This window comes from Poecilia reticulata, chromosome 9 (genome assembly GCF_904066995.2).
Source record: "Poecilia reticulata chromosome 9, P_reticulata-male-v2, whole genome shotgun sequence".
NCBI classification, from domain to species: domain Eukaryota; kingdom Metazoa; phylum Chordata; class Actinopteri; order Cyprinodontiformes; family Poeciliidae; genus Poecilia; species Poecilia reticulata.
In genome coordinates this window covers 2,459,144-2,603,322 of record NC_088838.1, presented here as the reverse complement: position 1 = coordinate 2,603,322, position 144,179 = coordinate 2,459,144, and the positions used below count along the sequence as shown (strand labels likewise).

The 144,179-nt window shown below is 38.6% G+C and overlaps 5 protein-coding genes across 11 annotated transcripts in view; 4 read left to right on the top strand and 1 right to left on the bottom strand.

Moving 5' to 3' along the window:
- The window catches only part of cacna1ba (calcium channel, voltage-dependent, N type, alpha 1B subunit, a), a 74,705-nt gene extending 73,583 nt beyond the window's left edge, over window positions 1–1,122 (top strand). Inside the window, exon 49 of the mRNA XM_017306577.2 lies at window positions 1–1,122. This exon is cut by the window's left edge and continues 1,242 nt beyond it. The gene's annotated coding sequence lies outside the window, so the exon portion shown is untranslated.
- Window positions 1,123–10,075: 8,953 nt separating this feature from the next.
- man1b1b (mannosidase, alpha, class 1B, member 1b) lies at window positions 10,076–27,899 on the top strand. Its single transcript, XM_008417411.3, has 14 exons — window positions 10,076–10,319; window positions 10,861–10,967; window positions 11,853–11,961; window positions 12,117–12,235; window positions 13,587–13,720; window positions 14,426–14,535; window positions 15,137–15,316; window positions 15,501–15,649; window positions 16,324–16,512; window positions 18,807–18,997; window positions 20,293–20,413; window positions 21,297–21,491; window positions 22,428–22,559; window positions 23,245–27,899. Exons 2-14 carry the CDS (start codon window positions 10,863–10,865, stop codon window positions 23,461–23,463), a joined length of 1,953 nt encoding a protein of 650 aa, XP_008415633.2. The 5' UTR covers window positions 10,076–10,319; window positions 10,861–10,862; the 3' UTR covers window positions 23,464–27,899.
- A 1,309-nt stretch (window positions 27,900–29,208) lies between these two features.
- Window positions 29,209–37,988, bottom strand: dpp7 (dipeptidyl-peptidase 7). Its single transcript, XM_081611218.1, has 13 exons — window positions 37,787–37,988; window positions 37,407–37,530; window positions 37,189–37,328; window positions 35,050–35,213; window positions 34,814–34,949; window positions 33,822–33,903; window positions 33,506–33,672; window positions 32,277–32,331; window positions 31,825–31,949; window positions 30,839–30,995; window positions 29,678–29,742; window positions 29,536–29,606; window positions 29,209–29,458 (listed from the first exon to the last, which is right to left on the bottom strand). The coding sequence occupies exons 1-13, from the start codon at window positions 37,868–37,870 to the stop codon at window positions 29,338–29,340; spliced, it is 1,491 nt and encodes a 496-aa protein (XP_081467344.1). The 5' UTR covers window positions 37,871–37,988; the 3' UTR covers window positions 29,209–29,337.
- Window positions 37,989–39,967: 1,979 nt separating this feature from the next.
- noxa1 (NADPH oxidase activator 1) lies at window positions 39,968–57,757 on the top strand. 6 transcript variants are annotated; one of them, XM_081611216.1, is made up of 16 exons: window positions 39,968–40,070; window positions 41,320–41,508; window positions 42,273–42,355; window positions 43,597–43,705; window positions 44,945–45,085; window positions 48,570–48,677; window positions 49,807–49,866; window positions 49,950–49,987; window positions 50,097–50,235; window positions 51,030–51,092; window positions 51,254–51,341; window positions 53,355–53,461; window positions 55,248–55,408; window positions 55,515–55,623; window positions 56,907–57,030; window positions 57,140–57,757. In XM_081611216.1, exons 2-16 carry the CDS (start codon window positions 41,335–41,337, stop codon window positions 57,235–57,237), a joined length of 1,602 nt encoding a protein of 533 aa, XP_081467342.1. In that variant the 5' UTR covers window positions 39,968–40,070; window positions 41,320–41,334; the 3' UTR covers window positions 57,238–57,757. The 6 variants fall into 6 exon arrangements, with proteins under 6 accessions (XP_081467342.1, XP_081467341.1, XP_081467339.1 ...); XM_081611215.1 differs by having other exon boundaries at window positions 51,251–51,341; XM_081611213.1 differs by having other exon boundaries at window positions 51,242–51,341; window positions 55,251–55,408.
- A 15,649-nt stretch (window positions 57,758–73,406) lies between these two features.
- Window positions 73,407–143,435, top strand: whrnb (whirlin b). Of its 2 annotated transcripts, none has more exons than XM_008417414.3 (13): window positions 73,407–75,526; window positions 98,329–98,505; window positions 101,911–102,036; window positions 112,795–113,069; window positions 114,847–114,883; window positions 116,473–116,658; window positions 116,765–116,956; window positions 119,787–119,861; window positions 122,832–123,528; window positions 134,274–134,446; window positions 136,424–136,504; window positions 137,398–137,445; window positions 139,451–143,435. In XM_008417414.3, the coding sequence occupies exons 1-13, from the start codon at window positions 74,837–74,839 to the stop codon at window positions 139,625–139,627; spliced, it is 2,934 nt and encodes a 977-aa protein (XP_008415636.1). In that variant the 5' UTR covers window positions 73,407–74,836; the 3' UTR covers window positions 139,628–143,435. The 2 variants fall into 2 exon arrangements, with proteins under 2 accessions (XP_008415636.1, XP_008415635.1); XM_008417413.3 differs by having other exon boundaries at window positions 136,421–136,504.
- Window positions 143,436–144,179: the final 744 nt, after the last annotated feature.

Below are 144,179 nucleotides of genomic sequence, written 5' to 3'. Positions count from 1 at the left end.
GCACTGTTCCCAAGTATTCATGCAAAGTGAACTCTTGAAATTCTGTGAAGGATGTCTCTGAGCAGACATTTTTAGATTGCTAACCACAAAATACCAGCGTGTTATTTTGATTATTTTTTTTATATATTCTTTTTATTTCAGACAGACATTTCACCAACAAAACATAACAAAGACTTTCATATTTCTAAGTGTAAATACAACACCTTATTACCAAATATACATACTCAAATACTCCACTTGTTCGATGACTGTGAGCCTGAAAAAGAGCATGATGAAGTTTAACTTGTATAATCATACCCCTTTTCCATTCAGTAATTCATAAGTAATCTTCCCATTTTCCATATCCCTTTTAAATAAAAATAGTTTCTGAACCAGATGAAAATAACACACACACACTCATATACACACTCACATATGTATACACATACACATCTACCTGTATATATACATATATAATGTATAACTATATACACTAACACACACATGCTTATACACCAATTGCCTAAGTCATCCACAGTGCTGTAATACCCAGCCAAATCCATCACCCCTGTTCATCCCTTTATAATAACCATTTGAGGCTTTTCTTAAAATACCTCATGCTTGGACTTTGCTTCAACTCTTTTGTGAGTTTATTCCAACTCTTCACACCAATGACTGAGATGCTCATTCTTTTCATTGTTGTTCGAACAGTTAAAGTTCTGAAGTTGAGGTTTTCTCTATAGTCATATCCCCCCACCCTATCAGTAGGCAATTTTTGAATATTTTCTGGTAATAGTTTGTTTCTAGCTTTGTACATAAACTGTGCAGTTTGAAACTACCAAATCTGGGAGTTTAAAGAGGTAAGAATCTATAAATAAATTGCTGGTATGACAATAGAAATCAATCTTGTAAGCTATTCGGATGGCTCTTTTCTGTAATGTGCTTAATGGTTGAAGTGAAGTTTTGTATTTGTTGCCTCAAACTTCCACATAGTAACTTAGATTTGGCAAAATAAGTGAACAGTAGAGAACATGAAGGGCAGATGAGTTTAGAAATGTTCTAGCATTATGGAGAATTGCAATACTTCTAGCAATTTTAGATTGCATATATTTAATATGAGGTTTCCAACACAGCTTATATATATATATATATATATATATATATATATATATATATATATATATATATATATATATATATAATGAATCAATACTCCACATTCATACTCTCAGCATTCCCTTTATCAATTATTATTTGTAAATCGCTATCCCCTTCAGAATTCCTGAATAACATAAACTTGGTTTTATCTAAATTTAGTGATAATTTATTAATATGAAATCACTTTTTCAATTTACACAGTTTTAAATTACTTTCTATCAAAAGCTGCCGTAAATTTTCACCTGTATAAAAAAGTTTTGTATCGTCTGCAAATAAAACAAAATTAAATATCTTGGAAACCTTACATATTTCATTTATGTATAAAATAAACAACTTTGGTCCCAATACTGAGCCCTGGGGAACACCACAAACAATGTCCAAGCATGAGGATTGGAAATCACCCATTTGCATAAATTGTTGCCTGTTGCTGAGGTAACTTTTCATCCAGTGCAAAACTACTCCTGTTAGACCATATTGCTCAAGTTTCTTGATGAGTATTTTATGATCAATTGCATCAAATACTTTTTTTTAAGTCAATAAATACCCCAACAGCAGGTTTTTTTTTATCTGATGTACTGGTAGCCTCTTCTGTTAATTGAAGAACTGACATCGCTGTGGATCTTGGACCTAAATCCATACCAACTCTCAGTGATTAGTTGGTGTTTATTAATAAATCTATCCAATCTATCAACAAATATTTTTTCCAAAATTTGGGAGAATTGGGGAAGTAAAGTAACAGGCCTGTAATTTGTGAAATGATGTCTGTTCCCAGATATATGATTTTTGCCATTTTCATTTTTTGCGGAAATAAATCAGTTCAAATTGACAGACTAAAGATACAGAATACGTTAGCAACTGGATAATTTCCACAATCACCTTCTTTATTATTATCATGTCAATTCCATCACAGTCAGTTAATCTTTTATTATTACATTTATTTACTATATCTACAATTTATTTTCCTTTCACTGCTGTGAGAAACATGTAATCTGAATTTCTGCTAATGTACCATTCAGTGTTTCATGTACTGTTGGCCTTGTTTGGACATTAGTAGCAAAACTCCCTCTGTTGTAACATCTTAAAGGGGAGCTTTTATTTTATTTTTCACAGTGTGATTCCAACCTTTTTTTGAATCAGTGTGTAAAGATATTTAGTCAGCTAAAGAGGAAAAATTAATTAATATAGCCCAATTTATTTGACAGGAAACATTTTTGTTTAGCCTGGATGTTTTAAATTTAGATTATTGCAACCATGTACATTAGAAACTCTTAACCAGCAGACAGCGGAAATGCTTCAGCCGTGTCGCATTAGAGCTGCTAGGGAATTTACAGAGAAGGTCATGCTTAGAGATTCAAAAATCAGAATTTTATGTCTGGTTTAAAATCATCTTCTCTTGTAAATCCTTGACCTGCCAACACAGATTTTAGCCCATTCCAATTTCTGCATAAGACTGGAACACTGAAAATAATTTATTTTTATCTTCCTGCTGTGAGTGATTATTATTTATATTAAGAACAGCAGTGATGTAATGTGATAAAGCAGGCACTTGTAAACAGGATCTTACTATTTTAAGACAAGAACAAAATTATTCTTGAGTTGAAATTTTAAAATGGCTTTAGAATGTTTAATTACCATTTAGCATTTAAAAATAGAGTTCTCTCCATGCCTTAAGAGAATGTGATCTTTACCTCAGCTCTGAGATTTCTGCCAACATTTTAAAAAATTAAAATCAAATAATACAACACCTAAAGATAATACAACACCTAAAGAGCAACTTTAGGTGTTAAACTCTGTTTAGCCTTCCTGTTATCTACTGAATCTCCTCTCTCTCCCACTCTTTCATTGCCAAAATGATACGCAGATAAGTCTCAAAAATGTCATAGAAAATTCAGCTCAAATACCTTTTTTCATTTTTAAATGCATGACCACATGTGGCCTAATAGCAACTAAAATGATGTGTTTGCTCATTAGAAAAGATTGGAATTTGAGTTAACTGTACAGACACTTAGGTCAAACAGATATGTTAAATTATGCTTAAAGTCAGTTTCTCTGAGAATCTCGGCTCATGTGTCACCCTCGTTAATTTGTGGGCCAGCTAAGGGAGTGCTTTGGTATTCTTGATATGCTGTTATAACAATTGCAGATTAAGGAACAAAATGTTATTGAATTAAAAAAAACTTCAAAAGAAATCTGGGAAACTAATGCAACATGTAACAATAAATTCCAAGTTTGATTTGTTCCTTACTATAAACTGATGGAAGTACGGACGGACGGACAGACGGAGCAGGCTCTGGGGGGCGGAGGCTCTGGGGGGCGGAGGCTCTGGGGGGCGGAGGCTCTGGGGGGCGGAGGCTCTGGGGGGCGGAGGCTCGGACGGAGCAGACAATAGACAAGGATCTGACAAAGAACACAGACAACAGGTGGGACTAAATACACACAGGGGTGATCAAGGGAACAAGACACACCTGGGAAACAATCAACGGGGAAGAAGCAGAGACAGAGACTCACAGGGAACAGGACCACACAGAACAACCTCAAAAATAAACACACAGGAAAACGGATCATGACACAAAGTGCAGCCTTTAATGAAATATTGTAGATAATTGGAATTACTCAAAAGTGTTGTTTCAGGTACTTGATTAGCATTGCATGCTGGTCTACAGACACCATCATAATATTCAGCAGGAGATCACTGTTACTTTCCCAACAATGGAAAACATACAGTGCTTAAAGCAGCTTTGGACCAATAATGTTAGCCTGATGACTGTGTTTAAAATGATTCACTGGTCAACGTTTCCTCTTCCAGGTTTCTTTCACAGCCAACATCACAACCATCACCTCCCACTCTGTTTGAGTTAGCTGCAGCGGAAGTATGGTGGTTTCAACAGAATAACTAGTGCTGTAAATCAGGGGAAGAAGACCGACTAGCAGATCAGAGGATCAGTGTAGAGAACCTCAGACTATACAACACTGTAAAACAAACTGTCGCTCTTTAGTTTACAACTCCACCATTCCACAATGACATCTGATCTTTTGCAACATTCCCTGTGTCAGGTAAACAGATGAATGCTGGCTGACAGTCGGCACTACTGTTTTTCTCAAATACTTGTTTCTTACAGCCTTTACAAAGCAATGCATGGTTAGCTGACCTGTGTGTTTTCTATAAGAAGTTCATTGTGAATGATTTTCTTTTGTTGTATCCATTTGTTGAATAACGTAATAACACTGATGTGTTTTAAGTGAACTGTTTACAGTTTGCCATTGTTTCAGGTCTATTTCTTACAGAGTTTCTTTTGTTTGGAATGTTTTAAGACAAAGTGCCTATCCTTTTAGATTTATATAACGTAGAGAATAATGCAACATCAACTTTTTTGTAATGCATCCACACCAGAACAGTTTATTTATTTTGTATGGAGCTCTGCAGGAAAACATGTTGCACAGAAAGCCTTATCTGCAAGCAACATTTATACCTACAGTACGTTTGAAAATCATGAATTGACAAATGACCTTAAAAATGTTTTTCTTCTTTTTTTTAAATTTACATTAACAATATTGTGAGCATTTAATTCCTCATAAAACCATGTGAGTAAAATAGTGTGCATGTTTAGAGTGTAGCTCTGGTCAAACACCTGTATTTTTGATAAAGATGTCAGAGTATGCCCCCAGGAAGCTCCTGTCTTGTTCACAATGTAAACCCATGTGGGGGTCAGTTATCTGACTGGACAGCAGAAAGCATGTCTGAGCGAGGGCTCCGAGCATAGAGAATGGACGTAGCTTGCTCTGTTAGTGTGTGTTGAAGTGTGTAAACTGCTAAGCACAGATTCTTGCATATCTTTTTTGTATGTGGAACTTCACTCATTTACTTTGTTGACCTTGGAGGCAACTAGCAAAAGAAGATGAATGTGATAATATCATGCCAAGGCACTTACAGCCACTGCTTTTATTGCCGATTTATCACAGTAGAATACAATGGTACTATTAGCTGTGTTCAAATTACCACTCAATATGATGCATGCTTATGTGTGATGATAGTTATCATTGAGTCTTAATAGTTGAATAATTTAGCTACAGAGAAAGACTAAAAAGAAAAATAATAATAAAGATGAAGAGGATGAATGCAATGGAACCACTTACCTTTTCTGAATAATTTAGATTAAAATGAATATAATTGGGCTTTTATTTCAGTTTGACTTTAACCATTATAAATAGTAAAACAATTATTGCCTATACTATGAACAAAAACATGTCATTTTTATGTTGGATTGTATAAAAGTGGCCCATAAAAGAACTAAATAAAACATGTCATCACTTTTAGCAACTTCAATGAACAAATAATCAAATAAAAATAATTTAAGTCCATCTAATATATTTTCTTTACATGTGGATCATGCTGCTTAGCTACCTATGTGGTGTAAGGAGACGTCTCATTTCACACTTACACCAGCAGGACAAGGAAGTGGAAAAAGTTGATAATATGCAAATATCAGATTTTTCCATTAGTCATGGTGTTTTAATGAGTGGAGCAGGGTAACTCATCTCACGTGGTTTTATCAATAACATGAGGAAGTGTCATCCAGGTTGTTGATATTTTTTTGCTCTTTTCTTTCAAATGCAGCAGATAATAATTATTGCCATTATTTTTAGTGTCCTATTTCTTATTTCCAAGGTATTTTGGCTTAAAATGAGCAGAGTTAAACATTTATCTTTATTAGATAAATGGCACTGAATCTTTTTTAAAGTTTTATCACCTCTTTTAAAGTGATGGTTCCCAAAGTTTAGGCCAGGACTTTTGACCAATCTTTAAATCCCAATAAGCAAAGTTATTTAAAAAATCAAAAATTTAATCATATACTGGATAAAATGATGGAATGTTTTAAGGCTGCAGCAAGCTAAGATTTTAGGAACAACTGGTTAAATGAATCAAGATAAATAATTTTAAAAGTGGTATCAAAACATCTTTTGGAATCTCGTTTGGCATTTGTCAACGTATGAATAGATACTGATGAATCTGTGGCGAACCTTTTTAGCAAAGCTGCTCTAACTTATCAATATGGATTATAAAATTTGGACACAGCTAATATGTAAACAAAAATAAAGCAGCCAACAGCTTTGATGGAACTTGTCAGAAAGATATGCTGTACTAACGTGAAAAATCCATTGTGAAGTGATGCAACCCACTGTAGAAGTAGCAGATAAGTTGTGATAAATGAAGGATCATAATAAATGTGAAAGGACATGTAGAACGCCACCGATGATGTCACAGAGAGCCCACCGGTGGAGCCGCGTTTCAAGTGTTGTCTTCAAGTTGTTCATGTGAGGCCTGTGAACTGAAGCTCAGAGCCGTACTTTGCACTGACCAGGACGTCATATGAAGGCTGCTCTACACTCAAAGAATAATTGTTTTGTGCATCTCGACTGACAAAGGATCTTGAAAATTATTGGCAGGTTGATTTGCTTCCTATTACGGCTGTGCAAGATGGAAGGAATCTGCAGCAACAGACTGAATGGATTGCGGGTTCTCTGAAAGCCTGTCTTTGGTGGTCAACAAGGAAAAGAAGGGAGAAGAAGGCCAAGAAAAGTAGGGCTATGCAACAAAACCTCCCCAGTTTTCCACCCAGTCCATTCTGTAGCTACTGATTCAGACTTCAGCATGATTGTGACCAAACGTTTTAAAAAACAAAAAACATGCAAACAAGAAGACTTGAAACGTATTGAGGAACAAAGTGTAAACAAGAAACCAATTATTTGGGACTATAGCAACTTTATACATGTATTTGCATGCACAATATTTACCCACGTTAATGTCAAATGAAAATCCCTTATGGGAGGAGATGTGTTATTCTCTTTGGAAAATATAACAATGTTTTTTAAAATCAACATGTTTTATGTCTTAGCTATTTTCATATTGTTCTGCTGAAACAGTTATTTGCTGAACTTTCTGAGGTCTGTACTGCGTCAAAGGATATGTACCTCTGTCTAAGACAAACACCTGGCTTATACCCATTAGATCCAAACTTCTGGGTTGTGCATATCTTTTGGGGTGTACATTTGGTTTTTACAGAAATAAATAAAATAAAAAAACACCAAATGTTTGCATGTTCTAGCTGAACTGTATGTGCATGGAGGAGGAAATCTGGTGTTTTTAGAAACACTGCTTGTTTTTATCATTTTTAGATTTTGTACAATGGGATTTAACTATGCTTACTAATATTTAAGTCACTAATTATATGGGTGTAATCCAATGTCTATTTAAACAGACATTTTCAGTTAAGGAGCAGAATTCATTGTTTTCATGCTCTGATTTTGTGCCTTTAAACCTTTGCTGTCACATTTCAAAACCTTGCTGGCGTCAAAGTTTGCTTTGGAGCCGCATCAAAATAATACCTGCTGTTAGAATTGAATGCTGCTTTTCCCAATGTCATTAGAGTCCTGTTATTATCCTTCTGGCACTTAAACATGTATCGAGTGTGAAAACACAAAATCCTGCTCTCACACTGAAAAAATAATTATCTGAGTGATTTCAATAAATTACTCCCTTTTTAACATTGTTGGTACTTCATCCCTTTACTGCAAACCTCCCGTTGGGTGTGGGAATTTAGTGTAAAATTTGTTTTTCCAAATTTCATATCTACTGACTAAACTTCAGTTTGATACCTTTTAGTCATTTTTTCCTGTTACAGTAGCTGCACTGAGTTTTCATAAGCAGAGATGGGAGATAAAAGTATTTATAGACCCTGAACTTTTCCATGGTTTGTCACATTACAAGCACAAACATAAATATTTTTCATTGGAATTTAATGTGAAAGACGAACACAAAGTGGTATATAATTGTGAAATATGATTGAAAAATTCTTTTACAAATAAAAATCTGAAAAGTGTGGTGTGCAAAAGTATTCAGCCCTCTTTTCTCTGAGCACAATCAATTGCCTTCAGAAGTTGCCTGATATCTGCTAATCACTAAATAGAGTCCAGCAGTGTGTAATGTAATGTCAGGAGGGGGAGTCTGTCCACGGGACAACTATCAGTCATGCACGGCACAAATGTGGTCTTTATGGAAGAGTGGCAAGAAGTAGGCCATTGTCAAAAAAAAAAATCATAAGAAGTCCGGTTTGAAGTTTGACAAGTTATGGTAAGATGGATGGAATAAAGGGCAAAGTTGGAGAAAACTATTCCCTTTATCCAAAACCTGTTGGAGTCTGCAAAAGACTTGAGACTGGGGCGGAGGTTCCAGCAGGACAGCAACCCTAAACACAAACCCAAGGCTACACATGGGTGTCTTTAGTTAAAAGACACCCATGTGTTAGAACGGCCCAGTCAAAACCCAATCGAGAATCTGTGGCAACATTTGAAAACTGCTGTTCACAAACGCTCTGCATCTAATCTGACTGAGCTTGAACTGTTTTACAAAAAGAATGGGCAAACATTTCAGTCACTAGCTGTGCAAAGCTGATAGAGACAAACTCTAAACACTGTCTGCTGGAACTGAAGCAAAAAATAGTTCCACAAAGTATTGACTTGGTGGGGGTGAATACTTTTACACAGCGCACTTTTCATTGTTTTATTATTTTTAAAAAAATTTTTGAATCACATATAAATTACAGCTGTTAAGCATGAAAGATGCACTCTCCTGAAAGCATCACTTTACGTTCCCATTACCAGGAATAGCACAGGAATAGAAGGAACACATTGTTTGGGGAGGAGGGAGTTGGGGTGTGTCATCCTCAGTGCAGTGCAAAATCATGAGCACTATAAGAAGTCTGTGGCCAGATCTTGCTGTAAAAGCAGTTAAAAACCTCATGCGGGTCCATTCAACCACTCTTACAACTACGGGAGGGTTCAAACTCTGCTCATTCAGTTTTAGCTTACAGAAAGAGCGCCAAGCCGCCAAATGAACAATATTATTGGTAACCTGACCAATAATATTTAAGCTTAGGAATTGCGAACTCTTACAAACTCGCATGGATCTGGGCTGTGAACAAAATGTTTTGATAAAAATTATCTTTTTTTCCACAATTTTGTTAATAGTAAAGAGGATTATACAATTTAAAAAATCGATTTTTTTTTTTTTTTTAAGAAAAATCCGAAGGTACGCAAGTGCGTACAGCTGCAGGCGCTACTATGGGTCCCAACTCAAAAAAGGCCACTTGGGGCATCAAGGATAAAAGGGGGCTGGGGCTGAAGCCCCCTCCGCCCTCTCTCTGCACGTGAGAGGCACTAAAGAGTAAAAGTTATCCTAGTGCATTATGATTTCACCACTAACTTTCACTGCTGGTGGTGTTGTTTTTGTGATGTTTGATGTTGATTTTGTGCCAAAAATAAACTACTTGTGATTATGGCCCAAAAGTTTAAATTTCTATCAAACAATAAATTATTTCCCCTCAAGGTTTTGAGAGATTTTGACCAGACATGTTTGTTTTCTTTGAAGGATAATATCTCCGTCTTACTACTCTGCTTATTAGTGTAGACAAAACAGAATACGAGATTTTTGACAATCCGGTACCAAACGGTAACTGTAGCTTTTGTGCTGTTGCTGTTGGGTTCTTAGTAGTCTCCTTCACTAGTTTCAGTATTCTCATCAATTTTGTAGGTACAAATTGTCCTGCTGCTTTCTCTCTCGCTGTCATAGTCATATGGGACAAATGGATATGAATACACACTCATACCTGCAGAACCCACACATGCATTGAAATGACATGCAAACTGCCAGCTGGGATTCAGTAGATACCTCACATAGCCGTCCTGGATTCCTCCTCCTTGCTGAAAAGCAACAGCAGAGAACAGCAACCTTGCCATACATCCTGCAAAAATAACCGTTTTTATGCTGTTATTAACACTGCGATGCTAACTTTAAGGAAATGTGTCGCATTCTTTCAGTTCAGTAAGGTAAACAACTTTATAGTCATTGAATGTTCCGTTTTTACTGACGGGTCTTTGAACGCAGCACGGTAACAATCTACGTGAGCTGCATCTCATTTACAGCTGGAAGTGGGTGACGTGCAGTCAGCGTCTTGGTTTGAAATTAAACTTGTTTTTGCACAGCTGTTTAGCTGGTGTATTTTCTAAACAGTTGGATATGAAAAGACCTCCGAACTTACTTTGTCAACAACGGGCTGTTTGCCACTGAAACACCCGACTGATGTGACTGTTTGTGGTGGATTTGTGAGAGCTGTACGGTTTAAAAAGTAAGTGAACAATAGTTTTACACCTGTTTCTGTGTTTTTAACCTCTAAATTCTTGAACGAAGTAATGACGTAGGATTGGTGACAGTGCTGTACTTACAAAGAGCTCCTTTGTTTACCTTTGGTGTGTGTAGGCCGCGGGTTATGCTCGGTCCACAGTTAGTAAGTAAAGTCAAAAAAGCTTTAATTGAGAAACTTAAAGGAGTGGTCCTGTCTAGTGGCCAGCCCATGTCAACTTTACAGTCATTATATCAGTGTTCCTTTCACACAGCGTTACCCCCAACAAACTAGACTGCTGATGCTGTTTATACTGAGCTAGCTGTGCTATGCTAACTACCAATACATTTAAGCTAAGAGTACGAAGCGTCATACATTAGAGTCATGAGAACTACTAGACTTGGCTCAAATATTTGTGTTTTTGTTAATGACATTTGACGTTGTCGCAGCCGCTCATGCGTCCCATGCTTGATTCTTGATATGAATTTTGTTGCCCTGTTTGGATGAATATTACCGCCACGCCTCTTGTGTCAATGCTTGATTCCAGATATGCAAGCGCCCAGCCGGCCGGACTACGTGTCTGTCCACTTGACTGGACAACAGACTGGGAGCTACAATAATGGCAAGCAGTGGAGGAGGCAGTCGTACTGGAGGGTAGGTCGCTTTCTGATGGGAAAGCCATTCGTTCTGTTCTGGGTCTGGTCAAATCAAATGTTGTTCAAATGTCAATCATATGATCCAAGTATCTTCAGAGAACTGGATGGTGATGCTGTGGCCAGGAAGGAGCTCCTTTAACTTATAAGTCTTACCATAAGTCTAAAGAGGCCTCTGACTCTAGACTTGGAAATAGGAGGCATAGGGAAGCTGGTTACTGATCATTAATATGTTGGAACACATGCAGAACTATTTTTGAATTAAACCAGAATTAAAGCTGAATAATTATTCAAAGATCTGCTTATTGCCAATCAGTGATTTGGTTCAGATTCCCAGCTGCAACCCTTCACCCTAGGACCTTTCCTCCTCAGAAACGATAGTCATCATCATCATCACCTGAAAAAGTAGTGTTGCAGTTCTTCAGTAGTACCAGGTCTCTCGTCTTCATCACTCCATCCAGCTTCTCCTTCCAAAACTTCAGATAAATTGCTCAAGTCTTCGCTGAAGTTGCTCTCAGCTTCCTCTCTTTCTCATCCTTAGTTGTTTACGGTTTGACTTACTCTGATTACGTTGCAAGATTACACCAGTGTTTCATTTGCTACGGACGAAAACAACAACACTCTGAAATGCTTTGGGATTTATAGCAGCCTACGAAAAATATTTTTTATTAAAACTTTTGTGTCCACAGAATGAAAGCACCAGTAGTTCTTGTTAAATCATGTGAGTGGTTTTATCATGATAGTGATATTGTAATCATTGTACAGTAGTGAAAGGAAATGTTTGGTTATTTTCACAGTGTGAAACTGTTCAGCGCTCCAGATTCTATTAGGAGACGGCACATATTGAGTCACTAACCATCCTCAGTGCCTTTCTGTGTGTCTTTAGAAATGGAAGCAGCTGTCCAGGCTACAGCGAAGTCTTTTCCTCTTCATGCTCGTTCTGCTTTTCATCTGTGGCCTGGCTTCCTATTCTTCTGTTACCAAGCAGCTCCGAGGTAAGCTTTCCTGTATGTTGGCAGCATAACCTTTCGCTTTTGAGCCCGCTGTTGGTGCTCTTGATGAGCTGTCATTGTTGAATGTTTACTGAACAATATATTTTTTTTTTGTAATCTGTACAGTAAATATTGATTGATGTTTTGCTTTTTTCAAGGTTTTACAGTGAGAGAGCAGGAGACGGAGAGCAACATCCTTCAGAAACCCTTCAAACCTCATGCGCTACCGGAGCCGGTCAAACAGGGCCAAGACCCGCTGCCTGACCAGCTCTCTCAGGTTACAGATCTGGCTTACAAGCACCACTGGCATCTATCACAGCATACCTAAAGACCTAACTCCAAAGAAAATAGCAGAATTTCACTGGAGAACTTTAGCAAAATAAAAATATCCTTTAAATAGTGAAAAGAAATCCAATATTTATAAACTCCAAAATCTTTTAGCACCCTTTGTGAAAATGTTTCAGAAAATATTTATTCATTAGTAAGGTCACTTTTTTCTTGTTTGTTTTTTTCAAATATCATCAGTGGCAATATTTAGGAATGTTCATACTTAAGCACTTGAGTGTTTGATTTGAATATGATTCTACAGTCCTACAAAATCTGTCTTATTATTTTCTAAATTCCATTTCATTTTGTCCCAAATAACTTTTTCCAGTCTGACCATATTTATTAATCCAAAACTTGTGGAATTCTGGAGTTTGAGAAAATGAATTCAACAATACTGTTATTAAACTTTCACTAAATTTAAGAAGGTGCTGAGAGTTCAGCAGGTCACTGAGGGCTTTTAAAAGTATATCCTTGTCATGTTTTCTGAGAATGAAAATAACATTTAGGAGCAAAATAAAGAAGTTTAGAGTTTAACTTGGCATCAAAATATGCCTGAAAAAGAAATCTGTAAACGATAAAGCCTTATGCATAATGGATAGGACCTATCTTCATTTTTATTTCTTTAATCTTTGACAGGCATCTTCAAGACATGGTAGCTAGTCTTCTTAGCCCCCCAGTCAATGATTCCATGCTGAGAAACTGCTGAGACGTTTCTGTTTTAAACTTTTCTAACAGCTTTGGGATTTTTTTACTTTCATGAAGGACTTCAGTGGTTCAGTGAGCTTTTTTGCCATGGTTGACCTTGTTTTCTGTCTGTGTGGCGATGAGAGCAGAGCTGACCCCACCTGGTCAGGTACCAGGAAGCAACGGCCAAAATTCTTCAAAAACTGCTCCATATCTTTTCCTACTCGATGATATCGGGGAATTATGTGAGATTCCATGTTTTGTAAATAATTAAAAGAATTCATAAAAATTTCTGTACATAAATGAATAACATTGACATCATGTGTTCAGGGGTCATTTGGTTGATCATGGCAACCACAGATTACTGGTTATGTTTTAACGTCCAGGTGTTTATCTCAATGTATTGAAAAATACATTTAATCCCCTCCCTCTAACACAAGTGTTAAGAAATGAATGTAAATGACCAAGCATAATTACAGACCAATGTGTTTGTCAAAGTTGTGGTCTATAACAGCACATGGTTCCAGTTTAGGTTTCATGAACATGCATTTCTTTAAGCTTTAAGTATGTTTAGATATAATTTGCTGATTGTTGTTGCTTGTGCGGTCATTTCGCAGAGGAAATTATCCAATAAGAGAGGACCTCCTGTCCGTCCGAACCGTCTTCAGAAGCAAGGAAACACATCTAATATCCTGTCTGAAGTCAAGGTAGCTGACATCAAGAAGGAGGGAGAGGAGGAGAGAGTCATCAGGTAAGAGTAACCAGTGTGATTACAACAGCTGCTCTGTCATTCCACAGGTTTCAGGTTTGTAGCGCGTTAGTGTTGCCACCCGTACGATACGTAATCGTCTGATATTGTTTGCTGTTAAATGTTGCGTCCCGTATTGAACCGATATGGGACTCAATGCGTTACTTATTTCTATAAATGTCTGATTGACACGGCTATTTTTATGACCAAAATAAAACACAGAAAATATTAAGGTCAGCTAAATTGTCATTTTTTTGGAGCTAAATAGGTAGAAAAAATTTTGTTTACTTTTGACTGTCATGTGTTACAATCAGTTACTCAGTACTTGAGTAGACTTTTTAGCAAATACTTTTTTACACGTTAATTAAGCTTAATCTACTTCTACTCAACATGTTGAAGTTGTACTACTCAGATTGGAGTACAATTTTTAGTTACTAACACACCTCTGTAATAATTGGACTATTTTTTGTTTTTCAAAAACACCCATCAAATAAAATGTACCAGTGACCATGGTGACCTCACTGTGGTGACCCCACCGCAGTGGGCATCCCTTATTTTTATTTCTGACAGGTGGCAACCCTAAACTGCGTTGTCCTTTGATGTCACTCAGACAATATTAAGCTGTGTTTACCATGTTTAAATATAACTGACATTGTCTGTTAATTTGGAAGTAGCAATGCATGCTTCTTTTTTACTAAATTTCTTTAGCTGGCGTGGGGCGGTGATCGACACTGTCCAGGCCACAGACGGCACCAAGGATGGAGAAAACAAGGAGGACTCGCCTGGCAACCGGACTGTCAACCAGTCAAAAGTTTTAGGTAATTTTTGGTTTTATCCCCTGCAATGTAGAGTATAAATTAAGCATTTTAACCAGATAGATTTTAATGCAAATTTAATGTCTTCAATATTAGTGAGCACAATATTGATATCTTAAATATCAATATTGGAGCGCAATAATTGTTGGCCGAAAAATTCCAAGAAAATGATCCTGTTATACCAAGAATAAGAATCCAATATACAGGAGAGACGGTCTGACTGCCATGCAGCTACAGAAAACATCTAAGCTTGGGTATTCAACCAGTGGTTCATTTGGTTCATAAACATTTAGAATACAGACATTACATGACCATCAGATCAGTGAAGCATAAGAAATACATTACTTCATAATAAAACATTCCACCACATTACAGAGGGATAGAAGCACAGATGAGAAGAAGGAAGAAGAAAACGGGCATATATCATACCTGACATCATCTTTACAATATGTACCAATGTTATCATCAGCACAAGATTTTCTAATATCATACTGTAACCCATTTTTTTGACATTTAAAATAATACCTTACAAAGTAATGAGAGCATGTTTCTGAATCAATGTGTGATATTTATGCACCAGTGAACTGTGGGTTGTGTGTTCCAGAGACGGAGCGGATGGAAGCAGTGCGGGAAGCTTTCAGACATGCCTGGAAGGGTTACAAAGAATATGCCTGGGGCCACGACGAGCTCCGGCCCGTCTCCAGGTCCTACAGCGAGTGGTTTGGGCTCGGCCTCACGCTGATCGATGCACTGGACACCATGTGGATCCTGGAGCTCAAGCAGGGTATACTGACATCTAGATCACCGTTGCTCTGCACCAGAAATCACTCTATTATTGGTTTTTAGCTTCTGGTCTTTGAAAACTGCTTTTTAAATCTTAGGAAACTGCAGATCAGAAACTTTGTAGTTACATGTGACGACGAATGTCTTCCATGGAAACCTTTCAAACTACTTTCGTAAACTTTCAGAGTTTGAAGAAGCCAGGGAATGGATTGCCTCAGAGCTCACCTTCAACAGAAATGTTGATGTTAATCTGTTTGAAACTACCATCCGCATCCTGGGAGGCCTGCTGAGCACCTACCACCTGACCGGGGACAGCCTCTTCCTGGACAAAGCTGTGAGTCTCTGGCTCTGTACCTGCTAACTTAAGCATTCTGCCACATTAATTTAGAGAACATTTTAGTGAATTCTTTTTCTGAAAAAAAATTTAGAATCATAATTAAATTGGTAGTGGGACTCTATTTAATTTTGATTTTTGAAGTTATTTGCTGTGTCTATAATTAATTGATCAAAATAAATTGCATTTTAATCTAACTAAATTAAAATTTTTGAATTCAAAAACCCTTTTTGCTGCTAAATTATTGAATAAATGGATATCTCAGCTCAACAACCGAAATATTAGTTTGTAATTTGTGGGCATAAAATGCTGTTACACGCCATTAATATGAATTAATATTGCCTTAATATTTTTGGTATATTTAAAAGAAAATGCAATTAACTTGTTAAACTGTATCTACTTAATCAAAATTAACGCATGAAAGTCCTGTAAAAAATAAAATATATTTGGCATGTAGGGTGGCATCACCTACTTCACTGTGGAAAACAGTCATACTGATTCTCAGGCTTAATGTGCCTATTAACTTTGCACTAGTTACATTATATTGATCTTTTCTGCCACAGTTAGTGCAGAACAACAAAGAACAACATTTACCAATCAATCATCAGTATTCCTTTAATGTTAGCTTGATGTGATGTTGACAGCTGTATATAAAAGCCACTGTACTTCCACAGAAAGATGTTGGCTCCAGGCTGATGCCAGCCTTCAACACACAGTCCAAGATTCCCTACTCTGATGTAAACATTGGGAAAGGCACCGCCCACCCGCCTCGCTGGACCTCTGACAGCACTGTGGCTGAAGTTACAAGCATTCAGCTGGAGTTCAGGGAGCTCAGCCGGCTCACCCAGGAACCTCAGTACCAGGTAGACCACCACTCTGATCCGCCTGCTTTTAACGCACACACACACACACACAAACACACACACACACACACACACACATGCACACAAACAGCACTTGTTCCTATGGGATCTTGGCTTGGGGCCTCACAAGGAACAGTGGGTCCTCCCAACATAATATTTGTTTGAAAAACTGACCTTACAAGACGAGAAACTCTAAAACATCATTATAGTGTTCAGATATTTCTCATTAAGCATCAGCACTCAAACTGCACTTTAACTTAAACTATTAGGGACAGCAATAATGTTATGGGTCAATTTGACCCAGGGAGTGTTTTATCATGCAATAGTGTCAGAAACCAAAATATTCCTCCAAAACATTTTTGTATCTGATTATTAACTCCAATACTAACCATTTCAATCAATATTTGTGCAATGATGATTTTTTTTGTCTCAGAAATTAAGGATTAATGACAACAATTTACTCAATTACTCATTTGGACATAAAAAATGGAATTTGCATTTTTTATGTCCACTGAAAAAAACCTAGACACAAAAAAACAATAATTTCCTTGAAATTGATCTTTGGTAAAAAAATTTTATATTACATTTAATTGTTTTTTTCAAAGGGTGATCTGTTCCGGGTCAAATTGACCCCCCAATTAAAATCAAGATAAATGAGTCATGCAGAGAGTATTTATGTTTTCCTCCACTTCTACTGAGTGTCCACTCAGTGTGGGTGGAGTTTACCCACGGGAACAGAATAGGTTCCCGTCAAAAGTTGTATGAACACCTGCTTTCTCGCAGTTCATTGTGAAGTAAAGAGAGCAGGGAGAAAGTGGGTTTGTGTGTGCATGTGTGTGTGTGGTGTGTTGTGTTTGTGTGTGTGTGGTGAAATGTGGCATAGCTGCAAGGAAACATTTTTTTAATCTTTTTTTGCACATTAACTTGATTGCCGGGTCAAATTGACCCGAACAGTATCGATGTAACAAGTAGAGGCAGGGGGGGTAACAAATGTGTAAAATGAATACATTTTCAATTTATATGTATAGTGCACCTATTAAGACAAATAGACAAAGTTTAATGCAAAAAAAATACTTCCAACTATTTAAAAAAAAATTTTTAACTTTAAAACGGGTCAATTTGACCCGCAACATAACAGGAGGGTTAAGTAATGCTTTACTGACACAAACTATGTTTAAGGTTTGTTGTTACTCTAGTTCAGGGGTGCCCAATACGTCGATCGCGATTGACCGGTCGATCACGGAAGGTTTTGAGTCGATCTCGGCAGGTGACAAACTGAACGCCGCCAGGACGCTGAGAGCAGCACTTCCTCTTCAAAAATATTCACCAAGATCCTACACGTTTGTAGCTTCATTAAAAAGAATAATTATAAAAAGTCAACTAAACATGTTCAAATTAATAATCTCAGTAATTATTGTTTCAACAAGTTGTTGCGCAATTCAGTGCATTTCGTTTCCATTAACAAAAAAAACTGAATGATGTGTGCCACGCCAACGAGCGAGTGAGTGATCGTCTGTTCGGGTTGTTTTACCTTTGCTTATCTTTGCTGTGGCTCATTGCACCTGCTGTAGTTTCTGAACGTTCAATAAACGACAAACTTGGACTAATTACCTCCTATCAGTCTGTAGTTTCTCATATTTCAGTCATCAAACCAAATTTCAGATCTACCATGACTGACTGACACCTGCTGGCCTCAGGTTTACAACCAGCTTCTGACTGAGAAACCAGTAACCTGCTCCCAGTGTCAGAATCTCATAGAGGAAGAAACTGGATTAGGTTTTCTGTCACTTTATTATTTCTGCTATAACTGATGCATATTTGCATATAAAATAAGTAAATAGAGTTTAATTTGCAATTTTTATGTCTTTGTGTCATGAGGTAGATCTCAGGCGGCTGGTGAGAGAAAAAGTAGATCTTGGTCTCAAAAAGTTTGGGCACCCCTGCTTCTCTAGTTGCATAAATAATCGTGATGTAACGTGGCACACATCAAACCAGAATTTTAGACCATAAAACTACATTATGTAATTTTAATGAAAAATATTGTTTTACATCTTTGTGAAAACTGTCACTATGTTGTGACAACATAACATAAGACAGATGATATGTGGGGAAAAAAATCCAGTAATACTGTCACAGCCTGGTGATAGTTTTAACAGAAATGGACAAAACATATGTCTTTGCAAAAGTTACATACTGCAGCTTTAATAGATGTTGTTGTGGCTAGCAGGGAACGTATAACTATCCATGAGTATCACAGCAGTGTCTGCAGTTGAACTCTCTTGATGTCTGTACAGGCTGCAGTAGCTGAAGTCATGAATCAGGTCCACAAGCTAGAAGGCAAGCTGGACGGTCTTGTTCCCATGTTCATCAACACTAACAGTGGACAGTTCACCCATCAAGGCATCTTCACACTGGGAGCCAGAGCAGACAGCTACTATGAATACCTGCTGAAGCAGTGGATCCAAGGGGGCAAGAAGGAGGACCAGTGAGTTCATTTTAACATCATCACATTATATACAGTCATATTCAATAAATGTGTTCTATTGAGGCCCATTTGTCAGATGAAAATTACCTTTTGAAAATGACATGAAAAGTATCAAACATACTTTACATAAAGACCATATTTCTGTACTAAAAATGTTTTTTATTGGCCTGATTTAATCAGACAATACAATTTATTTTGATTCCAAATGTAATGATTTGCAATGAAAATCACTGATTTTGTGGTGTTACTTTACAAATATTTGCAAAACACTTTACAATACTTTTTCCTCATTGAACCCCTTCTAAAATCTACATGCAGAAGAAAAAAGACAAGAAAAAATCGGTTGTATTGAACACAAACATTTTTATTTTTGAAATAACTTAAATAGCTCAATTTTGTTACTCACCACATCAATCAGACTGTGACATGAACTAAGGCTGATGCACAGGTTTGGTAGAAGTAAGAAATACTGCCTCCTACAGGTGGGAGTTGGCAGTCACTTGAACCCAATGTTTTTGACCTTTTTTGCAGGAAGTTGGCAATAAACTCACTATTATCCATTAGCACTTAAAAATGTGGGGATATGTTGGTTTTGCATAATTTTGCATGATAAAGGAGTTGCAAAAAACAGTTAGACTGGTGTAATATCTGAAACTTAAATGTTATCTTAAGCAGAGAATCATCAACAGAAGAAAAGGTTTGAAGACATTCTTGGTGAATTGAGAGACTGAAAGACATTAACTTGTCATGAATAACCTTATGTATTGAACATGACTGTATGTGCTTATTTGTTATGAGGTTGCTTGACTGTGCGTCACATTTTTGACTAAGCTGGATTTTGTTTGGCTAAATGTTAAAACCTGACCTAGTAACCAGGGGTGCAGTGATTTACTGGCCAGCTGATTTATCAGTGCTGATTTTCTTAATTTTGGGAGACCTTTGATTGGCCAATGCTTACATGTGAAGCCGATCTTATCCCTCGATCTTATCTACCTCAGCATAGGTCTACAAATCGGCTCGCCAGTGAGAGATATGACTGATAGAGCGGCCCACCAGGTCATGCCTGCACGTTGCCGTTAACAATAGTCACCCCACTGTTGCCAACACAGTGACTTTCTTGTTATATTTAACAACATTTCACACAAAAAAATCAGAATCGGCTGGTCAGACACTTTAAAGATTGGCGATCAGTCTGCAATCGGTACAAACCTACTAGTAACTTCATGCACACAGTGCCATGCTAACAACAGAACACTGCTGTTTCTGAATACTTCTTTGATCCTTTTGATGTTTAGGTTTTTGGAAGACTATCTGCAGGCCATTGAGGGTGTAAAGAAGAACTTGCTACAGAAATCTTCACCAAACGGTCTTGTTTTTGTTGGAGAACTCTCCCATGGGCAGTTCAGTCCTAAAATGGTTAGTAACAGTTAAACTTGCTTTTATTATTACTAAGGAGAATCTGACACTGCAGTATGCTGCTGTGGAGGAGAACGTATTGGGTGTGGCTACATCCTGCCTGGTTGATGCAGGCCAGGTCCTTCACATACTGCGAACACCAGAAGTGAGCATCCCTTTGGGATTAATAAAGTATTTTTGAATTGAATTGAATTAGATTAATTACCACCTTTACTTCGCTGTATGTCCTGTTGCCTAGCAACAGTGACAGTGCTCAACACGAGCTGGTAAAAATGGACCTAGTAATCTTGCTGAGTTTTTTTTTTTTATTACACATCACATAATCATTTATGTTAAATAAACTGACTGATTAAATCGATTTTTTTATTTCTTTTTTTTTACAAAATTATATAAAAACATTTATAACATGCAAATAACAAACCTAAGAAAACAACCGCTTTAAGCTTTTATATTTTGTACAGACGGAACTTATGTACTTCTAAGTAAAGGTGTAGTCCTCCATCGCTCACTTCATCCTCTGTTGTTAAAACAACAATTTCCCGTTCGGCCTGCAATGAATCCTGGGATAGCGCAGGCTGCCAAGAATACACCAGACCTGTTCTTCATACCTGAGGAAAAGGAGAACGCTTTTGGAGGAACCTTCAAATTTGGAGACCCTCTGGCACATTTCAGGATTCAGATGCAACCTTAGTTTCATTTTAAAGATTTCAAAGATCTTCTAGTGTTTGAAAGGACCAGGCACCAGTCTCTACAGTCAGTTATTACAGGTGGTTTTTATTTTTGTTCTTTCATACCTTTAAAGTTACAATAGCATGAAGGGTTCTTGCTGCGTTTAGCTGTGCACTGCTCACTGACTGGCCCTGTGTGTGATTTGTTGTTGTAGGATCATCTGGTATGTTTCCTCCCCGGTACTTTGGCCCTCGGTGCTCATAATGGCCTCCCTGCTGACCACATGGACCTGGCCAAGGAGCTGATGCACACCTGCTACCAGATGTACGTCCAGATGGAGACTGGCCTCAGTCCTGAGATTGTTCACTTCAACATGCACCAGGGCAGTATCAGAGACATTGATGTGAAGGTCAGTGGTGTATCAGTACACTCCACCTCCTCTTCTCATATACTGAGTAACAGGACAGGATGCAGGACAAAATATGTCCTGAAATAAGTATATCAGCTACATGTGTGTGGTAGCTCTGGAAGGTCTGACTTCAGTCTGCGCCTTTAAACCTTCCAAAAACAGCTACAGCATCTCTGCTGCTTTTTCGAGCACACTTCTTTCTTTTCAACTTTCCACTGTTGACAGCTAGCTTCAGCTAGCTTCATTAGCAAAGGCCTTTTGTGTTTTCCTCAGAGAGAGTTTATTGACTGTCTACTGCTGTCAAGTCAGAATTCTTCACTATGGTTGTTCAGGCCATATCACAATTATGAACGATTTAGCGTTCAGAATGGAGTAACTTTTTAGTTGTTTTTTTTTCTACAAAAACAAGGAAAAAAATTTCAAATTAAATGACACAAATATGAGCAGATTTTGTGAGATTGTTTTTAGGTTTAACAATTTTAGAAATGTTTTAAAATGTGAATAGCTAAGATCTGTTCCCAGTTCAAACCTGAGAAGGAGGAAACGTGAATGAAAATTTTAATTTTTCATTCACGGAGGATTTTGGTTACATTTGACTTTATTGTGCACATAATTATCTAAGTTATGAACTTAATTCATGAAATGAATTACTGAAATAAAATGGTGTTTGGGTGGTTCTTCTTGCAATGTCTACACACATTTTTATATCAGCCATTTCAACTGAGATCAGATTTCATCATATTTTTTGTCAACTGTCAGTAAACCTGACAGTAAATGGTGAGTAAACCTGGGAGACAATTGGAAAAGAAAGGAGTAAATCTCATTAAACCAGAATACAAATCAAATAATTCTGCAGAAGTTTCAGGTGAGAGAAATACAAGAATTGTCTCAAGTCATCTGTTTTTTTTTTTTCCTGTCTTTCTTTCTGTCTGACAGCCTGCAGACAGACACAACCTTCTTCGACCAGAGACTGTGGAGAGTCTCTTCTATTTGTACAGGTTCACTAAAGATCGCAAATACCAGGACTGGGGCTGGAAAATTCTGCAAAACTTTAACAAGTACACCAAGGTTAGTCTGAAAAAATAAACATCAAACAGGAATCGTGATTATCCAGGTGGGTTAAGGTCAGATCTGACTGGGTGCTGTTAAACGTTCACACTCACTGCTACAAAGGAATAACATTTTAAAACAGCTGCTGCTGATGACGAAACAAATCAGGAAAAACACAAGACTGGATTTTCTAGTTAGAATGTATGACTGGAGTGCTGGTAGAATATTATCAAATTCTGTTTTCTGATTGCTATGCTTTTTATTGTTCCAGTCTAACAATTACATATTGGAGCTGGAACTTTAACTTGTTAAAACAGCATCTCAATGCTGAACATGTAGCAGCAGCACAGACATCAGCGTCTACAGTCCACATTTCTAAAGAACTTCCTGAAACTTTGGAAAGCTGAACGGCTACAATAACACTTTGTACCAGTCTGATGGTTGAGGAACATGAAGAACAGATTGAAAACAATAAAAATTTTATATCCATTTATTCAATGATTTAGCAGCAAAAGTAGTTTTTAAATTGAAAATATTTTTGTCAAAGCATAGTTTTCCATTAAAATATGATTTGTTCCAATTTGTTAATTGAAACGAATAACAATACCACTGCTCATTATACATAATATCTTCTCAGAAGCTTTCCATCCAGCAGCTGGAAGCTTCTGTCTGCAGCGTTGTAAGTCTGTCTGTGGGTCCTCAGGTTTCCTCTGGTGGCTACACATCCATCAACAACGTGTGTGATCCAGATTATCCCAGTCCCAGAGACAAGATGGAGAGCTTCTTCCTGGGAGAGACCCTGAAATATTTCTACCTGCTCTTCTCCGAGGACGCTGACCTCATCAGTCTTGACAAGTACGTCTTCAACACCGAGGCTCACCCGCTGCCCATATGGCCTCCGGCTGAGCCACAGCCACTGTGAACCAGAACACTCCTCAGGGTTGGTATGACACCAGAACCACCTCTGTCTGTGTAAGTAACAGAACTACATCAGATGCGGGAATCATGAAAACTGGCTCTTTTATGCTATCCAGACTTTGCTTGTATGGAAAAGTCAAGTCACTTTCATGGCTATGCCTTTGTTTATTTGTTGTACTCATTGGTTTTGTGCTGGTGATGATCAGATCCTGACCCTGATCAGGAGGAACTGTGGTGGGTGGGTCGATCACAGCTGGAGCTGCTGGGCCAAGTTCTACCACATCCACTTTGGAACTACCTGATTTTTTTCCTTTTTTTTTCAGAAATGGTTTCTAGACTTTTTTTTCTACTGTTATTAAAAACAAAGTATCTACCTTGCAGCTGTGAGCGACTGCAGGCTCGTCGTCTCCACATTCCAAGCAAGTGGAACCGTTTCTCTCCCAGGAACAGGAAGTAGTTCTCATCATGAGCCATTTGGTGAGACTGAAGCTGTTTTTAGTCGTCCCCAGAGCTTCCTGACGGGCGCACAGCTGTGCTGCATTCATGTCATTCAGCTGCAGCTCCTTCAACATGTGTCCTGATTGTTAAAGATCTAATAGAAAATATAGAATTTCTCTCTAAATTTGAGTCGCCACCTTTTATATGACTGGAAATCAATGCAAATTATGCAACATTAATACTGAGGACATCTATAAACAACATTTAATACAGGACGGTCCAGATGCCTCATAAATAAGAAATTAAAATGCTCCATTACAAAGCAGCAAATGAGTGTTTAGTAAGGCTGTTGAGTGTAGGTCTAGTCACCTTATGTTAGTTTGTTCCTCCATTTTCTCCCTGCAGTTTACCATTTCATCACGCGCTACTGTTTCTGTTTCACATCCATGTAGTGTAGTTATCCTGGTAATCTTTATAGTTCAGTCTTTCCACTGATTATGGTTCTGACCCCCGGACACTCCAATTGACTTAAAATGTCAGAGGTTACGACACCTTGATCAAACCACTTTAGCTATGAGCGCCACCCTGCTGAGAAATAGTGTTTATGGTCCCAGAACCACTGACCTCACAGCACATCTCCTCAGGACAGGTGGAGAAACTGACCATAGATGGTGAATCTGGAGAGGTTGGAGCAGAACGTCCTGCAGCACTGCTGCTTTGATTTGAAAGTCACGCAGAAAAGTTTAGCTGCAAATGTGCAAAATGACCAACTCTTAAGAAGTGTGTTGATTACCTACAGGGTTTTCTTTAGCACATCTTTACTTCTGTTAAACAGCTACAGTAACCATTCTTAACTTCCAGGGAAATGTTTGACCTCTTGCATAAGTTGTTACAAAGTTTATTAGTTCAGATCAACAGCAACAGTTGGCTTCAGTGGTTAGTGGGTGTGCCAAACAATAAGCCTATTAAGAGAGGAAAAACCTTTTGACTCATTATATCCTCTCTTATGCCCGGATTCAGAAAAATGCTGTGCGCAAAGACTGAGATCACACAGAGATGACAGCGTCACAATAATCAACATTTATTCAAGACAGATGCAGACTATCACCAGAAAAGCACATCACAAAACATCAGAAACCTCAGAGCACAAAACAACACATGAATCTACCTGAGAGAGGGAAAAAGACAAAAGATGGAAACGACAAACAAAAAGCAAAGACGTCTTTGGAGAATTGCAAGAGCAAATCTAATTTGTTATTTCTGTGTAGAAGGTTTTATAGTAAAGGCGTATTCTTGTTTTTAATTTATTCAAAGAAGGCGTATCTTTGCTCATCCAACCAGGAGCTGTCTCTGACCCTCTCTAAAGTTAGAAACTCCCTATAATTTGTTTCCAAGATCAAACACCAGTTGTCTCCTTTATCTAAACAAAGTGGAAGCAGAGCTTCTCCTCAACTCCTGCTGTTTTATGGCTTTTCACAGATCAGTGTGAAAAGCTGGAACTTCTCCTGATTGTTTCCCACACACCACAAAGGGCAGTTCAAAAAGATCTTAGCAAACAATCTGATGTAACATAAAGGTCAATAAGGCAGAATAAGTTACTAATCTGAAAACTATAATTAGGCTATTTCAATCAAGACATGTGAAGTTTTAAAACTAGCTTATTATAAATGTATTTTTTTAACAAGCCCTATTTTGTTCATAAACTGTTTTAAAAAGCTGTACTGCATCAGAAGGATGGAGTGAGAAGCCAGCTCCTCCTGGCACTTCTGCCTATCTTTGGATGGGTTGCTCTTATACTGCCATTAAGATGCATTTAAACTGCATGAAGTGGCCGAGCTAATAAAAGTGAAGTCACACTCTTTGCAGGACCCAGAGTGAATAGTTCTGGCTCCAGTTTCACGTTGTGGACACAACAAACACCGTTTACCTACTGACTTTTTCTGTTTCACTCCCACTGACATGAATGCAGCATCTGTGGTTGATGCTTGGTGTAACAAAACTGCAAGAACCTTAAATCTTCAAAGTATGTTATCTAGTTTCTAGTGAAATAAGATAAAACTTAAAAGTAACTATACAGGAGCTTGTTTGAAATCAATAATCTTTGACTATAAAAAGTACTAACCTCGCAGGCAGATTATTATTATTTTTTTAACAACATGGGAAAATATCTAGTTAGAAGTGAAAAACTCTGCCAGTGATAATAGTATGTTTTAATCAGTATTGAAGAGTTATTGATTTCAAACTCCTATTTCTTTCTGAAAGGGTATGTCTTAGTTTTATCTTGCTTCACTAGAAACTAAATAAAATACTTATTAATATTTTGTGTTTTTGCATTGAAGCCAATGTGGGTAACAACAAACCTAAGCTAAAAGACGGTTACTGGGATTTTGGGTTTTTGTGTATATGTCGCAGGGTAAAAGTACATGTCATTTTTAATATGAGAGAAAATGTGATTTATGAGGTTAAAATAATATATTGATTTCTTGTGAATATTTAAAAGCTGAATTTCTTCTGATAATTGAGTGAGCTAAGTGGATTTTCTTTAGTTTGGGGGTAGATAACCATGTGCAGTGAAGAGCACTAGTTGACATGCTCCTGATTGTGATTGAGACCAAACTCTTCTGGACTCCACGTCTTCTTCTGTCGTTTTCACGTGTGCCTTTAATCTTGCCTCAGACAACCTTCAGTCCATTCAACTGGTTTCCCATGTGCTTATGTAGCTTTTCACATGGTCGTTGTCATACATCTAGATTATTTTTCCATCAGAGTAGAGACAATTTTCCTCCAATCAGTTCTAAGGTTTACATGATGTTGATCCTGCCTACAAGAACTCGGCTCTTTCCCTCAGTCATGTGTTTCAGCAGAACTCTTGAGCCAAAGATATGCTGAAAATGCTCTGAAATCTTAAAGATTTTTTTCTTCAATTGTTTGAGATTTAAATGATGAAAAGCCATTCTTCAAAAAGGTGCCAATTGAGAAAAGTCTATTTTTAGCATTTTTGATGAAGATTTGATCAAATAAAGGTTTTGTATTCCAGCTGAATCTCATTGCATGAAACGGTATATAGTCACTCTGTCCACACAGAGATGCTCTGCTGTGGAAATATTTCACCTGGGTTTCTGTCTGGGCAGATCAGAGGTTGAGTCGTCTCACAATACAAATGCCAGCAGCCACACTGTGCCAACATCTTGAACATTTACTTGGAAGGAAAATCAGAAATTAAAAATGTTTGCAGTGCAAATGTGAAATCTTAATAAGTAAAGCACAATAAAGTAGGGATAATTGTTAGTATTTACAGCCCCGACACGGCAGCTCAGTGATGTCTGGTAGGAGTGAAGAATATTAGCAGGACTTCTCCTAATTTGCCTTCTACCTAATGATGGCAGAGGAATACAAAAAGCTGGAAATTATCTCCATGTTTCCTGAGGAATAAATGTTTCTTTCTGAATCCTGCCTGACAAACTTTCCCAGACAAACTTCCTGAAGGAGAAACTCTGTCATTGTGTACATGCTGAATTTGGCTCCAGTTCTTGTCAAGACTTCCTTCTGCCCCCAGTTGACCAGTGGGGGCCAGTGTGTGGTCCAGCAAACGGCTCTGGGGTGGCTGTGGTTTTGTTGTTGGCTCAATTCCAGTTTCTTCTCTACCAAATGCAGATGTGCTCTTGGGCAAGGCACTTGAAGAAAATGAGAAGTGGCTAAAGATTTGACTGTTTATACAGCTGTTTAATGTTGGTTAAACATTGGTTGAAAACAGGAACGGTGAAATTAAGGACTTCCAAATGGAACAGAAGCAGAAATGTTGAGGATGTTGAAGGTCTTGGTAAGAAACTTAATTTAATGCAGCATCTAATGTAATTGGGTTTGAGGGCATTAAAGTGGTTAAACTACTGAGACTGTTCACTTAGTCCTATGAATTTCTTTCCCCATGCAGAGTTCATAAATGTCTGGATTCTTTACTTTGTTTTGGAGGTTTATGGAAAAAATAAACTATTTTTGAAAGTTCACTGTTTAAATTTTCTTTCAATCTCCAAGCATAAGCTGTTTTTGTATTGTCATACATGCTGGACTTTCTTCTTTATTCTTGAATAAAATATTGAGTTTTGAGAAAGTTATTGCTTCTCAATCACTTGACTTATTAATCTGGTTTATATTCATTTGTGTTCAACCTTTTACACTGATACCCCAAAATAAAATCCATTGCAAAGCTTTATAGCAGGGGACAACAACTCCAGAACTCAAGGGCCAGAGGTCTAACATTCAGATGTGTCCCTAGAACCAAATAGCTGCTCGCCTCAGTGCAGTCAGCTTCTCCAGAGTCCTGCTAAGCAGATGCACATTAGGGAAGCAAGAGATTGCATCCCTAATACCTTACTGACAACCATGCACACTCACACATTCACAGCTAAGGAGAATTTAGAGAGAGGTTGAGTTTTAGACCTTTGTGAGGTAAATAAGATCGGTGCATAAGATTGGCTTCACATGTATCCGCTCATAACTCAAGTTTTCCACCATGCAGCTCAGCTGACTTTGCGCTATTAAGGTAAAACTACAGGAGCTAACACATGTACATATCTGCTGTGCGCCATCTTGAAATGGCTTCTGTTCTGACACACTTTGGGAATCATTCCTCCTTGTTAGTAAAACAACGAGGAAGAATATGGTATGGTAAAGGCATGGAAAATGTACGTTACACAACCACGTAACGTACATTTTCCATGCCTTTACCATACTGGAATTACCCCTCCATCTTTATACCTATATCAACTGGCTGAGTTTCAGGTTGACTAGCAGCGCCCTCTTCTGGATGGCAGCCAAACACTAAAGAAAGATCTAAGGATCGATTGGAACTAATTTGAATCTAATAAATCATTAATTAATTGCAAGTGGATTCATTGTTCACATCCCCAGTAAGAATACCATTGAAGACTTGAGGTCATATCAGCACATTTTATATTAGCATATGTTATAGTTGAATAAATACAGTAGTAGATGGGGGGGGGGAGGTATTTATTCAACAAAAGCTTTATGGACAATCTAGTTTCTTTCTCAGTCTTATCTTTATTAGCGAGACTTCACTGCAAGGCTTTGGCTGGAGGGAAACATTTTAATAAAACGGCAAACAAGATAATTTCAGACAAAAAAGATGTCAGATAATGTCCATCTGTCTGTAGGATAAACACCCGTTTAGTTACTATAATGCCATGACTGTCTTCATTGTTCTTTACTGTATCTTCTCAGTACAGTAAATCTGTACCATCTTTAAGTATCAGTGGATGGAAGCAGCTGAAAATCTATAGAATCAGACAAGAAGTTAACTTCAATTTACCATTTATTTGATTTATTTGATTCAAATGCTGAGGGAAAAATACAAGACGGGATAGTTAAAATGTGCTCTTTTGTATTCTGTTGGATTCTTTTAAAACAGCAGATCAGATTAACCCTACAGCTGTGTATATGCTGCTGTTAGTCTATTCCTTTCCATCTTCACCCACTGTGCAATGAGCTCTGCTTCAGCCTTTCTGACTCTGATGACTGAAGCTGGATCAGAATCATTAGATCCTCTGCAAGAGAACACAAACATTTTGTTTTCCTGTTGAACATTTCAACGACAAAGAACAAATTGAGGAGTATGTGGTACCTCAGGTCCAGGTGATGAGCTCCTCCAGAAATGTTTAGCGCTACCAGCGATGAACTCAACGACTTGCGCACCTGAACATCGGAGAGATGATTAACTTTGATGTGAGACTTCACTGAAAATTTCCTGCCTGAGTCGCACTCACCCCTCCATTGGCCCATGGGTCCAGATCCCCGTTGGAGAAAATGATGTTGCTTGCAGTGGAGAGGGCTGAACACAAAAGATCATTAGAACAGGGTTTTACAAAGTTTGGGCTGTGGGTGACAACCTGGGGCCTCAGAAAGACAATAGGAAAAAGGAAGGACATTTTGTAATAAAATAAACCCTCCTGTAGTCTTAGTGTGAAGCTCAGTGGGGAGACAGGGGCTGTTCCATCAGACTGTCAGTTTCCAAAACCACACAAAAAACAAAATCTTGTAAAAGCGCACACTGGTCAGACCACAAGAGGGTTAAAAAATGAAATAAATTCTTACCTTTTTATAAATGTAACATGTTTTTTCTGTCATTAGTATAAAATATTAGTTATTGAATATGGAGATAGAAGACAGAAATAGCCTTTACTGTACCAGAGGATAAATTCAGGAAAAAGTTTTTGCCATGCTCATCTTTCTGATTGGCTGCCAGTCAAATTTATCAAGTTGCTCCTCAAGTTGGAATTGGAAAAGTTTCTGACAAGAAAACTTTTCCAATTCCAACAGCCCTGCTGCAGAAAATCTTAAACTGTGGAGATTAAATCAAATTTGATGGGGATTAGGATAAAAATATTGCATATTTTCTAAACAAAAGATGGGATTGTGGTGGAAAATTTTTATCAGGCAATGTATTCAACATCAGATTAATGAAATCAAAATATATTACTTGACAAAATTTTCCACCATTGCCAATTAAAATCAGAACCTGCGCAGTAGCATTTATGGAAAATTAATCTAATTTAACATAAGGAACCACTGAATTAATTTTGCATAAACCTAGTAAATAAAGGCAAGAAAATAAATATAAATTATTTTTCTTTCCATATTTTGCGTTTGGGCATTAGCAGCATTAGAAGATGGAGGACTAACTGCACCTAAAAGCTTTCAAAACCAAATGTTGGAAAGAAAAAGAAAAGAAATTTTGACTTTATTGATTTTGTGAACAAGATTAGAGCTTTTAGTCTCTAGACAGAGCTGCATAACTCAAATGGTAGTGTGCATGTTTTCTCCAGTCAGTGGAGAACACATGCACACTACCATGTAGTGGAGAATACAGGCTCCTCTGAGACCAGAGGAGGAGCGGCTGAGGGGGTTCCAGGGTATCTGAGACTTACCGTCCCCCCAGAACTGGATTTGGAGCCAGCCTGGCCGAGGAGCCACAGCCCAGCGCTTGGAGCAGTAGGCCTCTCGGTCCTTCTCAGTGAAGGCCATCGGAGGAAACATGTCTGTCAGATTGTTACTCTCAAAGCACAGCTCCACCTCTGTGCAGGCCTGACAGGGAACACAAGCAAGACGATCAAGCAGTGAGATTTATCAAGTGTCACAGGAGCAGATTCTCAAAGTTGGAGCAGCTGTGAGCTGGTGGTGCTCTTTTACTTTTACAGACATCCAGTTTATTTAGGTTTATTTCTTTAAATCTGTTTCCACACTGCAAAGTGACTTTTATGCTAAAATTTCAGCATCCCAGCTCATACAGATCATTAGGGCTGCACTGATTGCAGTTTTCTGGCCGATCACTGATCTTTAAAAAGTCTGACCTATTGATTCTGAATTTGGTTGATACCAATTTGTTTTTGCCAGAAGAGTCGCTAAATATTGCAACAAAGTTGCTGATCAAGTTGCAGTGAGGTGACTTATCTCCACATATACAAATGCGTCCTGGTCGGTCAGTCAGTCAGTCAGTCAGCCCTCTACCGGCAGAGCTAAAGGGGACAGTGGCTGATTTTCAGACCTTTGTGGTTGATAAGATTTCTGGATAAGATTGGCTTCTCATCTATCGGCCAATCATCGAGGAAATCAGAAACGACGCATCGGTGCAACCCAACAGATAAACAGTCATTTAGCTCTGGAATAAAACTTTATGTGAACAACTGCACATCTGTTTGTGATGGGTATGAATTATCTATCAGATATACTTCTGTAGATACACTTTATTCCCATTTTTTTAAATGCCCTGAGATGAGATTTGTTGTGGTTATTTAAATAAACTCAACAGTTACTGAATCCATTCACACCATTGACACGTCTAGCCAACATGGAAGTAAAGCCGTTGGTACCACATCTCCTAATATTTCCCATCAGCCCCAGGGTTCTGGTGTACCTGGTAGTCCCAGGCCAGGCTGTCCAAACCCAGTCCACATCCAGTCGGGTCAGCACACTGCACATAGAGACTGTAGAGGTCAAAACAGGTCAGCAACCCGGTGGAGTTGTACACGATCCCTGCAGGTTGGAAGGCATTGGTTACTGAACAGACATGACTTCCTCACCTCTGTGTTCACTCGTTTTCTTTTTGCTCCAAATTGTTTCAGAACCGTTACGAGAATGTTTACAGACAATCAGAGGCACCGTCACTGTCTGCTCCCTTTTTCCACAAGGTGCACTGTACTGACCATAAAGCTGACCACCACCCTCTAGTGTCTGCACACAGTAACTACATCTCAGGTGCCTTGGACATGGTGATGCATCCTTTCACGCATAAGCACTGGTTTCAGGGGAAATCTTTGCTCAAACAACTGTCCAATCAGCAGCTGATTTGTGTTACTGGACCTGCAGTGTCTCGGAGGTTAGCCAGCAGATCCAATCCTCTCAGCATGGTTCCACAGGCCACCTGAAGGAAAATAGAAAAAAGATAAATCAGTTTCACACCAGTTCAGCATAAACTAAACATGATGCCAACATCAGATGTTCCAACTCACTGATTATTCCAGAAATAAGACACAAACTACATAGATAGATTTGCTGCAAATCTGTGAGACTGATTCTCTTCACAAAAGCTTTCAGCATCCATAAAACACATCAAAACTGAAACCAATGTCAATTTATTTATAAATCACTTTAAAAACAACTATTAGCTGAACCAAAGTACTGTACAGTATTCATAAAACCACAGATAAAAACATATAAGGTTAATATTGTTCTTTTGTATAAACAATAGAACTCGAGTTATATTTTGAATCAAGTTAAAAAAAATTGGTTCACCCATAATCTAACTTCTGCTAAGCAATCTGTCAAAGACTGAAGGGAACCATCTTTATCATGCCATTTCTTTCGGAGTAGGTATATTTGTATGTTGTCTGCAAAGCAGTGAAAGCAGTGAAAGTGAACTCACTTTCTTAAAAGTGAGCCCAAAAGGCAGCAAGTATTCTATGAACATAAACAAAATACGGCCTAAGATTGAACCTTAAGGGACCCCATAGTTTAGATGTGCTGCCACAGAAGAACAGTGATGGAGATGAACAAAAAAACTTGTTTTTCCAAATATGATGAGAAGAAATCTAACACTGTACCCTTAACACCAAAACAGTGCTACAATCAAAATAAAAGGATGTCATAGTCGAAAGTATTGAACGCTGCAATTAAATCTAGTAACAATGTCTCTCCATCCAAGGATATGATTAAATGCTCATCGTTTCTGTGCTGTGATCACATTTAAAACCAGACTGGCGTTTCTAAGATATGTTGTAGTGGAATAATGTGTTAATCCCTTCAGTTTCAGAAACATTTTCAGATGACAATGAAGCTAAAAGTCCTTAGTTGCCATTTGCGTCTTAACATAAGTTTAACAAATTTAAACTATGAACTTGTAATTATTTGAGGATTCTAGAAAAAAAAATGTTTGAATGCTTTCATTTTGCCAACCAGATCCATTTTGTAAAGAAAAGCCTTCCAGTTATTCCATGTCTGCAGCTAAAGATACCAGAGTGGCTTCTTCAGCCGTCACAATAATAAATATTAAATATTTATACCTCCTATAAGCAATGTGTCGTGCCTGTGAAGCTGACCTTGACAGGGTTGGCGGGCATGTTGCCCATGAAGCTGGTGCTGTAGGGATAGTCCAGCATGGCCATCATGGTGAAGGCGTTCCGCAGCAGGCCGTAGAGCTGCTGGATGTCCTGAGGAGACGCCGGCGGCTTGCAGAGAGCAAATTCTGACTGGATGCCACTGTAATCTGGCACCAGCAGAACAACATGTCTTTATTCTAAATAATGGCATGTTTTGTAACAAATAAAACTGTTCATTGTGTGGGCGGACGGGAAGAATTCACTTTATACATTTTTCTGTGATTTTCAGAAAGTTGTTCACTTCGGAGCTCATCACCTTGGCGATCAGCTAATTGTTTTAACAGACGGAAAGCTCCTCTCACAGCATCTCTGCATTCAGGGCTGATGTTCTCAAAATCCTGTAAAGGAAAACATAAAAAAAAAAAAATCAATAAATAAAAATCACATTCAGCATCTCACAGGTTGACATCCTAATTTTCAGTTCCTGGAGAAGAATCTTTGTTAAAATAAAAACTTCAATAAAAGAAAAAGAATTACATCAGGTTTAACAAATTAAACTATGAACATGTAGTTCACATAAGTTATGTAAGTTACAGTTATGTAAGGTGGTTTTATTTATCTAGAACATCCTCAGCAACAAGACAGTTCAAAGTGCTGGTGTCAGTCAGTCTAATCTAATCATGAGACCTTTTTGTTCAGACAGAATACACAACAGAGGAGTCTTGCTATCAGAAAGGTTTCCATGGTAATAGTAAAGACACTCTACTACATTAATCCTAAAATCTTTATTTGAAGAAACTAATTCTTGGATGATCTGAAATTTTGCACTTTTGAATTCAGACAAAACAATAAGTTATTGTTTTTGGATCAGAACCTCTGAAACAGAACCCGTTTAGGAAATAATTGAATCTTTGTAGTATTAAAGTAAAGAATAAAGTAAAGAACCTCTGTGTTGTTTTTGACCCGGGTTTGTCATTTAAATTAAACAGGTTCCTACGATTTCCTTCTTTCACCTCCACAAGCAGAAGTAAATTAATCCGAACTGTCCAGGGGTCCAGATGTTACACTGAAAAACGAGGTCATGCATTTGTTACTATAAGGTTTTATTATTATCTGTGGTGTTTTATAGCTAAACTGAATTAAACCTTAGTAGCATAATAAAACAGTAACAGTAAACTGTTACTGTTAACAGTTTACTGCAGCAGTAAACTGCAGCCACACACAAGCAAAGCTGCTCAATAGTTCAGAGCAAAGACTCTTCGTATAAAGTCGTCTGCCCCTGACAGAGAGCTCATGTTGGTGACTCACAGCTGTAACGTCTCTGAAAAACTGCGCAGCGTCTCCGAGACCAGCGGTGGACAGGATGGGGGCGCTGGCCGCCAGGGCGCCGGCCACCATGTTGGGATACTTGAGTCTCATGTAGACGGACAACATTCCACCGTAGCTGCAGCAACAGGGGTGAGAGGGGAAGATGTTATCTGACAACCTGCAGTACCTGGTGAACACCCCACCACCACCACCACCACCAGTCCTGTAGGTCTCACCTGCCACCAAACACAATAACAGGACAGTGTGAGGCTGCCAGCTGCTCCTTGAGGTCCCTGATCATGACGGCGTAGTCAGCGAGGGCCTGCTCCACCGTCAGCAGACTCACCTCAGGGATGTTGAAGGACTCTTTCCCAAACGGCAGAGATTGGCCGTAATATCTCTGAAAAAGACAACAGAATGAGCATGAGAGAAATATTATTTTTAAAAAAATACATATTAGTTAAAAAAAAAAATCTTACGTCAGCAACAGAGATTGAAGGAAAAATGTACAGCTTTGATCACATTTACTGAAAACACGTCTTAAAAAAGGTCTTAAATAAAACGTTTTTCATCCGACGTTTAGTTTGAGGTGTGGAAGGTCAAGTTCACAAAGAGCAGACAGAAACAAAAGGCCAGGCAGTACAGCAGTCATGTCATAATTACACATGGCAGTTTCTCTATTCCAGAATCCTTTCTAATTATCTGCCATCTTACAGGATTTAGATCCAGGACTGGTTTTGTAAATGGAATAAGGCTGATTTTATTGATCTGGCCAAATGTTTTGGAACATTGTCCAGTTAAGAGAAATAATGACCAATTTACTGTTAGAATCCATAGAGCTTTTGCTTAAATGTTCTGTTACTTAAAAAGAGTCTATGATGCCATTCACTCCAACAATGTTTCTATGGTCTTCAGAAGAGCAGCAGGCCCAACAGATCCTCATCGGTGCTCATGACATACGTTTCTACATATTCATCCTTTTTTTTAATACACCAAGTGTTGCTGAAAAGCTCTAAATGAATCCGGGGACACACCGCAACACTTTCACAGTCATCATCACTGATTGTGAGAAGACCTGTTCACACTGTCAGACTGAGAACCAAACAGTGAACAGCTGGAGCTGCTGATGGAGCACAGACTGCAGTCTCCATCAGAGCCGCTGCATGCATCAAACTCAGCGCTGCAATCCAAACCGTATGCAAACATAGACATTATTCTCAGAATATGGCAGGAGTAAATATTTAAAATGATTTATTCCGATACCAGAAGTAAATATGATTTGAACAGTGCTGACTGCTTTTTTGTGTTTGTTTTGAGTTTAGAGTTGTGAACACTGATTTGTTTGCTTTGAGGTTGTTAATGGGTTTTGTAATTAGTTAAATGTGGGATTTGTTATTCCCATCATAAACAAACAACATTGTAATGTATGGACAGAGTTGTGTAGAAAAGAATTTAACAATTATGATTATTAACTTGATCCTCATTTGAAAATATTTTATTCTTAATGTTGGTTATAGATAAAAACAAACCTAACCCCTTAATGTTATACGTAAAAGAAAACTTCTCAGTTTAAAAGCATTTACACATTTTGGTTCAGAAGATGGATTATTTCATTTATTTTGTTGAGGCTCTTCATTATTTGCTGGTTTTTAGTCTTTAATATCTGAATGTCTCTTTTGTTGTTGTCATGACTGCATGATTTTATTTTGATAGCTGGTTTATGCCCACTGTTTAATATTTATGGTGCAATTAAATAAACTAAAGTTTTTAGAAAAACATAAGAAAAAGAAACATCTGACAGCTGAAGTGCTCCAGACTATCAGCAGCACACTGCTCACACGGCCTTGTCTGCATCCAGAATCTGTGTTTACATTTGTGATGGTAGGACAGAAAAAGATAAACAAATGATTATTATGAAAACCTATTGACCTTATATCTTCTCATCATCCTACAGACTGTAAATGATGGCAAAAATAATCCTAATTATTTCACCAGGACTTTTGTTCATATTTCTGATAAAAGAGGCTTTGTTCACACTGAATAAATGTACTCAAAGTAATAGTTAATTTAAACTAAGAACCTTCTAACCCACACTGCTAAATGAACAAACAATATCACATAATGGTCTTAACTAACCACAATCAATGTGAATAAAATGTTAAAAAGCAAGAAAACAATTTACTGTTCTAGCTGCAGCTGAAGTGTGTGAACCAAACTGTCCTGCACAGTTTGACTCGTGACAAATGGAGATCAGTTGATGAACCGAGTCAAACTTGAAACATTTACTTCCCCTTTTTCCTCCTCACATGATCCACCAAATCTCAGCTTGACTGCCTCCAACACACTGGCGGCTCTTTTTGACAGTTTTTTCTTACATGTTCAGCGAATATGACCAGTGCCTGCTGCTGAGCTGCCAGCTCTGTGATGAACCCAGAGTTCAGAGCAAACTCCCAGATGTTGCCTTCATTTCCGGTGTAGAAGAAGATGGGACCACAGCCTTTCTTCCAGTACTGGTCTACAGCAGGGAACAACAAATTCATGTTAATCATTTGCTGTTCGCTTTATAACATTCATTACAGGAAAGTGCCTGTACCTGTGATCAGGTATCGCTGTCTGAACGTTCCGTTGCCCATACTGTTAAAGTTGAAATGATCCAAAGTCTGTGTGAAGAACTTCTCAGTGAACTTGGGATCTGATGAACCTGCAGGCTTTGTGGCCTGGAGCAGTGAAATGAGCAGCACATGTTAGAAAACACAGCATGAAGCAGTTTAAAGAACCCGCAGAGCAATGAATCATGAATGACTTTAAAGAACAATCATCAAGAACGTCTCAGTTGAAGGCTACACAACAACAGGTCGTTTTACATCTATAAGGTTAACAGCGCTCCAGTAAAATACTGATCCAAACACCAAATCTTCCTGAGAAGACAGAGCAGGCGGACTAAACGTCACACAGAGCGAAGTGAAACATTACCTGAAGGTGTGTGTGTGAGAGGCCATGAAGAGCGTCACAAAACCCCGCTACTGTCACTGTGAAAAGGATGAATCCAGCGGTCATGTTTCAGCGATACAGTTACCAAAACTCACACCGCGCTCACTTTGACTTAACGAGACACCAGCCTGCCGCGACAAACACTCCAGTCACATGACTTCTGTCACGTGACTTGTGTGAAATTCTCCGGTGCATTCAGGTGCAGCTCGGTAAATCTGCTATACACCAGTTGATGGAGCGCCTGTAACCAGTCACACATGACAAAAAAAAAAAAAAACAAACAAATTAAGCAGGTCAACGCTCAGTGGAGAGGCTGCAGAAAGAGAAGATCAATTCAGACCTAGCGCCACAATCTTTGCCTCACTTGGTTGCATCCTAAGATGCGCTGGTCGGTGAATGCTCTGTACCTGTTCCGTTTGTATGATTTGTAACATTTGATCTTTTTGGCATTAAAGCCTTGTTTTATACTTTAGTCGTTATTTCTCAATGTAAAACTCTCAGGAGGTTAACAGTCGGGTCTCAAAGCTGGCAAAACGAACCTGGTTGTTGCATAGATTGAGAAAGGGTGAATTACACCGTAATATGATACCCTTAAATAAAATTGCGCGCAAACTATTTCCTTCAGAAATCACATATTTAGTAAATCCACCCCCAGGCAGTTTTCAGTATAAACCCTGCTGCTCTGGGTTTAAATAGTTTATCACAAAAACCAAACACACACAGATCAGGGACATGATAAACAGCCATCATCATCATCATCATCATCATCATCATCATCATCATCATCATCATCATCATCATCATCTTATCATCTGATAAGTAGAACATTCATCAAAAAAGCATTCACACAGACTGTTGGATCTCTGAAGATACAACAGCCTAATAACAAAATTATGAGCTAGTAATGCACTCCGCAAATCTGCATTTCTGTGGGAAAAGGTTCTCTATTCAAATGTCTGTGGATCTCCAGACTCTAGAACTACCAATGTTGCCACCTCATCTGGGCTCTTGCTGAACTGAGCTGAGAAACAGACTGAAAGCATCAGTTCATGTTCTACATGATAATACAATCATAATCAATAAATTATGTCCCAATAAGTCTAATTTGTAATTTTTGAAAATAACAAACTTCTCAATTTAGCTCACATTTTGTTTTAAATATATATTTTTTTATACATCTGATGTAATTATCTACTTTTAAACGTTATGTTTTAATTGTTAGTGGAAAATCATCATTATTAACAGAAATAGACTTTCAAACAACCATTTCTATGTAATAATATATGCTGTAATAAATTTGTTGAATGGGTCTATGATATCATCCTAAAACAAAACATGGACGTAACCTTTTACCATTAATCTAGAGTCCACTTTTCTCCTTCAAATCGCAAAGAAACCTTGACAAAAATCACATTTAAATCAAAAAGTTAATATTGTTGAGTATAAATAAAATATTGCTTCTTCATTGTGTATCTGTATTCTTTGAAAATTACATTCGGCACGTCCGCACTGCCAGGTCTGTTTAACAGAAGAATGTGAACACCTGGCAGTGAGGCTTGCTTGGCATTTTCTTTTTATCTCCCTGTGGTGGGCGGAGCCTGTTGCCTGTTGGATGCCGCTTTACCAGTGCAACAGGTTGGCCAACCAGTGAAAGCCCTGATCTGGGAAAACATACATTCTTTTCCTTGTGTCTGGTGAAGCGTTTGTCTTGATTCAGTTTATGGCTCACTTCTGGAAAGTACACTCATTTTTGTCCCTGACTTCCTCCTCAGAGACAAGCCCTTCATTGTGAGCTCAAAGGTTTGTCTGAGTCCTCTGTGAGTTCCCAGCAGAGCTATGATGTCAACTCACACAGTAATTACAGTCTCTACTGTAATGAAGAATAACATAGTGACTCTCCATAATTAGAATGGAAACAAAAACCTCTATTAACACCAGAGGTTAAGAAAGATGTTCATATGGATCTGTTGCAGAACTGTCACAGCTTCTCAGGTCTACCAGCAGTTTGAATTTGAGGTGAAGTTTATTGTTACAGTTAGTTAATAATGTTGCTCACCAATGTGCTCACTTCTGTGTGTACGTGTGACATAAAGCAGGTGAATTCCACCACTGGTGTGTCTCCCTGTGGAATGTGGATGGAAGACTTCCTCGTAGGAGCTGGGTGGAGTCTAATGATGAGGCCAGTTTCTTTCCTCACACGTCCATCTGAGCACAGCAGACACCAGGACTGCCAGGACCATTTCAATCTCTCATTCTTATTTGAAAGGTGAGATTCACGGTGTGCTTGAGACTTTTTATTCTTGTGTTAACTGAGTTGAATGGGAGCTTTGCAGACAATGAATGACTTATTAGGACATATATTAGGAAATAGTCATTGAATGCCTCATATTCCTGGAATATGAGGTACTTCAGGAAAACTATTAAGAATTTATTATCTTAGAAGAATACCAACAGACTGATTTCATTTCTAATTTAAATTTCCTAAACTTGAAGCTGTTTTTGAATGGTTGGTTTTTGCTTTTCTCCTTTTTATCACATGCTGATGATAAGCTCTATTAGTGAACTACTTAGAAGTTTAGCCATGCTTGGTGTAGATTCTCAGGATTGGAACCCTGAGCTTTGAACAGTTGGACTTCTGTTTTTGTTCAATGTCTTACTACTCATCTGCAGGCTGCTTTAGTGCTGATACTGTGGTGGGACTTTATTTGGACCAACCCACACATCCTTATATCTCAAGAAAATAGAAATATGTTCTCAACGACTGTCTTGGTGAAACATGGAACTGAATTTCTTCACATTTTGCTTAGGGTGGAGACATTTGTTTTACAAACGACGCAGGGGGAGAGCAGGTTGTGTTGGTTTCACAGAAATTCTCTGTGGAATTAATCTATGTATTTTTATATTAACTTAGAAACCTGAAACTCCTGACTCAGCTTTCTGTTTGACAGGTGGAACATCTTTTTAGTGTTTAATAGTGAATAGACAGGAAAAACCAGCTTGGTTAACTTTCAAGTGCTTAATATCAAATGGAATCTGGCTGCCACAACCTGGGCAGTTTTATTCCTTCAGCTGTTCCCAGATAAACCCCAAGTGTAACCGTCTCAAACTTACAGCATTTTCCAACTTATTAAATATACCTTTACTAAGCGCTGACTAAATGCTTTATTAGGCATTTATTGACCCTATAGACAAACACATTTATGATTTCTTATTGTAATTACACAGAAACATCTTATTTTTATGGTGGTTCTATTTTTTGCGTTGGGGTTGCAAATAACACGGGGACATTTTGAGGTGGACAATGTGACTCTTTAACTACACTGGAGAATTTTTGAACTATTCAAAGTTTAGGATCACATATACATATCAGAAAAGCAGTAATTAATTCAACTCTTGAAATTGCACATGAAAGTTAAATGAAACATTCTTTTTAGACTGGATGCCAGAATGTGAAAATAATTTAAAACCAAAGAAACACAAAGATATGTATTAATGTGTGCTTTTCCTTGGTCCAGTCTCTGCTGTCCAGAATGCCTTACACCGAGTTGCTGCGGCTCTGGAATGAATCTGTGCAGGCAGTGGATGCCAAAGACTGGGAAGGAGCTCTGGCAAAGCTCCAGCAGATCCCGGAGCAGACGTCTCGCACACACTTCAACGCCGCCTCGGCCCACCTGGCTCTGGGACAGATGGACATGGCTCTCAGGGTTTGTGTCAACAGCATTCACAAGTATTACCTTAACTGTCAGTCTAACACTACAACATTACATATTTGGTCAGAATGTGAACCATAGCCTGTACATTTCAAAGCAACAGAGAAGAGCATCAGATGAAAGCAGCTGATCAGCAGCTAACGCTGTGCAGGCAGCAAAAAACAATATGTGACATTCGGCATCGCAATGTTAAAACATTGGAAACATACGCAACAGGACTAATAGGGAATACAAAATTGGTCGAGAAAAACTAGATTTACTAAATCTTCATGCAAGATGTTTTTCATGTTCTACATTTTAATCTAATCTTTTTAAACTATCTTTTAATTCCAGAAAGCAGGACCATCAGGCCAGTCCTGGTTTCTTCCTTTTATCACTAAATTTATTGATAATGTTTTATTTATAACATTGACACTTTCTTAATTCATTTTCTACTCTTTTGTTGTTTTTTATTACTTGTGCAGCACTTCAGCTGCCCTTTGGTTTAAAACAGTATATAGATAAATAGATGACCATGATGATTTTTGATTTCCTTAAAACATTTTTCTATAAAGGGAAAGATAATTTGCTGAACACATATAAAAAAGTGTCTGAAAATTGTATTTTATTAATCAAATGTTCAAGGAAAATTTGAAAGCAAAGAGGCTAGCACTAATGAGTGCAAAATTCTCCTGAAACCTAAAGAGGCATCTGGTGGGTTGATCCCTGAACCCTGATTAAAAAAATCTAACTTGTTCTATTCCATCTGTTATGTTCAGTGTTTAGACCTCACCATTGCCAAGGATGAGCGGCTTGCTGTTGCCTTCTTCCAGAGAGCGGCCGTGATGCTGCAGATGGACAGGTTGGTCTCCTGAGGCTTCACAAACACCTGCAGCTACTATAAAGCTTCGTTACTGAGAAGGAATTAAACTTCACTAAAGATATAATACTTTAGAGCAGTGGTCCCCAAAGTATGGCCCGCGGGCCAGATCCGGCCCGCCTCCACAATTGTCCGGCCCCCTGAACAATACCAGAGAGCTTTCAGATTTTTTTCATATTTTCCGGACTGTAAGCCGTTTACATGTGGATTTTTCCACCAAAGGGCTCTTTAGCAGGAAGTGAATCATTGGAAGTCAAAATTGGAAATGAAAGAAGAAAGCGCCCATTAAAACGGAATTAGGTTTTAATAGGGAATTGAAATTTGAGAATGTTGTTGATCAGTTAAATAGCATTGAGGGGAGAAAGAAGATTTTTCGTTTTTTAAATAATCCTGGGATTATTATGAGTAATTTGAGGAATAATTGCTCTACTGCAACATTATTGTTGCAGTAGAGCAACAATAATGGATGCAAGTTGCCGTTGAAATCTAAAGAAGAAGAAGAAGAATGCGCCTATTTTCATTTAGCACATGCTAGTAGCAACACGAAGGATCAGCACTTTTACTGTTACAGTTACCTTTCGGAAACTACCGTAATCAGTTCAGTTAAATCTAATCTTGGCACCTTTTTTTTCAACCGTAATAAATGTGATATTCAATTGACCTGTTATGACTCAAATTTTGGGTGTCCGCCCCCCTCTGCTGCTGCCGCATCTGTGGAAAACCTGGAGCGGCAGAGATATCTGCGGCTTATATGTGTATGTTTACTGGGGTTTTTTTGTTGTTTTTCTTAACTTTGGGGTTGTGGCTTATAGTTCGGTGCGGCTCATAGTTCGGAAAATAGGGACTGTAATCCTTCCTGGATTTTTTCTGTGAAGAACCCAGAAAATGTTATTTGATTATGCTTTCTGGAAAACAATACATTTTTACATTTAGGCACTCCTACAATCGTCACACTTTTTCTGTCACAAACTGACTCCGGCCCCCACCAGTGAAGGGAAAAGTTATGTGGCCCTCACAGGAAAAGGTTTGGGGACCCCTGCTTTAGAGGTAGAATGAGAGAAAATAAACCAAGACATTTACAGTAACTCCACTCACTGAAACAAATGACAAGTCTTTGTGCTTGTGTGGGCTTCTTTAGAGACTTGTTAACCAGGCTTTAAGTTTGACCCGTGTATCAGATGACAACTATTCATCCATTCCTCTGTGCATGCTGCACTGTCCAGGTTGGAGGAGGCTCTGTCAGACTGTATCTGGGCGCAGGAGCACATGAGAGGGAACGCCGTCATTGACTACAGACAGCTGGGACTGAGATACAAACTCTACTACTGGCAGGTCTGAAAGTCAGACTTGTGCATACACAAAAACATACGCTTGTCTCGCCATCCATTGACTTCCATTCATTTCTACAACCTAACCTTAACCAAAACTCAATTCACACCTTAGTCCTAAACCCAAAAACAGCATTTCCCCTTGTGAGGACCAGGCTGGTTCCCATAAGGAGCAGTGAGTCCCCACAACATGTCGACGCCTGTGTTCATGTTTTAGTCTTTGTAATAGAATTATTGAAAAAGGAAGACAGGATGTGTATTTCTTCATCAGATGTCCCTCTCCCTGCACAGAGGGTGCTAGTGGCAGGTAATGAGTGATGACCTTCTGTACTGCTCCTCAGTCGTGAAACACTCTGTGCTACAAGTATGTTTTCTGTTTTCTCAAACTCAAAGTTTATGGATATAACACATTTACAACAACCTCATCTGACCAAACTGCTTCACAGCAATCACAATATCACAGGTAGATAAAAGACAAAACAAGAAATAAAATTAACTGTGATAATATAATAGTAATAAAACATTAATAAAATTGGCAGTAAAATACCAAAAATAATAATATAAATAAAAGCCAAGACTTGCTTAATTTTAAGTGCAGGGATTTTGCAAAAAAAAAAAAAAAATATATATATATATATATATATATATATATACTATTATCTCCCCTTTTCCTTTTTTCCCCCTGTGTTGTGTTGTCCATTATGGTAAACAGTTTGAGAAATCTTTTTAAGATTTTATGTCCGAATGCTGGGAGGTTGAGCTCATCATTCCAGAGATCGGCCAGGTGCTATAAGGGGACTATTGTTTTGGACAAAAAAACAGATGCTGCCTCATGCGTCCATAGAAAACTCTCCAGATTCATGCAGAGGTCTATCTAAGAGCAAAGTCCTCAGTACAGTGACATTCAAGCATAAACCAGTGTAATACTATCATATATGTAAGTCCTCTGTAGGCATAATCATTATTCCAGTCATCTTGACGGCTGCTGGAAAAGTAAAATGTTTTTCTGTCACTGTTTACAGTTCAGATTTCCCTGTGGAGTAGGAACTGCTGTGCAAAGCTGTTTTTGTTCCAAAACCACAAAGTGAATTTACCAGGAAAGACATATCAGAGTAATCACATCAATGATATTTGCTGCTGTGAATTATGCTGTATATTATCTCAGAGAGATTTACACACCCGGAAAATAAAATCAATATTTAAGTGATGGAACTGAAATTTGTTGTTGTAATTTGTTCCCTAGATATTATATAATGCAGCAGCTGCGTATTGTCGGATGGGCCAATGGGAGTCAGCCATGGACAAGCTGGTGTCAGCCACTCAGGACAGAGGACAAGGACGAGGACGAGGGGGAAATATTGAGGTGGCTTTGAAGGGCGTTGAAGTGAGTGCTGCAGTCTTTACTTCAGACCTGGGCATGAAACAGTTTACAGATTGGGGAAAAATTTGACCCACAAGGTTTATGTTGCATTTTAGCAGCATAGTCCATAGCCTCCATTAAAAGAGAAGAATGAGGTCTGGTTTCTATAAGGCAGTGGTCCCCAAACTTTTTCCTGTGAGGGCCACATAACTTTTCCCTTCTCTGGTGGGTGACCGGAGTCAGTTTGTAACAGAAAAAGTGTTACACGTTTATCACCTGCGCTGCCGGAAATTGTTGAGGGGGGGCGATGCGCGTTTCTTGATTGATTTTTACCCAGAAACCACACGGGCAAAAACCGTTAGTGAAACAGTCCCTGGGACTGACTGGTATATATTCCATTGAGGGAATATGAATTCCTCATATGTTAAGCTGCTACTTACAGGCATTGCTTCGAAGAATTCAACCTGGAATGCGGCGTTCATAACAAACACCTGTTTATCTGCTCTACCGCTAGCAAATAACCGTACTGATTAAATAACATAAAAGTCAAGCAGTCCCTGGTGGTTGAAGATATGATAATAAATAAAAACCCACATATAAACCGGAAAATACAATATATGAAAACAAATCTGAATGCTGTCTGGTATTGTTCAGGGGGCCGAACCAAATGTGGAGGCGGACCGTAGTTTGGGGACCACTGAGGGTTTCCCCCACTGTATTATAAGCCTGGTGGCCCGCCAGGCTAAGTGTTGCTTGTTTTTGTTTTTAGAAAATAACAATATTAATAATTATTCAATTATTAAATTTTTTTAATAAGTTGGACAGAAGACATGTTGCACTGAGTGAAGTATTCCAATAGATTGGTTTATAGTTGATGCATTTAACAGACCACAAAACCGGAAGCGTGGACTGGCACCTCTGTGGGTTGCTTCGCGCTGTCGCTGCTTGCATGCTTGAAGTTTACCTTAGCGCAGATCGCGCGCGCCTCCTGGGCACAAGCTGACCTGTATGGATATTTACATCAGGACTTATGTTTCTTTGCAGAAATTTTCATCAAGGTAGCAGTCAAAATTAAAAACCATCACGTTAGCTCTGTTCTTGCATCTCTATGATATAACCTTTCAGATCGAGGTGAGCCAGCGGTGAGAATGATTTATATGTGAAGAAAGAATTATGTGTGTGTGTGCGTTTACATTCAAGGGCACCTGCAGGATGTAATCAAATGGTTCGGACAAAACCGCCATTGCACCTGATCCATCCCCAACACCCATAAACGCACAAACCTAGCCCACACTAATATGCCACATGAACGCGATGCACATGGCACAGAAACCACAGATCAGATCCACACAAGGCCCAACTGTCGCGCACGACGCGACTCACACAAACTTATATGCCCGCATAGCTTAAAAAAAAAAATGATTCTTGAGAATAGGGACAAAATGGGTTTTAATTTTCCCATAATTTTTTTTTGTTATTTCTCAAACTTTTTTATGCAAATATGACAAATGATGTTTTGGAAATGTAAAGATGCTAAGGTACAGGCTCTCAGTTGCAACATTTTAAAAAAAAATTACATTTTTAATCGACCTGACCCAGAACTTTGTCATCACCATCTGACAAGAATAATAAATATTATTTAAAACAAAAAACAACAAAAGTCCATCTGACGGAGTTGACACTGCATGACGGAGTTGACACAGAACTGAAGGTGGTGACAAACTAGTGAGTAAAAAGAAAAACTTGATACATGTGAAGTAATGCAATTTATGTAAATTACATTAAAATGAATTAACTGCACATTTAAGTGAGATTTGACAATAATTTCACTGAAAGAGTCAGAAAAACTCTGATGGAGTTGACATCTGACGGAGTTGACAAAAAGCCAAACTGCCTCAATTTATATGATGTTATTCTGAAGGAGGCCATGCTGTAGTTCATCAGGTTTATGAAATCTTTACATTATACTAAAATTAAGCTTTTATTACATAAAATTTCATCAAAGTTTTGTAAATTCTCAGTTATGGTGTTGACACATCATGGTTGTGACAAACAACTTAGGAATAAAATAGAAGAAAAAACTAAAAAATAACTTAATCTAACCAGAGCTAATAATGCCTGATTTTTTTTTTTACATTCTTTTCATTTCTGACGGTGTTGACAAAAACTAGGGACAAATTTCAATGGAGTTGGAAAATATCTAAAAAAGATTTTTAATTCAATTTATCAATACCTTTATAATTATTTATATGACTACTTATACTTAATTGTCATAATATATAATTTTAGTATTTCTTTAATTGTTTTAAACTATTATAATGTATTGAGTTCTGCTCCTAGACAAGGGCTTTTACAGGCATCATCCACCGACTACAATGTTTAAAATAAAAAAATATTCAGCAAATACCTGGAAAATATACATTGTTGTGCTCACATGACCCAGGTTAGTTTAGTCAGATATTTGAAAAAATAATATTTTGTGTATATTTTATTCAAATTTTGTGCTTTATCCATAGGACCTGTTTTGTCCCTATTCTCAAGAATCACTGATATATATACTAAACAATAAAGAAAGGAAAGGAAAGTCTTCCCTTACCTGAGACTTCCATAGAAGGATGTCAAGCAACAATGTTTTCTTCTTTTCTACTCTTTATGACAAACGTTTTGAATAACTCTCCCAGTCTAGCGTGGCGAAGAACGCGAAAGATGTCACGGTCTGTCGATGGAGAATCGATGGGGTGACCCATCAGAGTTTCAGTTCCAGAAACCACACAAAAAAACAACTAGTGAAAGCGCACATGCAGGATGAAGAGCTCAGTTGGAGTTAATGCGACAACTCTCAGAACTGCGTCAGGGTTAAAAGTCAGGATATTTATTTTTAGCTGCATAGTCGCATTTAGTTCACAGAAACAGCGTCAAGCTGCCAAATACACAAAAGAAAACTGACCAATAACATTCAGGTTTAGGATGTATGTGCCCACGCACACAAATGTGGGCTACTACACAAAAGACCATTTTAATTTATTTTTTTCCCAAAATGTTAATAGCAAATGAAGAAAATAATATATATTTTATTTCATATTATATTTCAGACTGCAGACTGCAAGAGACATAAATGTCTCTGAGAGGTTCAAGAGACCAGAAAGCAAAAAGTTGGTCAGAGATTATAGGAAGAATTTATTTGCATGATACCGGCAGAATGCTTTTCCATGATTGCTGAGAATGGCATTAATCATTTTTAACATGCCATTTTTAATAATAAAATGTAAATGGACGTAAATAAATTATTTTAAAAAAATTAACACGACTGTCGTTTTTGAGATGTCTAATTTTCAGTCAGAACAAACTTCTTGGTGAAATGGGAAGAATAAGCCTAAGTCTGAAAGGGGTTCAAGAAATCTTGTGCTTAACTGCAGGCTTAAATAACTGTGCTTTGTATGTTATGATATTACATATTGACATTAGAATATTAGCACTGAACTGTCACTTCTTTGTGCTTTCACACTAGAGGAGGGAGGTCCTGGACCCTCTGCTGGTACCAGTGGGGTCGGTGTTTCGTCCCAGAAAACAAGAAATTGAGCAACTGCACCAAAGAGACTTCCTGGGGAAGGCGAAGGTGATGTGTCCTTCAGGGAATTACTTGAGATTCACAATCTGTCATCAATATAGATTACATTAGCTCCATTTGGAGTTTTCAGAGAGAATAAATAGCCCGATAGTAATCTGACTGGACAAGTGCAGCTGGGTCAGAGTTTATTTGTATTCAATTCATTACAATTCAATCAAATAGACACATTTAATGTTAAGTCAAATGCAGTTTAGAATGGTAGGTTGTACAAAGTTATCAATCAATCAAAGCATCAAGTCACTGGACACACATTACCAACCCATGGGGAAGAACTTTATTAACAGTGGAAAGGAACCACTCCCTTTTATCAGAAAACTGAATAAACTGGAATAGTTTCTCTGCTAAAGAAAAACTCAGTTCACAGAATTAATTACAGCAGCTGGTCTGTCAGGAGAAAAAACAGAACTGTGAGGCTAGTGCTACCAAGAGGCTAGTGCTACCGGGAGGCTAGTGCTACCAAGAGGCTAGTGCTACCAAGAGGGTAGTGCTACCAAGAGGGTAGTGCTACCGAGAGGCTAGTGCTACCGAGAGGCTAGTGCTACCGAGAGGCTAGTGCTACTAGCTTGTGCTGTGTATGGAGTGAAACAGATTAAGTATACATAAAGTATGAGGCTGGTCTAAATGTGAATGAAAAACTGAGTCCCAACAAGAACTCCAAGCCTTCAGTAAGCCTGGAAAACTGTTAATCAAGGAATCATCAAAATCTGTCAGCTTGGAAACCAAATATCAATAATAGATGTCTCCATACTCATAATATTAACTGTATATAACATACTGAGAATAACTAGAATATCTCAGCAACAGCAAGTTCAGCAGACACTTCCAACTAACTAGTTAGACTTTTTCAGTGGCAGAAGGGTCTATAGCATGTTCCCCATAGAAAAGCATTTAATAACTGTGCAATAATTAAATTATTTCCCGACCCCACTAAGGCAGTAAAGAAAATGGATGGAAAATATCAGATATTCATATATAGAAATGAAATTTTGCAGAAGTATAATTTCCAACATCTGAAAATATCAGATATTAATATACATATGTAGAAATAAGATTTTGCGGAAGTTTGGCTAGCTAGAGTTTCCTTCAGGATTTTTTACTTTTATGCTGTAATCTACAGGTGATATCTTCTATGATTCCTAATGATGATTTCGGAGGCTTTGAACCTCTGAGGCAGCAGGTAAGTGTGATCAGAATATCTTTATATCTGATGAGACTTCAGTCGGTCACTGAATCCATGTTCCACCTCTGCTTTCTGTGCAGAAGCCTGGTTTCTATGAGCCTAAGACAGATGGTGTCCAGTGAGTTTTCCATGATCCTGCAGGAAATACAACTGAGCATAATTCCACTTCAGAACAAAATAATTTAATAAATCAATCCTTGTGTGTGTGAATGTGTGTTGTGTGTTAGGGAGTCCCGATACATGCGTGTGCGGGCTCCTTACATGGCTCGGGGCCCAGGACAGCTGACCGTTCCCGGAGGCTCCGTGGTGTTTTTATTTGGAGAGGAGGACAGAGATGGAATGATCAATGTCATCCATGATGGACAGGTGAGGACAAATCCTTTATAGTCTGCAGGGTACTGGTAGTTTTTGCCTACTCAAAAATAAATTAGGCAATTCCATTAAATTCATTTCATTGGTATTGCGACATTTCATAACATATAACATCTCACATGTTCTAAAGATCATCACATTTTATTAAGCATTTAGAATTCAAAGTTGAAGCTGATTTTTATTGGTCAGATTAAAGGGCATAAAATATAATTAATAAAATAGCAACACAGATATTGATAGAGAAAGCACAGAACAATAGAAATATGTTCAACTTATTTTATTATCTATTAGTTTAACTTGAACCTTTTCTTCAAACGGACATCACAGATTAGAGCTACATCAAATCCTTTAAATGAAATAACAGCATGCAATGAATTATCATGCAGTCAATCCCCTTCAGCTGACTAAAGTTATTGTCAAACTCCAAAACAGATCATTTCAGACTGCAACAAAGTGAAACATTGCAGATGAAACATGCAAAAAGCTTCTCAGCAAAGGGTTAAAGTCCTTTAATGTTGATAAATATGTTTCCAGTACTTATTGAATGTGGTAAAAATAATGTTGGCAATACCTTTTTTAATAAAATGTAGATAGTCAAGCATTTTTCTATGTTTATGTTGCTTTTCTTTTTACATCATTTTACTGTCTTTAGAAACAAAAATTTTTTCCTGAATTAAGAAAAAAAAAACTACTTCAACCTTCATCTGCTGGGGGTGTGACTAATTCTGATCTTAACTGAATTTCTTGATTATTCTGGGCAGTTCAGAACTTTGTTCTTTTGCTTTCAGAGAGGACTGCTGCCAGTGTCGCTCCTTGAACCTGCAAAAGTCAAGAAATCTAAGACGGAGAATGTAAAGGTTTTACGTCCTATAAATGTCCATTAATACTCCAACAAGCATATTTCCTGCTCATTGCCCAGTAATTTATTGTAAACTTTCCAAGAATGTCTGTCACACAAAATAGTTAAACATATCAAGGTTTCCTGTTTTACTTAACTTAGTTTCTCCAGCAGCACGTCCCCAGTGGGATCCCCCTCCCTCCAGAACACAAGCCACCGAGTCGCCCAGAGACTCTGCCAAGATCTATGGTTCCTCCTCGAGGTAAAACTCATACTCCTGCTGGTCTTAGTTTGTAGCTCCTCTACTTTTTTGTCTCAGCCAGGTGTTTTCTATCTGAGGAAGCTCAGCTGATTGCATTAAGTCAGTGTCTGCACAGTGACTGCACATGTGATCTATGCATGTTCTTCCTTCATAACAAAAAGAAGCCTCCAGTATGATCGATCATCTGCTATGAGAGACTGGGAATTTGATATGACAGAGCAGACACAAAAAACACTGTTGCTCTGTCTATATTAAGGAAAAGTGAACCAAGTTAGTAGCAGCAGTAGCTCCTTTAATGGCTTCAAAGACAAAGTTAATCAAAGAGAGGGAGGGAGGGAGCATCAATGGAGAAGTATCTGCATAGAGAGCTATAACTCACCTGATGGTCAACTAATTGTAATTAGTTGGCCATCAGTGTTTCAGTGAAACAGAAACACTGTTATTACAGAAACAGTGAGAATCTGTTTCTGTAATAATCTCAGGATTATTCCTGAGAATAATCTGTCTCAGAAGAGACAGATTATTCAACACCAATTGTTGACCAACTAACTCCCAGCTTCCCCATCCCCACGCTGTCAACCACAGGATCTGAATATCAACAGGACCTATTACAAAACACCCATCAACCTCCACTACCCCCACTGTTCGCACATGACGCCAAACAGGCTAGTACTGCCTTTACCCAGTGGAGATTTAACTCCTTAGTTTTTCAATTCTGTGCTCCTCATCCATCGTTATCCTGCTGTAATCCAAATTTAAGTTGTTCGCAAAAATCTGTTTATTTTCTCCTCTGGGATGCCACTCATTAGAATATTGTTTTGTTTACTGTAATCTTCTACACTGTCTGATTTTGAATCCAAGACCAACATAGATTTAGTTAATGTCTGAATATCATTCAAACATATCATTTAGTTGAATCCATTATATATCTTGCTTTTATTTTTCGGTTCATCAACTTCCTTTTGAGTAAAGTGAAGTTTGTCTTCACTTCCTGCAGATCTTTCTTTAGCTCATCCATTCATTTGGTAACAGTGGTCATTATCAATTGTGTGAAGTTATTTCAACTCTTCTCTTGTTCTCTTTAAAGTGCCATCACTCTTTAGTTGAGTATTTGGGATTATATTACATTTAAATAAACACAGCCATGAAATTCAGACCAATCATACAATAGTGTTCATGGAGAGTGGGGAAAAATATTCCAAACAATATAGCAAAAGGTTGTGACATGAAGGGATGCACAACATGAAGCTTAGAACAAAATGATGCGATTTTTGTCACACAGCGATTACAATGAGAACTGATTTTTGCGGTTTGACTCTCCCATAAAAAGCCCTTAGGGGTGGATAAGCTGAGAGAAATGGGCAAGACCAAGAAGGGATTTCAAGGAATACAAGGAATTTAAAATGAGTAATAAAATGTATAGATAGGGGAAAAATTGTTAAAATCATGTCACAGGAACTTTTAATTTATTACATCACACTTTAACCTGACAAAAGCTCCACTGGCTTCCCATCACACATCACATCGACTACAAAATACTCCTCCTTACCTTCAAAGTTGTCCACAACCTCATATCTCAACCACATCCTTCATGCTGCTCCACCCATCAGATCCTCTTCCATGTAGATCTACCTTCAAAACTCGTCTGCTACTGTCTTATGTAAAGTTTTATATTATGTTCATTTTTATTAGGTTTTTTAAATATCGTGTCTATTTTTAAGTTTGATGATGCAAGGTGGCCTTGAGTGTCAAAAAGGGCACCTATAAATAAACTGCATTGTAAAGCGGCAGTGCAGAGCCTCAGGACTGAACTGTGTTTTGGTTATGCAAGAGAAATGACTGTAACCAAAACACAGAACGGTTAAAAAAAGCTCCATGTTTCTGATACTTGTATTAGAGCTGCTTCCTGAGGGCGAACCCTACAACAACAACGCTTTACATTTAGTTTATTTTAACATCCATGCCCATGAAAAGACCTGCTGTCAGACTGATTTTACCTTATTTTCTCTGCAGTGAGTCCATCCACAGAAACTCCACATCCATCCTACAACAATGCCACCCACACACAGCCACCAGCCTCAGGGCCCCCCAGGTACACGGCCAACGCAGCAAGCAACAAGGTAGCACACACACACACACACACACACACACACACACACACACGCACACACACGCACACCCACACGCACACACACACACACACACACACAAATGTACTAATGACTTAGCTCGCCTTTACTTTGTGTCTGATCTCATAAGAATGTATTTTTGCTGACTTGAGAAGAACTTGTTTTTTCAGAGAGAATCTCAGGCTGAGAAATACTGATAATTATGTCACAGAAATGTTTAGTAAAGCCAGAGATACTACAGGTCAATTCCATTTTTTCTATGTGACTTGAATAGACTCACTTTTAGGGGATTTTTTCTTATATCCTAATTGTTTAATTGAAAAAAAAGTCTAGAACCTGAACACAGGGTGCTGTGTAACCATCACAACTGAATCAGTATGTGAGGCGATCAGAGGTGTTTAAGGTCAGAGGAGGAAGCCGAGGAGCCTCTTTGTTGTCGTTTTTGCTGTAGAAATTGTATTACAGTATGAATAGATAAGAAGGCTACTATTCATTCTAGAGTCATGGGGTAAACTAGTCAGTATGATGCAACTGTGATCAGTCAATTTTTTTGAGCTTCATATCATGTTATGTTATTCCATCATCAAAAACATACCTGGTTTTTTGCTTTGATTGTTTTATGCACGTTTGAGAAGATTAGTGGATTGAAGGATGCCTAATCGCTCCTCCTCATTGCTGCAGTTTTTGTAATTTCACAGAACACCTCTCCCTCCGTCTCTCACACTCAGCTACTTCAGACTGGCAGCAGCAATTAGCAAACACCTGGTGGAACTGTGAGTCTCCTGAGGTCATCATGCAAACTACTTCTCAGTCCAACGCTCCTAATGGTTGTAAACAGCATTATTGAGAAGTGCTGTTGTGATGGCATGCTGAAGGAAAATGTCAGAAAGAGCAGGAGTGTCTTAAAGGGAAAGAGACCAATTTCACGCAGTCAAATTGAGAAGTCTTTTAAGTTATGTTTAATGTATAGATCATCTTATAACAACTGAAGGTAACATATTAACTTGATTGTGGTATACATCAGCACTATGTGCCTGGAAAATACTTAATGCTGCCCCTTTAAGCATATAATTTAATCCTGTGTAACCCTCTGTGACTATGGAAAAAACATTCATAAATGCACAAAATTTAGTTTTGTTGGCAAAATGAACCAGACTGAGAAGTGCAATTTATCTGAGGTTGGGTTGGCAGCAAAAAACAACTAATGTTTGTGGTGTTCTATCACTGCACTGCCACAGCACCCTGGTTGATGCAGGATCTGTCCCTGGTGAAGCTTGCATCATGATGTCAGACGTAGGCTATGAATACAGCATTGAACTTAATTGTTTCAATGCCGCCAGTAAAAAGTTCCTTTAAGTTAAAGATTTGTAACTATTAAGTAAATTCACACAAAAAAGTAAACTGTCATCACTAAACCAAAAGAATTAAGTGAGATTAATGTAAATAAGTCCATAACATGAACTACAGCCCAAATACACTTTTTAGAGTGCATCTCTGCTCTTACATGGCGAAGTCAGACAGATGTCTGACTGGATTGTTGCGTGATTGTGTTCTTCACTTGAAGAAACAAGCGTTGGCCCGCTGAGCACTGCTAGGAAAACTGGGATGGTTTTTCTTAGTGCATTTAACATCCTTGTACCCAAGTGGGGTTTGTCATGGATAGAGAGAGTTATAAATGGTGAATAATAATGCACAAAAAGAAACATTTGATATCTTGATGTCTTTAAAACAGGCGTGCAAATATTCTAGTACTTTAGTTTCCGTCTGTTCCTCTCAGCAGGCTGGCTCCCCTCAGCGAGCAGAGGAGGGAACTGTGGTGGTGAAGGTTCACTACACCTACAACTTAGCTCTGTCCATCCCTCTGGACACACCTTACCATAAGCTGAAGGAGCGAATCGCAGAGAAAGTGGGCCAATCAGCATCTCAGCTGCGGCTGAGGTACGAACATTAAACAAATGTGTTTTTTCATCATTTATTGTGTTGTTTTCCTACGTTTCCTCTTCCATTTACAGCTTCCATGTTTTTCTCTATTTCTCTTCATCAGACATAAACAGTCTGGGTCCAGAGTTCTCTTGCCTCTGCCTGGAGAGGAGGAGTCGGGACGCACAGTTCAGGAAGTGGCAGAGGCTGGCAGAGTCACCCTGTGGTGCCAGGTAAAAGGATCGTAAACTTTATCACTTTGTCATGGTGGAAATGCTGGTGTTATGTCAAAATGTTATCTGGCATTTTTGTTAATATATAAAAAATATTAATATTTAAAAATACGTTTATAAGTATTTACTGTGGTATGAGTCATTCTCAAGCTGATTCCCACTGATTATCCTTCAAATGGCTTCTACTACTTGATTTGACTCCACTGGTGATAAATAAGTTCTCACCCTGAACAGGTTCATCAGAGCAGAAACCAAGTAATCATGTGAACAAAATGATCTTTCAGCCACTGAGGCCTGGTATAAACATATTTTAAAAATGTTGGCAGCACTGTATGTCCTATAAAGTACTGGAATCTTCATTATTCATGTTGAAAAGATCCTCACTAGATCTGCTTGACAGACCAAAATCAGGCAAATCAGGCCTTGACCAGAGAATTGGAGTCAGTGGTCAGCTAGGCAAAGTTCCAGTGTTTCCAAATAGAAAAATCAGAAGGTCAACCGTTTCTGACCATCTCCATCTGTCCATTTTTTAGAGTAATCGGACCAAACCCACTCCTCACTAGCAGCTCATTAAACCTGCTTCAATTCAACCCCGATTGTCAGATCAGGAGTTACAATATTCTCCAGTCAGATTATTCAAAAATAGAACTATTTCGTTAAAGCTATCATACTGACACGTGACGGTGTCAGCATCATGCTGTGGTGATGCTTACCTGCAGCAGGAACTGGGCAGCTGGTTCTCAGGCCTGAGAGGATCTGCAGAGGAAACAGAACCAAGAATAAGACTGGATTGATGCCAGTGGGGCTCCAACAACATATTCAGCCTTTTGGATCAATATCTATCTCCCTAAATATTTACATTTTTATAAAATGACCAAAATTCCCAGGGTCATGTTTTCACTTTGTCTTGTATGTAGATTTTCTTCAAAGAAGTTTTCTTCCTTCTTTTTAGAATATAGTTCTATATTCTAATTATTCTAATGATTAATATTACTATTAGTTATTAACTGACAATAATAATAAAGTTATTAAAATTATTAATATTCAAATCATTTTTATAAAGGTCTGGGATGCAACAAAATGTTGAAAAAGTGAAGGGCTGTAGATGGTGTCATTAGCCCTCCAATTAGCTGAAAACATGAGTTTGATTTTATGTAAATAAAAAAATCTGATTTGTTATTGTTTTTCTCAATGAATTCTCAAATGTTTTCCAGACTTGTATGTTGTCAATTTAACTACATTTTTCATGTAATACTTTATAAATTTGACATTGTTGCTTTTAGAGGGAAGACCCCCTGGCAAACCGTACTATCCTCTACCAGATGGTGGCGCTGTATGACTATGCTGCTGAGGGCCCTGAGGACTTAGAATTCAGTGAAGGAGACACCATTGACATCCTAACTGAAGGTGAGATACACACTAAGACAACCCTGTGGAGTAAAGTTGAATCCTGTTTTTATGTTTTTTCCTCCTCACTATTCAACACTCTGTGTTTCTTCTCCTTCCTCCCTTGCAGTAAACCAGGAATGGTTGGAGGGACACTGTGCAGGGAACATCGGCATCTTCCCGAGCTCCTTTGCCTACAAGGAGAACAAGAGCATCACTCAAGACTGAAAGTAGATGTTAATCAATGCAGTTGTCTCTAATAAACTCATAAACCTGTAAATAACAGGCCCCGTGCTAACTTCATGTTCAGTTCAATTATTTATGTCTAATATTGTGCAACTTTCTAACTGTGGTGGCCTCTGAGGCTCACTGAGAATCTGTACATCTTTAAATTAATTAATTCATTAATTAGATTAAATCTCAAGGTGATCAATATATGATGATCATAGTTTGTCTGAAGCAAACGTGTCACATGGTTGATACTCTGGAAAACAGACAGGTGAGCCCACATGTCCATCCCTGTTATCTATGGGATGGACAAAGATAACAGGGATCTATGTCCATCCCTATATAACCTATATAAACAATAGGTTTATATTAAACCTATTGTACAGTTTCCTTCATTGAAATTACACTACTGAAAACTCAAATCATTAGGTATTTTCTCAGTTTTAAGTCATGTGAGTCAATGTGTTTGGATGTTGTTGTTTTTTTTCTGAAAAATATTAAACTTGTCTGAGAAACTTCATTATCTTCTGTTTCTTTAGAAACAGATATTTAACACAGGTTGCTATACTTTCAAATTCTCCAGTCTAATTTGCTGCTCTAACTGAACATTTATTTTGTGTTTTTTTCTCACTGAAGATGGAGAGCTATCATTTTTTACTTACAGAGGTCCCTAGGGCTCAGATGAAAAATAAATATACTAAGCATGTTACATTTTAGCTTTGAAGCCAGTCTAATCATCAGTATACTTGAAGTGTGTTATTTTGGAACACCTAATTTTTTACTTAGTGCATTTTAATAGTAATTAAATTGCAGAAAATTACAATTTAAAGTGTACTAAGTGTACTACAATATGCTTTTTTGGAACAACTAGAGTTATACTTCGGATACTTTAAGAATATGGCTTTTTATGTAATATAAATGTGCTTATTTGGTATATCTTAAGTGTACTATTTTTGTGATCGAATTACATTTAAAATATATTTAACATGTGTTTTAAGTATAGGCATTGCATGTTTTGCATTAGTTGTTGGTAATCTGAATGGTTTAAAGTGAAGTTTCATCTCTTTCTTACACAAACAGACAGCAGAACATGCAGTGAATAAATCGATTTTCCATCAGTTTTTTTGCACCAAAGAGTTAAGAATTTATAAACACATTTTTACTGAGGCTCTTTAAATGTGTATATATATGAAAGTTTAAATTGACATTTGTGGCTACATACATACATACAAGTGGAGGAGTTTAAGTATCTGGGGATCTTGTTCACGAATGAGGGAAGAAGGGAGCGGGAGATCGACAGGCGGATTGGGGCAGCGTCTACTGTGAAGCGGGCGCTGTACCGGTCCGTCGTGGTGAAGAGAGAGCTGAGCCAAAAAGCGAAGCTCTCAATTTACCGGTCGATCTACGTTCCCACCCTCATCTATGGTCATGAGCTTTGGGTCATGACCGAAAGAACGAGATCACGGGTACAAGCGGCCGAAATGGGTTTCCTCCGCAGGGTGGCTGGGTTCTCCCTTAGAGATAGGGTGAGAAGCTTGGTCATCCGGGAGGGACTCAGAGTAGAGCCGCTGCTCCTCCACATCGAGAGGAGCCAGTTGAGGTGGCTCGGGCATCTGGTAAGGATGCCTCCTGGACGCCTCCCTGGTGAGGTGTTCCGGGCACGTCCCACCGGGAGGAGGCCTCGGGGAAGACCCAGGACACGCTGGAGGGGTTACGTCTCTCGGCTGGCCTGGGAACGCCTTGGGATTCCCCCGGAGGAGCTGGAAGAAGTGGCTGGGGAGAGGGAAGTCTGGGTCTCCCTTCTGAAGCTGCTGCCCCCGCGACCCGACCCCGGATAAGCGGAAGAAAATGGATGGATGGATGGATGGATGGATGGATGGATGGATGGATGGATGGATGGATGGATGGATGGATGGATGGATGGATGGATGGATGGATGGATGGATGGATGGATGGATGGATGGATGGATGGATGGCTACATACAAAATATACCATCAAATATTTCACTAAGCAAACAAAACTTATTGCAAGGAAACACAAAATAAAAAAAATTCCCCCTTTACTTGCATGTTTTTGACTAATATTTAAACTGGTTTCATGCTGGTTTGTAATACTGAAGTGACAAGCATTTGCAAAATTGCAAAAGAATAGAAAGCCAGAAAGGGGGCAAACACTTTTCACACCACTGTACATTTGGCAGTGAGTGTATATTCCATCATTTCTTGTGCTTATTTGAATGGTGGACTAAAATAGTCTAAGTCTCTACATGTCAGTATATTCTCTGCATGCATATGCCTCACACAGTGAGAAGTTTCCTGGTTATGTCATTAACGGTCAGCAAAGAAAATGTCAGGAGCTTTTACTGTCATCATAAATGGATACAAAAATGTGCTGGTCAGAGCTGCTGAGAGCTCCACTGAAAAGGCTTATGAAACAGAGGCCTCTAATTACTGCACTTCTCTCCTGGGCGCTGAATCGGAGGCAACAGAATCAGCGCCCACATTCTCCTGCAGCTGCAGGTAGAGGGGCACATTTCAGTGGGAGTCACATTACCTCATGGAGAGTTAAAGCACCCTGTTAGAAGAAAATTCTGTTCACAAAGAGACAAATAGATTTAGATCTCCTTAAATACATTGATGTAACTCTGTAAAACCACACATTGCATGTTTTAGGCATGGATTTTAATTTCTAACTAGACTGCTTTGCTCTTTTTCATCAATAAAAGAAAACATTTTAATTAAAGTCGTGAATCATCACATGAATCAGTAGTATAGTAGGACATATATTCATTTTTTACTAATAATTTTATATTCAACTGTATCTGGCTGTACTGTTGGGATTGAAATGATTTGATTTTAAATGATTTGGGCTGAACTTGGTTTGAAGTGAATGTGGTTTGGACCTGTAAGTGCTGCTGCACAGAACCCTCAAGCTACCAGACCTTCGGTTAAAGACCTGAGACTGAAATTCAACTCGCATGTCATATGACAACAAATGACCTCTATTATACATCCTGTGTGTTTATCATTTTCATCAGAGTGTTTTATGAAACTCTGTAATGTAAAGGGAATAATGAAGTTTATTTAAGTTCATCGTTTTTTTTGCCCATTGTTAGATGCTGCCAGTGTCTCATTAAAACTAATTTGTCATGAAGCTCTTTGTCAGCAAAGCTACATATCATGTCTGCAAACATTTCATTATTATTCAGTACCTTCACTGGTATCTTTGTGAGGAGAGATTTTTCCTCAGTAATTGCATTTTTTTCTATACAAGCTTATGTAAACAGTTACATAAAGAGGAAGTTTTAAGTCTGAGGGGGAGAGGATTAATGACTCCGGATAAAATGACTCATCCACTTCACTTCATTTAGGTTGTAACTTAACCTGTGCATGACCCCATTTTATCCAGTTATCTCTTTAAAAGCATTATGTTTCACTGCCAGGGGAAAGGGTTTATCTGAGGTGGGCATTATGGTTTGGTTTTTACTCAAATCCACTCAAGAAGGAAACACATAACTTAATCCTGGGGAAACTCTACTGCTGAATTTGACATGTGAACCTTACACTTTAAACAATGGATTTGCAAATATGAGATTTTCTTAATCCTGGGTGATCTACAGGGTGTAGCCTGTATCTCTATAAGGGCGGTGGAGATTTCAGCCGGCAGATCCAAATAGTTCATCCAATAGTTTTTGGATTATTGGAGGAAGTTGCTCTTGGAGAACACTTTGAGCCCTCTCTTTATTCATGACAGTGTTATTGGCCTGAACTGTGAACTTAATAGAGAAGGAACCTCAAAGGTCTCACTATTTTTTCTCAGGACAGATGATTTTTACTATGTCTTAAGCAAAGTCCTAAAAAAAAAAACCTTTTGGCTTGTCTTTGCTATTTATCTTTCTACTTCTGTCTGTCATTGTTGGTGTTTTGGTTGGTGTAGTATGATGAAACAATTTATGTCATGGTTGGTGGTTGGTGATGGACCCAAATGCAGAGGAGTGGAGGTGTAGAGTAGTGACATGTTCTCTGTTCCGAGGCTTCGGAGCGTGTCGAGTGATCCAGGAGGACTTTTATGAAGTGCGTATTGACACTTAATGGAGCAGGTGGTGAAGTTGACTGTACCTCGTGACTGGTTCAAGAACTGCTTCATCAGTTTTCTTGTGAATCAAATTAAATGGCAAAACACTGTTGTTTCAACGTCACATTTTCTTATGTTAGGACTTAATGTTTGCAATAAATTTGAGCGCCTTTATGCAATGCACCCTCTCCTAAGGTTCACACGTAGTAATACTAATAAAAAAAAAAATACTCAGGATCCTGTGTTCTAATTAGGCCCGAGCAGCTAAGCGCTGCGAAGGCCTATTGTAATCGTGCTGTAAATTATTATTATTTAGGCCCGAGCAGCTAAGCGCTGCGAAGGCCTATTGTAATCGTGCTGTAAATTATTATTATTTAGGCCCGAGCAGCTAAGCGCTGCGAAGGCCTATTGTAATCGTACTGTAAATTATTATTATTCTTCCGTAAAATAAATTGGCTTTTTGGGGGCTTTATCATATTCAAAAACTCACCAAACTTGGCGGCCGCATAGAGCCCGGTGAAAATTTACGTATTTTAAAGTCATCGCAAAAATCGCACAAGAAACAGCTCAAGGGCGCCCCCTAGAAACTTTCAAAAAACCCTTTTCTATTCACTTACTTTATCGTAGAGACTTGAAATTTGGTACAGTTGTAGAGCTCCCCAAGACGCTCAGAATTTACAATTAATGTCATAGTGCAAGTATCCTAGGAAGTCGGCCATTTTGGATTGAAGTTCCGATTTTGAGCCCATTTTGGCCGTTTACAGACGTCGCATTTGATCGAACTCCTCCTAGGGATTTCGATCGATCGGCTTCAAACTCGGTCAGATTGTTCATAAGGCATGGCCGATTCAAAGTTATCAAATTCGTGAGTTTTCGAGCATGTTGAAGGGGTCGTTCCAGGGGTCAAAGTTCACCGACGTACCACAAAGTCATAAACTGTTATATCTCCTACAAAGAAAGTCACAGAGCCACCAAACCTTCTGTGTAATCACCTTTGGATGACCTACAACACCCAGTTGTTAAATTTTGAAAACACCTAAGCCACACCCCCTTAGAACAGGAAGTGTCATGTTTTACTGCGAACGTTCACTATCTGACCCCTTTGACCTAATCAACAGGAATCCAGTGTAATTTTTTGTGGGCGTGGCCTAATGTCTCAACAGCGGCCCCTTGAAGATTTTCAATAATCAGCCCCAAACCATTCTTTAACCTAGAATTATGAAACTTGGTACACTTGTTTGTCTTGTAAAGACCTACAAAAAAGTCTCTTGGAGCCATGGTCCAAACCCAACATGAAGTCGGCCATTTTGGATTAAATTCGCCATTTGCTGTTTTTCAGAGACGTCGTATTTGATCGATCTCCTCCTACAGCGTTTGACATACAGACTTCAAACTCAGTCAGCAGAGAGCTCAGAGATTAAAGGTCTAAAGTTATCACAGGAATTTTTGTATGTCAAAGCATGTGGGCGTGGCTAAGTGCCAAACTTTGACTATTCGCCATAAAACATCAAAGTGACATAACTTCCACATACAAGGTCACAGCTGCTTCAGACTTCCTATGTCTCACTACTGACCAACCCTCATTACATTCTCATGGTAAGATGATGACGTAACCTTAGCTCCGCCCACTTTTGACAGGAAATCAGCTGTTTTTTCTACTGTATGTCTTATTTTTACTGAGTAATACATATGGAATTAATCTTCTACCACCTGACATAATATGAGCTGATGATGAACTGTGAGGATGAACTCTGACTCATGGGGGCGTGGCCAACTGTCTGTCCTTTGCTATATGCATATAATTGTCTCTGAATCACAGATGCATCTTCCGATTGGCACCAAACTGTATACGTTTCACCTGTGTTCAATGTTAAAGAGCCCATCAGGTTTGAATTGTGATTTTGCTCTACAGCGCCCCCTAGGTTATCCCATCACCAATATCTTCTCTCTACATCGACCGATCTGCACCAAATTTGTTGTGTGTCGCCAGGGAACCATGCCGAACTCAACGCTGCGAACTACCTGGCAGACGCGCGCCTCAACTCTGCGACAGCTTACGCGGTGGCAGGCGGGCGGCGGTGCTGGGTCCCCCGCGGTGGCTATAGGCCGGAGCGGCGCTTGGCTGCTCGGGCCGCTTGAGGCTCCGCGGAGCTTTAATTTTTTTTGTTTTTTTATTTTATCTTTTTATCTATTTTGTTTTACTTTTCATGTTTTTGTGTGTCTGTTTTTGTATGTCTGTGTAACAGAAAATTCTAATAAAAATATCTTGGGGGAAAAAAAATTGTTTGAGTCATGTAGAACTGATTTGACCGTTTCCATAGCAACCATCAGAAGCAAGACATTCCCCCATAGCTCATTGTAGCTATGACATCATCATCTATGACATAGATCAAAGAACATCTGAGGTTATGAATGCTTGAATCTCAAAACAGGAGTTCATATCCAATCATCTCTTCGACTCTTCGACTCTGCGTGTTTTGCCAATTTTAGTATGGAACAGGTTTTAACAACCGTCTTTTTTCCATTAACTTTTGGTGCTGGATATGTCATCACCACCGGAGTAAGGAAGATTTTTAACAAAATACTTCCTGGGATAAAATTTGAAACCTGGAGTTACCAGGATGAGACCTCTGACTATGATGAGTTTGATGCCTTTCTGTTCAACCCTTCGCCGATTGCAGAACAAACTTCCCCGGCTGGGGAAGTTTGCAGAGCAGAGGTTGTTGAGTCCTCAACCTCTGCTCTGACAGAAGTGGCATTCATAGACCGGTCCCAAGAGAGGGCTGTCGCAGGGGAAACGTCCTCGGCTGAGGACGTTTGCTCTGGAAAAAGGAGACCGGACCATGAAACGCTGACTTCTGTGCTGCAAAAAAGGGCAAGGGAAGAAGACATCTACGGCGTTCGAGCTCCTCATAAGTCAAAATACGCTGCCTGCCCAACATGCGAGGATAGGGCAAAGTACAACCCTCACCTGCTAGATAAGGATAATTGCTGTTCGTTATCTTGATAACTTCAGACCCACAGTCCAAAAAATGACTGCCCAGTTAATTGGCCTCTCCAAATTGTCCCTAGGTTTGTGTGTGTAGGCTGCACAGTGGCACAGTTGGTAGAACTGTTGCCCTGCAGCAAGAAGGTTGTGGGTTCGATTCACGGCTCCGGTCTTTTTGCATGTTCTCCCTGTGCATGCGTGGGTTTTCTCCGGGTACTCCGGTTTCCTCCCAGTCCAAAAACATGACTATCCAGTTAATTGGCCTCTCCAAATTGTCCCTAAGTGTGTGTGTGTGTGTGTGTAGGCTGCACAGTGGCACAGTTGGTAGAACTGTTGCCCTGCAGCAAGAAGGTTCTGGGTTCGATTCATGGCTCCGGTGTTTCTACATGTTCTCCTTGTGCATGGTGGGTTTTCTCCGGGTACTCCGGTTTCTCCTAGTCCAAAAAAATGACTATCCGGTTAATTGGCCTCTCCAAATTGTCCCTCGGTGTGTGTGTGTGTGTGTAGGCTGCACAGTGGCACAGTTGGTAGAACTGTTGCCCTGCAGCAAGAAGGTTCTGGGTTCGATTCACGGCTCCAGTGTTTCTACATGTTCTCCCTGTGCATGCATGGGTTTTCTCCGGGTACTCTGGTTTCCTCCCAGTCCAAAAACATGACTATCCAGTTAATTGGCCTCTCCAAATTGTCCCTAAGTGTGTGTGTGTGTGTGTGTGTAGGCTGCACAGTGGCACAGTTGGTAGAACTGTTGCCCTGCAGCAAGAAGGTTCTGGGTTCGATTCATGGCTCCGGTGTTTCTACATGTTCTCCTTGTGCATGGTGGGTTTTCTCCGGGTACTCCGGTTTCTCCCAGTCCAAAAAAATGACTATCCGGTTAATTGGCCTCTCCAAATTGTCCCTCGGTGTGTGTGTGTGTGTGTGTGTGTGTGTGTGTAGGCTGCACAGTGGCACAGTTGGTAGAACTGTTGCCCTGCAGCAAGAAGGTTCTGGGTTCGATTCACGGCTCCGGTGTTTCTACATGTTCTCCCTGTGCATGCGTGGGTTTTCTCCGCGTACTCTGGTTTCCTCCCAGTCCAAAAGCATGACTGTCAGGTTAATTGGCCTCTCCAAATTGCCCCTAGCTGTGAGTGTGTGTGTTTGGTTGTTTGTCTCTGTGGACAGGTCACCCTGGACTGGCGACCTGTCCAGGGTTACCCGCCTCTCGCCCCGAACGTTTGCTGGTGACGGGCACCAGCAAGCATCCATTTTCTTAACTTCTTGTCCTAACGGACAAGGGTGTTAAGGGTGTTAAAAAAAATTTTAAATTAAAAAAAAAAAATTTTTAGGACAAGGGTGTTAAGAAAATGGATGGATGGATGGATGGATGGATGGATGGATGGATGGATGGATGGATGGATGGATGGATGGATGGATGGATGGATGGATGGATGGATGGACAAAATTCATTGATGGTTTTAAGTAGTTGAGGGATTGAGCACTTCAGATTAGACAACATTAAAATAATGTCATCTGCAAATAGTCCAATTTTAGATTCAATACTTTTTATTCCGACTTTTTCTTCTGTATGTTTTGATTGTTCCTTATGGCAAAAGCCAATGGTTCAATTGCCAGAATAAAGAGGAGGGGTGAGAGGGGACACCCTTGACGTGTTCCCCTAGCTAGATTAAATGAATCAGATATAATATTATTCGTTATAACTGAGGCTGTGGGTTTATTATAAATTATTTTAATCCAGGTTATGAAATAACTACCCCAAGCCAAATTGAGATAAAACATTGTATAGATAATTATGGTCCACTCTGTCGAATGCTTTTTCTGCATCAAGTGAAAGTAAAGCTGTATCGGGATGTTCATATTTAGCTTGCCGCCCCTTTATGAATCCGTTCTGATCAGGTTCAGAAAGAAATGGTAAACATTTCTCAAGCCCAAGTCGCTTAGATATTATGTTGGCGTTTATAAGAGAGATTGGTTGAAAAGATTCGCATCTGGTGGGAGGTTTTCCAGGTTTAGGTAGTACTGTTATGATTGCATTTTGTAGAGAAGGAGGTCATTCTTTAAGGGTTTAACTTTCTGCAAGCATATTATAGAGGGGCTGTAGTAGTCTGTTTTTAAATCGATTTACAAGTAAAACTGTGAATGAAGATGTGTGTGAGTTGGTGTCAGGGCAGCAGGTCGCGCTAGACTTTTTTTGTTATCCGTTATCTTGAGCGACAACATAAAAAAAATCGGTCATGCACTATTTTTATCCGTGAAATTACAATCATATTAACATCGGCTATTTAGTCGCAATTTATGCGGTTTAGTTAATATTCACCGTGAATCCAGATCCCATCACAAATTAAGCAGATTCTTACCTTTTAACACTGATTTAAATATTGTAATTTTTAAAACTGAGCAGTAATTTTACATCTATGCAAACTCAAATGCGATATTTAAAACTTCAGTACATAAAATCAGTTATTTAACAATATGAGGTGTTGTTTAATTTATTTTTATCATTATATTTTCATACATTTATGCTAGGGCTGCTGTAGTCTAGTTTTCCAGAACTACCATCTGCAACTTTAGATGCGTTCCTTCTCTAACACACCTGGATTATTGACTCATTATAAGCCTCTACAGAACTGAATGAGGGAGTCAACCTTTTGTCTGGGATGTGTTTTAGCAGGGATGCATCTAAAAGTTGCAGTCTGCAGTACTGCACCTGGGAACTCCTGATTTGTACCGTCAATGTGGCCCATTAAGGGAGGCCAATATGCTGAAGTGGCCCTCGGTAAAATTGAGTTTGACACCCCTGGCTTAGAAGTACAATGTAAAATCAACAAAATCTTGACATTTTTTCTTGATATCATCAAGACGCAAAATTCTAGATTTACTTTTTGAATTTAGTAGTTTACTTCTCTGAGCAAACAAATGCCACTAAAATTGTTTATTATGTATGAGTTTGAGGAACTGTTCCTTTAAGAGCTGTGCTCTTAATAAGTAGGTCCACCTGTTTCTAACGCAGCATGCTACCCGGTGCGTTAAAGTCTTTACGATCGTTGAGCCAAATTGCCACTAGAGGGTAAAGTTGGGTTCTTAATTTAAGGGAAAGATTAAAGGTTGGACAGTGAACGGAGGTGGTCCATTTGCTTTAATGTGGATGGAGAAGTTTCGTCTTCGTCTTTTCGGTCAGAGTAGAGCCGTTTTATTGAGCCACACTGATTATTCGTGGCTCTGAGTTTTGCTTTGAGGTACGAATCTGGAACCTCCCCAGTGATTAGAGTGATTATTCTGGATACAACTTGTAATATATCAAACCGTTATTTAGATCAGAATTAAAAAGCCTGCAAGAAACAGAAGTCCAGATATCTTTGATTTAACCCTCCTGTTATGTTGCGGGCCAAATTGACTTGTTTTAAAGTTTAATTTAAAAAAAAAAATAGTTGGAAGTATTTTTTTTTGCATAAAACTTTTTCTATTTGTCTTATTAGGTGCACTCGACATATAAATTTAATTAGGCCCGAGCAGGTAAGCGCTGCGAAGGCCTATTGTAATCGTGCTGTTTATTATTAGGCCCGAGCAGCTAAGCGCTGCGAAGACCTATTGTAATCGTACTGTAAATTATTATTATTCTTCCGTAAAGTAAATTGGCTTTTTGGGGGCTTTATCATATTCAAAAACTCACCAAACTTGGCGACCGCATAGAGCCCAGTGAAAATGTATGTATTTTAATGTCTGGCTGTAAGAAACAGCCCAAGGGCGCCACCTAGCAACTTTCAAAAGACCGTTTCCTGTTCACTTACTTTATCGTAGGGACTTGAAATTTGGTACAGTTGTAGAGCTCCCCAAAACACTCAGAATTTGCAATTAACATCATAGTGCAAGTATCCTAGGAAGTCGGCCATTTTGGATTGAAGTTCCAATTTTGACCCCATTTTGGCCGTTTACAGACGTCGCATTTGATCAAACTCCTCCTACGTATTTCGATCGATCGGCTTCAAACTCAGTCAGATCGTTCATAAGGCATGACCAATTCAAAGTTATTAAATTGGTGAGTTTTCGAGCATGCTGAAGGGGTCGTACCAGGGGTCAAAGTTCACCGACTCGCCGTGCAACCCAAAACTGTTATAACTATTACATAAAAGCAGACAGAGGCACCAAACTTTCAATAATTGATCATCATCGGGTCCCATAGAATAATCAATGGTCAAATGATGACATCACTTAGGCCACGCCCCCTGAGAACAGGAAGTGTAATGTTTTACATTGAACGATCCCTATCTGACCCATGTTGGTGTGTTGTGGATTCCAACCCCGTTTGTTTTCGATGGAGTAGGTGGGCGTGGCGGCGTGGCGAAGTGACCTGTAACGCCGTGTCCATATGTTTGGCTCTAGATTCCACAATTTTGAGCCCAGCTGCACCAAACGTGACATGAGTGATCCTGGTTGGATCGATCCCCTACGATTATATGTCGTCATAGTCTGACGTCATCAAAGCCCCGCCCCCTTAGAACAGGAAGTGCCTTTTTTTCATTGGAATGCTCCATCTCTGGCTTTTTTGACTTAATCAAGATAATTCTGTGTTGGATGACAGATAACAAGTTGGTCTCACTTGCTTTAAAGCGCCAAGAGTTTCCAGTAGAGGGTGTGGCCGCGGCAGCGCGGCGAATCAGAGGTCACGCCACCGCCATACGTTTGGCTCCAGATTCCACATGTTTCATTCCAGTTGCGCCAAACTCACTAGGATGCACCCTTATCAATCCCCGAACAGGAAACCATAACAACCATTGATGGGCGTGGCCAAATTTCTATATAACGCCCCCTAGAATGTTTTTAAATGATCAGCCCCAAGCCATGCTTTTACCTAGAATTATGAAACTTGGTACACATGTGTAACTTGTCAGGACCTACAAAAAAGTCTCTTGGAGCCATGATCAAAACCCAAAAGGAAGTCAGCCATTTTGGATAAAATTCCGCCATTTCCTGTTTTTCATAGATGTCATATTTGATCAAACTCCTCCTACAGCGTTTGACATACAGACTTCAAATTCAGTCAGCACAGAGTTCAGACATTAAAGGTCTAGGAATTTTTGTATGTCAAAGCATATGGGCGTGGCTAAGTTCCAAACTTTGACTATTCGCCATAAAACATCAAAGTAACATAACTTCCACACACAAGGTCACAGCTGCTTCAGACTTCCTATGTCTCACTACTGACCGACCCTCATTACATTCTCATGATCAGATGATGACGTCAACTTAGCCCCGCCTACTTCCGACAGGAAGTCACATGTTTTTTTCTACTGTATGTCTTACTTTTACTGAGAAATACATATGGAATTAATCTTCTACCACCTGCAATAATATGACCTGATGATGAACTCTGACCCGTGGGGGCGTGGCCAACTAGCTGTCCTTCGCCATTTGCATACAATTGTCTCTGAATCACACACGCATCTTCCAATTGGCACCAAACTGGATACGTATGCTAAAGAGCCCAACAGGATTGAATTGTAATTTGACTCCACTGCGCCCCCTAGGTCATTCCATCAGCTATAACTCCTCTCTACATTGACCGATCTGCACCAAATTTGTGTGTGTCGCCAGGGAACCATGCTGAACTTATCGGTGCGTATTGCCTGGCGGACGCGCACCTAAACTGTGTGACAGCGTACGCGGTGGCAGGCGGGTGGCGGTGCTGGATCCCCCGCAGTGGCTATAGGCCGGAGCGGCGCTTGTTTCTTCTTATTTCTGATGTTTTCAAATGTGAAGTGTCACGGACAAATGAGCTGTACTGCATTTCTGACCCTTACTCACAAAGCGCATATGAAGAGCCTCTGAGCCCTGTGAGCACGAGCACAGTAAAGGTTTTTATTTTTAAATGAGAAAAAAATAAATATAAATAAGCTCGCAAGGTTTGTGACAAACTTGGCAGTAACAAGCCCACTCACATTACAATCCTCTCCTGCATTGTTTTATATAAACAAATTAATCAGGATTTATGTATTAGCATCACAAACATCATTTACTTGTTTATTGAGTTTAAGGTTTCACACATCACTTTGTTTTCGTGTTGCCTGTCTTACATGCTTTGCTCACTTGATGTCGCAGTGGAGCAAATGAATCACCTCGGTGCGTCGGCTCATGAGTCAAACAGTTGGATGGAATGCTTCAGTGCTTCATGAAGCTTCATCTCTCCATCACCAGCGAAGAGTAAATGACAGAAAACATTTAATGAAAATGAAATACAAAAACCATCGTATTCTGGGCAAAAGACAAAGTATTAAATCCAAAGACATCCAGAAGTAGATAATAGGAGAGCACAGGGAACCCAGGGGTGCAACAGAGAAGTGACAGGAGACGTGAGGATTTGGAGAGTAGTGAATGAAAAAGACAGGCTTAAATACTGGGAGGTAGAATGGAGAACAAAAGGCCTGGTCTGATGAGCTGACGGATTGCAGGTGTGAATGAAGGGAGCAGGAGGACTGAGGAGAGGGAGAATACACAAGGTACTGGGAAATTAATCTAACATGAAGAATAACTAAACTAAAAAATATATAAATAAACTATAAAGACAAAGAATAACTAGAAACAAGAAATAAACTAGACTTAGTAAGGAAGAACTAAACTGGAAAGGAAATGAGGCAGAACTATAAAAAAAAAACAAAAAAAAAAACAAAGGAACACAAAAAATGACAAAACCCAAAATCAAACTCAAACAATCCCAGATCCTAATAATCTAGGTTTGTAATTGGTTTTCCAAACATCACCATCTTTGTTTGCAATATTTGATTCTTCAGTCAAGTAAGGCTTGAATAAGGCTGACAATCTGCCACGGATCATGAGGATTAACTTGATAACTGAAGTTGGGAAACAGGACTTTGTTTTTGTAGTTATGTACCAGTTCAGCACAGATTGTTTTATGCTCTCAACCAACATGCTCAAAATCTGACTCACTAAATCCAGCTGTTCAGCATGAATCATGATCCTTAACTATAAATGAATATGTTGGATTCAGGCCATGACTCCCCAGTAACTCTACATTTGTTCTCACATTATTACAGCATTTAGAGCTCAGCTCTGTCTCCAACTATGGCTAACTGTGTTATGTTCCTGGTTTCTTGGCTTTCTGTATCTTTTGTTTTTATTTTTTACTTTCTATTCAGAGTTTCCAGTGCAAATCACATCACATACATCATACATGTAATGTATAGTACAAACTGTATATGTACAACCTCTCAATCAGAAAACTTAAGCCTCTTCTTCCAAAGAAAGCATCCAGGTCTGCAAACATATGTTTTGATCTGATATCAAATTGAATACCAAAGAGTGTATTTGGCACATGAAAGTGCCAGAGTAAAATGTGATGATAGAAGATTTGACCAGAAGTTTGAGAAGTTTGAGTGAGAAAACAGACAAACCAGACTACACTAAACCAGACTAAAATTCATTATTTGGTGTGGAGAGAAAGGAAGCCCTGTCAAGACTGAGTTGCAAAAATAATGAGCCGAACCTGTGCCATATTGATCTGTCTGCAGCATGGAGTACCATGAAGGAGGGAGACACAGACTGGGTAGCTACAACCGCTGCAACGCCTTAACACTTCTATGACTGACCTACCAGGGTGGAGTTCACCCTGGTAGAGTGAACTCCACTCTACCAGGGCTTGCAAAGAGTTTGCCAACTTCTTTAAAGATAACTTAGAAAAATTAGAGGATCAGTCAAAGTCAACATCAAATCCACTGCCAATGACATGCAAAAATATAACAAAAACTGAGAAAATGGCTATTCACATTACAAAGGTTTATAAATGAACACATAATGAAATAAGCAAAATGCAATAGAAACATTTAGTAAACTAAATCTGTTGAAGCAACAAGAAAACTGCATGATCATTTGAAATGCTGTAATTTATGGTAATTTTTATTTTCAAAAGTCCTGACTTAAAAAGCTCCTAAAAGGCCCAGCTGTGCTGACATAGTGAGGAGTCAGATTCCTGGCAAGTGACAAGCATCTCTCCTCGCAGTCTCCTTCTGTGAATGGGACAGACAGAGGAGGCTCTTAACTGTCGAGAGGAGGAAGACAAACTCTGGCATTCTAATAATAGATGCTTAAAAATAGCCTCAGGGTTGCGTTTGACAGGGAGATGATAACTGCTATAATGCAGCTTGATCAGCTAAAAGATGACAGACAGACACCCACTGTCACCTGAAACCAGATGGAGCAGCCATAGTCCCATCTCACTAAGATGTTGTTGAGTAGTTCACATTCATTTCACAGAGTCATTTGAAGAGTTAGAGTAAATACAGAGGAGTAACAGTGATGAGACATACCAAGAAGAGGTTGGAAAGAGTGGAGAGTGATGGCCAGTTTACTAAAAACCATATGAGATTGACATATATTTTAGAGGGTATACAGTTACTAGATAATGAGCAGCAGAGCATGGCTTTCTGCTGAAGTGGTGGTTGCCTTGACGATGATGATGGAAAAGGTGAGAAGCAGCTGCTTTGTGTCTGTATGACTCTAGAGGCAGCAGATGATCGGATTCCAAGACATGAATGTTGAAGTGTGAGGAAGTTCTGTGAGGGAAAGAAATATGTGAGGCCGGGCAGGACATGTACAACCAGGGAGATAGTGGTGAGGAGTGTGAAGTGTGTGATCAGAGTGACAGATGTCTTCTGGGAGGTGATAGGGAATGCATCTGGGATCAGCTCTCAGTCTCTGGTTAGAATCCCTATAGGCTGATAAGAGGAAGGAGTCTCCATTGACTATCTCGTTCTCATATGGCATTGTGATGGCAACCATATGTATCTGTGGGGAGCAGCCTGGTAAGGATGATGTGAGCTGAACTGAAAATCAGAAGAAGACAACATTTGTGTAAATGAGGCAGGGAGGGAAGCTGAAAGGTGAAGAGGTTACACGTTTACCAGAATTCAACTAGTGAACCTCCACATCAGTTGTGCGTGTTTTAGATATGTCTCTGTTCCAGAACACCTGATTCAAATGATGGTATGTCCTCCTCTGCATGCCAGAAATCTGTTAATCACCCACTTATTCAAGTCAGGTGTCTGGCAAAAGGAAACGCCTAAAATATGCAGGGCAATGGATCCTGAGAACTGGGATTCAGAAACACGACTCTAGTGAGACAGTCATGTTATCCACAGTTGCTCAGTTTTTTTACATGCCCAGTTCCACATTGAGTTGCAGGAGAATGAGCAGACTGTGACCCAGTAAAAAGTCCATGACATAGACTTGTTTTAGTAGCCCTCATAAATTATGTTACAGTGGCCAGTTTAGTGACTGTGGAATCTCTTGCTTTACAGGTTTACAGCTGCACACAACTTTACAGGTGTTTACAAAAAGTATTTCCTTGAATTGGATGTTTGACCTTTTTTACTGTTTCTGTAGACTTTTTCAGTCTACCCATTACATTTGATCTGTTATTTTATTTTATCTTTTACATAACTTGTTTGTCTCTGTGCACAAAGATTCAACCAATACATTTCTTGTGATGAGAAAGTGTGTGATGAGAACGGATGTGTTGCATTTACTGAATTAACATCATGCAGTATGATCAAGAGGGGGAGATATGTGATATGAATGACATGAATGCTAAGATAAAATTGTATTATATAATAGTATAACAATATCATCATCATCATCATCATCATCATCATCATCATCATCACTTATTCTGGTCTGTTTTTAAAGCTCATATTGTTGCTGTACTTTCAATCAGCTGTGTGACATTAGCTTCAGTCTTCATTTAGAGATTGGTGAGTGGTGTATGGTAGTTTCCAAGCAACACGCACTGCCATGGTCACACAAACTTGCGTCATTTCCTACCAAGACTCCAGAGCGCGACCCGTTCTGCGCTTTCTTCCAGCTGCGCTCACAGAGAGCTTCGTCGCAGAAAGGATCACATTCTCTTTTCGTAGAGATATTCATAGTTAGAATATGGTATGGTTATGTGGTTTTTCAAATAAGCTTATTGAAGATTCACATGAATGAAAACAGTTTTTGTTGCGTTTGAAATAATCCATCTCACCGGACAATCAAAGTCGCAGAGGTGCGTCCCGTTCAGAACCCCGGTGCAGCTCGTGTTGAGCATGCAATAAAGAGAGGACGGAACAGCAACATGCAATAAAGAGAGGACGGAACAGCAACATGCAATAAAGAGAGGACGGAACAGCAACATGCAATAAAGAGAGGACGGAACAGCAACATGCAATAAAGAGAGGACGGAACAGCAACATGCAATAAAGAGAGGACGGAACAGCAACATGCAATAAAGAGAGGACGGAACAGCAACATGCCCTCTGTTTTCGGAGCTGGAGAAACGTAGACCTCTGATGGGAAAATGTATTCCTTGCCGTGACAAACTGAGCGCACTCCAGCGCCATTACGCACATATATTACCGGTCACCTGTTGATGCCTGGAACTCGGGGAGCTGTTTAAATTTGTTGGGGGGAGATGTGAAGTGATCGGCGCTGGACCAAATGCCCGAACCTTCCACAGCACCGCGTGGCACGCTGTTTCTCCGTTATGCGGTAGGATGAGCGCTGATCTGGAGCGCGCTTCGCCCAACACATCGGTGAACTCGGCCGGCGTAGGGAGCCGTGCGCTCTCGACAAATGTCCGAAGGCTCCATAACACACTCAATGTGCTGCTAAGTGACCTGGAGAGAGAGCAATTTATCCACTGTCTAAATGTTTACCACGCCAAACGCAACGTTTACGACCTGGTCCAGACTCTCAAAGTGATTCTCAACACGTCCGCGAAGCGACAGCTGCTGCCCATGCTGCGTCTCGTCATCCCCAGGTCCGACCAGCTCCTCTTTGACCAGTACACCTCCGAGGGGCTCTACCTGAAAACAGACCTGCTGCCCAGCAACGGCAGCGCGGAAAGCTTCGGAGATGAGGGCGATTCTACTCTGCAGTCGTATATCAGCTCAGTCTGCGAGCAGCCTCTCACGACGACTTGTCCGGAACCGACTGTTTCCTTGGCCCCGCTCTTCAGCGAGGGCCTCTTCGGAGAAGTGCGTCAAGTTACCCTGACGCGCTCCAGGAGCCAAGAGGGTCTAGGTTTCAGCATCCGCGGGGGGTCAGAGCACGGCGTGGGGATCTACGTGTCGCTGGTGGAGCCGGGCTCATCGGCCGAGAGGGAAGGACTGAGGGTTGGGGACCAGATAGTAGCAGCGAACAACTCGGTGTTTGACTCTGTCTCTCACACGGAGGCGGTGAAGGTAAGTAGGGCTTCACAAATGTGGGAATGTTTGATTTGTGCTGCGAGATGAATCCAGCGCGGTTCGAGTAGTGTTTTTGTAGACTGCTGGATGAGGCGGAAGCAGTGACCACGCTGTCCTGACCTAAAGCAGCAGCAGTATGGGTCAGTCTCTCTCCTCTGTAGCCAGGGAGCCCAGAAGGAAGCTGCCTGATCCCTTTTTCTAAGTTCTTCCTGCTCTGCCACTACAGTAAAGGCTCCTTCTGCTTCCGTTTTAAAAACAGAAAACAAAAACACACTTTGCAGTAATGCTGCTGGTGATTTTAATACATAGGGTTATGTTCTGTAAACTCTTTCTTGATGAGTCATAAAATATTTTTTTATCCACTTAAATAACTATCAAAAAATGGCTGAGCCAATTTCAAAACTGACTTGGACAATGTTTTAATATTGTCCCAGTCAGTAATGTTTTAATATATTATTATTTTTATTTAGTTTAATGCAAAATATGACTAGTTTGTTTAAAACTCTGGAATGCTGGTAGTTATTCATCATTAACAACAAATCTGTTGTTGTATGCTAATAGTTATTGTAAGCAAACTGAGACTTTAAGAGCTGATGAGCTCCAAAGTTTAAAACTATTCACTAGAAATTGTTTTTGAATATCAGGAGAATCAGTCTTTGCTTTCAGTTGTTATTTTATGTGTTCAAAAGTATCTGGTTGATATTAAGTATTTATTGTAAAACATTTGAGCTGTATTTAGTTGTATCTTTTGTTTTTGTATCCCGTGTTGCACCGTGAGTGAGATGGAAATCTGCATAAAGCCTATGCTTATTTTAATACATCTGGTTGCAAAGCTTGAGGATAATGTTCTGTTCACACTAGACATTTTTGAGCAGAATACATTGTGACGTTTAATAAAATTCAATATCAGATCAGAATTTTTTTTCATGAAATTTGAAGCAAGAATTAAAATTATTCTAATTTAAAATAAGCAGTTATTTTAACTTGATACTCTGAGTGAAAATAACAGAAAAATTTAAGTCTTTAAGGGACATTTTTTCTTACATATTGTGCTTAAAAAAACAATGATTAGACAACTTGTCTTTTCTCAAATTAACTTCATGAACTTTAATTTCTGATTTTAAACCAATACAATCTTCTTATTGACTTAAATAGCATTTTCAAGGCAGCAGGTGGACTTTCATCTTCAAGTTTAGCCACCTTCAAATGTTTTACAGTGTACATGGTTATTGGAAGGAAAGTTTTGTATTCTAAATCTAATTAGAAATTTCCTGGATCACTTGTTCAACTAATTTAAACAAGATGCACTACTTTATTCATGCAGTAACAGAATGGGTGGGGGGGTGGGGGGGGGGTTCTCAGTACAAATTTGTTTGTGTTTTCCTGTTCCAGTGGTGGAGAAAGTACTCAAACAATGTACTTAAGTAAAAGTAGAGAGTACTGGCTTTTAGAAATACTTCAAGTATTAAAAGTAAAAGTACTTGCTGAATGTATAACCTAATGGCTAATACAATATCATTAAGTGCCTACCTATCCTTTTTAAGTGTAATACATTAGCAATGTGCCATGTTAATGAGCACTGCTGCAGATAAAGCATGTTTTTATTGCATTTACTCTCTGTGCCAGTTTAGATTTAGATTTGTGATTCTGTGCATCAGATTTTCAGGGATGACCTGTGTCACTCTAGCAGTCCTTAACAGTCATTTTCAATAACTTAGAATATTTATGAAAAGTTCATGTATTTCAGTAAGTCAGTTCACAAGTTAACCTTTGTGTTGTCTTGCGGGTCAAAAATGACCCATTAGCATGTTTAACTGTAGAAAAAATACCCTAAACTATCTTTTTCTGACTTGAAATTTTATAACTTTTCATAAATTTACCCCGTCATTAGAAAAAGTGATACTTTGTCTTTGTCCATGTTTCCATGTGGGTTATAAACCACTAGGATACAAGGATTGTCATATGGGTCATTTTGGACCCGTGAATTATAAAACCATTTAAACAGAAAAAGAGGTTAAAGTCTACACACAAACTCTCTCTAATACATACACACACACACACACCACCCCATACACACACCGGCACCCTCCCCCCCACACACACATACACATATACACTCATATCAAAGAAACTGGATTGATGTACGAATTGAACTTGCATTTTACCTGCACCTGCACTTTCAGTCTGCAGCTACGAGATTATGTTATCCACCTTATGTTGAGCAGAAGATGTTCGTCATCTTATGTCAAACATCTCATAATATTTTGCAGGATGTTCAACATATAATGTTAATATTTCTTCTGTTGATGTTGAAGTTGTTCAACATCAACAGAAGAATTGATGTTGAAAATTGTTCACAAAATCAAGCAACATTTTTGTTGTTGTCTTACAAGAGGTATTTTTATAATTCACTTCCTAAAAAAATATTAAAGACTGAACTGTTGACAAAAAAGTTCCAAATTGTTGACTTTTTTCCTTTCAGTATAATTAATTCAGAAGTAATAACTTCACATTTTTATAATTACAATAATAAACCTTTACTGTGTAAAAGAAAACTGTTACAACACTTGGTTTGTGGTGGAGCAAGCCAGCTGAGACTACAAATTGGTTCATACCACTACTTATCATCCAGAGGGGGGGAATGGGATTTTTCTATGTTAGTTTCAGTTAGGTTTTTGTGTATTTTCCCCTTGGTGTGTTGTATGTGGCCTGATCAGTCAGTATTTAAGTTTCAACTTTTGTCTGTGTTAGTTAGATCTGTTTGTTTGAGTTATTATGAGTTGACGTCTGTTAATTTGACCTCTTTTATGGGCCCAATTTTTGTCATTTTTTTCTATTATTTACCCAAGTTTTGTTTGGGTTCAATAAAAAACAATTATTTTTGACTTAACTGCTCGGTACATCACAATCCGCAAAAAGCAGAGATGTGATCCTAAGGCTACCAAAACGGATCCCCTCAACACCTCGGCTGCACCTAGATATTCTGTCCATGAAAGTAATGAACAGAATCGGTGACAAAGGGCAGCCTTGGCGGAGTCCAACTCTCACCGGAAACTAGCCCGACTTACTGCCGGCAATGCGGACCAGACTCTGACACCGGTCATACAGGGACCTGACAGCCCGTATCAAAGGGCCCGGTACCCCATACTCCCGGAGTACCCCCCACAGGGCCCCCCTGGGGACACGGTCGAACGCCTTCTCCAAGTCCACAAAACACATGTAGACTGGTTGGGCGAACTCCCATGCACACTCCAGGACCCTGCTGAGGGGGTAGAGCTGGTCCAGTGTTCCATGACAAGGACGAAAACCACACTGCTCTTTGTGGCCCCATCGTGAGACTATCAGACCATCGTGGCCCACCTCCAGGCCTGGCTCCAGAGTGGGGCCCCGGTGACCCGCGTCCGGGCGAGGTAACGCCAGATCCAAAGTTCATCTCCATCATAAGGGGTCTTCTGGCTGCGCTTTGTCTGGTTCCTCACCTAGGACCTGTCTGCCTTGGGTGACCCTACCAGGGGCATAAAGCCCCAGACAGCATAGCTCCTAGGATTATTGGGACACTCAAATCCTCCACCATAATAAGGTGGCAGCCCAAGGAGGAGTGTGTGTGTGCAAACTATATGGTAGAAATGTCCAGTTTAATATCTTACATATCTTGATCTGTCTGTTGCACTAAGACCACAAAGTACAGATGAAGGAAAAAACATCAGATTCAAAAAACTGAATAAATATTCACATCTGTGTGGTTTAGTGTGATGGAGGATCAAGCTTGTTGGAAGAGACTTCACAAAAGGCTAGTCAAAGGTCTCAAGCAGCAAAATAAATGTGTTCCTAAGCTGTCGTCTGGTTGGTTATAAATAGCCGTGATGAAACTCTTCTCTGTTGTCCCAGACATTCATGTGTTTTTCTTTGTGTCTTTGAAGCACCTGTCTATGGAAATATTTTTGTGACCTTGCAAGCTTTTCTCACTTAAACACCATCAGTTCGTAGAGATCTCTGCACAAACACACTTTTTCTGCAAGCTCACGGTTTAGGCCTTGGGCGAAAGCTTATTTAAGAGCTTCTTTTTTTATTTTTATTTTTTTTACCTGCAATCAACCCAGCATGATGGGAAACAGCCTGAGTGGCTTCTTTTATCCGACAGCACAGAAGATGTGTTGCAGCTTGTTTTCTACACCCCATTGGGCAAATAGGACATTCTCTATGTTTGTTTCAAGTAGTGGAGGCAGGCAGTGATCTCAGTTTGATATCTGCAAACATATATAGAAAACTAGCTAGCCTAACATAAATACAAGCATTAAGACTGGCTTGTAAAGTATTCCTATCCTTTGAAATTGTATTTTGTATTATAACCTAAAAGACCAACATATTTCATTAACAACGTGATGACCCAACACAATTTAGTACCTATTAACGAGGTGTAAAACAAAAGATAGTATCTTGTTGTATAGTGGTTGAGTTGGACATAAAAGCAGAAGGGCATATGCAGCAAGTAGATAAAGAATGTTTAATAGAAAATGAAGAACAAAACTTACAAAAATCACATGGAAGCAGAGCAAAACAAAAGCAGGAATCCAGGGGAAAATGTACAAGTACTAAAGTACTTATACTATGCAAAGTTTCAGAAGACGTTTTTATTACTTTTGGGGTTTGATAAAAAAAAGTTAATCAAGTTAATTGTGGAGTCTGTCAGGCACTCCACAATTAATTAAGATTAATTCATTTCATTTTATTTAATTAACTGCATTTTAATTTAATACTATACAGACAAAATAAGCTGCATTTTCAATTTCTAGTGATAGACCTTTCTGAGCTGGAAAGGTCTATTATTAGATCATTATTAATTGTTTTACAACTTTTAATGCAATCAAATCTAAGTAATTAATTAATCAACATTATTTCATTAAAGTAGTAATAATAATAATAATAATAATAATAATAATAATAATAATAATAATCAATGTAATTTGTACCGCACTTTTCATTAGAAAAAATCTCAAAGTGCTACACAGTGCAACTAAAATCGTAGATAAAATCAACATCATAAAAATCATGTGGAGGCAGAATAGGCTTGCTTAAATAAAAAAGTTTTTAAGCCTCATTTGAAGTCATCCTGTGGTTGTGGAGCTCTCAAATAATCCGGGAGAGAGTTCCAGAGACGGGGGGCAGCAACAGCGAATGCCCGATCTCCCATGGTCCGTAATCTGGATAGAGGAAGGTGGAGGAAGTTGCAGTGATCGTAGAGATCTGGTGGATGAATGTGGAATGAGAAGGTCCTTCAGATAATCCGGTGAGGTTCCGTTTAAACACTGATGGGTAATGAGAGCAATTTTGTACTGAATTCTGTAGGTGACAGGAAGCCAGTGAAGATCATGCCGAATCGGTGAAATATGGGCAGATTTCCGGACTCTCAATAGAATCCTGGCTGCGCTGTTTTGAATGTATTGAAGCTTCTGAAGATGTTTTTTTATGGATTCCAATGAACAGAGAATTGCAGTAGTCGAGCCTGGATGAGACAAAGGCATGGACGAGAGGCATCAGAGAAAGAGAGAGATGGACGAATTTTGGAGATATTACGAAGATGAAAGAAACAGGTTTTAAATAGATGCTTTATGTGATTTTCAAATGTAAGATGAGAATCCATTCTAACTCCAAGATTTGTAACTGTGGTGGAAAGGGGGATGTCTTGTCCAGAAAAGAAAATGGTCGTCAAAGTTGAAGATTGAACCTTGAAGTCCCGGCCCTGATGTTATGTCTGTTTTTGGACTACCTTTTTACTCTTCTTCAGTTCATTGTTGGCCATTTTTGAGAAATTACTTTTCTTTTCATTTTGTTCCTGAAGCTGAACTCATTAAGGCAGAAAAAATAATCTAAACTAAAACTATCAATTTGTGATAATCAATAAACAACATCTTTAAAAATACCAGGGACACAGTAGCAATTTGACAAACAGAAATTAATATTGTATCTACATAGACCTATTTGCTAAAACAGCATGCAGAAAATGATCAATTAGAGAATTGATCATTTTCAGTGTTCAATTATCTGATGGTGTATCCATATGATGGATACACCATCCTCTGATGTCCTGTGTTAGATATTGTTAGATATTGTTTTTAGATATTGTTCATATGCTGCAGAAGCTAATTAAACATAAAATTAAAACTTTGAAACACTGCTGACCAATGGTGATTTCTAACATCTTTCTGCTTACAAGCAACATGTCCAAATTTTAACTGGAAACTTTTGCAAAATATTTTATACATTTAGTACTGGATTTATACATATAATTTAAATTTTGATTTCTTACTCTGATTGTTTTTGTGTCATTTTGTATCAAGAAATAACTAGTTTCTATCTCCCAAAATTCTAAAATTAAAAATTTTAACAGGAATGTCACCTATTTAAAAATACCCTGGTTTAGAAAATTGTTGCAAAGTTAAAATATATAGAACATAAAGTCTTAAAACTACAGTTATAGAAAGGGACCAAAACTGAACAGGGTGACAATGAGCCAGTCAGAATCGCAGCTCAGGTTGAGTAGATTGAAGAAAAAAGTTAAATGTTTGAGGCTGAGATGGTGTGGACATGTTTCAGAAAAGATGTTAAAGGTGGAGCTGGAAGGGAAAAGTGAAAGAGAAAGTAAACAGAAGAGTATTGGAGGTAAAGGGTTGGCGTTTGGGGTACGAGTTTCAGACAGATTGACAACAGAAGGAAAGGCTGATTGATGTCTTTTAAAAAATACATTTTTAGGAAGAAATTGCACATATTTAAATACATACTAAGCTATTCCAGATCACATTTGTGAGCTAAACTTCATAAATGCGCTGTTTTTTGTTTTTTTGTTGTTTTTTGGGGGGGGGGGGGGGGGGGGGGTCAGAGCAGTCACCTTGACTTGCTATCACTGCAATGTTCCTCTGACTCAACCCTCTCTTCTTCATGCTCATGCTGTCTCTTCTTCACCTCTCATCTCCAGTCTTCCATATTTCCCTGGTGACAGTGGTGTGTACACTTTTCAGAGACTTGGACAGAATACTAAGCAAGGAGACACAGAGTATGAACAGATTCCATCTGGTCACATTGAGTTCAAGACGGAATGAATGCCATGTTTGCTCTGCAGAGGGAACATTGATCAGCACATATTCACTTCTGGGAAAAATTGGAATAAGGAGAGCAGCAGATTTGTGAATGTTGTGTCTCCTAGTAAAGCTTACTGAGTAAAGGAGAAACAAACATTTAGAAGTAGACAGAAAAGTAGCAATGTGGAGTTAAAAACTATTTTTACACAATCTGCTCTATTATTGTATAACAGATGCGTCTGTTCTTAGTTTAAACTCGAGAAGAAGTGGATAAAAAATGTCAGATCAGAGGATTTTTAGCTGCATTTGGCTTCTTTTTCCTCTGCTTTCTTCTGAAATGAAATGCATAACTTTTTAAAACGTATTTACTTGTTGAACAAGTAAAGTTTTTTGCTCTCTTAAGCCACCTCTGCTTTTGCCCAAACTTGATAAAGGTTTCTTTTTCTTTTTCTTTTCTTTTCTTTTCTTTTCTTTTCTTTTCTTTTCTTTTCTTTTCTTTTCTTTTCTTTTCTTTTCTTTTCTTTTCTTCTCTTTTCTTTTCTTTTCTTTTCCTTTCTTTTCTTTAGATGAATCTCATCAGCAGCAAATGAACAGGCAACATGCATTGTCCATATGAGTAGACAGCATGAGTCATGAGTAAGTTGACAACAAACAGATAGGAGACATATTAATTAAATATAACAATAAGTTCATTTTAAACTTTAACTTATTAACTAGTTTCTCAAGTAATAATTTAATAAAAAATACTTTTACGTTAACAGTGAATGAATAAATAAACAAATCATGTTCTAAACAGTTCAGCTAATCTGTTTTCAAACACATGAAAAGCATTGCATCAAACAATAAATCTATTTAAAAATAAAGATTTGGCTACTGAGGTTGAGGAGTGAAAGTGATGGGTGCACTTGATTCTTTGAAAGGTGCATGCAAGTTGGGTGGAGATGGTGAATACATTCAAAAGTGTTGTTTTGCTTATTTAACTTGACAGTAGAATATACAAGAGGTAATGAAGGCAATGAAGGAGGACCAAACAGAGCAAGAGGAAAGAATTGGCGGAAGAAGCTGGTGTTTGGGCGGCTGCTGCCTCCTTCAGCTACACAGTGAAACAATGAATGATATTTACCTGAATGACATTGATCTGGTAAGTAGTTCTGTAAGTGTGTCTGTTCTCTTAACAGCCATTTTGGGTCTGGTCTTTGGTCTTGCTTGCGAAGATAACAAACACCTTTTAGAGCCTCCATCAGTTATCAGTTTTACTCGTACAAATGACTCAAAATCTTCTGGAGAGAAATGTTGATATATATATATATATATATATATATATATATATATATAAATCCCTTCTCACCCTCCGTGGGTGGTCTGTTTCATCCTCTGAGCTCGGGTCCTCTACCAGAGGCCTGGGAGCTTGATGGTTCCTCCAGTATCTTGGCTGTGCCTAGAACTGCACATTTCTGGACTGAGATGTCTGATGTTGTTCCTGGGATCTGTTTTAGCCACTGCTCCAGTTTGAGGGTGACTGCCCCGATGACCAACTAATCATCGGGGCCAATATGTTCAACTAATCGGGGATCCCTTTAAAAACTCTTGCCAGCTGTTGTCGAGGTTATGAATGAAGGCTTGTCAGCCAGCACTGCTATGAGCAATTTAACAGCCTTGCTTAATGATTGTTGTCATTCCACACTAATCCTGAGTTAGTCATCACATTCCCTTGCATAGAGTCAATTATGTTGATGTTTCTTGGATTTCGTCCTCATTAAATTAGTCATTGCAGGTTTGATGAGTGGGCAGGATGCTATCTTATTATGCTAAAAAAAAAGTTATTCCAGCAGATAATTCCACAACAGATGTAGGAGGGTATTATATCATTAAATATTTGGGTGGGTGAAGTTATCCTTTGCTGTCAGTTTGATAAATCAGTTGTGAATGAACCTGCTTAATATTATGACCAAACCTTGCTGAGTGTCTTGGCTGCGTTCCGTATCAAACTCCGCTGCTGGAAGATGCTGTAGTCAAGTGTCCTTGAACATAGCCCACCATTTTATGAGGCACATTTTTCAGATAGCAAGCATAAGTATGTGGGAGGGGCCAATGGGAATCTGCTCCCTGATGAGTTCTGTAGCCACGCTGGACCACAGAGGAGAACAGCTGTCACACTGCTGCATGGTCTGTGTGTTCATGGATTTTGGTTTCATGCTCCTCCTGATTCCGATGTCTCTTCAGGGATTCACTACATGTTTAGAGGACACGTGTTAAAGTCTAGTTGTCAGTTCTGAAAGGTGCCTGAGGCTGGAAATCATATCACTGTTTACTGTGCCTCTATGTTACAGCAGGAAAGTTATTTATGTTTAACTTGATGGAAATCTATATTCTGTCTGCTCCGCAGCTTTGTACTGGGAGTACTGGTGGTGACATTTCTGACTTGAATGGTTTAAGTGTGAAGGTGATTTAAAAAACAGCATCAATGTCAATAAAAAATACTCATGACACTCCATTTCATTAAACTCTGCAAAAATTGTCCAAAACACTTATTAAATATTAATCAGTAATAATTTTCATTTATATCAACGACATTTTCTTCATCTTGTTTTTAAAGATGCCTCCTAAGCGTCAGTTGAACATATGAACACTAACTGACTTCTACACTAAACTGCTGCAGTAAGTAGAATAAAGCAGGAGGGTCCTGGGGTTCAGTTGGTGGGGCTCGCCGTGTGCGGAGACTGTTGTCTTGATGCAGTTGTCCTCAAAACGATGTTGAGAGTTCAGTGTTGGTATCTCTCCCTTTACTCTCCTCCTTGTTTACTGTTTAATGGAGGTTGCTATAGAGCATAAAATAAAAATTAAAAAAAGAAGTGAAGGTAAAGTCAAAAATCATCAAATTTATTCTTGATTTCTTGCATTTATTTTACCATTGAAATTTTAATACAAATGCTGGAACTTTTGCACATTCATTGAGAAACTGTAGATAATACATTTTGGCTTCTTTCCTATAGATAAAAACATGAAATTACAGATAAAAAAAAGGAACCTGCCTAAGTAAGTGTGAAAAATGGTCATGGAAAAGAAAGCAGCTGGCAGCGGACATTTGAGCTGACAGTCAATTTAACTCAATGAACCTTTAAACAACAGACACCATCAGCACAAAGTACCGTAATACTGATCTATGAAACGTTTAAGGTTTTATCAGGAAACAGGGATCAACAATGTTTCCTGATAAATATTTCAGCATTTTGCCTTGAATTGTAAGAGAATATTCAGTGTTATAAAATAGTTTTAATATACTCTGCATTTATTAGAGGGAATGGTGTTACATATTTAATATGGATTGATGGTCAGAAGTAGCACAATGACTTATTAGTCTCAGGTCACTCTTCCTCCCATCTCTTTCTGCAATGAAAGCACAACTGCAAGTAGAATACAATAGAAATATCCTTCATTCTCCCACAATGGAGAAATGTCTGTGCAACAGTAAATGTCTGCAATGTTCAAGCTGCTAGAGCAGGAGTCTTCAAATCCAGATCTTGAGGGTTGGTGTGCTGCAACATTTAGGCCTGGTTTTCAAAAATGTACAGCGGAGAAAAACAAAAATTATTTCATGCTATACATTTCAAAACATATTTTTTATTTATTTTCTTTTGCTCTGTGAACATTGCCATATTTCCAAGATGGCAACCTTTTATCGTATCTAGATTTGGTTAAAAATATATACATTAAAACGTACACTGTGTGAACAACTATTCAAGTTGCAGTTTTGAGAATTCATTTTATTGTTGAATGACTCCAGCGCTCTCCGTCAATCCAAATTATTAATAATCTCTGAGATTTTGGCTTTCTTAGGACAACATCTGTGTGCATGATACTTGACAATATTTTGTGTGCGGAATTATTATGCAACTAAATTAGAAAGAAAATTTCCCATCTCACTGTTTTATTGTCTCAGGTCTTTTAACATCTGCAGTAGGATGCTGTTCATGTTCTTTCAGTCATCAGTGGCTAGTTCAACCTTCAATGCAGTGGTGTGCTGGGGTGAAGGTGAATGCAATGAAGGTGGAAAACTTATACAGACTTAAACTGATAAGAAAGGCTGAGTCAGTTGTGGGCTTCAAGCTGGCTCCATTGGAAGAGGAGATGAGAGACAGAATGCTGGAGAAAATCAGAGCTATCATTGTAGAGCATTGTAGAGCTATCCCCTCTACAATGACAGTGTAAGGAGCAGACATAGCCAAAGATTACTGCAGCCCAGATGTGCTAAAGAACGCTACAGCAAGTCTTTTCTGCCTGAGACTATCAAACTTACATAGTCTCTAGAGCTGTGCGTTTTAAATGTTGAATATATCTGAATATGTCTGAAAATGTTGAATATATACTGAGGAATATGTGTGTGTCCTTAGGACTATCCCTACTCATTGTTATTTATTATTGTTGTATGTTTATTCTTATTACTTTATTTATTTATTTTAGTTTTTATTGTGTACTGTGCTGGTACAAACAGAATCCCCCCTCCCACCTTACGGGATCAATAGAGTATTATGATGTTATCTTATTATCTTGTCGCATAGTTTGACTGACCAGTACTGACTTTGACAGTGTCAACGTCAGTCAATGTTATACTCAGTGGTGGGAAGTAACGAAGTACAAAAAGTTACTGTACTTAAGTACAATTTTCGTGTATCTGTACTTTACTTAAGTAGATTTAATAATGGATACTTTCTACTTTTACTCCACTACATTTTACAGTAAGTATCTGTACTTTCTACTTCACTACATTTCTACAAAAGTGTCGTGTTACTCATTACATCCAATTTGCGTTGCGCTTTTTATCCATTTAAATATGAAGTTCAGGGACTTAAGGTAGCGCCGTAAAATCCAAGCAATAACGTGACTTAGTGTCTGTTGTCACCCATCGCCTCCCCCTTTACTCGCACGCGGAGCTCCAAGACATGCGCAGTGGTTTCCTCTGAGCGGGAGAAGATGTCTGTCTAATCGTCAGTAATATAATAGCGCTGCATAAATCATAAGATATGGCGATATGTAAAAATAAAAGCCACTAGTGGCAAAAAAAATAAAGTTTATGTTAGGACAGGAGACAAAATGTTTCCATCCCTGAAATTATGATGCATAGAATCACATATCTATGTCTAAACTATGTTACAGAGTAAACACAATAAAAAACATGCTTTATCTGTGGCATTGTTCATTAAACTGGCACATTTCGAATGTATTGAAATGAAATACGATCGGTTCACTTAATGATATTGTATTAGGGATTAGGTAATGCATTCAGCAAGTACTTTTACTTTTAATACTTAAGTATTTTTAAAAGCCAGTACTTTTTTACTTTTACTTAAGTACAAATGTTAATGTGGCAGTTTTACTTTTACTTGAGTACATTTTGTCTGTGTATTTGTACTTTTACTTAAGTACATTTTTTGAGTACTTTCTCCACCACTGGTTATACTGGTTCATGTTAGCTCGCCACCAGTATAAAAATATACCCATCCACTATTATCATAGACATAACTCTCTCCCTACCACTCTCTATTCACCTACCCACCCAGCGCTGCGCAAGTCCCACAGAGAGCTCTTCTTCCACCCACTCCAACCCAGCTCTAGCACTGCGTGGAAGCATATATAGCCTAAATCGCACAAGAGTGTCCCTTCCCTCTGCCAGTTCCAGCACTGATCTTTGCCTGTCTCAGGCTACAGATGATGGGCCCACAAAAACACCAGGCCTAAAATAGACAAGCAGCTCCTAGAATCTATTGTTGGAATCCAGAGCTGAACAAAGTGAATGGACTTGCCTGCGGAGGCTTCCTTTGTCATACAGCACTTTCTCTCTGTCATTTGTTAGACAAGCTCTAGTTGCAGACTACCAAAGCTCCCTATAGTTTATCTGGGTTATTTTCTATTGCCTGGTAAAAGATAGAGGATCTGCATACCTACAGTTCATCAGCTTATTGGTTAGTCTTCTGTTATGGAAATAATGACCTTTGTGCTTTGCTTCACAGAAAATGATCAGATCTACAATATATTTCTTTGGTCTTATACAGCTTTAGTGTTATCAGTAGGTGCTAAGTTTGCTAACAGTTTTCTTAAACTGTAAGACTCATCTGCTAGAACTACAGTGTTTATAACCCTGAATATAGAAAAGCTGAGGTGTCACTGCAAGGACTGTAGCTGAGCATATGTATGCATGTATATATGTATACTGTTCTGCTCCCTTTATTTTTAGTGTTAGTTCTTTAAATGGTACAGCCACCACACACATCCGGTAAAGGGTTAGAGGAGAGATTTCAGGTCAAAACATTCTTTAATAGAGCTCAGTGTGGTCTACAAGAAATATAGACAACAAAGCTATTAATTTTTATTCATTATAAACAGTTATTTCTAATCTGTCCAGCAGATGGCACCAAGCGGCCATAGCATAATCTGAACTCTTTATATATATATATATATATATATATATATATATATATATATATATATATATATATATATATATATATATATATATATATATATATATATATATATATATATATATTAGGTTGTACAGGTATACGTATATGTTTAGGTTGCACAGGTATACAAATCCTGGTTAAATACTGACGAAACCTACTTGTATTCATTTACACGCTCTCAGTCTCTTGAACAAAAAGCTCTGAATGGCCTCCAACGATTAATCCATCAATTTTCTGCTCATCATTTGCTGAACTTGTGCTTTTACAACAAGGCTAGCAGCTTAAAATTAGATGAACCAAACACAGCAAACATTTCTTCCTGAGCTCTTAAAAGTGTTACACAGTTAAATTAGTATATTTTCAGCATATACGTGTAGCTATACATATGAATGCAACACATATACATATGTATGTATTTATGTATTATATTCCTGTTTTAACATACCATAAAAATAAAACTATAATATTATCCATCAACATGAACACAACCCTCTCCTTTTTGGTCAGTCTTTGGGAGTTATGTTTTATGGAATTAAGAAGACTAAAAAGCGAGATAGACTGTAAAAAAGTTATTTTTTTCACATTCACTTTGAAACATCCTTATTGTGGACCACAGTCCTTATTGTGCACAGTTTTACTTTATGTTGAAAGTTAAAAAAATATCTCCAGCAGCTTGTTGCTCAGCTTGGCCCCCTTGGATGTTTGCAGCAAGGAACTTAAGAGTTAATATCAATAAAGAGGAAAACCAGCACAAATTTATATGAAATTATTTATTTTATTCAAGTGAATTGAAGGTAATCTTAGTAAGTTTATGAAGGTAGTTTATCAACAAAAAAAACTCTCTGCTACAGTTTGAAGGTCCCCATGTACCAGGTACCCAACTTCAGCTACAAATTTTATTTTAAAGAGATAAAGAAACTGAGGCAGGAAAGAGACAGAACCAAAGCAGAACCATTCTTGTAAAATTCCTGAAAAGATGTGCATATGCATATGTTCTCTGTGTTTCCTTTTATGCATTAACTTTCAAACAGAACAGACTAAAGACACATTTTATGAAAATACATAATTGTTTTAGATCATTTTCTACACCGTAAAATAATGTTTCAAGTACCTCAATGAAACTGGATAAGTTCAGCTACTGTGGTAAAATGTTTCAGGCAGATGGAGCCGAGTATGAGAATACCTTTCTGCCCAACTCTGTTTGAACTGAAGGGACATTGTAGCTGATAAAAGCCTCGGAGTGCAGATCATGGAAACTAATGCACTTTAAGTATATCCTCTTTGACACACCTGAAGTCTAACAGCAGCAGAATAATGTGATAGCAGACTTTAACATTAATGGAAATGCCTTACAAGTGCAATGTTATTATTGAGATCTTCCTCTGGATAGTTGGTAAGAATTTCTGTTTAAGATTTGAGTTAAGACACTTAAAATTCAGAACACAGAATTTGTTAGACAAGCGGTTTCATAGTGATGTATTAGGAATATAATAACCTTTACACCGCAGCAACCTTTGTAAAGCAAATTAACAAGGTTGCTACTGATTTTTAAAAACTTTTTGAAAAAATCCTCTACACAAGCTCTACAGCTTAAACCTATAGTTTACACAGTAAACATACAGAAAAGACATTACTAAATCTCATGCTTTGCCAACCAGATGCTTTCCTCACTTTGGGATGATAATTCCTGTGATCAACAGTATCACAGTCTGTGGTAAGATCTACCAAAAATAAGACTGTAATTCTGCAGTCTGCAGATATCAAAATGCTACTTGTCCTGGTTTCCCACATTCCCTCTGCTTTATGATGCCAAACTTCCGCATGAGTGGTTTTGCAATTTTCACCTGTGCACTTACAAACAGGTTCCTGATATCTTCTCTAGCCTTTACTGTTAAGTTTTAAAAAGAGATTACAGATTTAGATATACAGTATAAAGTTATAAATGTTTAAATTTAATGAATCAATAGAACCCGCTGCTACTGAGGGAATCCTTGTTAGTTTCTTTTCCTCCGCTTAGTAATATGCTTAAATTCAGTAGGTCGTCTCGTCTGATCTGAGGTCGTAGTCAAGAGTTAATTAGATTCAATAGAACCTAACTAAAAGCTTTTACACAAATAATAATAATAATGTAAGTAAGGCTGCAAACAGCATTAGAGGCAGCTGGGTCCCACTCCAGCCTCATGGTGACTGCTGGAGCTCCAGCAATGCCACCCGCTCGCTACCATCGACGTTCTCATGCAGTTCCCGCGCCCATCCACTAGGCAATACATAATGATATGAACAACATCTGATGATGCACAAAACATCTGGTGCAGATGTTTTGGTTATTCCAAAAGCTATTCTAAGATAGCTTTTGGAATAACCTAAGGGGCACAGTGGAGTCAAATTACAATTTAATGCTATTGGCCTCTTTCAAGTCTAACAAATCGGATTATGCATGTTTGATTTAGAGACAACTGTATGCAAACAGCGAGGGATTAGAATTTGTCATTCAGCCACGCCACTCGCCAGCAGCCAGCGTTGAGAAGATTTACCATCATGTTGTTCTCTTTCAGTAAGCTCAGGCTGAAATTTGCATGAACCATATAGTAAAAAGGAAGAAAGTTCCACCAAGCGAGCATGAAAACATGTAACTTCCTGTTGAAAGGGGGCAGGGTTAAGGTGATGTCACTAATTGAATGTGATGACATCGGGTGATGACATAAAGAAAGTTTGATGCAGGGGCCAGATTATGTGGGGAAGTTATTCCACCTTGATGTTTTATGGTGGTCAGATTTGAGACTTAGCCACCCCCACACACTTTGATGCTGATATAGATAGACATATATATAAATATAGATAGATATATCAATCTATATATCTATATATAGATAGATAATGTTGTGACTATGTTGTCTTTGGTTGGGTGAACAAACTCCTGTCTAAGATCAGTAGCTCTTAGCGATAAGTAGCACACTGCTGGCAGATGTTTAGTGTACTACACAGCAGAAAGCTGACGACATTGTTTCTCCCTACATCCAGTGGGTGGTGGAGGTTGCTACAATCGAAAGAAGCTACACAGGCACACCTGCTAGAAGAAAACAAACACACCCAGTACTACACTTTCATTCTATTGGCTGAGAGGTTGCCAGGCAACTGTGCCAAAAGGCGTTTTTCAAAAGCAAGCAGAGTACAAGCAGAGGTTGAGGAGAAGTTTTGAGTACAAGCGTTACAAGTTTTGAGAAGAAGACACAAAGTCCTGCTTTCAAAATGAAAATCTAAGCAAAAGTATTAAAGGACATGAAATCCTGTTTTTAGACTGAAAATGCGTGCTCTTGGACTATGACAGTAAAGTTCTACCAAGCGAGCAGAGAGTTTGCAAGCGAAGATTTGCTCCAAGAACAGACTAAGTCTGAACACGAGGAGAAGTTTTGAGTACAATCATTACAAGTTTTGAAAAGAAAGACATGAAGTCCTGCTTTCAAAATAAAAATGTAAGCAAAAATATTAAAAGTTGAAAGCAAAAGACACGAAATCCTGCTTTCAGACTGAAAATGTGTGCTCTTGAATTATGGCAGAAAAATTCTTCCATACCTATCAAGATACACACATGTACTGAATTTTATGATTGTTGGTCAAAGCAAGGCTTGGGGCTCATTTATTAAATATTCTAGGGGGTGCTGTGAAGGAACTAGGCCACACTCACCAAATATTAGACTGCTTTCCTGTTGGGGGGTGGACAAGGATCGATCACAGTGAGTTTGGTGGAGCTCAACTGAAATATGTCAAATTTAGAGCCAAACGTATGGCATTGGCGTCACCTGTGACTTCACGCTGCTGCCAGACCACTCCCTCCACCAAAAATGTTTTGTGCTTTAAGGTAACTAGTTATCTGTCATCTAACACAAAATCATCTAGATTAGATGAAGGGGGTCAGAGACGGAGCTTTCCAAGTAAAAAAAAAGTCACTTCCTGTTCTGAGGGGGCAGGGCTTAGATGATGTCGTACTGTGACAACATAGGATTGTTAAGCATCAAATCTGCATCACTCATGCCAAGTTTGGTGCTAAACTTTGTCAAACTTCTTTGCATGTGAAAGTTATAGCATTTTGTTTGCTTTGCAGAGTTTCTCAAGTTCACCGCTTGGCCATGGCCCCTAAACATGCTCAGAAACTCACAATTTTGATAACTTTTAATGTCCCACCACTTATCTGCATTCTGACCAAAAATGATGTTGATAGTTCAAAATCCTTAGGAGGAGTTTGCTAAAGTTTGAGGTGTGTACAAGCAAAACTTTGCCCTTTGGTCCCAAATGGCCACCCCTTGCGCATTTTAGGGAGTACCTCCAAGAGACTTACTTACCAAATTTCAGGTCTCTGTGATGTACGGTTTGTCCTATCTCACGTTAGGGTGCAGTTTGGCCACACCCACTTGCAATTCCATTAAAATTGTAAAATTATTTGCGGGTACAATTTTGGGCAACGTTTGGTGAGTGTTTGAATACACTTAGGCCCCCAAATTTTTGATTTCAGGCAGAAAAGAATGATAAAAAGAATTCCTTCAGATACAATAGGCATTCGCAGTGCTTTACCTAATTCAAATAACAGAGGACATTTTTGATCAGATTATTTTTTCTGTTTTATGTAGTACTTCTACACCAAACTGCTCTGAGAAACACTGTCCTCATTTTATTTTGAACTTTGGAGAATTAATCACTCCATATTTTCATGCTCTCTTCTCAAATGATCTCATGCTCCCTTTGGCTTTGCTATTTAGGTGGCTGCAGTATTTTGCTTTTGCTGTCATATTTTATTCTATCATTAGACCAGAAAAGAATTAGCAGAGACTTGGAGGCTATCTATGACCTGTGATTCACACAGGCCTGTTATAGAGCAAGAACACCAGGAAAGAGGACGGCCTGACCTCATTCGGAAGAGATCCTGCTGCAATGTTCAGCTTCAGGATGAAAACTAAGTCAAAACATATCATTTTATGATCTTATCTCAGGCTGCACAGTGACACAGTTGGTAGCATTCTTGCCTTGTAGCAAGACTGTTCTGGCTTCAGGACTGAAAAAGCAATATCCTAACATTATTCTAAGCTTATTGAAAAACTTGTCTTGCTGATCATCATTTCAAATTGTATTGACGTTTCAGTCAATCTCCATCCTTTTGAACATGCTGCAGTTCATAAACTTTAAAACTTGCATAACTTTGACTGTTCAGATTTTCCTCTACTTGGATAAGTCGGATATTGTGGCTATGGTCACTCCAGCATGAACAACATGCTGATCCTGCAGTGGGTTCTGGTTAGGACTGCACTCCATCCTCTCCACTCCACTTGTGTTTCTTAACAGTGAGTGATACATTAGCACACTAAGTACTATTTTGTAACTGCTATTCTTAGCGGATGACCTGAAGAACTGTGTGACAGCATCAATATGTTGAGATGGTTCAATTGCCTACATGCCACGAACTTCGGTTTTAGCACTTCCGCATTTTTTAGCCAGATAGAACACTTCCACCACGCAACATTGCTGACAACAGTGTGTCAGCAATGGCTCCTCGGTATTTGCAGGACTATTAAGGATGCTTATTGACCCTTTGCACGTGACGTCACTGTCTTCAAAACTTGCCCCACTCCGCCATGACGGACATCAAAACAACCTATGTGCTCCTGTAAAGCCTGCCAAAAATCCCACATCTGGTAGCCTAATGTCGCTTTTATTTAGTTGAGTTTTCAGTAAAAATGGTGACAGGATGCAGCACAATCAGCTGCACAAACAGATAAGGGTGAAAAGTTCCACCAAGCGAAAGTTATACATTTTATTGTATAACTTTTAACAAGGAAAGATACAGTCATAATGACTGGAGGCAGCTGTCAATAATAGAGACTGTCAGCCCTCTGTGTAATCATGGATTTGCAGGGAACACTTTTTATACAAGGTAAGAAGATTAACGCTCATAATTAAACCAGTAAGTATGATTAGAAAGATATGGAGAAAGTATGTCTAATGGTTAGTAACCATGGAAAAAGTGCCTCACCATCTTGTAGCCTAACATGTATGGAAAAAACTGGTTAGCATCTCATCTTCTGTAAGTTTTTAATGCTTCTCTGATGTAAGGGGAAACACTGTTTATGACATAGTGGTATAATCTACTCATTAACGCAAATGTTAAATCTGCCAATCACATGGCAGCAGCTCAATGCATTTAGACATGTAGACATGGCCAAGTTCAAACCGAGCATCAGAATGGGGAAGAAAGATGATTTAAGAGACTTTGAACGTGGCATGGTTGTCGGTGTCAGATTGGCTGGTCTGAGTATTTTAGAAACTGCCGATCTACTGGGATTTTCGCATACCATCATCTCTAGGGTCTACAGAGAATGGTCCGAAAAAAAGAAAAAATCCAGTGAGGAGCAGTCCTGTGGGCACAAATGCCTTGTTGATCCCAGAGGTCAGATGAGAATGGCCAGACTGGTTTGAGCTGATAGAACGGCAACAGTAACTCAAATAGCCACTCGTTACAACCGAGGTATGCAAAACATTTTATGCACAAAAAAACTTTGGAGCATGTGGAAATGTTTGCTGGGGTTTATTGAGGACATTTCGTTAAGAAAATATCTGCACTGCCCCATACACTTACACTTAGCATTATCTACAGCTGTAACTACACTAACGTCTTCAGTGTGGCTCAGTGTGAACACTTCTGGTGCTAAATTCTAAATGACTGTGGACAATATCTCCATGAGCCCCAACAGCAGTGCATTATGCCTAAGCTTTTCTATGTTTTTTTTCTTGTGTCACTAGAAGAAACATTTGGTTTGTTCTACAGAGGTTGAAACATTCTAAGTTGAAATTTTGAACAGAGCTTCAAAGAGAAAAACACACTAACACATTATTATGCCCCTATAGTTAGCATAATAAAGCTTACTATTGGTTAGTGTTACTATGCTAATCAATAGTAAGCATGACAATAATCTAAACACAACTTATTGCTGCGCTCCATTCAGACAGGAAGTCAGACCTGAGGGTGACATTACTGCCAACGTAACTGTGTTCCAGCTGAAGGTCAGAAAACCAGTGGGATTTGAAGGTTGCTGAGTTCAATGACAACTCAAACCGCATTTAGGAATAAAAACATTTGCATAGAGGTTGAAACATTATTAGTTGAAATGAATAGAACTTCAAAGAGAAAACACACTTACCACAGCCCGAGACAAACAGTTAAATTGGATATTGTTAAACATGAACACAGCTCCTTGAAAAATATGTTGAAACTTTATATGCGTCTTGCTTATCTGATATAATACAAACCAGCAGGAGGCATTTTTGTTGTTGACTTTACTTATTAAAAATACAGCAACCAGCCTTTTTTCAGTTTCCATTTCAGCTCCAAATTTTCACAAAAATAGTGTAATGAATCAGAGATGATTACGATGTGACAAAAAACTATATGAATCTGAGTGTTTTGGTATATCCTGCTTTTCAAATATGTTCCTGTTTTCTTCTTTCAGTACAATAAATAGCATTTGTTTATGAACTCACTAAGAAAGTGAGCCAAATAATAAATAGAAAATAAATGTGAATGGGATTGTTTATTTTTGTCCCTAATTAGCAGATGTCCCTGCCCATGGCACAGCTGATTGCTTATTCATGTAGTGAAGCAGAAACACATTTAAAACATACTAACCACAGCTGGAAAAGACTGGTGTCAAGGACACTGCTGCTTTAGATGCATTACCACTTGTTCTTTTTTGATGATTGTTGATAAAATTTGTTCCACCGTCACACTGAAGACACAAATGCATTACCAATGCATTCATATTCTGAGCTCTCTGCATCATTTATAGGTAAAGTTTCTGGTTTCAGTATGCTTGCACCTTTCTTATCAGTCCTCTTCAATTGACAGAGCAGTAACACATAACTATCATATTTATTCAAAAACAATATAAAGCAACACTGCTGAGAAAAACTACTTTCTAAAATATTCTTGTGTTTTTGCTTTTTTGTCACATGGAAATATGTTAGCTCATCAAATAACTATTCATCTATAAATGTAAACTGAGTAAATCTAAAATGCACTTTTTAAGTGATAGGTTTAGTACTTAATCCTTGTGCGTGCGAGGACTGAGGCAAATGATACAAGTGATATGGGTGTGGGGTCGGTTGGACCCCATTCTTAAACACAAGGGTAAAGGGGAGATACGCAAAATCTTTTTTTTTAACCCTTAAATACATTGTTTGTGTACTTTGAGTGTCTAAGAGTGCAAAAAAATTTAATGTATTCTCTCTCTCAGTGCTGCACAGATATTGTTATATTTTGTTTGGGTTACATTTTTCATTCTGTTCATTTTTCTCTATTGACTTTAACATTTTCTTGTATAAGATGTTGCCACATTTGTTGTGCAACTGCCTTCTGCCTAGTCAATTTTGTCAATTCGCCATTTTTTCCATACATCAAACTTGAAGTCCAAATTCAGCTATCCTGAAGTTGCGAGCAGACAAAGCAAAATGTTCGAATCTAGTGTGTATTGACACACAAAATACGCATGGGCTCTACAGTTAAACTACTCACCAGGTCATTGGTCATTGGTACAGATGGAAAGGGTGTAAATACAATAATAACACCATTGTGATGCATTCATTAGAATGTGTGGTTCTGCAGGTTCATCTTTCTCCTGCTCTGGGTCAGACTCTGGCTCCAACATTTAAGGTCTTGCATTGACATCTTTAATTAACTTTGGAATAAAATGTTTCTCTATAATTATCTGCACATAATTATATCGCTCCCATCCAACTACAGAAATGGCCAATATAGGAGTGGAGTGGAATGCTGAGACCTGGACCTGGGATGGGGCATGGAATTTCTCATTCACATTTAAAAAAACAGCTAAATAAAATGCACCTTAGAGCAGGTCTGTACAACGGGTCTGTAGAGCTACAATAACAAGGAATTCAGACCAACTTTACTATATATAGGCCACAAGTCAATGATTCACATGTGAAAAGGAAGGATTTAAAAGCATAAGAGAAACATCCTTTTCAAACCAAACTAACCTTGTGTGAGTGAATGACTGAGATACTTCTGATTTCTCCTTGCACCACTGTGATACAGGATTTAAGAAGCAGCCTGACTCATTATTTTGTTGTGTGAATTCTCATCCATCAACAAACACTCTGTGTTAGATGTTTGTTTATTTGAAGAATATATTGAATGCATAAATGCCACTTGCTGTGTTGGTAGGAGTATCTAAAAACCCAGTGATGTCTTGTGATGCAGGTGTTGAAGGGATGTAAGAAGCTGACCATGTCAGTGTGTTCAATGGGTCGCATCCCAGGAGGATACAAGACCAACCAAGTGTACAGCTGGCTGGACCCTCAGGGCCGGAGTGTGTCTCCACCACCTGATAGCCAGGAGGCCGACCTGAGGCAAGGACACGGCATGGAGGAGAGGACGGTAAGAAGTGTGACACTGTGTGCTGCTCATTAGGAAACAAAAATTACAATCTAGTTTAAAATATTCATTATGTTCATAATGTTTGTCCTCCACTGTGACAATGGTCAGCTGAACACATTCACTCTCTAAGGACAATTGTGATGACCTTTGTTGCAGAATGAATCTGTCTTCAAAAAGTCACAGTGTCAAAGTCATGCACCACAGACCTTTGAAATGTGATAATGTTACAAATATCTTTAAAATTTCCTCTTCGGTCATATTTCAGTCCGTTTTCTCGTCAATATGCGAGAGCTTAGAGCGATGCGCACTCCCGCGACAGGGGGCAGGCATGCGTTTCTGGGAAGAGGGGGTCCAGCTAGCTGCCTAGCCTCCACCTCGGCATTATGTTGCTTAGCAGCCGTGACACAACATGATTTAAACAATGTTTGTAGGCGAGAATGTAGATGCATAAATCTCACATTTCTGCTCGGTTCATCAGTGCATCACCTAATTGCAATATCTGTCCGACTTTTTCGGAGAAGTCTGCTCCCGCTGTATTAACACCCAGCTCCCCTCACCTGCTGCCAGCTGGTCCAGGTTTAGTATACCAGGGGAGAACACCTGACTCATTTAGGCTTTCCCAAATGACAGTTAAACACAGATATTAAGTCAGGTAACAAATACTTGTACTATTTTTGGTTCACTCAAATATTTAATATATTCCTGAGCAAATCGGTTTGACTGATTAAAGTTAAGCCTAAAAACACAATAGTTTGATTAAACTGTATTGTCTTACCTGAGATTTGGAGAGTATTTGAAAAGGGATACTTTGCTTACATTCCTTGTGTAAATGTGCTATACGTGTTTGAACATTTTAGAATCAGACTAAGATTTTTTTAAATATGCAAGTCTTTATTACAAAAGGTGAGGAGTAATAGAGAAATCAGGATAAAAAAAAAAACATTCTTCGAGTCCGTTTTTTTTCCCTGGAGAGTAGTTTAACTGTAGAGCCCATGCGTATTTTGTGTGTCATAATCTGCATAATCAGAACTTCACATAACACAGAAGAGGATGTGATAAGTAACCGTCAGAACAGAACTGGTAAAAAATAGGCCTTCAAAGTCAATATATAGTTTCACCAACACTGGAATAAAAATTGAAGACTTTCAGTTTACAGCGACATAATTTCTACAATCTTATGAACATAAAAACACAGTTCTTAAAGAAATATCCATGCTTTGGTTATCACTAAGCAAATCAATGAAAAAGGACTTCCAAAATCTAAAATTCAACACGGCTGAAATGATGTGGAAGTCTAGTATTAACAGGGTTAAAGTTGCAGGATAGCAGCTCTCAAGGACTGGACTTGAGCACCCCTGTACTGAACAGTCATACCGCGATATCCAATCAAATAAACTTACGTTAAGCATAAGTTGATACTCTTGCGCAAACAGAAAGTTAATGCATTCATAAAAAAATAATTAAAATCAAAAACATGATGATCTTAAACATGATGGTCTTAACATGGAACTTACCTTGTTGTTTTTTTTGTTATATTTTTGGTTTTGGTTTTTTTAAATAGATGTTTATTGAGATACAGAATACATAACAGCATAAACGCAGCATACATTGTGGTATAATGTCCGCCAGGGAGTTACAAACATTGACATTTACAAACATCACCATTACATTACATCAATACATGAAAGAAAGAACATAAAGAGTATGTTTTAATAGTTTTGTGGAACTTACCTTGTTATGATAACCTCCAGACAAGACGTCATACTGCTGTCTCCAGGGCAAACACGTTGTGGGAGCAACTCTTTTATCAAACACCATCTCTTTAGGAAAACTGACAAAACTGTCTTTGAATTTGACTAAACAAGTGTTTAATTAACTTTTTTTTTTTAACATATAACACCAACACTGGTAATCTAACATTTTTGATTATGCTCTGTAGATTTCAATTCATTCCCTAAAAGATTTATTATGGAAAGTATTTTTTTATTTCCGTTTAATATTGTCTTTAAATGCTGGTTCTCTAAGATGCAAATACAAGTAAAATGTCGTGCCTAGGGAAAAAACTGCATTTTACAATTATTTTGCGGTAGTTTACTGCCAGTCGTCAGTTGATTGTGACAAGAGAAGAAGACATCAAATTGACAATATCCTACCGTATTTTGGAATAACAGAATAACAGCTGGAATTCCGCCGTAAATTTACAGCCATTTCTAAGAGTCTACATTACGAAAACAATAGAGATTCTACGTAACATGGGAGGCTGGTATAAACAGACTCATCTGTTTGATGAGTCATTTGAAGCAGAGGTCAGAAGTGAAACCATTTTCTTTGACACAGTGGTGATAAAGTAACAGTTTGCATTATGTAAGATTTTGCTCCCTAGAGATTTTGACAATATCTGCAAAATATGTTAAACTACTAGAAAATAGAAGCACAATCTTTCAACTACCGCATCTGCATAGAAAATGAACTCAGTTACGGTGCTGGCCACATACTGGGCAACTGTAAATGAAAAATTTAAATGGGAAAAAAAAACTTTAAAATAAATGATCTTTTATTGCACTAGAATAAGATCACATGGACCCCTTTTGATAAATAATGTTTTTTTTTTATTTATTCAAAATCACTGGTTTCACAGTTGTTTGTACACTTTGTGCAATCCCATTTTGTGGTTGTCTTTACTACAACAATTCACATGATGGGATCACACAAAGTGAAGGATCTTTTACTGTCTTTGCGGAGTTTCTGTAAATCAGAGATGTCCAATGTCAATCCTGAATATAATGATGACTTGTTAGAGGCGTCTGCAGAAAACTGACATGCTGAAGAGGTAGTTATAACCAGGGTGTTGAACCAGGGAAAGAAAACTAAAACATGGAGGATACTGGCCCCTGAGCACTGACTGGGTTCCTCTGATTGATATCTTGCCTTCACTTCACTGCAGAGGTTTTCTTTGAGTCTGGGGATTGAGACAGGCTTAGATTAAACTTGATTTTGTGCAGGGAAATGTTTTATGTGCTGATTTGAACAAATGTTTTGAATCATTATCTTGATCTTGTAAAGGACTCCTGGTGCCATGCAATACAATAAGGTTCCCAGGACTTTTAAAATACAAATGTGCAATTTAAAGGTGCAGTATTATATGTTTTCCATTATATAGCACAATCAAGTAACTATATTTCATTCAGCAAGTACTTAATTACTTTTACTCAAAAATGTGTGTGGTACTTTTACTTTAACTAGAGTAAGTTTTTTGTCCATTTATTTGTACTTTTACTACATTGTTTTGTTATTTCTCCACCACTGCTCTTTTATGGGACAAAACCAGACTTACACAGTTATTGTTAGTTAAATTGTTAACTAATGACAATACTGAGAAGTCTGAATGTGATGTCTTCACCACAGGTCAACCTGAATATGGACAACGGTCGCTCTCTGGGTCTAATGATAAGGGGTGGGGCTGAGTACGGACTGGGGATCTACGTCACAGGAGTGGACCCTGGATCTGCTGCCCATGTTGGTGAACTCAAGGTATGCCTCACTCATTTTATAACTCAATATTTGCTTAACATTCAGAGGTCAAATTTATAGAAAATAAAGAAATTTCAAATTGCTCTTTGGTAGGAATGCAAATATAAGCAATGTGGGAGCTCTTACTCTGGCGTCATTATCAACATTTTACTTGATATGTTCTTGAAAGGATATGTGTTTATTCAGATATTATTTTATCTGAAAATAATTAATTATTTTATTTAACTTTATTCTCTTGAGAACACGTAGAGCAGTATAGGAAATCTCGTGAAATAGACACCAGCACAAGCTATTTACCTCACAGGCATAACTTAAAGGTTACTATTTTTATTAATGGTTAAGTAATAGTAAATGGTTTGTACTTACATATCACTTAGTTTTCTCCTATTGAACTGGCTTTATTTTCACACTTATCAACAATTTTGTACCAGTCAGGTACAAAAATGGGATGAGCTAAAGCTGGATTTATTAGTGCTATATGTCAGTTCTATTCAAACAAAACAGTCAGTGTATGTATGGATTACCCCATTTACGCAGAGTTGCAGGAGGCAGTTGTCTGTTTCTGTCAGTGGGTGAAAGGTGGGGAAAGGTCAGGTTAGCATTCACCACAAACAAAAATTCATTTACACACTTGCACTCTAGGACACCTGAGGGTCCAGGTGTTTGTGCTGAATAATCTAATGTATAAGAGTCACGGATAGTCTGGAGAAACTGGAGAATGCACGCACATAGAATAAATACAAAGCCCAAGGGTCCAACTCAGATGGGTTTGAACCCAGGACCTTTTTGCTTCTAGATCTAATGAAAGAAGATTTCTACCTCTGCCATCATCAATAATATCTGCAAGAGTACTTGATTCTAGTAAACCTGCAGAGATTTTTTACATTTGACCTGATGGTGCTTTGAACATCTGAAGCTTGTCTTCTGGTCCCAATACTCACACTGCACCCTCCGGTCCTGGTCTGGACATAAATCCAGACTGCATTCAGGATCAAAAGACTCAGGCCACATTGATGTGATAATTTGTGGGTAATTTGTACTAAAAGTGAACAAGGGTTCAAATGTGCAGGTTACAACCATGTGAAAATTAGAGAACTGGGACATGCCTCTGCATGTCAACTTCAACATCCAAAATGGTGGACCGGTCGCTAATCAGGTGTTTGTGCTGCTAAAAGGTTTAACTACAACAAAAAAATTGATTTGAAATGTACTGTATGGGTATTTTTCCCAAAGTCACTGCTGAATATATTTGTCTGTTCAAAGGTGTTTTATTATGACTTGTTTAATAAAGAGCTTGATCGATTCACACATGTTCAGTAGAGGGAAACAAAAACTATTTCAATACTTTACATTGTGAACATTGCCATATTTCCAATGGCAACTTCTATCATGATGATACACACTAAAAGTACTAACATTCAATTTAACAGTTTTAAAGGTAATTCCTCCTACTTTGATTCAGCTAATTAAAGGTGTTTAATAAAGAGCTTGATCGAGGTGTTTAATAAAGAGCTTGATCGATTCACACATGTTCAGTAGAGGGAAACAAAAACTATTTCAATACTTTACATTGTGAACATTGCCATATTTCCAATGGCAACTTCTATCATGATGATACACACTAAAAGTACTAACATTCAATTTAACAGTTTTAAAGGTAATTCCTCCTACTTTGATTCAGCTAATTAAAGGTATCATTACATACCCAGCTGTTACTTAAGAAGAACTATCTCTGATTAGGAATGGCTACGAGACATAAATGTAATAATACATTTACAAGGAACATTAATTTTATTCCCTTATACCTTGAGAAGAAAACATTTATTTAAAAATTATCATATCTCTAAAGAAAATAAGAACTAAATACCTTTTTCCACTCCCTCAAAAAAATTATGAAATTAATTTCATAATTAAATATAGTTTTCATTGGAATGATTTTATGTAAAAGAAATTCATAATAATGATCAATTCCTGTGCATCTTGTATGAGATTTTGAGACAACACACTTTTTTTCAATTGTAATTTAATGTTTTTGGAAAGATTTTCAAAACTGGTTCTTGTACAAGAAATGTATTCCACTTTTAAGTTTTTATATAAAATTTGATCTTCCAACAGGAGATGAAAAGTCAAATTATTACATTAATGATTTGATCCTCTGGCTAAATTTTTATTCACAAAAAAATTGTTCCAAAAAATTGAGGTTTTAAAAATAACCTCCATTTTTAAACATTTTTTAAGTAAAATAATTTTATTTAAGGAAGTGCTTAAATGTTGAAACAATATGTTAATAGCTTAATTTAAGACTTGAAATTCCTCTTGCATTTGTGACATTTTTTGCTTCACTTTCCTCAGTTAATTTGTGTAATCATTATTTTTTATTGATTCTTTTTAATACCATACCAAACATTTTTGTCACTGATTTGAGCCTTATCATACTACTTTCTTCTCCACAGACAAAAAGAAGCCATATTTCTGCCTTTTAGCTCAAAACGTCACATGCAGTATGAATTGTGGGTAATACATTTTGCTGACTCTGTCTGGATGCGGGCTTAGCAGAAGTGCTAAAATGGAACCCAAAAAGGATGGGGCTAAAGCCGGATGTGGAGAATTGGGACACACTACACACTCAAACCCTCCAACATGAACGTGCATTTGAAGAACACAAGGGTGAAGCAAGGGTGGAAGTGCGACTTTGGGACTGGGCTGTAGTCTAAGTGAGGCTGATGACTTCACTGCCATGACAGCCTTGCTAACCCAGGCTAAGATATTTTCTGTGTGCTTTAAGGTCAACTTCTGCCTCACAAAACAGGCCACTCTCACTCTGTGCTATTTTCTGTCCTGCCTAAGGCAAGAACAACAGAAGCCAGCCTTCCTACCTGTAAACAATATTTCTTTCATCATGATATCACACTGTGTCCTACATCGAAAGAAGAAATAAACAGCTTTCTAGTTAGAGTCTGGGATTATTCAAACTAATTGGGACAACTGGAACAAGTGGAACTTCTCCATCCCCCCCTCATCACTGTGCTCCTTCCAGGGACCATGCTCACAGGCATCCAAGGGCCACTCATTCTTAATTATGACACGGTGAAGAAACCTATCAACATGTCCTACACTAGAAAATTAACATAACAGCTTGAACTTACTTTAAAAAATTTTAAATGTCCTTTTTTTGTAGTGGATGCATTTATTTTCCACAACGTTTCACGGTTGACATATGTATTATTTGATAGTCGTAATACGTGTCCAATGCATTGTTGAACATTTGGATAGAATGTGAAAAAGCATTGACTGCCCAGCACAGTACCAGAAAACCATAATGATTTTCACTAGATTATTTTACTATTTCACATTACCTGAGTCACCACAGCTGCTGAGGCTACAGATTGCTACTGCATTTTCATAGTTAATTGCAGATTAACTGTATATAGTTAATCTGCAATTAACTATATACAATAGAATATATAGCACACAGGTGTTATGAAATAGGAGCAATATGTTACAAAATGAGTAGCTTATAATATGAAGCACAAAATCTACCCAGGATTACAAACAGCTGACTCAGGTGCAAATGTAAACATTTTTGTAATATTTTATTTATTATTTATTTTTGACAGTCATAGTCCATAATAAAATAATTTCACCAAATCTGAATGTATTTAGTTTTGATCCAAAAAATACATTGGGACAAACAAATGTAGGTACTGAAACATACTGAGGTTGAGTTAGCAGGTAATGTTAAAATGAATCACCATGAGGCTACAACTTTCTTACAGTGCGTTATATTATATTTGTGCTATCACCAGTGATATTGTAACTGTATCTTAACTGTTATTTTTAAAATTAAAAATAAAGCAAATCAAGTCGAGAAACTTTATTTGGACATCTCTGTCGAGCAGAGATGTGGCTAACTGGATCGACTTTGAATCCTTTCAGATCGTTATCTCCCTCCACCATGAAGTGCTGCCTTCGTTTTTACCTTCATTTTATTTCCGGCTCAGTCTAATTCTTTCTTTTTAGTTTGCCTTTTATTGTGGGTCTTCTTTGATTTACCTGTCTTGGTTTTTGGACCAGATGCTACTTAAGAAATTAGAAGTTTCCCTGTAATGTTGGTTTGTTTCTCTGCCATTAGCTCAACAACAACACAGCACACAGCACAACAGGTGCACATGCGTGTGCTGTATGAAAGTGAGCTGTGTACACGGTCATGAACAACAGAGTAAAAACACTCCTCATAGCTCTGATTGGTTGGTTTTGTTCAGGAGCGGCATATTTTTCTAAATGGGAGAAATGGGAAAAGGCAGATAGACTCAATTTTTTTCACAGATAATTTCTCTCATTTTCTATGTCCACGATATAATGAGATTTTTAACAAATATGAAAATCATATATCTTCAAAAAAGTTACATACTACAGCTTTAAGGCTCTGGATGTTGTAGGGTTGTGTTGGATGATGGACTTTGGGAGTAGTTTCCCTGGATTGGTAGAGCAGGGTGATGGTTTCCCCCCGTCCCCCCTTGAAAAGGGGGGACCGCAGAGTGTGAGCCATAGACATTAATACGTAGACGCCTCATGGGGCGGGTCAGCCCGTTGCTGCGATACGTAACAGCATCCGCCATATTGAATGTGGAATATGTGCCAGTGAGCTAAAACAAGTGAATGGATCGGACTTTATAAAGTGCCGTTCTACAAAGCAGTTTGTTAATACCTGCCATTGACACATTTTCTCACACACATTAATATATTTGGCAATCAAAGAAATTACTAAAGAGAGCGTTTCTAACTTTTGATGTGATTATTTAATTTTTTGGGGCATTTCTGAATAAAGAGCACAATGTTTTATTTGATAGAAATGATTCTGATAATTTTTATATTGAAATTGATGAACAGACACTTTTACAGTGTTTTATTAAAGAATATATTTGCATAATTCCATAATTTAATGTACATTTAACATTTCAAGACAAGAAACCAATTATTTTCCTGTATTTATTTTTTATACGTTATTGAGAAATGACTTTTGATTTATAAATCAATCATTGTCAAACATTAAAATACATATTTTTCTTACTTTTTTCCAAGGAATAAATATTCATTACAGTATGTCAACTCTGCTATTGACAGCAAAGAGTGAAAATAATTCTAACAGAGTAAATTATTTTTATTTCATTACATAAGCTACATTAATACACTAATACTTCAGATCGAGATATTTAAAAATACACAAAAAGTGAAAGAATAAAACATTTATTTATTATACTGGGAACACTGGTCACAGGCAGGGCTTCAGTCTGCTGGTCACACTGGGAGAACTCAATGACTTCTGAGACGTCCTGGTTCACAGGCTAAAGCCAAGAATAAAAGAGAAATTATCCAAAAGTGTAATAGAAAATACATACGATATATGTTTCATATATGTTTCTTTCACATTCAGAAAAAGACATTTTCAGCATGTTTGGCTCTGACTCATAGCATCTTTATAGCTAAATACCGACATGGTGAAGCTGAGCTGGGAAACAGACTGGAGATCAGCAGCTCCAGCTCCGATCCTGACTGATCTTTCCTCACTAAATCCTCTGGTTTTTAATTAACTTCTCCTCTAACAGCTTTTTCTCATCAGCTCTCTCTCATTAGAAAACGGTATGAAAACATTAGCTGCTACGCTAACAATCAGTGGCTATTTCGGGCCAATTTAGCTACATAGGAAATATTTTCCGGTTGTTTTTCTGGCTGCAAAGTCAAGTAATTCTGATCTTTCATCCTTAGGTAATCCTAACGAATCCAGTTTGTTTCGTAAAACGGTTGAAATAAGTCCACATAGCACAGAACTTAAGGAACTCCGATCGCCCGGCTGCCAGACGCTTTTACGTACGACTCAGCGCTCCATGAGGGGTCTACGTATTGATGTCTATGGTGTGAGCCAACTAAAGACGGGTCACACTCTTAAATCTGAGGACATGGTCTTGAACTGGAAAAGGGTAGAGTACCTTCTTCGGGTTGGGGAGAACGTTCTGCCCCAAGTGGAGGAGTTTAAGTATTTCAAGAAGAGGAAAAAATGGAGTGTGACATCGATAGGCAGATTGGTGTAGCATCTGCAGTGCAGTGGGTTATGTACCAGTCTGAGAGCTGAGACTAAAGGCGAAGGTCTTGATTTACCGGTCAATCTACGTTCCTACCCTCAATTGTGGTCATAAGCTTTGGGTCATGACCAAAAGAAAGAGATCACAGATACAAGTGGCTGAAATTAGTTTTCTCCATAGGAGGTCTGGGCTTGAGAAGCTCTAGGGCAGCAGTGCTCAAGTCCAGTCTTGGAGAGTTACTGTCCTGGAACTTTTAGATGCATCCTTATTCCAACAGAGTGGGATCAACTCTGAACTGGCCTGGTAATGGGCCATTCATTTGATTCAGGTGTGTTGGAGCAGGGATGCATCTGAAAGTTGCAGGATTTTAGCTCTTGAGGGCTGGACTTGAGCACCCCTGCTCTAGTGCAAGGTCGTTCATCTGAGAGGCACTTAGAGTTGAGCCTTCTCCACATCAAGAGGAGTCAGTTGAGGTGGCTCTGGCATCATGTTAGGATGTCTCCTGGATGCCTCTCTGGTGAGATGTTCCAGGCACTTCCCACCAGGAGGAGACCCAGAGGAAAACCCAGGACATGCTGGATGGACAATGTTGGATCAGTAGATTAACCTTATTAGGTATGACAGAAAATGTGAGTAAAAGCCTGCCTTTAATATCCTCTAAACTGCTCTGCTATATTGAACCCTTCTGAAATTGTATCAATTTCACACAATCATGTTAGTGGTGAGGAGAGAAATCAATAACTCATCTGTTTCTTCTCTTTTTTATTCTTTGTCTGATGTGAACTCCAGCATTGACCAAACAAATTGCTCACAGAAAAATATTTAGGTCCAATAATGTATTATCTTTAAATTATGTGGGGTGACTGTGACCGCAGTGGTAGGAGTTTGTCCTGTAACTGGTGGGTTGCTGCTTCAAACCCAGGCTTCAAATGTCTCATTTGTAGTGTCTGTTCATCCACCTTGCTTGCTACTGGTGGTCAGAAGGCCTGGTGTTCTCTGTCAGTTTGCCCCAATGTGGCTCACTATCACCAGGGTGTGAATGGGTGAATGACTGTAGTGTAAAGAGATTTGGGTTCTGTGGACTAGACGAAGTCCTACACCCATACAAGCAATTTACCATTTACTATACAAGCCTGTGGCAGCAGTGCTATGATCTGGGGTTGCTGCATTTTGTTAGGTTGATGTTCAGCAGCATCATGAATCCAAACAATGTGGTTAGCTGGCTACCAGGGTATTTCATCAATGGACTTAGTCCAAGATGACAATACCAGAATTCATTAGACTCAGATTGTGAAAGAGTGGTTCATGAAGCATGAGACATCATTTTCCCACATGGACTGACCACCACAGAGGCTGGATGTTAACTGTTGGGAATCTGTAGGATATGCTTGTAAAGTGGTCAAACTATCCCAACATCAATACAAGACCTTAATGAGAAATTTATGCAGTACTGGATGGCCAGAAATCTTTTGACATTACAGTATTGAAACCACGCCACAACAAAGGCATGTTGTAATAAAAGCTTCCAATGAAATATTAGTGCCTGACCTGTTTTTTGTGATTACTTTTGACCAGACAGGCATTGTATGTACTACCTGCTGTAAGTATTGCTTTGTATAAACATTGTCTGTTGTAAGTACTGGTTCCAAAGGTTTTATGTTTTGAATTAGTTATAATTGTAAATGTCTCTTCTGCCTCAATTTTATGTTTTATTATATAGTTATTGTCTTTATTAACTTTTTATGTTGTTTTTCTATGACATGAATTAATCGAAAAAACTTTTTTTTTTATCTATCTAATTAAATGATTTTTACAAATTAAAGCAGATGCTATGAACAAACTCAGTAATCAACTAGTTTTTTTACCAAATCATTTTTTACTATGACTAGCACAATTTTTGGATGTCTACTTATCATTTCTGGTTGAGCAAAAATACATTGAAGTAATTTTATTCTTATTTGAGTACAGTTTGTGGTTTCTCTACCCAAGTCTGATTGTGACCTCAAGCCGATTTGGGGTGTTGGGTTTGTATCCCTCACTGCTACGTTCTTTTGAGCATCCACTCCTCCCCACTGTAGTTTATTTTTCTGTCTTTGCTTGGTTGGTCTCATTTTGTCCTCTCCTGTTTTATTTTGGAGCTTTTCCACAAACCTTTGATGTAGCATTTGATAACAATTTTCTGGTTCCCGTGCAATACTCTAACCTAACCTTAATGTTGTTTCACAGTAGCAGTGACTTAACCACAGGGATTTGCTACACAGACTGACTGTGAGACTTGCTTAATCCTGCAGCCTGTTTTTTGTGCAGTAAACATAATGTTTTTCATTCAATGTCTTTTAGTTTTCTTTTACTGATTATCATCAAAGCACAATAAATCCTACACACTTGAAGTTCATTTTAATAGTTTAACTATAAACATTATTTTGAACAGATTTTGTCACAGTAAGAATATCTGTGACAATTTTATTTATGTTGACTTTAGGTGTATGAAACCATTTGCCCTAGATGAGTGGTTTCCATCCCCGCTGTTGAAGTACCACTGTCCTGTATGTTTTAGCAGGGCAGTAATTAACACATATTCAATATGTTAATCACACACCTGTTTATGTGATTAACATGCTTTCAGCAACACCCCATAGCTGTCATGCAATCATTTCAATAAGATGTGCTGAAACAGAGGCACATCTAAAACATGCAGGGTCGAAATACTTGAGGACCAAGGTTGGGGACTTCTGGTCTAGATTGAATTTGTGGTCTTTTTAAATAATATTTCAATAGTTTTATGACCATTATGAGTCAGTGTGACTTTTTAAATCCTACTCTTGCAAAACCCTTGGAACTTTACTGTACTTTATTGTACTTTAGATATTGTAATAATACACAGAATGCTCCCCCCGAACTCCTCCCTAAACAAAATCTGTAGCATTTGTTATTTAAAGATTTACTTGTGCCTTTGGTACAGTATTTGGCACTGTTGAAATACTAAAATGATGTATTGTGTAACATTACAGTTAGAATGATTGTAAAGAGCCACAACAAATCCAGCAATAATATTTGAACTTAATGTGCTGTTGCAGTGGTAGTGGAGTTGTGACACAATTTCATCACTGATGCACACCTGTGTCAGTGTAATAAATTGTCAGTATATAATAGTGCTTCTGTCACTGTTCAGTGTGTTCAGTGATTGCAGATAGGAATGATGAGGAATGCTAAACACATTGCCTGGTGTCTGTGATGTAGTCCTTTGTCACACTCTCTGCTGATTGTCTAGCTTCTGCAGCATGATAATTAGCTTTAGTCCAGCATTGGCCTCTATGTTTATGTCTTTTGGAGAGAGAGACAAGGAAGGAATAGATTTGTAAAGTTAAGAGAGCTTTAAATTCCAAGCTCATTGTAAAACTGACTGAAGGTCATTGTGGTAGTCACACATTTGTTTTCTGCAGCATGAAACAGGGAAAATACTCTGATGTTTTTGCATTGTTTTTTTATTATTTATTTTTTTTATGGTTTCTGAATTGTAATTAGGGGAAACTAGTAGACTCAAAGTCATCGTTAACAGCAAATGTGCTTTTTTAAATAGAAGGTCCTATGCACTAAAACTTCTTAAATTCAAATCTATCCTTAAATATTTCCATGGATACAGAACTGATTACAAACTGGTTATTTATGAAATATGAAGCCCACTTAAAAAGCTGCGTGTCTTTTCATATACCATAAAACATGTAAAAAAAAAGCCAACTGCATCTCTCCTCAAATAAGAACTCATTGGAATAATTTCTTCCAGATGAAAAAATTCTCTCTCCCTCTCTCTTTTTTTGAAAACCTGATTTTATAACTTTTCTTAGCAGCATAGTAACAGCCACAGTCGTTCGTGTCTTCCTACTGTCTGCTGCTGAACAGTGTCACTCTCAAGCGGCTCCAAGCAGGAACAAACCATTTCATGCAGACGGGGGGGTTCAGGTCAAATATGGATTTGTGTTTGTTGATCTGGGAGTGGGAACATTGAATTTTTACTGCTAAAAACAATCTTTGAAAATACAATATGATTAATTTTGTAATTGACAAAGCCCCGATTTTTTTATTTTTTTTTATTTCTATGAACAAAAATAAATAATTAAATTGTGGAGGGCCCCCTGTTGGTCAGGGCCCCTAGAATTGTCATCACTTTTCCCCCGTAAGCCCCTGGGGACAGAGAACGCTGGTGGCACCAGTGTGGCCATCGGTGCTGCCACCATTGTTTTTTTGTTTGCTCGTTTGTTTTTTATTGTGATGGTTCACACACCACATGCGCACATTTGTGTCATGCAGCATTACATCAGTGCTACAAATGGAAATGGATAACATACATTTCAAACAATGTAATAGAGATATTGTAGACAAAACACAATAAAATATTAAAAATTAAGAATATTCACAAGTTTCAAACTGTGAGTCCGAGTTGAGCTTAAAGTCTTTTGAAACCAAATCTAAGTCAAGCCCAAAGTTACTCTATATGCAACTTAAGTTTGACTCAAGTTTGAGTTTCAAACTCGAGACCCAACCCAGGCCACAGCACCACATGTCTAATGAATTGAACAAATGAACTGACTTGTTAAGATATGTTTGACTGTATATAATCCTAAGTTTTGTGATTCCATGATGAAAATTAACATAAGAAGTTGTGCTGTGTCTGTTACAGGTGGGTGACCAAATTCTGGAAGTGAATGGTCAGAGCTTTGTCACTATCTCCCATGATGAGGCAGTTAACATCCTCAAGTCAGGGCACCACCTACTGATGAGGTTGAGGGATGTGGGCCGTCTGCCTCATGCACGTACAATTGTGGATGAGACTAAATGGGTCTGTGGTCAGGTCATCGCTGAGACCAATGCAACAGCTGCCCTAAATTCTGTCTCACATCCTAGTGACGGTGCTCTTGTTCATCCAAGCATCAGTGCCAGTGGCAACAATACAAGGTAAGTACACTAAGCTAGGCTAAAGAATCTTACACTGGATCCACAAGGGGAATTAGACTATCAAGACATTTAACCATTTACTACCTGAATTTATTTAGAGTAATATGTGTTTTTGTTTTCACTATACATATTGTTAAAGACCTTAACCACATTACCTGGACAGTGGGTTTTTTATTTGTGACAAAAATTGGTGAAAGAGTACTCAAAAGGTGAGAATCAATATTTCTCTGCTTTTATTAAATTATAATTATTAAAATATAATTCGAAGCTCCTTGCCAGATGGAGGAAGTGCTGATGCAGGACAGCCTTGCCTCTGATAGGCTGCATCAGGGCAGCTACGACTATGAATGACTGAATATAGTATGAAGCGCTTTGGAGTCCTCTGGATTTGATAAAACGCTAGATAGTACAGGTTATTTACCATTTTAGCATAACATCCATAAGAGCATCACCTGCTAGTTATGGCCTTGCCCTTGCTGATTAAAAACAGCTCTGGCCCTTTGTTGCATTTATTGACCTTTGAAGGCTGTTGTTATATCAACAAACCTCAAGTACCAATTTCTTTACTGAATTTGTTTTGGGAGGGTGGTTTGAGTTTGCTTTTGGATTTTTGTCACTTTTAGTGTCCCTTAGGTTTTTCTATTTAGTTTGCCCTGTTTTCCACTCCTGTTCTTCCGTAGTGATTCTTGTTATGTTTCTTGTTTCTAGTTATTTTTTGTTTATCATGTTTCTTTAGTCCAAGTTATTCTTTAGTGTTAGAATTATTTTCTGTCTCTTCCTCGCTCTCCTGTATCACTTTCATTTTCCCCATCCTCAGCCTGGCTTAGCACATCAACCCAGGTCTCTTGTCAAGCTGACAAGCTTCCCCGTATTTAAGATCCTCATAGTCACTACTTGCCGGTTCGTCTTGTTACTCCTCTCCTTGTTCCTTCTCCCTGGTCCCCTCATGTTCTCTGCATGTTTCTTGGACTTTGTGTTTTGTAAATTTGGATTCTTAATTTTCCATCAAATTTCTAACCTTACCTATTTCTCCTAGCTGCTGGATTTGGGATCACACTTCACAAATCATAACAACTTGTTGATTAAATTAAGCGAGAAAAACTAAAGCACATGTAGACTTTCACACATACTGTTCTCACTGACGGCAGCATCCAGGGTACAGACAATATTATTGAGGACTCTTCTGATTACCTGCGTCTCTACCTTAACAATAAACTGGACTGGACAGCTTTGCATTTTAGAGAAAGAGTAAAAGAAGACTCTACCTGCAGAGGAGACTGGGAGCTTTAGTAGTTACAATGCATTTAGTAGTTACATTTAGTAGTTACAATGTACAAAGAAGAACAATTTCTTTCTCTGCAGCGCTGTTTATTTTTACTTAAATATACAAAGCACACTTTGTATACCTTTTACATCTGGTACTCTTCATAACTGTATAGTTGTTTGTATTTTGTGTACAACATTTGCCTTGTCGTTTCAGGTGTACGTCTGCATGCTTTTCCATTTGTCTGTTACCTTGCTGCTGATACACTAATTTTCCAATTGAGGGACAAATAAAGGATTATATTATTCTGTTAAAATCAACTACAAAATTACGACCTTGCAGTTCTTCTGTGGACTATAAAGAAATAATAAGAACTAAGTGAATTGCTGTTCTTTGATCCTCTGTTGAAATCTGTCGAGGCATCTACTAAATTCCTCGTTTATGCTGTGAAGTTGACACCGTTTTTCTATATGCATTACATGTATAATATTTAATATTTTGTCCCGCTTTCAGACCGTCATCTGCCAGAGCTACACCTGTATTTGGAAAGGTGAGAAAGCAACATTGCTGTTAATTCATCATGCTACAAATTTATTTCAAACTAACTGAAGATGGATGCAGATTTTAAAGTTAAGCCAGATTAGGGCCGTTGTAAAATGTGTCTTTTTTAATTAGTGGCAGTTTGCCAAAATACAGCCAATTATATCAAGGCAGCTTTTTGAAAGAGTGATTCATGCACTTGTAACATATAGCTTGAGTTAGGGTAACGGATATCTGTGTCGGCCAATACCGACACTGATCCAATACAGAAAAACATTACAGAATTGATTCAAAACATTTTCTGTTTTCTGATTTGTTTTTTAAACACAGACATAAATGGACTGAATTGCAAATTGATTTGATAACTCTGCACCAGTACAGCGCACTAAAATACAAATATAATTTTGTATCTTATAAAATTATATTTTATAATTTATAATTGATAATGGTAGGGAGTCTTACAGCAATCTTACTCTGGATCCACAAGGCTTTGTATAAAGCCTTTCTTTGTGTAAAGAAAGGCTTTATACAAAGCCTTTGTATAAAGCCACCCAGCCAGAGTGTAGAGTCCCGATATCCATTGAGGCTTCAGCAGTAGCACTGACAGTAGCAGAGATGTTGGAGTAGTTATGCAAATCAAGATTTACACTGTTTATGTTGGATGACTTACAATCTTTTCTCTTATTTTCCAATCTGTGCATGATTGTATTAAAGACCAAGATGCCAAACTAAACAGGGATGTTTAAGTTGTGGCTTTAAGTATAGTTTTTAGCAGAGCTTGAGAATAGGAGTCTTACCAAGACGCCATCTTGGCTCACCCTCCCCCCCTCACTTTGTTGTAAAATAGCCTTTACCGGCCAATTTCTTCCAGAATTACCTCACCGTCAGTTAATTTTATCCTTTGTAATTTTAGTAACAGTTTCCACATCCACCACTGCACTCAAGCAAGACTCTTGCCTCCTCTTAAAGCACTAACTGAGTTTTCGGGTCTGTAACAGCTTATTTTAAATGCCATTAACTTGTCTTTCAGTAGCCTTTTTGCCTACAGAGGGAGGTGAGACTGTTAGCATTTAACAGTTCCCTGCCGCTAACAACTGTGTGATTTGGGTTTTCCAGTTGGTATCCAGCAGTTTCAGGCGACTTGTCACCAGTTTTGCATGTAGGTACAGAGAAGGATTATTCTGATTGTCAGCTGCAGTACTGTGTCGCGGAAGTCACTGTCGATTCTTAACCATAAAAGCGACAGCTCTTCTGTTTCCACAGTAATTCAGAGCAGACATTTGACCAATGTTGTTTCACTTTTATTATCCAGTGAGCTAACGTGGTCTTCAATTAACCAATCACACATGAGTTCTGGCTTTGTGAAATCTGATTTCATTAAAAGCAGAGTCTCTTCAATGATTGGTTCTCACTTCACCACTCTCACACATCTTTGGCACTTATATGAATTATTTTTATATTTATATTTAATCTATCTAACTGATTTATAATCCCAAGGCAGTGTTACTGTAGTACATTTTTACCAGTCAAGCAACCATGCATCTTTCGCTCCTTTGGTGCTTTGGACTTTTCTTACTGAAAAGAAATCTTTTCTCTCAGTCGGCAGGGTACAGAGGGGTTAGCCCACCTGGTGCTCAGGTGTCTCTGGAGCAACAGGCCTACATGCTGCTGACAGAACAGGAGAGGCAGACCATGGCCTACTACCTGCAGGAGTATCAGCAAGGACACATCAATGTGGAGCCATTGACCATGGCTCTTTCTGAGCTTTTCAACACCCATGCAAAGGTAAAGGATTGTGAGGAAGATCTGACCTGATCAAAATCTCAAGCCGCGCTCTCTTTCAATATGCTCTTATTTTATTTTCTGCTTTCATTTCTTATCCAACCCACAGTTGTCCTTGTTGTCTGAGGTCAGGAGTCTAGTGGCTCCTCAGGATCTGGAGGTGTATGACAGGCTGGTGTTGCACCATCAAAGGGAGGCTCATCAGGCCTGGCAAGGAGGTCTCAGAGTGCTACATCCATCAGGCCATTGCAGCCATGCAGCTCTTGTGATACATGATGCAGGACAGATCAGCCGTCCAGTGGTAACCTCCCTCTCTATAATACCTGATGATGTGAAATTCACCTGTAGTGTTTTGATGCCATTCTTGTGTTTTTGACTGCATTCACCTCAGTAGTCAGAATGAAGTCTCTGTTAGTTGATGATGCAAAAAAGTTTCTGAAATAGAAGTTAAAAGCAAGATTTTTCAGAATTTTTGCTGAATTTTTGCTTATTGCTTTGTTAAATATGTTAAATAAATGATCCATTTCAGGTCTTAAAATGAAATGAAAATGATGTAACCTGATCAGAAACCATTCGAATCACTTCAGTTGATTCATAGAACAATTTTTGACAACAAATATGATATACACCCATTGACAACATTGTTGTCCTTTATTAACCAAAAAGTCCACAATGGTCACTAAAATAACTTTAACCCAACAAGACTACTGAATAATTAAAAAAAACTGAAAATCAAACAATGAAAATTAGACATTGATTTTAAAATGTGATTCAACCTATAATTTAATATTTTGTTGCTCAACCTTTTGAGGCAGTCAAACAAATTCTGTCAGAGAGATTTCTTCACCTGTCCACAGGTGTTCTGGTCCACTCCTCGTGGTCAAGCTGCTCCAGGTGTCTCCAGTTGAAGGGTGCCTTCTCCAGATGTTTCAGCTCCTTCCACAGATGTTCAACAGGATTTAGATCAGGACTGATGGCAGGCCTGTTCAGAATAGTCCAATGTTTTTCTCGTAGAGCCATTCTTAGGTTTTTTAGTTGTGTTCTGGGTCGAGACCCAACTGATACCAAGCTTTCTGATTCTAGGCAGCACATTTTTCTGCACAATGCCTTGATAGTCTTGAGATTTCATCTCCTGCTGCACACATTCAAGGCACCCTGTGCCTGATGTAGTAAAGCCTCCCACACCATAACTGAACCTCCTCCATGCTTTGCAGTGGGGACAGTGATCTTTTCTTGCATGCTGCATTTTTGCATCTGTGAACATAGAGCTGATGTGCCTTGTCAAAAAGCTTCAGTTGTGTCGCAACTGTCCAAAGGACCATCTCCCAAAATGCTTTGTATCTTGTCTGCATTGTAGTAAATCCCAATTGCAATTTTTATGCCTTTTGATTGTCTCCCACTTTGAATTAGTCTCTCATTTTCGTTTTAATCTCATGAGACAATTAGTTACTGTCATACAACAAGATTATCTTAAATGCAGCATCAAATGTACAATAAAATGACTCAAATAAGAATAAATGCTTTGTAATTGCCTATTTAAAGTCTAGACCACATCCTAACTAAAATCCAGTAGTATAACCTGAAAATAGAAGAGCAGAAAAAAATGTCTGTAAACCTCAACAATCTGAGAAACCTTTCTAAAAGTACTGGTTTAGGTCAGTCTTGTTAAATTTTCAGAAAACGTCAGGTCACCAAACTATTCCTCTTTATCTATTTATGAGGTTTTTTGTTTACACAACATCCCTCACACACAGATCCCAGTCAGAGAAGAGTGATGAAATAAAATAACTTTTATTTCATACAATGGAGTGAAAACAATTGTCGCTGTCCCCTCATGTCCAATTATTGATGCCTTTGTATTATCATTTAAGATAATTTGTCCACTTTTCTGAAACATGCACTGAGAAAAAAAAATCCTTATACTCTCTGTGTATAAGGAGAGTATAAGGTGTGTGTACACACACACCTACACACACCTAGGTGTGTGTAGGCACACACACTTGTGCATGTGTGCCCAAGTGTGTGTCTCATAAGTTGTTCCTTACCAAACTGGGGCTGAGGCAAATAACCTTGAGTGTCAGAAATGCTGTCACATACACACTGTCTGTGTGTTACTCTGACCTCTTATACATATTTTACATCTCACCAAAGGTATCCAGAACTTCATTTTTGAAGGACCTTTATTCCTCCCTAACACTACATTAATGACAATCTGATAAAGTCACACAGAGGACACTGAGACTTAATGTTGCTAATCTGTTTAGTTGAAACAGTTTTTGACACATTCCCACAGCACTGGGATTTAGTTTTTGTTGAATAACTAAAAAGATTTTGTGATGTAACTTGTTGATCTGAGCTGAATTGACCTCAGTTAAAAATATAGCAAGTTCAACTTTTCAAGTAATGTTACATCACAGGATTATAAGAGTAAATTACCATTGTAATGTTATTAAAAGGAAATTATATGATTATATGATTGTCAACTTTAACAGGTAAACAACTTAGCTACAAGTGACATTGAAATGTTTCAAATCTTTCTGCTGTTCCCTCAGTTACCTTCAACAAAGTGCAGCTTTCTGGGTCACAGCAGAGACTACAGTACATTGTATTGATGATCACTTTTAGTCCACATCAATCCACAGAGACCTCATTCTGCTTGGTCACATTAAAGTTATGATGGACTTCCTTTAGCACCAGACTGTTGAACTCTCTCACATTAACCCTTTGGAGGATTTCAGATTTGTAGCTTGATTAACAGAAAATAACACCATAAGGTACACATTAAAGTTTAAATATATTAAGTCTACAGGTGGAGGCTCTATGCAGTGTGCCAGATAGGTAGAGTGAGCAGATTTGTTTGTTTTGTTTATTCACTGAAGAAAATGAGTGTATTCTTATATTACTAAAACACCATATAACACATTTGAAAAAAAGATCAGCGCCTGAGGTCCATTTTGAAAACTGCAATGAATCATTAAGACATAAAGCTTTAAATTATTCAACGGTTTGTTCAAGGACTCATTCTGTCGTCCTGTTGTCCAAGGCTCATCCATCTGGCTTCAGCAATCTAAACTAGACCATATGCCTTTCACATTTACACTTGCATTAAAACTGTGATTTTTTTCTTTCAGGCTGAAGCTTCCACTGGCAACTGGATAGAAAAAGAACAAGAAAAGAACAGGAATGCCTTCCGAAACATTTCACTGGTATGGGACTCTTTTCTTTACTTACATAATGCCAAGTCTAATTTTGATTGTGAACATATGTAGCACCTTCCAACATATTCCAAACACACCATCAGACTAGAGCATCAACATAATAGTAAACTACCTTACATATTTATTATTCTGATTAATTTAAATCTATTAAGTCCTCAGGTGGGGGCTCTGTGCAGTCTGCCAGACAGTAAGTTCATAGAGCAAGTTGAGGATGTAAGTGAGATCAAACGGTACCTTCATTGGCATTTGTACCAGATGATTAAGTTTATATTCCAGTTCAACAGAGAGATTACCTACCACATACACTGACATGCCAAACCTGATTGTTCTCTTCCAATATGGCCTGATAGAATAAAAACATACATTTCTGGTCAACCCCAGAGTTCTAACTTCCTTTTGTGATCTATAAAGTATTTTTGAATTTGAAATTAATTTTGAATCCTCAGTATAGGTTAAAAATACAGTTTATGCTGTAGGTGGGAGCACAACATAGGAAATTTCGCATCTGAACAGATCATCTCAGTGAACACCCAGATATCTATTAGAACTGACCTGACTGATTTTCTCTTCATGAATTAAAAGTGGGTCACCGCTTGACTTGAGGGTCAATCTACATCTCTTCAATTTTCCTAGAATTAATGAGTTGGTGGTCATCTCACCACTGAACAGAAAACTGAACTTCATAAAATACGACGAGGGGTTTGTGTTTTCATACAGCAATATGAGAATAATACTTCTAGAAAATTAAAAATGTTGATTTGTGTAGGTAATGAAGAGGACATGTGAACCAAATTCTTTCCTAAATGATTCTTTACACTCCTAAGGTTTAAGAGTATGGGTGCTCCCCTTAGCAACCTTCTACTGTTTCAAGAACAAATTATTAAAACAATACTCTTAAAGAGAGGCTGTTATTCAATTTTTTTGTTTTTGTTTTATATCATGTTATTATGTTATAATGTCATTCCCTCATCAAAATTCAATTCAGTTGAATTCCAAAATACTTTATTGATCCAAAACAAAAATGAAATGTTGCTGTAACTCAAATTAATTCAAGATTCTTCAAAGAGTTATTGTAGAAAGTGATGACTGGGCAGGAAGGAGCTCCTGTAGCAGTCTATATTGTAGCAAATCTGAAGAAACCTCCGACTGAAGACACTCTGTTTTCCTTGGAGAGTCTAGTTCTCGGGGTTGTCTATAATTTTCTTGACTACATGTATAATCCTTTTTTACGTCATTATCTCAAGAAATAAAACACACCCGAAGTGCTGCTTTGACTCATGCATGCATGTTTGAGAAGTCCTTGAATCTCCCATTCGGCTTGCCTAAACTAAACTACTCTCACAATGTGCTGCTTATTTACCCAAAGTCTCTCTATGGAGCTGGAATCTTCAGCCAAACTCCTTTCCCTTTCAGTTCCTTCAGACTAGCAGCAGCAGCAATTGGCATGTCCACCTGGTCATGTTCTTCATCAACCTCTAGGCTAGTGATTGAATTTCATATTGATTACAAAGTTTTGCTTTTCACACCTATTCTCAGGTGTACTTTTAATTTGCACAGAAACACACCTTCCTGTTCTCTCATGTCTTCAGCTTCAGTTCCTCTTAATGTCCTTGTGCACCATTTGGTTAAGCTAGAGCTTGTGGACACTCTGACCAATTCAATTCTTAGTTTCTCATCCACTTTAATACGTCGATCGCGAAGGTTTTTGAGTCGATCTCGGCAGGTGACAAACTGAACGCCACTAGGACGCTGAGGCCAGCACTTCCTCTTCTGATAGGCTTATCAAAAATATTCACTAAGATCCTAAATGTTTGTAGCTTCATTAAAAAAGAATAATTATAAAAAGTCAATGAAACGTTAAAATTAATGATCTCAGTAATTATTGTTCAACAAGGTGTCGCGCAATTCAGTGCGTTTCGGCTCCATTAACAAAGAAAAAAGGAAAAAAGGCGACTCAAAGACCGACTGAGAGCAGAGCAGGAGTTTAAATTAGCTACTCAACCACCGCTGTGTTCATGAGAGGCTTATTAATAATCGAGAAATAAATATCAAGCCTGGAAACCTGATATGTAACTGACTGAATGATGTGTGTAAGTAGTGTAATCTTTGCTTGGCTTGCGGGGCGCAGGCGGTTGCCACGGCAACGGGTGTGCTTAAACGACAAAGAGAGAGAGAGAGAAAGAGAGAGAGTAAAAAGGTAGGAGAGGTTTTGAGTTGATCGTCTTTTCGGATTGTTTTACCTTTATGTACCTTTGCTGTGGCTCATTACACCTGCTGTAGTTTCTAAACGTTCAATAAACGACAAACTTGGACTAATTACCTCGTTCGTTTGTGAGCATACGTCTCAACATCAAATAGGACAAATATATTTCATTAAGTTTTAACCAATTCTACCGCGATAATTATGTGAAATTAAATTAATTATATTCCGACTTCAGAAGATTTGTCTTTACCTTTACTGGGCTCTTTGGTTCCTCCTATCAGTCTGTAGTTTCTCATATTTCAGTCATCAAACCAAATTTCAGATCTACCATGACTGACTGACACCTGCTGGCCTCAGGTTTACAACCAGCTTCTGACTGAGAAACCAGTAACCTGCTCCCAGTGTCAGAATCTCACCGAGGAAGAAACTGGATTAGGTTTTCTGTCACTTTATTATTTCTGCTATAACTGATGCATATTTGCATATAAAATAAGTCAATAGAGTTTAATTTGAAATTTTTATGTCTTTGTGTCATGAGGTAGATCTCAGGCGGCTGGTGAGAGAAAAAGTAGATCTTGGTCTCAAAAAGTTTGGGCTCCCCTGATATACGTATTTAGTGATTTCATTAATTTTGTCATTTTAACCGAAACATCTGAGAGCCTTCCCTGTGGAATTACAAGCACTTCTATCATTACAGCACAGAAAGGGGATTTTCAAATTTCCCTCTTCATGTCACTCTTCATTTTCACTGACAGGATGAAGCGAGGTCTTCTCCTCCACCTTTCAGGGCTGCACCTGGCAAGGCCCAGAATATTCAAACCAGAGACAAAGAGCTCAGTCAGCAGCCCTCAGCCCGGCTGCTCCAGCCCAGTTCCAGTGTACCCCTTCCTGGTCCAACTCGGCTGCTTCAAGAATGCTTCCACAAGTCACTAAAATCCTTGCCTACCTCCCCGCAGCCCTTCTCAACATCTGCCCAGCATACCTGTGCTGCTACAAAATATCATACATCTCTCAATACACTCCAACATACCTTCCAGAGCACCCCTCACCTCTCTGGCTCAGAGCAATACACCCATTCACACTTCACTCAGCATGCTGGCCACTTCAACCGGCTCACTTCAGGACACCAAACATGTCCGGGCTTCCTGCACCATCGGGACTCCTCCATATTTGTTCAACCAGAGGCAGCAGTCAAACTTTCTTCTCGGTCAAGTTCATATGAAAAGTCATCTGTTTTTTCAAAGTCTGCCTCCTCCTCTAAAGAAGCATCTCCAATGCCATCACCTCATCCATCACCGCGTCCTTCGCCGTGTCCTTCCCCATGCCTCTCTCACATGATACCTGCCTCTCTATCATGTAGTCCAGACCGGCCATGCTCACCTGCCCTTACCCACAAAATCATCGTTCCAGACATGAACCGGCTGTCTGCAGACTCCAGACAACAGCAAAGAGGTATGTCACCAGTGTTAGAGTGAGTGCATTTATATAATAACAAGTACCAAAAAATGTTGTTTTAAACAAGTAAATAACCAAATCAAGCAATGCATAAAGATAGATTTAAATTTGATCAAAAACATCCTAGTTCTATCATAGTTATAACATAATGCTGTCAAATGATTTAGCAGCCAGTCTTTAATGGTAAATAGTCATCTATCTAGCAAATCTTAGCTAATTGTATTAAGTGGTTAATTTTGCAGCAGTCCCTCATACAGAGTACGGATGTTGTGCTTCCAGCAATGAAGGACTGATGGACTAAATACTAGCTGGTATGATAAACGGATTTGACAATGTTGCATTAACTCTAGACCCAGCAGCAGGAGGAGTTTTAGGAAGGAAACTCTGTGATGTCTTGGAAGGACCTGCAACTGCTGTAATTTTGGAATGAAAAAAATAATAATAATAATTATATATATATATAAAATTCCCTTCTCACCCTCCGCGGGTGGTCTGTTTCATCCTCTGAGCTCGGGTCCTCTACCAGAGGCCTGGGAGCTTGAGGGTTCTGCGCAGTATCTTGGCTGTGCCTAGAACTGCACATTTCTGGACTGAGATGTCTGATGTTGTTCCTGGGATCTGTTGTAGCCACTGCTCCAGTTTGGGGGTGACTGCCCCGAGGGCCCCGATGACCACAGGCACCACTGTGGTCTTCACCTTCCAGGTCTTTTCCAGTTCCTCCCTGAGGCCCTGGTACTTCTCCAATTTCTCATGCTCCTTTTTCCTGATGTTGTAATCACTTGGTATTGCTACATCCACCACAACGGCTTTCCTCTGTTCTTTGTCCACCACCACAATGTCCGGTTGGTTCGCCATTACCATCTTGTCTGTCTGGATCTGGAAGTCCCACAGGATCTTAGCTCGGTCATTCTCCACCACTTTTGGGGGTGTTCCCCACTTTGATCTCGGGGCTTCCAGTCCATATTCTGCACAGATGTTCCTGTACACTATGCCTGCCACTTGGTTATGTCGTTCCATGTACGATTTCCCTGCCAGCATCTTGCACCCTGCTATTATGTGCTGGACTGTCTCAGGGGCCTCCTTGCACAACCTACACCTTGGGTCTTCTCTGGTGTGGTAGATCTGAGCCTCTATTGCTCTGGTGTTTAGGGCCTGTTCCTGGGCGGCCAGGATGAGAGCCTCTGTGCTGTCCTTGAGTCCAGCTTTCTCCAGCCATTGGTAGGTTTTCCTGACATCAGCCACTTCAGTTATTTGTCGGTGGTACATCCCATGTAGGGGCTTGTCCTCCCATGATGGTACTTCCAGCACCTTGTCTTCTGTTCCCCATTGCCTGAGACATTCGCTGAGCACATCGTCCGTTGAGGCTTTGTCCTTGATATATTTATGGATCTTGGATGTTTCATCCTGGACAGTGGCTCTCACACTCACTAGTCCTCTGCCTCCTTCCTTACGGCTCGTGTACAGTCTCAGGGTGCTGGATTTGGGGTGGAATCCTCCATGCATGGTTAGTAGCTTCCTAGTCTTAACATCCGTGGCCTTCATCTCTTCCATTGGCCAGCTAATTATTCCGGCAGGGTATCTGATTACTGGTAAGGCATAGCTGTTTATTGCACGGATCTTGTTCTTGCCATTGAGCTGGCTTCTCAGGACTTGCCTTATTCGTTGGAGGTATTTGGCTGTGGCTCCTTTCCTTGTGACCTCATTGAGGTTGCCATTTGCTTGTGGTATTCCCAGGTACTTGTAGCTGTGCTCTATGTCTGCTATTGCTCCTTCTGGGAGTGAGACCCCTTCTGTGTGGGCGACCTTCCCTCTCTTTGTAACCATCCGACCACACTTCTCTAGTCCGAATGACATCCCAATGGCAGTGCTGTAGATCCTGGTGGTGTGGATCAGTGAGTCGATGTCTCGCTCGCTCTTGGCGTACAGCTTGATGTCATCCATGTAGAGGAGGTGACTGATCGTGGCCCCATTCTTGAGTCGGTATCCGTAGCCAGTCTTGTTGATGATTTGGCTGAGAGGGTTCAGGCCTATGCAGAACAGCAGTGGGGACAGAGCATCTCCTTGGTATATGCCACATTTGATGGACACTTGTGCAAGTGGTTTGCAGTTGGCTTCAAGGGTGGTTTTCCACAGCCCCATCGAGTTTGCAATGAAGGCTCTTAGAGTCCTATTGATGTTGTACATCTCTAAGCATTCAATGATCCAAGTGTGTGGCATTGAGTCATAGGCTTTCTTGTAATCAATCCAAGCGGTACACAGGTTGGTGTGTCGGGTTTTGCAGTCTTGGGTGACTGTGTGGTCTACAAGGAGTTGGTGTTTGGCTCCTCTGCTATTTATGCCTATGCCCTTCTGTGCCTTGCTCATGTATTTATCCATGTGCCCGCTTATCTTAGCCGCTATGATGCCTGACATGAGCTTCCATGTTGTAGAGAGACAGGTTATTGGCCGATAGTTGGATGGGACTGAACCCTTCGAGGGATCCTTCTGTATCAGGATTGTGCGCCCTTCAGTTAACCATTCAGGGTGAGTCCCATTTTGTAGCAGCTGGTTCAGTTGAGCTGCCAGTCGCTCATGGAGGGCAGTGAGTTTCTTAAGCCAGTAGGCATGGATCATGTCAGGTCCTGGTGCTGTCCAGTTTTTCATACCCGAGACTCTGTCTTGGACAGAGTCTCCGGGAGGTTGCTGTGGTCCTCTCGTAGAGAGGTTAGCCACTGTGCATTGCTGTTGTGGGTTGCCTCCCTTTCCCATATGCCTTTCCAGTATTGTTCAGTCTCCAGCCTGGGTGGGTCTGCTCTGTTGTTATTACCCTGCCATTGAGAGTACACTTTAGCTGGTTGGGTGGCGAAGAGCCGGTTAATCCTCCTGGCTTCATTCTCTCTCGTGTATCTCTTTAGGCGGCTGGCCAAGGCTTGGAGCCTTTGTTTGGCAGTTTCGAGTGCTTCAGGTATGGGCATCTGGCTGTACTTCTTGGGTACTGATCTTTTCATTGCACCCCTTTGGAGCTCTGACAGTTGACTCACTTCCCTCCTTGTGATCTTGATCTTAGCCTCTAACCGTCTTTTCCATGGTGGGTATTGGGTCTCATGGTTGCTCTTATAACCAAGCATCTCAAGGATCACTGATGCTGAGTTGTATATCAGCTCATTGGTTTCTGTTATGGTGTTGGTAGGGATCGTTCTCAATGCTGCATTCACATCTTCAATGAGACTTTCTGATGGTACTTCACTCAGCCGTTGTAATTGGCGTCGGGGTCGTCTGGTGTTCATTCGGGCCATGATTCTCTCTCTCAGGTCAGTTGCTGCCTCGTTCAGCTCAGATGGTTCGTTCATTACTGGGGCTACATACCCAGTCTCTGGGCGGGGAGTTGTAGTTGACTCCCTTCTGACCTGGCATCCTGGCTCCTTCCCGTAGCACTTGTGTCGTACCTCGTCAATCTCAAGTTGTGACAGCAGTTGCCGTTTGCGGATGTTGGAACACTGAGCTACTAGTTGTTTGGCAGTTAGTGTTGACTGGGGATGTCGAGCTAACCATTCCTCCCACAGTCTTTGCATGTAGCCCCTCTGACTAGGATTACTTGAGTAGTAGCATTCCAACAGATCCATGTTTTCACCTCTCGCCCATTTCCGTCTTGTTCCAGTAGCCCACTTTTCATCAGGGTGCTCTGGTTCCCCAGCACCTGACGCAGACCTTGTTTGACCGGGCGACGTCTGAGCCGGCATGTCGTGCTTATTTGTGTCTCTCATGGTATGAGGTAGGCTATATAGCTCAAAGGGTCTTGCCTAAGGACCCACACTGACAGCTCAATGTCACCGTTGTAGCTTTTTGCCCCAGCCCCCAGCCTGGCCTCGAACCTGGGTCTCCCGGGTGGAAGACTGGTGACTTACCTATTGAGCTATACAGTCAGCTGCCATCTCTCGCCATCTGAACTCTGTTCACAGTATGGTACCTAGACAGTAATAATAGCTTAGGATTGTCATGATTGATGACGGTTGATTAGTGGAGGACCCAAAAGCAGAACAAAGGAGAAGTGGAGTTGATGATGAAGTATTTAGTGAAAAAATCATGAAAAATAAACTTACAAAATATTTCACAGAAAGCCAGGACTAAATGCAAAACATAATCCAAGGAAACACAAACTGAAAACCTTAAGGACATACAAGGATTACAGAGAAGAAACGGAGAAGAAACAACAGAGACCATAAAGGAAAGACTGAAAGAGAGGAGCTTAAGTACTGGGACGGTGATTGCTGAGACAAAGGAACCAGACTGATTGGTAAACAGGTGTGAGGAGAGAGAGAAGAAAGGCAGACAGAGGACACGGGGAGCGAGAGAGACACAGTGGGCAATGAAGAGTACAGAGGGGAACAGAAATAAATCTGATACTAAAGAACAGCTAGACTGAAGAACATCACAGAACTAGAGTAACTAACAAAGAATAACTATAAACAGTAAACAAACATAACTGGAATAACGGAAGTTAAGTAAAACAGAAACATGACAGATCTAATAAAAAGAAAAAACTACCACAGAACAATGATGAAACTAGAATGCCTACAAAAGAACTAGACCAAAGTGAAACAAATCACAGCTGATCTAAATTAAAGAGAAACTAAGAAACACAGAAGCAAACAAAACCCAAAACCAAAGATAAACAACCCCAGATCCTGACAAGGATGATCAGTTTAAATGTCTGTATTATGTTTCATAAGAGTGTGAACCCATTAAGTGTTATTTTCAATTATATTACTTTTTATTTAATTTTACTTGAATGTTCCTTCAAGCTAAGGTACAGGTAACTTTAGATGCTAAAGTCATTTTATGGTTCCCACATTCTAAAACATAGCTTGTCTACCAGCATAGTCCACCACAGTGGCTCCATGATGTTCATAAACATTTAATTTTATTTACAATGTTTCAGACTTAAATGAGATTGTGTAAACAGCTAAACACTGGATTTTTGTGGACCACTTAAGACGTTATTTTGTGAGTAGCAACACGCTCCCAACCTGCCATTTTACTACTCTGACTAAATGATCAATGTGGGATGAACAGATGAAGAATACATTTTCATAAAGGGTTAATGATTTCTATTTCAGTCTTAATTTAATAAAACACTTCTTTGCAAAATGTTTTTTTTTCTCTCATTTCTGGTATTGCTATATAACAAACATATTTTGGTATAAATTAACCTGAATTAGACAAACTAATTAATACATGCCAATTTCTTCATTTAATCAATCTGGATTCTCAATATTGTCAATTCATACTGAATTACATAATTGCATCATTTTAATGATACTATTTTGACAGTTTATACTTCTAGTAGTTTTAGTTTAATCATTTTAGCTTTTTCTCAGTAGTTTTAGTTGCGTGTGTAACTAGCTCAGTGAGTTGGCTGAATAAAATATTTTAACTGTAAAGTTTAATTCATTTTGCTAATAAACTCTTGTATATATGAGAGAAGTTGTCTGTGTTTATTCCATGTTCAGATAATGCCGGTTCTGGACTTATACCTTCCTTTATTGTCCTAAAAACTAGGCATTAAACCTAGGAGTAAAAACAGAATGAGAACATGAAGTTCTCATTGTGGAGATAACATGATGAGAAAAAGTGGTCAGTTCCCTGCAGTCTGAACCTATACGGTCATAACTTCAAACTTATCACAAGAAAAGCAAAGCCACTCTAACAAATTATTAGCTCATCAGAAAGGAAAATATATTTCAATAACATCCTATTTACAGTCCTGCTCACCATTATTGGTACCCGTGAAGTTTAAGTACATATAATGGAATATTTACTGAAGGAAATTCATCAAGTGAAACAGCATTTTACTGCTGATAGCATGTGTTTGATGCAAAACAGCAAATGATAAAAAGCATTTAAACAGATAAACATTATGAGGAAAACAAAGAAAAACATAATTTTTATCATGCCAATGCCAATTGCACCCTTTGCTGCAAATCAGTATGAAAACCCACTTTGGCTCACCTGTTGCAAATCACACATAAAGATCACTTGTGATGGACTGCCTCCACACATGTGACATGAATTAACCAATGAATGATCATGTTGGTGCTTTAAAAGCCACCTGTTGGTTCATCTCTACATGTGACAATGGTAAAGACAAAGGAGCTGTCTGAGGACATCAGAAATGCTATTATTTGCAAGCACAAGCCCTCCAAAGGGTATAAAGCCATTGCCAAAGACCTTGGTGTCCCTGTTTCAGTGGTGCGTAATGTTAAGTTTTCCTGGCATGGAATGATCAAAAACCTCCCTTGATGTGGGGGGAAGAGAAAAATTGATGACAAAAGTCTTCAACGGTTGGTGTGAATGGTGGAAAAACCACCACATCTAACACCTAAAGACCAACCTGGAGCAGTCTGCTGTGATTGTTTCAACAAGTACCACACGCTGCACACTAAACAAAGTGGGGCTTTATGAGCGGAGGCCAAGGAAGACTTCATTGCTGAAGAAAAGACATTAAAAAGAACGTTGGATCTTCGCAAAAGAGAACCTGGACAAACCTCAATCCTTCTGGGACAACTTTTTTATGGACAGATGAAACAAAAGTGGAGCTTTTTGGTAATTCACACAAACAATATGCTTACAAATGGCGCAATGAAGCCTTTAAAGAAAAGAACACCATAGCAACAGTCAAGCATGGTATAGGATCCATAATGCTGTGAGGCTACTTTGCGGCATCTGGTACTGGAGGCCTTGACCGTATCACAGGCATCATGAAATCAGAATATTACAAGCAGTTCTAGAGCGAAATGTCTTGCCCAATGTAAGGAAACTTGGTTTGTGGTGAAGATCCTGGGTCCTCCAGTAAGATAACGATCCAAAGCACACAGGCCTGGTTGAAAGGGGGAAAAAATAGACTGTTTTAAAATGGCCAGCAATGAGTCCTGATCTCAATCCAATTGAAAATCTTTGGGTGGAGCTGAAATCTACCATTGGAGAAAGGAACCATACAAATGTACAAGAGCTTGAGCATATTGCAAAAGAAGTGTGGGAGAAAATGCCACCCGAGAAGTGCAAGAAGCTTATAGATGAATATAAGAAACGTTTGGAGGCTGTCAGTGCTGCCAAAGGCTGTGCAACCAAATATTAAGGAGGGGTGTCAATATTAGTGCACATGCTGGTTTTCTGTTTTGTCCTTTGGAATTAAAATATTTATGTTGAAATGGTAATTGTCTTTATAAAATTACTTTGGACCTCAAATTGAAAGATCCTGCTGATATAAGTTTTGAACATTTCCATTTTTTTCTGAAGATATTCACTCAGCTATGCGAATCATGAAGGGGTGCCAATAATGGTGAGCAGGACTGTATAACTTCAGAAAAAAAATTTGATATCAGGTAAAATTGAATGAGAAAAGCTTGTTTACGTCTCTATTCTAATTCACCCTAAAGCTGTTATATCATCCATTGCGACCATTCAGGTTCTTCAACATCTAACTCATACATTCAGTTCTATAGACCTTGCTTTGTGCAGTGGTAATCAGTCATGTTGTAGCTGATTGGGTATATATCTAAACTGCTTCACAAAGTCAAGAACATGAAATTAGCCAAAATCTTGTCATACCATGTTCAAAGAGTTTCTTTCCATAACTGTAAAACTACAACCATCAATTGCAAACTCTACACTTGACAGAATGCAGTCCGGCAAGTATCAGTCTCCTGTCAAATACCAAGTCTAAACTAGTTCATTAGATTTACCAGGGAGAGAATTACGATACATCTTGAGAAAAGATCTCCCTGCTCTAGAGTAAAATGACGGCATAAGTTACACTTTTGCATTCAGCACTTAATGTAATGTAACGTAAGTGGATGGATTTAGCTGCTTGGCCATGGAAACCTATTCCATAAAAACCTCTGCACATTTCTTCAGCTAATCTAAAGGCCACATGAAGCTTTATTATGTGCATCTAGTGAATCTGCAACTTGGAGACTTCTGCTTAATATGTTCCTCACTACATATCTCACTCCACTCTGTAAGCAGAGTGAGCAGGCATACAAATTTGTTACTGAGTTACTGTCATTCCCAGTCACTTCCATTTTCTTATAATTAACAGATGTATGTGGAATACTTAGATGCAAGAACATTTCATGTATTGGGCCTCCAGCCAAGAAAGACTGAACTACAAAGAGCACAGACACTCAGATAAAAACTCTGAAATACCCCAATCCATTGCATGAACCCATTTTCAGTTTCTAAAGAGAAGGATGTCACAGCAAACATGACCATATGACTTGGTAAAAAAAAACAACCTCTGAACCACATCAAGTTTTATTGGGTTTTTTTCCCACAGACCCCACAGACTGCATCAGTGAGGACACTCACCTGAAACCCTGTTGGTGAAAGGAAGACTGCCTATTCAAAGAAACCTTGCATCCAAAATTGATGCCTGTAGTTTACTAAAATGCCACACGGGAGTCAAGTTTTGACTACAACAATTGTACAATATTTGTTTAGGGCAATACAACTAGTAATTTAGATAAAAATTACTAAGTTGAACCATGACTCAATTATTAAGAAAATAGCCAAATTGTTCAGTCTCAGTATTCATAAATACCTGTGTGATAAGGCAATAGATGAATGCATAAGTTCATCACTGGCGTTATCTGAACAGCAAGATGCTACACAGGTATATGAAATAAAATACAAACAGCTTCTCTCAAATATACAAGTGCTATTAACCAAACAAATTAAACTTTACAATTAAAACATTTTAATCAACAAACTTGATTAAAATAAAGTAACTTAAGGTACAACAGTAAAAATATCAAAATAGAACCAATAAAATAATGCAATGATGTTACAGCTTACAATTCATATGAATTTTAAGTAGCTACTGAAAAAACAGATGAGGAATTTGCAGTGTTAAATAATTTTGGCTAATTCAGACAAGCATGTTTTGGCTCACCAAAACATGCTGTATGTCCTTCACACAGCAACCCCAGAAATATGGAACAAATAAAACATCTTAATACTATAGTATAATCTAAAGTATGTGTGTTATCCACTGTCCAATATGAATAATAATCAATTTTATTTTTAAAGCCTTTTATATTATCTTCAATTGAAATCTCCAAGGGCTCATTCACACACTGATGATGGCAAGCTACTGGATTGTAGCTACAGCTGCTCTGTCATCAGCCTTTTCAACCAACACTAGCAGCCGGCAAGGTGGGTGAAGTTCTTGCCCAGGATCACAAACGACGAGGGCGGGCAGACTGAGAATTGAACTGGCCATCCAACGATTGCAGGGCGAACTCCCACCACCGCCATTAAACATGTGTGCTTAATCAACACTTAAACTGATTATCCTGTGCTATTATTTATTTTGAGGATCCCTCTATTTAAGTCTGATATAATTTAATTTTGTTATTTCTGCACAGAGCACAACCTACTGTGAATAGAGTTCCAGTAGACAATATGAGTGTAGTTGTTTAGCTGGCTATGTTCGTGTTGGGAACTGAGTTAGTAGCTCAGCTAACAGCTTGCAGGGTTGTCAGTTGGAACATGTTAGCTAGAACGGGGGCACATTAGGTCTGGTCAGCGTGGCATTAGTGCTTGGGCAGGGGTTTATTTTGTCTTAGAGGCTGGTGGTGAAAACAGCTATGGTCACAAACAGAATATTTAGCAACAGTTATGCATGGTTAGCATAAGTCACCTTGGAAATATGGGACATCTTCTTACCTCTGGTTTGCCCAGCATCAGTGGCACATGAGTGGCCGGTAGCCAAACTTGGTGAAACTCCATCTAACAGTGGAGATGAAGAGGCTGGCAGCCAGCGTTGATTACCAATGGCCTCCTGGGGAACCTGTAATTCCAAGGTTTCTTCTGCAGAATTCTACATAAACCAAAAGTGCTGCAAAGAGAACGATTGTTGTCTTAGTCCTGTGTTTTAATCTCCTCATGATCAGAGTTTCTTTGATGAAACTTCTCTTCTTTTCGTTGAATAGGTTAATAAAGTTTATTGTTTAAACAATGTTATTCAAGCCTCCTGTATTCATGGCTAAAGGTTCAACACAGCAGCCTGTATGTATTGATGCTGGATTTTCTTCAATTGTTGCCATGAAAGTCATTGGAAGACTTATTAATATACATGGTTGAGCCAACATTTTTGGTATTATGAGTGTGTAAAACATGTGGCCCAAGCATAGAACCTGTGGTACTCAATACACATTCTGTGTGATCTTCTTTAACATATACATCATCAGTACTTGGCCACACTGTTATATAACAGTTAAAGTTAAATAACCACTGTTTTAATCAGTTGCATTTAGAAAGGTATTGACTTTAAAAATTGGTTAAATTAAACTGCCAAATTGTCAAACCATGAAATGATTTGATAGTTTAAAGTTTATGGTTTAGATAATAGAAATGAGACTGAAAAGAAAAACTGGGGTGCATAACAATCCAGTGAAAAATGGATTGGTCCATTTTTCACTGGACCAATCCATTGGTTTAAGTATAATGATCATTATACTTAAAATCATGATCATGAACCTTGACCTTCATGAGAACCAAGGTTTCAATAAAGCAGTTTTATTTGATTTCTAAATTAGACATGTACTTTTTCTGTTACTGATGTGACAGAGTTGACAGAAAAAGCTACAGCTTGAACATGCTCACTGAAAAGACCAAACCTTATTTGAACATCTGTAGACATCGACATGTTTTGATAATACAAGTTCATAAAAGGTGTACTATCCTGATCCTCCCTCCTCCAGGTGCCCTGTCTCAGTTGTCAGACAGTGGTCAGACTCTGAGTGAAGACAGCGGTGTAGATATAGGAGAGACCAGCGGTCTTACTAAGGATGGCAGCCCAAGACCAACCAAAAATAAGCAGAGCCATCTGGAACTGCAAGGGGCCCACATGCCTCCTACAGGGGCCACAAGACAAGTAAGGCTGTCATCATTCAAGTTTATTTGTATAGCACATATCAGGAAAAAGGCAGTTAAAAGTGCTTCACATCATAAAAACACACACAAAATACAAAGTTATAGAGCACAGACAACAATTTTCAAGTGGCTTCGTTACACATCAAAATGTTGATTTATAAATGTTTCAAAAGCAACTCTAAACAGGTGGGTTTTTAGTCTTCATTTAAAATAACTCAGTGTTTCAGCTGTTTTACAATTTTCCAGAAGTTTGTTCCCAATTTGTGGAGCATTGAAGCTGAATGCTGCTTCTCCATGTTTGGTTCTGGTTCTGGTTCTGGAAATGCAGAGCAGAACTGAGGTAGAAGAGTAGATTTACTTAAATGTTTCTGCTGTGTTGACTGTGAAAGAATGTTTTGGGATAGTAGCTGTTTGGCTAAGTGAGTCAATGGATAAAGTACTTTCAAAGATAACAAATGATCAGACAGTGTGACATCAGTTACAGAGGCATTGGAAATAATCACTGCCTTACTGATAACCAGGTCCAGTGTGTGTCCTTGAGTGTGTTGCTTGTTTTTTATATCATGCTTCAGTCAGATGTTATTAGTTTAGTTTTATTACAGGAAATGATCTATGTATTCTGTTTATTATAAGGGAAGTGTGATGGGAAAAGAACATTAATGCAGAACAAAATCTCATCACACAAACTATTTTAGAAATCAAGGGAAAGGAAATAATAATAATAATAATAATAATAATAATAATAATAATAATAATAATAATAATAATGGAGAAGAAAGGAAAAGGCAGAAGAGTAGCTACTTCTTTGGCAATAAAAGACATTTAGACAATGTGATTTGTAAAATTTTACTATCACTAGCATTTAATTTTGAATTAATTTTGAAGATGCTGCATTCTCCAACTAAAAACATACCAAAATGTTTACAAAAAATGGATGGATAAAAATGGAAAGTCAGCTTTTGACTGTCACCGGACAACAGATTAGTTCAGACTATAGAAAACAGTTTATTAGGCTCTGGCTCACAGTTATGGAAAAAGAAAAATTTTCATAAGAGTCCATCCCTTTATTCTACAGCTTGTAGAAGTACCATTAGCAGCAGTAGTTGTTAATAATTATATTCTACGTGAAGACAGGTGATGAATCTGAGGTTTGGTTTTAGACTGCTGCGTTCAGCATTTCTGTTTATTATAAGTTTTATTTTAGTGATCCGGACAAGTACTGTCTGTTTCGTACTGCCGGGGGTCAGACGCAGGTGCAAAGACAATGTCTGGCACCCAATCTTTGACCTCAGAAATGATTGGACAGTGCTCTGGGGAATCAGAGTCAGGTGGTGTTGTTTTTGGAACACTAAGATAAGTAATTTTATCCAAGAAACATGCTTTTTGGGAGCTCAGGAGAGAAGTACCCAGCAAAAGGTGACTATCCAATTTCACAGTAAAGTTAAGAATCATCAGTTCAGGTTACAACATTTCTGATGAGCTGTCCTGGCCTTGTTAAGATGATGCCTTTGATAAAGAGTCTTGGTTCCCCGTAGGCGCTGAAGTATTGTTGGGAGGTGTGGAGCCGTCCTGGCCTTGATGATGTTCCTAATCCTCAAAGCGTTTCTGTTTTCATGGACCCAGGCTTAACATTAAAATCCAGTTTTACTTTTCTCCCTTGGAACACCATTTCTCCTGTGAAACCCTTTTTATTTACTCAGCATCAAACACATTAATACACTTTAAGCCTTCATGAACAAAGTCACAAAGATAAAATGCTATGCTGAATTATACAATAGCAATATGTCATAATGATCACATATCTCTGCCTGCAGACAGTTCAAACAAATCTGAAATATTCAAAGTAGGATGAACTGCTTCCACTCATTTGAACACACTACTGGGACCAAATTTAAAATTTCATTAGTAAACATCAGCAGGCAAATGATGTACCACAGAGCATCTCCTGCTTACCTGTCTTCACCTTGTTTCCCAGCAGACAAGCTCACCTATTTCAGCACTCAACACTGCCCTAGTCAGAGTGATGAAAAATTCCAACACGTTGGGAATTGCTATAGAGCACATATGTCAAAGTCAAGGCCCGCGGCCATATCCGGCCCGCAAATCAATTATCTATGGCCCCCTGAATGATATTTAATTACTATGAGAACCGGCCCGCAAGCCAGAGCCGCCCGCTCGTGTTTTGCCTGCAAACACTACATTTCCCATAATGCAACGGTAGCCCGCGAAGTGACTACAGCGCGCCCAACGGCTTCATTATTCATCAGCTCAGAGCCTCACCCCGAACATTGATGAACTTGTACAAAAGATGAGACACCTCCAAGTATCAGGCTCAGCCTCAGACAAGTGAGCATCACAGAGCAGTAACGTATTTCAGTTTATAAGTTTCAGTTAAATTTTTACATTTGTTTCTACAAAACGTGATTTTCTTTTAATGAAGTATTGTTTTGTCTGTGTGCCATATATTTTTGTATTTTATTTTATTTATTGTATTTATTTTCAGTTGAATGGATTCAGGTAAAATTGCAGATAAGAGCCATGAGAAAGAATACAACTGATTTGATTTATTTTTTTACTTTACTATTTGAAAGCAGTGATCGGTAGGATCATAGAGAAGCACACTAATGCATTTCAGTTTATAATGCATGCACTTTGATTTATGCATCTATCTTGATATTAAGAAACATATTTTGTTTTAAAAACAATTAAATTTGTTGCTGTTTGCCTCTTGAAAAATGTTTTCCCTTGAAGTACTGACAGAGCCATAACAAAATATTGCTTTATTCATTTAATCGTTAAATAATATACACTGTGTTAGGTCTTGGTTCAACAGGCTATGTGCAATCATTTCAATATGTTTTAATAAACATTAAACCAGTCCGGCCCTCGGCTTGTAGCAAATTTGTTTTTTTGGCCCTCTGAGTATTTGACTTTGACATCCCTGCTATAGAGGGAGGAGCGAATACAAGGCAACCTTTGCCACGCATTGTGACCATTCAGGTAAGACGGCAAAAATAATTAGTACTGATTAAGAGTTCAAGCCATGATTTTATCTAGCATATTTTGGTTTAATAAGAGACAAACAAAGTTGGGACAATTTAACAGTACAAAATAATCTCCACCATCTCTCTGCTTCAGTAAGCTTTTCTATTATTACTGTATTTTCCGCACTATAAGGCTCACCTAAAAACCTTCAATTTCCTCAAAAGCCGACAGTGCGCCTTATTATCCGGTGCGCTTTATATATGAACCAATATTGAGCCACAACAGGTCTAGCAACTAAGGTAAGCAGCCGCCGACTTCATTTTCGCCTGTAGAAGAAGAAGCGTGCGGTGCATGCTGGGATAGTTGTCAAAAAGTTGGTTTGTTAATAAAGTTTGACTGACCTATCTACCTACTGACCTGATCAGGTCGTCTGCAGGTCATTTAGCATCATGTTCTCCACCAACATGCTGTGCGCGAACAGAGAAGGGTGACCATCGTCCGGCCATGCCCCGGCCCAGTCGCGGAAGGCTCTCCTCGCCGACCGGAGTCGGACTGTTTAGTTGACATTCTTTGTCAACAAAGTGGCTTTAGACATTCATCCGGGGTTCTTCGACTAGGGTTACCAAGGGACCAGCCCCTATACATTTAAAGCCGGGGGGGGGGAAGAGAGACAGAGACTGCGGCGGCAGCGTGTCGGTTGGTCTGTGTTACCCAGAAAGCATTTGGGCACAATATTGCAACACCAACACTGTGAGTGAAACAATGACTTGGGCAGCCTACTATATAAAGTAATAGGGAACCACTTCTTATACATCCACATTTGTAGAGTACGGTACAAATCACATCCCGTATTGCGGAACAGGTGGAAACCTTAACTGTAGTGTCTATTCTATGCACCTTATAATGCGGTGCGCCTTATATATGAAAAAAGTTTTAAAATAGGTCATTCATTGAAGGTGAGCCTTATAATCCGGTGCGACTTATAGTGCGGAAAATACGGTAGTTGATATTTACACCATTCAGTGCAGTTTATTAATGCAAATCCATTTGGGACCAGGCGTATGATGGAGGATTAAGGTGAGGAGTGATAACATCCTGTGTCTGAACACTTAGCACTCCAACACTCTCCAGTGTTTAGTCAGGTTAGACTTTTTTTCTGACTGTGTGGACAACCTGTCTACTTTTTTTGTATCAGTCTCTCTGATTGTCAGGTTACCAAGGTATTTTATCAAGTAGGAACAGGAAATCTAATCAGATGACTGAATCATCTTTGCTGACTAGAAGCTACTAGATACATAGCAGATAATTCTTTGCACAGTGATTCACATTTTTTACATTTTCTTACAGCAAATTTAAATGCTGTGACCTATGCACTGGAAAAGTTTCACTTTTCAATGTGATATTCAAAATGTCCATGAAGCTCTGACACATGATACTTGACTTCACTTCTTCTATGGCCTCATGGACATGATGGAATTGACTTCAGAATACAGACAGACACTAACTCATAAACCCAGCAACATTAAAATGTAATCAGCTGAATTGAGTAATCACTGGAAATGGGTTGAATCAAATTCAACCCATTTCCAGTGATTACTGGAAATGGGTTGCTCCAATTAAACAACGCTGTGCATCTCGCTTTCAGACCATGCCCAAGTGGATTCAGATAAAGTCAAAATGCGAGACTTTGTTTAGACCGGAGGTTTTTTTTTTTTAGATTTTTTTTTGGCACTGGCTGATATTAGTCCAACAGGAAGGGGCAGAGAGAAGGGGGGAAAGACATGCAGCAAGGGAAGTCACAGGAGTCAGACTCAGGACAATCAGGGTCTGTCCCGAGTCTGTAGGTCTGTAGCCTCTGTGTACAGGGCACCTGCACTAACCTCTGCACCACCCAACCACCCACTTTTGTCTTTTTTAAGAACTTTGTGACTATGTCGCCTATTTCAAGAAAATATTGGTACTGTCATCTACAGTGTGTCTTACTAACTTGTCCTTTCTTTCCTTTCCTCCACATTGACAGAAAGGAGGGTCAGCTCATAATTGTGGCCAGCTGAAGGTTGGCCAGGTCATCCTAGAAGTCAACGGAATTTCCCTGAGAGGGCAGGAACACGAAGAGGCCGCCCGAATCATTGCTGAAGCTTTCAAGACCAAAGAGAAGGACCATATTGATTTCCTGGTGGCTGAGCTATGGTTCTAGAAAAAAGACAGTCACTCAGTACACTTTAATCGAAAAAGAAATTGTTATGCATCATTGAGAACTCTCAATTAACGCCCTCTATTAAACATCCTCAATTCATTTCAGGGTTTTAGATACCACAAAGATGTGTTGGATTTCTGCTAACTGCTCTCTATAGAAGTTTGTACAAGCTAAAGAAAAGGATATTAGATTAATATTTCATAAATCATAACTTAGTTGAATGTTATTAGTTTAGTTTTATAACAGGAAATATTCTAAATGTGTATGTGTTCTGTTTATTATAAGTCAGTGAGAGGGAAAAATAATATTAAGGCAGAAAAAAAATCTCATCACACAAACCATTTTAAAAATCAAGGGAAAAGAAATAATAATAATGAATTCTATAATGGAGAAGAAATAAATAGGCAGAAGTGTTGCTACTTAATTTGGCAATAGAAAACATTTACAGAAAGTGATTTGTAAAATGTTACTATCACTAACATTTAACAAACTTCAAATTAAAATTCAGTAGAGAACATGTGAATTTTGAAGATGCAGCCTTCTCCAACTCAAAGAATACCCAAATGTTTACACAAAACATTGGTGGATAGAAATGGAAAGTCAGCTTCTGACTGTCACTGGACAACTGATCAGTTCAAATAATTGAAAAACTGTTTTTTTTTAGACTCTGGTTCACAGTTATGGAAAAAAGAAAGTTGTCATGAGATTCCATCCCTTTATTCTAGAAGTACCATTAGTAGCAGTAGTTGTTAATAATTATCTTCTACATGATGATATCCATTTCTGATGGTAATTTCTGCCTTTGGTTGACTTCTGGAATCTTTTCTTAATCTAATTTGGTTAACTCAGTGACATCGAGGTGAGCAGATCCTAAGGCTGCAAAACATCCCCTAATGAACGACCTCTAACCATGAAAGCTAGAATGTCCCTTTGAATTTAGCTCTGAATCAGCATTATTTCCACTCTCCACTCTCATTAGTCTACAAGTCATAGATTCATCATTAAAATCTTAAATCCAATTGCCAAATTCATTTTAGACAGAGGAGGTTTTCTTTTGGCAAACCTTTTAAACAAGTCATATTCAGTCCATCATTTGCCTATATTGCTGCTGTTAACGGTAACATTTAGCCTGTTAACTGAGGAGATTAGGGGGGAAAGGTTAGGACAATTCCAATAGCCCTGACTGACAAGGGGCTCTCCCACAAAATAGTTGTTTATTTTTTTTATTATTATTATTATTTTCCGATTGAAATAGAAAACAATTTGGGGGCCTTGTCAGTAACAAAATGTATATATATTTTAAATTGTTTTTAGCAGTAAAACATCTATTCATATAATTAACTTGTCCCTGTACCTTTTAACACACTTAACAGATGAGTTAGCGCTCATTGTTGTTAAGTGTTGTTAGAGACATCAAAATAAAACCTCACTTCTGTCCCAGTGAAGAAGGTGAGCAACACTGTGTTCAGTGACAAGCTAGTTAGCATCATCTCAGGGAGTCTATAGGGATTTCTCCTGTCTCTCTGCTTTTTTTACAGTTACACAACCAAAGCCACATATTTATTACTGACAGAAATTCAAATGGCTGGGCTCTTAGAGATAGGGTGAGAAGCTCGGTCATCCGGGAGGGATGACCGAGCTCCACGTCGAGAGGAGCCAGTTGAGGTGGCTCGGGCATCTGGTCAGGATGCCTCCTGGACGCCTCCCTGGTGAGGTGTTCCGGGCACGTCCCACCGGGAGGAGGCCTTGGGGAAGACCAGGACACGCTGGGGGGACTATGTCTCTAGGCAGGCCTGGGAACGCCTTAGGGTTCCCCTGGAGGAGCTGGAAGAAGTGGCTGGGGAGAAGGAAGTCTGGGCCTCCCTTCTGAAGCTGCTGCCCCCGCGACCCGACATAAGCGGCAGAAAATGGATGGATGGATGGATGGATGGATGGATGGATGGATGGATGGATGGATGGATGGATGGATGGATGGATGGATGGATGGATGGATGGATGGATGGATGGATGGATGGATGGATGGATGGATGGATGGATGAAGAAATTCAAACGATCTTTATCAAATGATAATAAAAAACAACAAAACAAAACAAAATTGGAAAATACATATTTTTTATTAAAGTTATATGGAGCAGCTTGAACAAAATGCTGCCTTTTTTGAGAAGTCCGGATTGCTTTGAGTATATTTTACATGTTGCCTGTGACTGTTGGTGGTGGGTAGAGACCTTTCAGTAAGCTAAAACTAACTTTAAAAAACTAAGCAGCCTATTTGCACACAGTATGCGAACTGTTGCATGTGAAAATTAGCTAGAAGTAAATATTGAAGTATCAGTTTTGGACCAAAGAAAGCAAGGCAGTTGCAAGCCTTCAAAATTGTGACGCTTTTGATGGGTCAGATAGACTCAAGAAAATGTAACAGCAGCTGCGCAGGAGGAGCCCAATTAAATTTCTGGCCAGATTCCTGGCGGAGCCCTTGATCATATCCATAGATTCAATACTCTTTCAATAGAAAATGTTAACCTCAATTTTAAAACGGTCATGTCTATATATGCAACCATATGTCCAAGCCAGTTTAGCAGAGAAGAATAAAAATTTGCATAAATAAAAATTACGATAGGGTTCCCTGTGGGAGTGGCTTAACATCCATACGTTGCGTTGCTTGTTCTTCACACTCTGCAGTCTTGGAGCCCTAAATTACTCAATCCTAAGAAAAAGCAATGATGCCACTCTGTATTTATTTACGTTTCTAAAACAATTACCCACATAATTGTGCATCGTTGCCGCAGTGGCAAGTCACAAAATCAGCCAAGATTGTGTGACTTGGCTGATTTTTCCTGAAATCAACAACAATTTATTTTATTTAGAAATTAGATGTGGAACAAAAAAATGAGTAACATGAATTAATCTGCTGATTCAGATTCACATGTTATAATATTGACTTCCATTTTACAGCCCAATCATGTGAAAGCAGGGATGCAGTCAAGAGCTTACAGACCTTAATGAGCTGCTGCAGATTGACAGGAAACTGATAAGACAGAAGTCAGCTGAAAGAATGGAAAGGATTCTAAAACTCCAAGAACGTAACGAGTTTTGAGTGTCTAAAATTTATATTAAATTTAGACTTTTTTATTTTTATCTTTTACAATGCTTGATCTGATTTAAAAATGTAAAGTCATTAATTATGACAATATACATTTTACTTATCTAGAAGTGTTTACTGGTAAACAAAACTGTTTTGTGTCATTTGTAGATATTCCATATTTTTGCAATGGTATCATTCTTTGAATTATCAACTATATTGCAGATTTAAATTATAAAAGTATGTAGGTAAAGGTGTACAAGCCAAAAATATATTGAATTTAAAATAGTACACTAAAAGCATTCCACAACAGAAATGTTTTTAAAAGTTAAATCTATTAAAAGATTCAGACTTTTTAATGCAGGTGGCTTATTTGCATCACACGCCACCTGTGGCAATAATCTAATGAAGTCCCAGCCAGAATACATGATATTAGAATATATACTGCTACATCATATTTTAGGATGAATCTGTTCTTTTGTGATTATCTTCTTGAAATGCAGTGATGTATTCCAGCTACAGTCACATTGAGATGATTACTACAAAACATATATTTTAAAATGTTTTTGAGTCAAAGATTCTGATTCATATCTGAAGTGTTGGTTTGATGAAGTGCCATTTCAATGAAACATAAACTACACAGTGATAGATACTACATATAGAGACTGCACATAGATTTATAAAGGTGTATTTACAAAAATAATAAAACTGTTGGGCTATTATTTAACATTTCTGTGCCAGTTAATTCATGTCTCTTCAAAATCCCACTGCAGGTGTTTGATGCAAATGAAAAATGAAAAATCCTCTTATATTTCTTTTAACTGCATCATACCACTTCAATTAAGGTGCACTAAGTTTATAAGCACACAATAAAGTTTCTAATAAGATCTCATATGTTACATATTGTATAATTGACCACGTTTTTACAAACTCAAGCCAGATTGTGGTACTTCATTGCTAACAGCAGAGATCGTCACTTCAAGTTATCCACTCTAAAAACACCAGGAAATAATTTGCTTTCGATAGGGATTTCACCTCCCTTTTCCATTCAATATAAGGCCTGCTTATGCTTGTCATGCCTTCATATAAACAGGGGTTCAACCAAAGAGAGAAAGCTGGTCATGCAGGCCGTTGATGGACTGTGTTAGAATAATACTTGTGTTATGTCCATGGATGACTGGAGTTTCAGGAAAAGCTGAAAAGGCTGATAAAGTTATTGAATATCTAAAGTGCCAACATCAGTCAGCATTTTGTTATATCAGTGTTTGTATTAGTATGCCAATTTATGAGGTCCACACAGTCTGCCTGTTGCACCGAAGCTCCCAGACATTCATGCAAATAGCATCCTCCTAGTGACCATTTGTTAGCTGAACTTAACTTAAAACAGAGCTCTCGTTCTTCCTCTTCATCCTCTTCACCACTGACTTTAAGGACAACTCAGATCTGTATTACATGCAGAAATTATCAGATGAC

Bases quoted from the DNA above. Each gene is read 5' to 3' on its own strand.
- man1b1b (XM_008417411.3), top strand. From the start codon at position 10,863: ATGCAAGCGCCCAGCCGGCCGGACTACGTGTCTGTCCACTTGACTGGA. The intron at 10,968-11,852 runs GTAGGTCGCTTT...GTGTGTCTTTAG, and splicing joins GGAGGCAGTCGTACTGGAGG to AAATGGAAGCAGCTGTCCAG. The intron at 14,536-15,136 runs GTAATTTTTGGT...TGTGTGTTCCAG, and splicing joins CAACCAGTCAAAAGTTTTAG to AGACGGAGCGGATGGAAGCA.
- dpp7 (XM_081611218.1), bottom strand. From the start codon at position 37,870: ATGACCGCTGGATTCATCCTTTTCACAGTGACAGTAGCGGGGTTTTGT. The intron at 37,531-37,786 runs GTAATGTTTCAC...TCACTGCTCCAG, and splicing joins TCTCACACACACACCTTCAG to GCCACAAAGCCTGCAGGTTC. The intron at 33,673-33,821 runs GTGATGAGCTCC...TGCTGGTGCCAG, and splicing joins ACAATTAGCTGATCGCCAAG to ATTACAGTGGCATCCAGTCA.
- noxa1 (XM_081611212.1), top strand. From the start codon at position 41,335: ATGCCTTACACCGAGTTGCTGCGGCTCTGGAATGAATCTGTGCAGGCA. The intron at 51,342-53,354 runs GTAAAACTCATA...TTTTCTCTGCAG, and splicing joins ATCTATGGTTCCTCCTCGAG to TGAGTCCATCCACAGAAACT. The intron at 57,031-57,139 runs GTGAGATACACA...CCTCCCTTGCAG, and splicing joins CATTGACATCCTAACTGAAG to TAAACCAGGAATGGTTGGAG.
- whrnb (XM_008417413.3), top strand. From the start codon at position 74,837: ATGAGCGCTGATCTGGAGCGCGCTTCGCCCAACACATCGGTGAACTCG. The intron at 119,862-122,831 runs GTATGGGACTCT...TTTCACTGACAG, and splicing joins CCTTCCGAAACATTTCACTG to GATGAAGCGAGGTCTTCTCC. The intron at 123,529-134,273 runs GTATGTCACCAG...TCCCTCCTCCAG, and splicing joins CTCCAGACAACAGCAAAGAG to GTGCCCTGTCTCAGTTGTCA.